The 144179-nt window shown below is 41.0% G+C and overlaps 3 protein-coding genes across 4 annotated transcripts in view; 1 reads left to right on the forward strand and 2 right to left on the reverse strand.

Annotated features, from left to right (window-relative positions):
• Positions 1-14031: 14031 nt before the first annotated feature.
• Positions 14032-64998, reverse strand: LOC137652152 (bis(5'-adenosyl)-triphosphatase enpp4-like). Of its 2 annotated transcripts, none has more exons than XM_068385355.1 (8): positions 64611-64998; positions 62453-62624; positions 53098-53358; positions 52372-52570; positions 48058-48264; positions 47573-47821; positions 17689-17800; positions 14032-16675 (listed from the first exon to the last, which is right to left on the reverse strand). In XM_068385355.1, the coding sequence occupies exons 1-8, from the start codon at positions 64826-64828 to the stop codon at positions 16582-16584; spliced, it is 1512 nt and encodes a 503-aa protein (XP_068241456.1). In that variant the 5' UTR covers positions 64829-64998; the 3' UTR covers positions 14032-16581. The 2 variants fall into 2 exon arrangements, with proteins under 2 accessions (XP_068241456.1, XP_068241458.1); XM_068385357.1 differs by lacking the exon at positions 14032-16675 and adding an exon at positions 27696-27742.
• Positions 64999-73586: 8588 nt separating this feature from the next.
• On the forward strand, positions 73587-78772 carry LOC137652153 (small ribosomal subunit protein uS3-like). Its single transcript, XM_068385358.1, has 5 exons — positions 73587-73658; positions 76661-76808; positions 77083-77254; positions 77668-77855; positions 78534-78772. Exons 1-5 carry the CDS (start codon positions 73587-73589, stop codon positions 78737-78739), a joined length of 786 nt encoding a protein of 261 aa, XP_068241459.1. The 3' UTR covers positions 78740-78772.
• A 38397-nt stretch (positions 78773-117169) lies between these two features.
• LOC137652154 (uncharacterized) overlaps positions 117170-144179 on the reverse strand; it is a 67095-nt gene continuing 40085 nt past the window's right edge. Inside the window, exons 3-4 of the mRNA XM_068385359.1 lie at positions 139236-139322; positions 117170-117980 (exon numbers count right to left, since the gene is read on the reverse strand). Coding sequence (XP_068241460.1) covers positions 117769-117980; positions 139236-139322 — 299 coding nt within the window. The 3' untranslated portion in view covers positions 117170-117768. The remainder of the gene's footprint in view (positions 117981-139235; positions 139323-144179) is intronic.

Here is a 144179-nt window from a genome sequence, read left to right on the forward strand (position 1 = left end):
AATTAATTCAGTAACATCAGAAGCTTTTGAGATAGCAAGATCTGTGAGTGCTCACGTACTACCAGTAAGGAGAAGCAGGATCCATTGCAAGAACGAATTCCAAAGACAAATGACCACATCATAAATAAGGGATAGTTTTGATTATTCAATTTCTTTTCTGTTCAGTTCGTGATAGATTTTATTACTTACTTACTTACTTACTTACTTACTTATTTACTTACTTACTTACTTACTTAATTAATTAATAGCAGTAAGGATAACCAGGTTTCATTGCAAGAACGAATTCCAAAGACCACATCATAATTAAGGGATAGTTTTGATATTTGATTATTCAATTTTTCTGTTCATTTCGTGATAGATTTTATTACTTACTTACTTACTTACTTAATAGTTTCCTGGTACTATCACTCATGGAAACTTTGTGCACTGTAGGACCTACAAGATATGTTTTTCATATACATTCTAAATTACCAAATCTACATGATCGAAATAATGTAGAAAATTAGGGAACACTTCAAATATTATAGAAAGGTAGAGGAAAAAATCAACCACCCCCACCCCCCTCAGATACCATTACTACGGTAGTCTTGGGTAGTGCCATAGCCTCTGTACCATGGTCTTCCACTATCTTGGGTTAGAGTTCTCTTTCTTGACGGTACACTTGGGCACACTATTCTATCTTATTTATCTTCCACTTGTTTTGTTAGTTTGTATAGTGTGTATAGGAAATATTTATTTTGATGTTACTGTTCTTAGAATATTGGATTTTTTCTTGTTTCCTTTCCTCACTGGGATATTTTCCCTGTTGGAGCCCCTGGGTGTATAGCATCCTGCTTTTCCAACTAGGGTTGTAGCTTAGCAAGTAATAATAATAATAATAATAATAATAATAATAATAATAATAATAATAATAATATTAATAATAAACCCATCTTGAATGTTTACTCATGTAGCCTACATAAATGTTTTTGTTGTTTTACTTGCTTTTACCTTAGTTTTGGTATATTATATATTTTAGTCACGCGTTTTTAGTGACTATATGTTACATGCATATGTACGATCATATTTGCTAGCATAAATGCAAGCAAACATCGCGTAGAGAACGCCACAAGTAAACATATAAAACTTTTTTTTTTTTTTTTAATATCTCTAAAAACAGATCTATTTCAAAAAGATTTAAGATGAAACTGACAAAATGAGATGCTATATTCGTTGAATGTTTTGTGGGAATTTCTATTTTCAGATTGGGAGGGTATCTGATAGCGACAATCTTGGGCAAGATAACAACAGCAGCCTTTATCTTTTGCGATTAGAGTTAGCTAAACAATACCCAGAATAATCATTCGTTATCTAAGCGTAGTTAGGAAATGCCTATGAGTATTGGAATGTAGTATTTCGTAGGGGAAATCCTATTATTTCTTAACTGTTTTCTGTAGTTAATTTCCATAAATTATCTTCTTCTTCTTCTTCTTCTTCTTTTTTCTTCTTCTTTGTCTACATCTTTTCCCACTTCTATGTGGGGTCGATGTTTCTGGTCAGCTTTCTCCATCTACCTCTGTGCCACACTTCATCACCGGTTAATCTCCCCCTAGGCTGGGACCTCGCCCGATTTTTCGGAGGGATCAGGCGAGGTCCCAACGCGTCGCCTAAAGGGAACGCCCTAGCATTAATTTCATTCTGATTATACTCAATAACCATAGTTGTTTTGGCTAATTTTTCATGGCCGGATGCCTTTCCTGCTGCCAACCCTCCCCATTTACCCGGGCTTGGGACCGGCACCAAGTTGAGGCTGGCTTGCCCCCCCCCCCCAGTGGCTGGGTTGGAAATTATCATGAATCATAATTAAATATTTTCATATAGTCTCAATGATGTATATCTGTCAAAGTGGTTAAAAAGATAGGTTTAGTTAAATATAGCCTCCTGGCTAGTACAACGGGAACGTGTTTGCCTAGCATTTGTATGACAGCAGATCAATCCCAGCACGGGACCGTGAGTTTAAGCTGTTTACTGGGGAGGCCACTGCTGTGGCTAGGCACCACAGTAGGGCGTTGGACTTGCCCGCAAGGCTGACGTTCTGGTGAGCATCTATTCTGATGAAACTGGAACTTGAACTAGACACCTTTAACCATTAGTTAGAATAGCCATTGGAAACAGTGAGAAGGTATTAGGTTGGCCATGGCACCAGCTACCTGTTGAGATACTGCTGTTAGACAGTTGTTGGGTCCTATGAGTGGCTTTAAATATTTCAATTGTTCATTACTTCTCTCTTAGTTTATTTAGTTCCTTATTTTCTTTCCTCTCTGTGCTATTTTTTCCTTGTTGGAGCCCTTGGGCTTATAGCATCTTGCTTTTCCAACTAGGGTTGTAGCTTAGCAAGTAATAATAATAATAATAATAATAATGATAATAATAATAATAATGTGTTTGGAAGTAAGCAGAGCAATGAGAAATCCAATCTCTCTCATTATTATTTTCTTGAAGTTAAACCAACTATACTAAATTTTTTTAATGAGGCGCATTTGCACTGACTCGCAGCGGTGCCCTTTTAGCTCGGAAAAGTTTCCTGCTATCTGATTGGTTAGAATTATCTCGTCCAACCAATCAGCGAGCAGGAAACTTTTCCGAGCTAAAAGGGCACCCCTGCTAGTCGGTGTAAATCCGCCTCACTAAAAAGAATTGACTATAGTTTAACTATTTGGTCCCAAAAATATTAAAACATATTTGCAGGACCTTGATTTTTATGAAGGTGCTTGACCCAAATTATATTTTGCCTTTGTTTTGCTTTTTTTATAAAGACAACTGATTTTTCAGCTCCTAAAAAGGGGTTCTTTTTGTACTTTTTATAGAATTGGCGATATTCTTCATTGAGTAAATTATTTTTACACTGATTTCTAATAAATACGGTAGTTTGAAGAGTACTGTTTTTAAAGAAAATGGAAATAAAATGCAAATGATTATACAAAATGTATTAATAAGAGCCACATTTCATAAAGATATTGCTTTGCAAATTTATTGAAAGATTCTCTAAGAAGAAGTTGCTATTCCTGGCCATCGGTGCCTAAGAAATTAAAGAATGTTATATTCTAAATTGAAAAACAAAATAATTAGAATAGTTAAAATTTATAATCACAAATATCCTTGTAACAATTAAAAATTCATATCTGTCAAAACCATCTGTAAAACTTTTGAAATTGCAGAATAATTGTTATTGTTATTACTCTTCTTCTTCTTCTTCTTCTTCTCCAATGGCAGGTTGAGTTTGAAAACTGGAAAGTTGATGCTAACTGATACTATTCGGTTCAGTCAATTTATTAAAGTAATTAATCTAGGAAGTGTCAATCGCTTATGTTTTGGAGTACGGATATTATATTACACCGCAAGGCTATGGAGCACCTGATTAAAGGTTGTGGAGCCCTTGGAGGAGGAAATTCCCCTAATATGACTGATGGACGTCTGAGGTAAATGACCGTGTTTGGGTTGTAATAATTGCTCTTTTAATCAATTTGCATTAATGAGAGTTAATTTGGCATTAATTTAGGCTTTGAAGATTTTATATGATATTTATGGAGGAGAGGATATTGTTAAGGTTACCTATGAGGTTAGGAAAGGCCATATTAGACTGATTTTCAGAATCTCATTTTTGACTTGCTCATCTCCCCTGTATAATGAGATCAAGTCTCTCTCTCTCTCTCTCTCTCTCTCTCTCTCTCTCTCTCTCTATATATATATATATATATATATATATATATATATATATATATATATACACACACACACACACACACACATATATATATATATATATATATATATATATATATATATATATACAGTATACATACATATATATATATATATATATATATATATATATATATATATATATAATGTATAGATATATTTTTCTGGTCATTCATCTCTCCATCGCTCAGGTAGGAGGAGAAGGAGTATTCATACCTTTGTGAGAGTGGGGAGCATGTGTGTGTGCAAATCTAAATATTTAGCCGTTATTTTTGATGGGTCGTGTAAATTAGTACTTCTACATTAGATGTCCTATTATGTGAAAGTAATGTTTATTAATTTATTTATTCTTGAAATAATGATTGTGTAAGTAGCCAATGACAATAAATAGGTGTGTAATCAATTCTGCTTCAGTCGGAGGGAAAGGGTACCAGACGAACACAATGATAGAATTTTTGTCATTACCAGCCAAGCAAACGAGCCGTGTGGGATACTGCGACAGCTGTTTAAATTTGTTTTAAAGGCATTAATCTTTGGCACCGTCATTCAATTAGTTCATTACGCATGTTGCATAAGATTTTTCATAATGCTGACCATCCTTTACATTCAGATCTCCCTGGACAATTCTACCCTGTTCGTAATACTAGGCAGGCAGTTAATTCTAATAGCCAGGCCTTCTCCATCATGAGGCTCAATACTACACAGTATTCTAGAAGTTTTATTCCAGCTGTTACCAAGTTGCGGAATGATCTTCCTAATCGGGTAGTTGAATCAGTAGAACTTTAAAAAGTTCAAAGTCGGAACAAATGTTTTTATGTTGACCAGGCTGACATGAGTCTTTTTATAGTTTATATATGACATATCTGTTTTTGACGTTGTTAATAGTTTATATATGACATATCTATTTTGACGTTCTTACTGTTTTTAGAATGATTTATTGTTAATTTGTTCTCATCATTTATTTATTTCCTTTCCTAACGGGGCTATTTTTCCCTTGGGCTTATAGCATCTTGCTTTTCCAACTAGGGTTGTAGCTTGGCTAGTAATAATAATAATAATAATCTGGGTTATTTTGGACATTTTAATTGCTATAATTTGTTATCATTCTTTGAAAGGCAATTTCTTAATTTGTTTAATAACTATGAAATATTTTGTGTCAACAAATTTCTTTGTTAATCCTCTATTTTTTTTTTCTCAGAGACCAACTTGCATGGATGCAGAACAATTGGAATAGTTGAAGACGGATACATTTTGGAAAGTCTAACTAAATAAAAAGGAGTAGCCTACAAATTGATCGAACAGACAAGATATATCGCCAACATCTCTTTCCACCATTGTGACATCCAATAAGCTCCTGGATGGCAATAAAGGAAGTTCTCAACAGTTGTCTACTCCACCTTCAGAAATGTCGAAGTTGCAAGATGATTTGACTGATGTTGACATTGCACCGGAAGTAGAAAACTGGGATTAACCTGTTTTGATCTCCCTTCTTGAATGCTCCGATGGAGGGTTTCTCAAGGGGCCAAACAATAGGGACAAGACCTAAACTGCAGAGTTCATTTAGTGTTTGTTTTCATCAACTGAAAATCATTAGGATGAACTGACGGAAAAGCTGGATAAGGTAAGCAAACAAATTGTTTGTTAATTTGCTTTCAGAATTCTAAAGTAATATTATCACAACATATTAATAGTATGCATATATTGTAGTTCACATTATGCTGATATGTTGTTTTAATATATCCAAACAAATTTAACAATTGTGTAAAGTTATCAATGTGATTACAATCATATTTCTCCTTGCTTTTAATTTATTTGGTAGCTATGTATTTGTAAGTCTTTGAACAAATAAATTATAATACCAGAGAGATTGATGTCCTTGGAGGATTTTTGCCTGTAATGCTTCCTAATCCAAAGATACAGGCAGTGAAATTGTTTTTAGAATTTGCCAGGAACCTTATACTGGAAGTGCCTTTCACAGACTTTAAGAAAAGTGTTTGCAATAAATATTTATTTAATAGGTGCAAAACAGTAGAAATGAATGGCCTACTGTATTTTGAAAATATTTTATTTTGTAGCAAAACAGGTCTTGACATAGGAATAACATATATTTGGAGAGGTGCTGTGTGGTCTCCAAGAACTTTCTTGTGAAATGCTAGAAAAGAAAATCCAATATGATGAGAAAATACCAAAGAATTATTGTCCTCCCTGCTTTAGGGCTAGTTTAGCAATGTGTATTATGCAAACTTAGTAAGTATAAGGAAGACATATGGATTCAGGCTCTATCGAATTTGTTACCGCAATTCTTGTGCCAAAATATATCTGACACTTTGCTGAAAACAAACACTGGTACATTACCAGAGTATTAGTGTGCGCTCGACTACCATCTTTTGAATTCACCAAGGAATGCATGAGGTTTCAAGGCCACTCATGAATAGAAGAGACAAGGGACAGTGACAATGATCTAGAGACTAACCATATATCTATATGATCAACACCCAAGGCTTCCCCCTTCACCCAAGCTAGGACCAGGGAGGGCCAAGTAATGGCTGCTGATGGCTTAGCAGGTAGACCTATAAGCTCCCCCAAACCTCCCATACTTAGCTTACATGGATGGGGAGGTTGCAGACACTACAAAACACTATACAGTTTAAGTGGAATATCTCCCATCCAGCAGAACGTCCCGTTTCCAATAGACAAGTTTCCCGTACCAGGTGGTCATTCATCCTCCTTAACCTTCAAGTACAGTCCACTTTTAAGTTAAGTACAGTTGGTACATACAAGGTCCATTTATTCTCTTATTTAAGTGCAAGAGTATACACAAGCCCCACTATGTCCTGGGATTGTTTATTTCCACTGGACCGAAGTTAGGTAAAGTTGGGCCGTTGAAAATAGGTCTCAGTAAGCGTCTGAAGTACAGTATGCTCAATTTGGAGTATTCAGAGTATGATTGATCTGGAGCAAGAACAGGACTGTTAGTGACCATCACACCCGTGGATAATAACAAAGTACACTACAGTATACCTGATCCTCTGAGAAGCGTAAAGTGAGCAAAGTATTTGGTGGCATGCTGCTCAGTTTGTGGTAAAGAACCCTGCTGCTGATCGCTCGCACACAAGGCATTTCTGTGCTCATAAGAGCACTGAGAGCGGTCTTGGGTGGTCACTTGTTCCTATTCTGAGTCGAACGAGCGTGTCTTAACTTCCAGGTGCATGAACTGGCTATGTGGGGAAGGAAAAGGTGACCTTGTTCACCCTTGAGCGAGTGCTTGGGAGTATTACCTTTGGCTTGGAAGTCGCAAGGAGAATGAACAAGCATCGACCAAGTGAGTGATCTATTGGTGGCCGGTCGTGAAGAGACTGTGGATCGTATTCCTGATCATGCTCATGTAAGGGAGTGCTTCTTTGCTCGACTAGTCACTGGTTCCTCTCACCCCACCATGAGCCAAATTCTTTCCCTTCTGAGTTGGAGTATCCATGTGGAGAGAGACAGAAGTTTACATTGATCATCTATCAGAAGGGAGGGATGAAAGGTATCAACAGTGTGCATGTTCAGTTTGGAATTAACACCAAAAGTGGGAGTGTAATCCACATATCGTGTACCGAGACACTTTCCCAGTCTTGGTTGGTTCTAAATACTGAAGCGCTTCTCTCGCTTTCTTTTTCTCGTAAGAGAAAAGTGATCAGTCGGGCTTCCAGGAGAAGGGGGAAAAGAAGGGCTGTGCCTGTCACCCTAACCAATAGTGCATATTCTTGGTTTGGTACAAGACCGAGCACCAATAACAGGAGAGGAAGCCTGTATCGCGTAACGAGATGCCTTCCCAGTTTGGGTTGGTTCTCGGTACCTCTCCATCTCTTTCATGCATAAGCATAGAGAGATTGATCCGTCTTATGCAACTCCTGTCAATCAATCTTTCTTGACTTCGATTATATCTTCTTGTTAGAAGTAGCTACGTTTGAAGAATCTAACAAAGAGTAGGCAAAGGAAGAGGAAGAACTAGAAGAGAAGGATGAGTGTACACTTCCCGCCAGCAGTATTTGGAGTTGAGATCTTGGTAATCAATGATGATCATCCCATGAAGGAACTTTAAAAAACAGTAGCAACAATACAAGCAGGTATCACACCCTTCAGTGCCGTAACGTGAGAAGCAGGATTTGGAAAGACTTTGCCTGCTGTCTAGTGTGCTTGATATTCTTGTTCTCCCCATGAATGCAGTACTATACAGGCATTGTATACATTTGTGCCAGAAGCATCTGCCACACTCAATGTCTCTGCTGTTTCTTCTATTCCTCCTTTGCCTGGCTTTCCTGTTGACTAATCTTTTGCTGCACCACTACAATGGCATATCTATGGTTTTGCAGGCTTTGCCTCCTGCTTCTGCCTACTTCACCGTTGCCACTGCCTTTGCTGAGCTGATATGCCATTGTTGCTACATCCAGTGGGTGTTTCCACAAACACTCTTGCAGCCACATAAATTGGAAAATATTTTGAAGTTTTGTATCTCAATTTGCCAAAGGTTTTACCATAGGTTCTACTTTGGTAGTAAAGTAGTCTGGTCAGGGGTTCATTCTTGTCTATCTGAATATTTTGATACGAGATCTTCCAGAGATTGTGACAGCAGTAGATATGTTTGTTCTGTTTGCTATCACAGCCACTGTTCCAGCAGATTGAATGCCTTAATGGCCTCTTAAATTCATACCACCTTACAAAGGCATCAACTCCCCATTCTTGCTCTTACTTTCTTTACTAATGTTGTATCAACGTCTAAGCAGGCAGCTATACCTTGCCACCAAGAGAGAGAATGTTTTCCACCGATAATGATCTCTTTGGCCCTTGCCACGTCAGACAGTAGGTCAACCAGCTTCTGGCTGGCTAAGCAAAGGATGTCTTAGGTTTCTAGGACTCTCCTAAGAGTCCTAACCTCCAGGTCCATTTCTACTCTGGTTTCTTCTCATTCCCTATAAGGACTATCTTTGACCCATCCTTTGATATTTTCCAATTAGTCGAGTATCCTGATGAAGAAAAGTGGGCTCTAGCTGTATAAAAAGAAACCTCTATCTTTGATGTCATTTGACTTGATCTGAGAGCTCTCCAACTTGCAAGACCTTAGGTGGGAAGTTGATATTATCAGTGGAACCAAGAGCTTTTAGGCAGATGTTAAGCTCTGTATGGAAGGTGGAGGGACCTTTAGGGTCTTCACCATATCTAACTGCATGTCAAGATGGTTCTATTATTTGTTTTTAAGGTTGCTCTGTGCAGGTGTACCACTTTTCCTTATCCACAAAAGGCAATGCCAAATTAATTCCTGCAGTAAATGTGACTACTGCTGTGAGACTGACATGATGGACAGGTTCCTCACTAGCTTGAGTGGGTCATCATTGCCTTCAGCTCTCTTCTGGTAGAGGAGGTCAAACCATCAGCAGTGACCTGAAGGACTGGAGGATGATGCTTTTGCCACACATAAAGTTGATGTAACCATCAAAGCCCTTTCTTCATCATTGAAAATTGGAGACCAGCTCAACATATTCGTGTTTCTTGAAATTACAAGTCGGACTCATAAGCTAGTGACTAGGATGGCCCTAATAAATGTTCTCAAAGATCCCAGGCATCAAAAGATTTCAGAACACTTCAACACCTATCAAAGAAGCACCGAGTGCACTTTTCCGGAAATTTGGATGTCATGGCAGAAGAAAAGGGTAGAGCAGCTACAATAAATGTCAAATAGTAGGTCACTACCACCCTTTTTGGGAAATAAGTTGCCTCTCACAACGCACCCTATAGATTATGTTATGTATGGTGACAGGAGGGATTGGTTCAAGATCTTAGATAACAAGATGGGGATGATTGTGGAGCTCATGATCAAGGAAGTGTAGGATAAGTCATCCAAATTTTAGTTTTCTGGTTTTGGTCCAAGAGATCACAGATACATCTTCCTTCGTTCAAGTATTTATAGCAAAGACACACTCCCTCTGTTTCAGACGTCAGGTTCGAGACTTTGTTGACACAAACCAGGATGAGATGCTTTTCAGTTTGTGAAAGCTCTACTGTACTATCTAAAGAGAACTATGCATCTCAAATTTGTGTCGACAACTTTGTTTGTACTAGCAAGAACAATGGGGGAGGTATCCAATAACAGTTGCTTTCTGGTACGATCAACCAAAAGTGTGACTTGCTTAGTATGGGGATGAGTGTACAGTTTGAGAGAGAATTCATGTCATCGGTCATCGTTAAGTCTTGTAGACAAGAAGATCCTATTAGTCTCATGGGTAATTTGGGCAGTGATTTACAAGTATTAAGACCACATTTACTTATCTACAGAATGTACTTTCTCCTTGAGTATTGTAAGTGTCTTTTCAACAAGTACAGCTTTCTAATTCTCTTGGAACTTTGAAGCATCTTGTTTAAGGTATGAAGTTGGTATAAGCTTAAAGACAAAAGTTAAATTCATAACCTCTTTCTCCATCCTTTTCCTGGGGGTCTGGTCTGCATCCAGACTGAGAGTAAGCTGCCTCGGACAAGTATAAAGGTAAGCTAAGTAAATGAGTACTCTTCTTACAAACTTGAGTATGATAGTAAGCAACTCCTCTTCCTCTTTTTAGCAATGTTAGAGGATGGACGATAAAGTCTAACCACCCAAACCATTTCTCATTTTTGGCTTTGTGAAATAGAAACCCTACAACACCCTATTTGTTTCCTTAAGGAAGATGAGGCTTTTCTCAGTTGTATTAAAAGTTTCACATGAAACTTGTACCTGCTCAAGCTCCTACAGCTTCAACATATGATCCTGATCAAGAGGTTGCAGGAGTCCTCTTTCCATGATCCTTATGGGACTTCTTATCACCACCAAGGAAGCTTCCCACCAAAAAAAAATGAAAGTTAAATCACTTGTCATTCACAAACTACCTTATTAAGTTTCAAATGCATCCTGAATTATCTACATAAAAGACTCAGCATTGCATAGCTAGGAAAAATACAAGTTATTTTAAAAATTTGCTATTTAGTTATGAGGAGTTTGAAACATTCAAAATACTGTACAGTTTTAGTTTTCATTCACATTTTGGTTTCACATTTGATACAGAAATATCACTTTAAAAGACCTATAAGAAACTAAAGACCTTTGCATCCAATGATTCAAGTACAAAACCGAAAGGATAATTACACTAAAATATTTTTTTCTCAAAATTTAATCAGTTCTCAAAATACAAAAACTACCAACCACTATTAACATCTTAAAATAAATTACACCAGAATTACCAATTCATAGCACCCAATTTCACTGTATTGTATAAGCAATGCAAATCTTACAAAATTACAGAAGGTCTTACAACTTACAAACTTAATTGGTTGCAAGAAGCTGTTTGTTTTTGTTAAATTTTGTCCTAGGGTAGACCTAACTTGAATCCAATGCCTATGATTTCCAGCTACACAAGTCAAAAAATAGTCAGATTTCATATGAAATAGATTTCAGGTTATTACAAATGTCATTTTGCTTACTGTATTAACCCTTTTACCCCCAATGGACGTACTGGTATGTTTCACAAAACTCATCCCTTTACCCTCATGGACGTACTGGTACGTCCTTGCAAAAAATTGCTATTTAAATTTTTTTTGCGTATTTTTGATAACTTTATGAGAAACTTCAGGCATTTTCCTAAAGAATGAGACCAACCTGACCTCTCTATGACGAAAATTAAGGATGTTAGAGCAATTTAAAAAATATATATTGCAAAACGTGCTTGAAAAAAAAAAAAAACGCCTGGGGCTTAAGGGTTGAAAAGTTCCAAATAGCCTGGGGGTAAAAGGGTTAAATGATATAGTTTTATTACAATATATCTTTAACTTATCTTTATTATTTTCACTTGAATTTTTTTGTATCTTCGAATGTTTGTAAGTTAGGAACCTTCTGTAATACAAAGTATCACTTACGTATAAAAATATGTCATGGCACATTGAAAACTAAGCCAAGTTCGTAAATTGTGCAGGTTTGGATAAAATTGTGGCAAGGCACATGTACAACTGAACTAGATTTATAAAAAAAGATAATCGCACGTACAGTAATTGATGAAGACAAATAAATATGCGTTACAACAATTATTTTGATGAAGGCCTTCAGATAATAAGATGCCTATCTTTCTAAACATGTACAATATACAAGTAGTATATATGACATATCCAAATACTGTACTACAAAGTTACCTATGTTAAGGCGGGTTTACACGATCGAACAGTTCGTCAAACGCGGTTCGATAGACAAGTGTTTGAAGTAATGTTCGAACATTTGAAAGGGGTATTTGGTTGTCAAACGGTTCGAAGAAAGTCTGTTCTCGCCTGACTTTTGTAGACTGGGCTTCATTGTTCACAACCCTTATGCATTTGTGGCTGATTCCACCTCTTCGAACCGTTTAACAAGCAGGTTCGACAACTGGATTTGACCATGTAAACCCCGCTTTAAACCATGCTCTCCTAAAATTTAATATGCTGAATAATAACAACCAGAAGCATGCTGTTTTCAAATCAGGATACTACGTTATCAGTAAGAAAACACCACGGGGCCATTGCATACCTACAGTATAAATGCGTTAACTATGTTGTAATTAGAAAACACAGCAAACTTATAGAACAACCAAAGATGAAAGTCTTCAGTATATCTCTAGACTACTAGTTAGAAAATGAAGGCATTGAGAAGAATTAAGAAATTAAACATCTCATATCAAACAATGATATATACAAATACTTTGAAATTAATGAATATTGATAAAGGAATGTCACTAACAAACATGAAATACTGTACATTACCTTTTGGTTATAATTACTGTGGTACAGTACAGGTACTTCATTTGATTATTTTCATATTTACTCAGATTATCATAATCACAAGTGTAACTGCAATGCAATGGTACTCTACATATCATAAAATTGCTACGATTGCAGATTGATTTGAGGTTTTCTGGCATCAATAACGATTATACTGAAAGCACCCAGAAAGTACAGTCTCTCTCTTTCAATTTTTTTAATTGCAATATACATTTACATTACAACTTATATAAAATTTTGTATTAACATAACTGATGTTGGTCCTCACACAACCTTTATAATAAGTAAATCACAGGTACATTTACTTAAGCAATGATACAAAATACACTCGACAAAACAGGTTAAGGCTTTTTAATTGCAGATCTAACATTATATATTCTAAGCATATGATTCTCACAACCTGAAACTTAATTTCTTCCATAAGTATTGCCCTCCATCAGATTTAGCGGATAGAACTAATAATTTAATATGTTATTCTAAAAGTAAATTTTTACTTTAAATTTCTGAGCTTGTCCTTAAATTAAGTCCTTATAATATAACAGCCTCCTTTGAAAATGACATCAAAGCTAACAGTTGACACAAAATCTACAATAAACCAAACATAAGAAAATCATAAACTTAATTCATGTCCAAAACATGAGAACAATACTGAAATAAAAAGATTATATAATCATTTCAACAAGTTGCATTTTGACTTATCAGCATTTACTAAACAAAAGAAAACCATAAACTTAATTCATGTCCAAAACATGAGAACAATACTGAAATAAAAAGATTATAGAATTATTTCAACAATTTACATTTTGACTAAGAACATTTATTTCTTTAAGCTACAGTATAGTACAGTACTGTATTTCAAAATAACTCAAGACCATTGTATGCGTGGCCCAATTTTTTTTTTTTTTATTTTACAATTCAAAATAAGCTTTGGTAATTTCTGTATCAAAGTAGCATACGGTTAGAACTGTATCTATCATACTTTATTGAAATGGAAAAAAAGGAGGTAAAATAATGCAATCATATAAAGCATATGGTGCATGAGTTTATATATATGAATAAAAAAGAATATGGTTATCTTATTTGAACAAATTAAACAAACTAAAGCTTCCACACAATTAAGAATTACCACATCAGCTAGACATATCTGGATTATTTTTTGAAAGCATGCACATAAACTTATGACATCAACTAACTCATCTTTTAATCACAACAGATTTAATATATCTCGATTATTTTTTTAAAGTGTGCACATAAACTTATGACATTAGCTAACTCATCTTTTAATCACAGCAGATTTAATATATCTGGATTGTTTCTTTTTAAAGCGTGCACATAAACTTATGACATCAACTAACTCATCTTTTAATCACAGCAGATTTAATATATATGGATTATTTTTTTTTCAAGAATGTACATGAACTTATGACATTAGCTAACTCATCTTTTAATCACAGCAGATTTAATATATCTGGATTATTCTTTTTTCAAAGAATGTACATGAACTTATAACATTAGCTAACTCATCTTTTAATCACAGCCGATTTACTATTTACTATATCTGGATTATTTTTTTGAAAGAATGCACATAAACTAATGACATTAGCTAATTCATCTTTTAATCACAACAGATTTATCGTACCTTCCAATCTTTTAAAATGTGCGATCAAGATACGTACTTTAATTGAAATGAACACATAAGAACACTACATATCTAAGTATACTCGAACTTTTGCCAATTGGTTGAATGACTAGTGGCAAAAGGTTAACACAGACAAGCAAGAAAGAATACCTACACTCAGCAAAATATCAGTCCCTCACACTAAAAACGCTACAAAGGAAAAAAGCTAAATTAAGACTGTTTTGCAAAAGGCATGTTCTATTCAATGTGTCCATATAGACTGTCACAAATTACAATACTGTAGTCAATCTATTATCATCATGATAACTTTAGTTAAAGCCTAGGTCATCTAAAACCAGAAATTATAAGTGTTGGTTTTATATACGGTACAGTACTTGCAAAAGCAGCCATTCTTTAGTCTTTGGTGGAGATCTCCTTGTCAGTTTTATTTTTATTTTGTAAGCAACATTATTGTACATGTAATTTGAAAAAACTGTACTGTACTGTGGTTCATAGGTTATGTTTTTTTAATTAATAAGTTTTGTTCCTCATTAATATAATTTGTTTTTAACTTGTTAATTTGAACTGCATTGTGTGCAGTACAGTACTCTTTTTGTCTGCTAAGCTGTAATAAGCTCCGTACATTTATTACAACACTATCCACTTTAAGTATTGAACACATATCGTACAAGAATACAAGTTACATAAAAGGTATAAAATACAGCGCTATAAGCCATAAAACTAAATATATTCTGAGATTGCAGAAATCTTAAATACTGTATACAGTATAGACTAGAAAATAAGTCATTGTTTAAACAGCCAAATTTGTCATTATTTCTACTAACAGATCATCATACGCAATCAAAAATGTAAAATTCAAAATCTGTGTAGACGATGAATGGAGAAGTATTGATTCAAAAGCTCAAGATAAGAGACGACTGGCGAAATCTAACCGAGGCCCTTTGCGTCAATAAGTGTATGAGATAATGACAATGATGATGGTGATGATGAATTTATCCAAGAGCAATTAAAAATGACTATACTTACAATTAAGTAAATAAAATATAATAACATGAAGATTACTTGCTGTAATGGATTTCAGATTATTATTAAAAGGAAGATTAATTAGCCAGTGAATGAATTTCAGAACCAAATAAAAAAAGGTGAATATTATTATTCTTTAACCCCTCAAATTCCTGGCATAAGTATTCCATGTATTAGTTTTCCTCTTTTTTTAATAAATAAATACAGATGCAAGGGAGATTTCAAGTAAATGTTCAAACTTGACTATATAACAATATTAGTTTTTTGTTTTTATAATTAAAGAAGGAATTTTGACGTAGGAAAAATCTATTTTTGGGCTCGAGCCATGTTGTCCTGATGGAAGTTCCCTTCGGCTGCTTCCTACTGTATAATATTTCTGCGAGTGATATTACAAGAGAATTACCATCAGGTATCACGGGGTTCCAACCCCCGGAACAACTATCCGAAGATATCGTGTATAATCAGGGACGTATCCTAAGATAACCATAGGTATCTGCACCCCCAATAGACTTTACCCAGTCTAATCAACTAAGGGGAAGGATAAGTGAGGAGCCGTTACATATCCTCTCACCTTACGGTGCCCCCATACGTCTCTGGCGCCTCATTCCTTTGAGGGAGATTTCAAGTAAATGTTCAAACTTTGGCTACAACAAACTAAAAACTCAGACAAGACATACATAAAAAAATATGTAAGTTAAACAAATTCATTAAATAACAAACAACGGAACAGGATATGGTCTTTCTCTGCTGAAAAAAAAAAAAACAATAATAACTTCCAAAGGTGAACCTAAAGTTCACTACCACATATTATATACAGTATTTCTACAACCCTCTGCAAAAACGCAGGAAAACTAAAAACAAAAGTGAAAAGTTGAATAGTTAAACCATGTCAATTCTAGTTCTTTTCAGGTATATTACTTTAAGCCGTAGATTTAGGAAGTTGAAGAAAGGAGTAATAGAATTAATACTCTACTCCAACATCACTACTAGAGTAGACTGAAATCATGTCCAATTGATAAAATAGAAAATCATATAAAAAAACCTGAGAAGGGTAATACTGCGCTGTATGTTAATTTTGGAGAGAATTATTTTCTTTGAAAACTAAGAAAATTAAATACAAAAACTTTAAACCTGACAGCAAATATTCTTTTAAAAACTTATATTTCCCAAACTATCTTCCTTCAATACGCACACAAAAGTATCAAAGATAGTAAAATGATATACTTCAAACTATCATTCAGCCTTGGTAGAAAATAGGCAAACTAAAGTATCACTACTAAAATTGATTAAAAAAAATAAAAAAATAAATAGTTCCCATCAAATCTTCAAGGAACAGTCTCGACTCATCCAAATACTGTACTGTACTTTCAGAGATCTATTGTGACTACTTCCGACTCGAGCAAACCTTCCTCTTCACTCATGTCTCCTCCAGTCATAGAGGATCCACTTCGCATTGTTTTTCTGAAATATAAAAGAATCCATCAGCTATTATACTATTTTATTATCTATGAGTGTTCAACCCCCTCATTCAGCATAAAAATTGAACATCAAATTAACATCTGCATTACACAGAGATTACTGAGGCATGTACTTTTGCAGAGGATGTAGACATGAAAAGAAAAATACCACAGACATTCAAGAAAATCTTTCATTACCGTAGCTTAATGTGGATATTCAAGCAAGAGAATGGTTTATACTGTACTGTATATCTCCATTAAATCTTAAAATTTGAAAAATATTTATGCATTTACTGTATATGGATTATAGACTTTCTTTTCAAAGGAAAATAAATAAAAACTTACAGAATACCTATGAGATGCATAAAGATTGATGTCAAACATTTTTATGATTTGCAGTATTAACTTTATGTAATATAGACTTCATAACAACAAATTGTGTAACACAATATATATGCAATATATTTCTTTCCTCGTTCTTTCACTAAAAAACTACTTTCATGCGTCACTGAACCCATTCATGCTTGACTAAGCATATGTGGTGCCCTTGTTGCTATTTTCACCCTCCCTTCCCGATCAACCCTTACATCATACTGATTTGGTAGTTTAATATACAGTATTAATTTTCTTATTAGTTAACCCAAATGTGCACTTTAAAGATATCATAACAAGAGAACATTAAATAGGTTCAGCTATATACTTTGTCCCTGCCCAATAACTTCATGGAACAACGCAGCAGTGAAAATTACGGTCGGAAAAAAAAAAAACAGGATGACACTAGCTAACTTAGCGTTATAGGGAAATTTCATGTATGTTTGAGTTATAATGCTTCATTTAGAAATGAAAAATTAATACTACATAGGGTTTAACATATTCCATGATATACACGTGTATCTTTTTTCTTTTGTCATCAAATAAGTTATCAGACTACTGTACATCAAATCATTAGTAATAGAATGAGATTAAATCAAAAGTTTCTAAAAAGATTCATTGACCGTTAATGAATACTAAACTCACCTATGAACATAGCCATTGATAAGCGCATCTGCCGATACACGTCGTCCAGAATCTCGCTTTGAAAGTACGCACGCAACAATTCCAATGGCTCCGATCAATCCAACTAAACAGCCTGTTATTAAAGAAGACTTTGTATAATGCAATAAACATAACTGAGGTTTGCCTGTGACCACTTCTTATTTACAATTTGAAGACTACAATCGGCTGAGAAGTGTGTTGCAGTATTGAAATGTGTTCAAATCTCCGAAGCTATGTAACAAGCATCTAAGTGTACAGAATTATTGGTTAATATGTTATTTTGATAATAAAATAAATTTTTGAATATACTTACCCGGTGATTATAATAGCTGCAACTCTGTTGCTCGACAGAAAACTCTAAGGTAAAATTCGCCAGCGATCGCTACACAGGTTGCGGGTGTGCCCAACAGCGCCATCTGTCGTCCAGATACCCAGTACTCAATGTAAACAAAGAGCTCAATTTTCTCCTCGTTCCACTGCGTCTCTATTGGGGAGGAAGGGAGGGTCCTTTAATTTATAATCACCGGGTAAGTATATTCAAAAATTTATTTTATTATCAAAATAACATTTTTCAATATTTAACTTAGCCGGTGATTATAATAGCTGATTCACACCCAGGGGGGTGGGTAGAGACCAGCACTATATGTTTACATTATTATGAGCTAAGAATTTTTATTTCATTTTAGAAGTTATCAAAATAACAAAAACAAAATAAATAGGTACCTGGTAAGGAAGTCGACTTGAACAATTACTCTGCCTTTTTAAGTACGTCTTCCTTACGGAGCCTCGCGATCCTCTCAGGATGCTGATCGACCCCTAGGATCTGAAGTATCAAGGGTTGCAACCCATACAACAGGACCTCATCAAAACCCCTAATCTAGGCACTTCTCAAGAAGTGACTTTGACCACCCGCCAAATCAACCAGGATGCGAAAGGCTTCTTAGCCTTCCGGACAACCCAAAAAACAACAATAAAAACATTTCAAGAGAAAGATTAAAAGTGTATGGAATTAGGGAATTGTAGTGGTTGAGCCCTCACCCACTACTGCACTCGCTGCTACGAATGGTCCCAGTGTGTAGCAGTTCTTGTAAAGAGACTGGACATCTTTCAAGTAAAATGACGCGAACACTGACTTGCTTCTCCAATAGGTTGCGTCCATTATACTTTGCAGAGATATATTTTGCTTAAAGGCCACGTAAGTTGTTACAACTCTAACTTCGTGCGTCTTCACCTTAAGCAAAGTTCGGTCTTCCTCACTCAGATGTGAATGAGCTTCTCGTATTACTGTAACAATCTGATAAAGTCTGACCAAGCATTCTTTGACAAAGGCAAGGATGGTTTCTTAACTGAACACCATAAAGCTTCAGATTGGCCTTGTAAAGGTTTAGTACGCTTTAAATAGAACTTAAGAGCTCTAACAGGGCATAAGACTCTTTCTAGTTCATTGCCTACGATCTCCGATAAGCTGGGGATATCGAAAGATTTAGGCCAAGGCCGAGAAGGCAGCTCATTTTTGGCTAGAAAACCAAGTTGTAGCGAACAAGTGGCTTTTTCTGACGAAAATCCTATGTTCTTGCTGAAGGCATGAATCTCACTGACTCTTTTAGCCAAGGCTAAGCATACCAGGAAAAGAGTCTTAAGAGTGAGATCTTTCAGGGAGGCTGATTGTAACGGCTCCAACCTGTCTGATATGAAGAATCTTAGTACCACGTCTAAATTCCATCCAGGGGTAGCCAAACGACGCTCCTTGGTGGTCTCAAAAGACTTAAGGATGTCTTGCAGATCTTTATGTTTGGAAAGATCTAAGCCTCTATGCCGGAAGACCGATGCCAACATGCTTCTGTAGCCCTTGATAGTGGGAGCTGAAAGGGATCGTCCTTTTCTCAGGTATAAGAGAAAAACAGCTATTTGAGCTACAGAGGTACTGGTCGAGGATACAGAAACTGACTTGCACCAGTCTCGGAAGACTTCCCACTTCGATTGGTAGACTCTAATGGAAGAAGCTCTCCTTGCTCTAGCAATCGCACTGGCTGCTTCCTTCGAAAAGCCTCTAGCTCTCGAGAGTCTTTCGATAGACTGAAGGCAGTCAGACGAAGAGCGTGGAGGCTTTGGAGTACCTTCTTTACGTGTGGCTGACGTAGAAGGTCTACCCTTAGAGGAAGACTACTGGGAACGTCTACTAACCATCGAAGTATCTCGGTGAACCATTCTCTCGCGGGCCAGAGGGAAGCAACTAACGTCAACCTTGTCCCTTTGTGAGAGGCGAACTTCTGCAGTACCTTGTTGACAATCTTGAACGGTGGGAATGCGTAGAGATCCAGATGTGACCAATCTAGGAGAAAAGCATCTATATGTATTGCTGCTGGGTCCGGGACTGGAGAGCAATAGATTGGAAGCCTCTTGGTCAGCGAGGTTGCAAAGAGATCTATGGATGGTTTTACCCCAAGTGGCCCAAAGTCTCTTGCACACATCCTTGTGGAGGGTCCATTCGGTTGGAATTACTTGCCCTTTCCGACTGAGACAATCTGCTATGACGTTCAAGTCGCCTTGGATGAACCTCGTTATTAGGGAGATGTCTTGACCTTTTGACCAGATGAGCAGGTCCCTTGTGATCTCGTACAACGTCAGTGAGTGGGTACCTCCTTGTTTGGAGATGTACGCCAAGGCCGTGGTGATGTCCGAGTTAACTTCCACCACTTTGCCTCGAAGGAGAGACTTGAAGCTTTTCAAGGCCAGATGTACTGCCAACAGCTCCTTGCAGTTGATATGCATGCTCCTCTGACTCAAGTTCCACAGTCCTGAGCATTCCCGACCGTCTAGTGTCGCGCCCCAGCCCACGTCCGATGCGTCCGAGAAGAGAACGTGATTGGGAGTCTGAACAGCCAGGGGAAGACCCTCTCTTAGGTTGATATTGTCCTTCCACCAAGTCAGACAAGACTTTATCTTTTCGGAAACCGGGATCGAGACCGCTTCTAGCGTCTTGTCCTTTTTCCAGTGAAAAGCTAGATGGTATTGAAGAGGACGGAGGTGTAATCTTCCTAGTGACACAAATTGTTCCACGGATGACAGCGTCCCTACCAGACTCATCCACAGCCTGACTGAGCAGCGTTCCTTCTTCAGCATCTTCTGGATGGATAGCAGGGCTTGATCTATTCTGGGGGCTGATCGTCTTGTTGTTCAGCAACGTCCTCATCAGAGGGTTCCTCATCCGAAAACTGATGAGGAAACGGCAACGGAGTGGGCAACGTCTGGCTCGCTGAGTCCGGTCGCACTGGTGCATGCGTGACGGAGCCGGACGCAATATCATGGAACTGCTGCACAGTCTGTGAACTGTCAACAACCATGGGTGCGCGAGGAAGCACAGCGTCAACCCGAGACTGTCTAGACCATCTGGGTTGTGCAGTCAACACCCTACCGGGTTACTGAGGTTGACGCACTGCGTCAAAACAAGTCACCTCTGCTGGTTGTTGAACGTCCTGAACGTCAACAACCACCTCCGAGCGTCGCTTAACGTCAACGTGCGGCTGGCAACCCACACTGGGTCGCATCGGTGGAGGAACCACCTCAACTGGCAGACGCGAGTAGGTTACCTCAGCGTCAACAGGGCGCACAACCGACCGGTTGGAAGGTTGTTGGCCAGAAGGTTCGGTAGCAACCTTCTCCGCATTAAAGTCCTCAATCAAGGACGCAAGCTTGGACTGCATGTCTTGCAGCAAAGCCCATTTAGGGTCTACGGGAGCAGGTGTGGCAACAGACGGGGTTAGCGACTGAGGCGGTACCGTTTACCATCCCTGAAAGCCTTGTTATGCGTGACATAATAGTACAGCAAAACTTCAAAGGCTCGAAAACAGCTGTGAAGTTGACCTGCAAACAACTTGGAGTGTCTCCTGGCCAGGCGCCAGGGAGAGTCTATGAGAATTGAGAAGTCTATCTGGGCAGAGGCATGAACTCCCAAGCCGAGAACTTCTCTCGTGTCATATCAGACTCTCGCTCTATAAACCAGTTTAAAAGAAGGGAAAGCAAAGGCTGTATCCCCCAAACTCCTCCTGGTGAAAAACCAGTCGCCTAGCCAACGTAAAGCTCTCTAGGAGAGCGAGAGAGCACTAGCTTAAAAACAACGGCTTCGAAGTAGCTAGGCCTAGTGTAAGCTCTGACGTTTAGGCGAACGAGGAGCAGCAGTTACAAAAAAATCCGGACAAAGATCCTTAAAAAAAATCATCATGATTTAATTAAAGTCCATAGGAGGCTAAGCAGCTTTAGGCTCCTCTCCATCTGACAGAGTCCTCAAGGGAATATCAGTAGGAGGGGGAACAGCAACTTCCTCATCTACAGGAACCTTGTCCGATAAAAGCTGAGTCTCAAGCAAGGGAGAGACCTACCGTGGTGGCAATGCTTTACAAGCAGAGTCCACACTCACTGGTGCATTAGTAGCGGACCAGAACGCAACGTCATGTAACTGCTTGACAGTCTGTGAACGGTCAACAACTGAACTGTCAACCACAACAGGTGCGTGAGGACGCACAGCGTCCACTCGAGACTGCTTTGACTGCCTAGACTGAGCAGTCAAAACAACTCTAGAATGCGGAGGTTGACGCACAGCGTCAAAACAAGTCAACTCCGATTGTTAGTGAACGTCTTGAACGTCAACAGGAGCATCAGCAAGTGGCCTAACGTCCAAATGCGGCTGAAAAACCACACGAGACCGCATCGAGTGTGGTTCTAAACAACCTGACTGACGTGACTAAGCTACGCCAACGTCAACAGTAAGCACAAAGGAACGTTAGGTTGGCTGAAAGCCAGGATATCGATGAGATAAACGGCTAGACTCAACGGACTAATCGGCAGAATAGTCTTCCATAAGGGAGGCAAGCATATACTGCATGTCTTGCCATACAACCCATTAAGGATCAACGGAAATGGTTGTGGTAAGAGACGAGGGTAACGTCTGTGACCGCAACACTTTGCCTACAAAAAAAGACTCTCGGAGTCTGTGTTACGCTTTTGTTAGGCGGCGAGCAGTTATCCGATGACTGCATAGGGTCAGAGCTGTCCTAATGGTTGTAACTAGGACGCTGGACCTGCCCTGAAAGGACTGACTTTCGCTTAAGGGCTTCGAAACCTTGTGACAGGTTTCTTATGCAAAAAGCCTTCGGATGACGAGGAGAAACAACGTCTCTCTCGTTTTATGGTAGGGGAGATCTTGGTAAGATACACCCGATACCATAGAGGGAAAACGTCTGTTCGTTGGTCAAGGCCTCTCGAACCCATAAGTCGTTTGACATTACTTCTCCCCTGGGCTTGGGAGCATGTAAGAGGTCCCGGACTAGGTGAACGACAGGCACGAACAGACGAACCCTCGGACGCAACACTGTAACACTTTGCGCATATCACTTTATCACTTCGATTTTCTGTTTTGCACTTATTTCACTGAAATCGAAACTTTTACTGATTTCTACCTGAAACACGCAATTCTACCCTTCATTAAAAGGTAGTAATTGCGAAATCAGTCGTATAATGCAACATTAATACCAGCAAAAACAGAAAACATATTTTAAGATAAAAAAAATCAGTGGCTGGGAAAGAGACTAAACACTAGTTCATATAACTACATTTTCAATCTCTCACCGCACATAGCCTGGGGACGAGAATAAAAAACTAAAACGTTTTATCCTTCCTCCCCTTACAGCTACTAGGGACGAGAGTAACACGAGAACAACGTTACCCGCTTGAACGGAACGTTTTCTCTCCTCTCTCTCCCTCCGTCTCTATCTCTCTCTCTCTTTCTCTCTTGATTTCGCACCTAAGAGAAGAGCCCAATTATATTTTGTCAAAAAAACATGTTATTTGACTAAAGGAAAAAACTGAAATGTTTTTCAAATAAAAAGTTCCTTTAAAATAGAATTTAAAACATTTAAGCTAAGAAAGAATGAACAAAACGTCAGAATCGATTTACTCTTATTGCAAAGTGAAACCGTGATACACTCTCTCTCTATCGTAACGATAGAGCGCATGTTGAACGTCCTGAACGTCAACAACTGCGTAGCATAAATAAACTAAACGTTAGTTCATCTTTGAAAACAGTACGAAGACTATCAAAGAAATTCTTTCATAAAATATTACATTTAAAAAGTTTTAAATCCTTAGCTCTTTAAAAGCTAATTACGATATAAAGGGCTCAACGTTGATTAACTTCGGTTTCCAAGTTAGGACCGCCTACTCTCAGGAAAGGTCTATATAAACAAAACATTAAAATTATTTTTATATGTTTATAATAAATGGAAAGTTAATCGAAGAGGCCTAATAAAGGCGGAGAGATATAAAATATATAGAGGAAAATCTATAACGTGATATAATTACTAAAAGCCTAAACACACTTCCGTCTAAGGGAAGGGTCGGCCATTTAAAAGTGAAAGAAAGCCCATACTCTCTTTGTCACCATAATTAAATCTATCCAAAACGAATTCAAGATTTAAGATGAAGATAAAACACCTGCATAGCGAAAGCTCAAAACTAGAATAAAGTACTTCACCAATTAGTTGTGAAAAAACTCCAGTTTAGCAACAGCGAGTAAGTACGTCTTGTCGATAGCTCGACAGAGAGAAAATTGAGTTCTTTGTTTACATTGAGTACTGGGTATCTGGACGACAGATGGCGCTGTTGGGCACACCCGCAACCTGTGTAGCGATCGCTGGCGAATTTTACCTTAGAGTTTTCTGTCGAGCAACAGAGTTGCAGCTATTATAATCACCGGCTAAGTTAAATATTGAAAAATTACCCTTATGTTGTTGAAATATGAGACATTTTCATGATAAAATGTTCTCTTTACACACTCGCAGTAGTCCTGCATCTTTGGTTACAAGATATAGCTATGTGATTACCGAGTATGAATATAAAAGATTAGACATTTTCATAATGTTTTTTTTTTTTAGACTTAGCCAGCAGTCACATAGCTATATTTTGAAAGAAGAGGTATGCAACTACTGGTAAGTATATGAAAAAGAACACAGTTCATAGAAAATGTAAACTAAGGAAAAGAAATATATACAAGGCATAATTATGGAATAATACACGATTACTTTAATCTTTCTTAGCTAGAATATTTGCTGACATCAGTTTTTCCCTCTTCCCACCAGCCCACTTCCTGGAAGAACCTGGTTAAGTGGCTTGGAAAAGGCTTGTGCATGCACAGGCTCTGCAGCGGATAAAAGAGGTTGCAAGCAGTTCTTTTCGGGGTCGAGGAAAAGCCCCAGAGGCCTTCCTTGCATCAGATCCAGCAGGCATGACTGAATCTGAGTGTTTAGTCACGGATCCCTTTGAAGGACCAGGGCTCTTGAAGGAGACTGCACACTGTATCAGGGAGACTTGCGTAGCAGGTCTCTATTTCTCCACCGACGCCTGCATGTGACTGCTTAGAAGGAGAGATATGGCCATCCACACTGAAGTGTTCCGGAGTGTCAGAGCTACCTTTGAACCAACTTGTTTTGAGAATTGGGACAACAATGCATCCCTCATCTTTTAAACAAAGTACTTGGCCTAGTGGTTTGCTGATTGGTATGCCAGAAAGGTCAATGCCTTCCCACCGGACAACATGAGACTTTTACTTCTCCAACGACAACCACATTGACTTTCCAAAGTACTTTAGTACCACCACTGGTCAAAACATGAGACTGGTTGAAGGAAGTCCATGGCTGATGACCAGTGGCCAGGAAGGCCGTGCCTCCCGACTTGAGTCTGTCCAAGAAGTCCCCCCCTTCAGTGTGTGCACTGACGGGTCATTCTAAAAAGATGATGACGCAGCTTTCTCTGGCACACAGAACCTTTTCTGCCTCGAGAGTACAAGTGTTTGACCAACTAGAAGCGAAAGATTTCTCAGATCCACAGATCTGATCGTCAACTTGATCCAGGGCCAAACAAGCAAGATCTGACCAGGGCAGCTCCAGAGATGCCCTCGACCTGCGAAGGACACCAAAGTACCAATCAATTACCAAAGTAATTGCAGCTGTTCTGAAGTTTTTTTTTTCACAAGTGAATTGCATAGTTTAGCAATGGATAGGCAATGAAAAAAATCTACCCATCTTAGATAATGATCCGATAATAATACTGTATGTTCCATTTTAAGAAAAATGTATTATATACTATTACTCTCATTATTTTAGGTCAGTACTATGTCATTTTTTTGGTGGAACAACACTTACACTTGGTTGTACACCAGACATTCTTTATACCACCAGTTAATGTATCCAAGTTAAAATATCTCTATACAGAACAGTAGATCAGTCCTTTCTTTGAAGTACAGTAAACAACATGCCCTGAGGGACTAGTATGCTTGTATCAAAATTTTCTATAAGTATCGGTACCATTAGTTCTTTTCTATTATTCAAGTCCTTACCATCAGAAGAAAGTTGTTGACATACACAGAGTTTGGCACAACAGTTTCAATAACTGAATCACTTCCTTTGTTTTTTCCGTGCCCTTTCAAATCACAAGTTCCAAATTCCTCCTTTAAAGAGGAGTGAGAAATATTAACTAACTTGTCGGAAACAGGTACTAAACATGCCCTGAATAGCTAACTGGCAAATCTCTGCCCTGCAGAAAGAATATTAGTAAAAACAGATTTGTGCTCTGCAGGGAAGGCATAGCTTTATCCACTCAAGGAGGAATAAGCTCATGCAAAGTATTTGGACCGTCTAAACTGCCAGCAAATATTACTATCTCGTCAAATTTCAACGTCAGTTTCCAGCTCCGCTGGAATCATACTCCAACTAGAGGGGCACTCAGTAGTCCGCAGAATTCCGCCGCTGTTGCTTATTTCTCGACCTTAACCTTTGACCTTAACATGTATTAATTGGAGTGTATTTTCATACACTCAAATATGAACCAAGTTTGAAGTTTGTGACAACAATGTCCAAACTTATGGCTGATTATATTACGTGAATTGGACATTTTGCTTAACCTTCCAAAATTTAATCATTCCCAGTTTTTTTACCTAACAGTTAATCCCTGCAAGTTTCATTACTCTACAATTAAAATTGTGACCAGGGAGCTGTTCACAAACAAACAAATAAACAAACGGGGGGTAAAACATAACCTCATTCCAACCTCGTTGGCAGAGGTAATTTAAAAACTGGTTTGTATTAGAGTAAGAACAAAACTTATTAACTTCCTCGTACTAAAATGCAGGAAAAAACATTGAAATAACCATTCAAAATAATAGAGCAAAGACTTTAAGCTGTAAAAAGGTACACAGCAAATTCCACTTAAAACAAGTGGAAACGTCCTGGCAAGGATTATTAAATAGGTGTAGCATTACAATAAATAAGTGTGTGATCTGCACTGCTTGATGGTGGGCTATCAGTAGTCAAGTCACTGAAAGTCACCTAGGTGACCATTTGAAATGGTATTCCAGTAGGTTAGGAAGAAATAATTTCATCAAACATACAACCAACAAATGAAAAAAAAGTATAAAGATTCCTAGTTCTATCAAAACTTAATCCAAGTTAGTAAGAAATTAGGAGAAATGAAAGAAAATTAAATAATTACAGTAAAAATTTTCTATTTCCTTTTCATAATCAGCAATTATAGCTAAACTAGATGTAATGTGGCTTGAAGCTATACTATTTTACTTTTACAAAGAGCTATGTTAATACTACAATGATTATAGCATTATACTCCAAGAAATATCTTTACATAAAGAAATTTAAACTATTAAAATTACCATGTACTTCATATGACAAAGTAATGTATGTCTTTCTATTACAACAAAATACTGGTTAATTTACACATAACCTAAATAAATTAGGAAAATTATAACAACTCTCACAACACATGCAAGTTAATACTAAAGAAGGAAATGAAAAGAAATGTACAACTCTGTTACTAAAATTACCATAAATAAAATAAGCCATGCAGTCGTTAGTGAAAAGAGGAAATCTTGAGAAACTTAAAATATATTGAGTGTTATGTGCACTCATTACCAACATGATATATACCTGCAATTACCGACAGTGATGAATCGAGAAGTAAACGGTAGCAAGTCCTGACCACAAAAAGCAAAGATTCAAAAGTTAATATGGAGTACTTGCAAGGAAAAATAAGTTCAAGAAAAATTGACAGAAAGCTACAAAAAGTATGTTTTGAAAACTGATCTTTCTTACTTTCATGAATACTAGTGTTTTACCCATGAATTTAAAAGCCATTATAGTGCGTAAAAGATCCTGTAGTGTGTAATACACCCTGAAAATTACTGCACAGGAATCACTATCTCATGTCATTTCCTCAGCAAACAGGATCTTTCAACCAAAATTATCTTTTAACAGTAGCAAAACCATCTTACATTTTGGTATACTGGTTTTTCATATTACATCCTGATGAGACTGAATTTTATATAATATATCCCCATTCACAAAAGACATCTGCTGCAATAACAAAAGTGATACTAAGTGATACTGTGTGAGTGAACATTTATATTGATCTTCCAGATAGCCGCAAAACTATCAGCTGGCTAGTGTTTTAAGTCTAAATAGTGTAAAAGAATCATTGGTTTGAATTTCAAAGAAATCCCGGTTATCAAATTCTTCAAGTATTTGAGAAAAATAATGTCAGCACACAAATCTTCTGTATTCAAATAACAATCACTATTTGTTGGAAATGTTAAAATTCAGCTACCTGAAGCTGCTAAAATTTTTTTTTACAGAAGTGTAAACTCAGTTTGCTCATATTTGTCACCCAGTGCACTTGTAAAACATTACTGCAAACTTTGTGGATTTTTTGCTATTTTTGTTTTTTGTTATTCATGGACTCTAAGAGGCCCTTCCACACGGAGGGCAAATGCAGGGAGGGCACTGATTTGCCCGTGATTCTTACGCTTTGAAACAGTGTTACCATATCAAACATTCCAAGGCAGTCAGTAGGCACAGGCAAGCGAATGTATGACATTGGCCAGGCAGCGGGTAGAGTGTAGTCAGAGTTGCGTCTGACAATAGTCAGGCGCCTATCCAGTGCCTCAATAACGGTCACGGGCACTTCGATAGTTTACCTGTTGTTTCCTCGTCTTATGACATCATTTACACTCGTGATCGTCACCCATACAAGGAAATTGGTAACAGTGTTTGCCCACCGTGCATTTGCCCCTCGCGTGGAAGGGCCTTAAAAAGGTTAGCAATAGTGATAAACCAAAATGTAAAGTTATTAAAACCTTGACAAAATAGGAAATAAATTATTACTAAGTCTGACATGGTGCACACATCTGATCTAGCTGTGCAATATACTATGGCCATCAACTATCCTCACTACAAGCAAAGTTAAATCTTCATTTATTTTATTTGTTTATTGTTTTATTTCTCAAATGTTTAATGCTTAAGCACTGTATTCTTTGTATAAAAATTAAATACAGTAATGAGTAATTTTTAGAATCTACAACAGATTGATCAAATTAACATTAATAAAAATTGGATATTTAAAAAAAATATATTCAGTATACTGTACTTTCAAGCAGCTTTGTGGAATTATTTCCGGAAAAGGAGTACAGTAACACTGTACTTAAAAAAAAGTGCTTAGCATTTCTGAAATTCATAATGTGACACATTTAAAAAATATTTTTGACCCACATTGTTAATAGTCTAAAATGAAATTTATCTTAAAGTAATTTGAATTTTTCAATATTAATCTTACCCGATGATCATGTAGCTGTCAACTCTGTTGCCCGACAGAAATCTACGGTCGGGATACGCCAGCGATCGCTATACAGGTGGGGGTGTACACAACAGCGCCATCTGTGAGCAGGTACTCAAGTACTTCTTGTCAACAAGAACTCAATTTTTCCTCTGTCGTGCCTCCGGCTAGACCTACTTGGATACGCTGTTGATTCTGGAGTTATTGTTCACGATTTGGTGATGTATTTGCTCTAGAGTTTAGCCTTCGCTATTCAGGAAGCTTTATCATTAGCTTAGCAAGCTTTTGGAATTAATTTGATTTAATTATGGTGACGAAGAGAGTATGGACTCTCTTTCACTTTTAAATGGCCGACCCTTCCCTTAGACGGAAGTGTTGGTGTCGAAGAGAGTATAGACTCTCTTTCATTTTTTATTTTATATCTCCCCGCCATTTATAGGCCTCTTCGATTAACTTTCCTTTTATTATAAACTTATAAGAATTATTTTTTTATGTTTGTTTATATGCGACCTTTCCTAATAGTAGGCGGTCCTTACTTGGAACCGAAGTTAATTAACATTGAGCTCGTCATATCGTTTTTCCTGTTAAGAATTTATGCTATTTTAATTTTAATGTTTTTGAAAGAATTTCTTTGATAAGTCTCGTACTGTTTTCAAAGTTGAACTAACGTTTTGTTTAGTCTCCGCAGTTGTTGACGTTCAGAACGTTCAACTTGCGCTCTATCGTTACGATAGAGAGAGAGTATTTCACGGTTTCACGTTGCAGTAAGAGTAAACCGATTCTAGCGTTTCGTTCATTCTTTCTTAGCTTAAATGGTTTTAATTCCATAAAGGAACTTTTTATTTGGGAAACCTTTCAGTTTTTTTCCTTTAACAAATAATATGTTTTAACGATATATATAATTGGGCTCATCTCTCAGGTTCTAAGTCAAGAGAGAGAGAGAGAGAGAGAGATAGAGATGGAGGGAGAGAGAGGAGGATAAACGTTTCGTTCAACCGGGTAACGTTGTTCTCGTTTTTTTTTTTTTGCTCTTCTCCCTAGTCGATATAGGGGAAGAAGGTAAAACGTTTCTAGAGTTTTATTCTTGTTCCCAGGCTTTATGCGGTGAGAGATTTTAAACATAGTTTATTTGATCTAGTGTTTAGTCTCTTTTCCAGCCACTGAATTCTTTATCTTTCATTATGTTTTTCTGTTACATTGTAATACTGTTTTCGCAATTACTACCTTTTAATGAAGGATAGGATTGCGTGTTTCAAGTACAAACCACTTAAAGTTTCGAGTTCAGTGAAATAAGTGCAAACAGAAAATCAAAAGTGATATGCGCAAAGTGTTACAGTGTTGCGTTCGAGGGTTCGTCTGTTCGTGCCAGTTGTTCACCTAGTCCGATACCTCTTACAAGCTCCCAAGCCCAGGGGAGAAGTAATGTCGAAGGACTTATGGGTTCCTCAGGCCTTGATCAACGAACAGACGTTTCCCTCTGTGGTTTCGGGTGTATCTACACACGTTGCCGACGTGATCACCCCACCCACACAAAGACGAGAGAGCCCATTTATTCCTCGTCTGCGGAAGTGGTTTCTCGCAGAAACCATGGACCAAATCTTGTAGCTTTTAAGTGCAAGTCGGTCCCTTCCGCGCAAGTCCAACGGCCTAGGTGTAGCCACTGGGTCAGTTCGGACTCGCTGCAGTACGACAACTGCACACCTCCTAAGAGAGGCTAGGTGGTACCGCAACAGGCAGTAACTCCGTCTGTTGCCGCACCAGCTGTTTTAGACCCTCAGTCACAACGGACAGTAGCTCCGTTTGTTGTTGTCTTTCATAGACCCTAGTGGTCCATGCTGCAGACTATACAGTCTCAGCTTGCTCCTTCATGCAGGAGTATCATGCTGGAAGGTTGACAATGCAGCCTGTTAACCTACAACCCGCCGAGGTTGTGCGCTCAGCAGATACTGCGGCTGCCTGCTCCCACCCTCCACCTGTGAGAGCTCCACCACCGATGCGCAGTCCACCCTGCCAGACGCATGTTCTTGCTGCACCATCTGCTAACATGCGTGAGCTACCGCATCAGCAGTGGGAAGGTTCTGTAGAGCTGCCGGGTTCCAGCACTATGCGGCTTTCTCCGCAGCCCATGCAGCATGCTCTGCATACCTTACAGCATGCTCTGCATACCTTACAGCATGCTCTGCATACCTTACAGCATGCTCTGCATACCTTACAGCATGCTCTGCATACCTTACAGCATGCTCTGCATTCCTTACAGCATGCTCTGCATACCTTACAGCATGCTCTGCATACCTTACAGCATGCTCTGCATACCTTACAGCATGCTCTGCATACCATACCGCATGCTCCTCAACCCACCGCAGCCCCTCCCACGCACCAGCACTCTGCTTTTGTTGTTGCCAGCTCCCACACTCCGACTGCGGAGAAGGTTGACGATGCACCCGTGGGCCTACACCTCCCACGGTTGTGCGCCCGGCATGGCTTCCTGCTCTCACACTCTTGTTGTGAGAGCTCCTCCACCCATGCACAGGCAGGAGTTGAGGCTTCCCCACACAACTTTGGTTGTTTCCAACTCACAAACTGTCATGCAGTTACATGACGTTGCCTTCTGGTCTGCTACTTATACACCAGTGCTGTATGTCCTCACGCTCCTGTTGTGGTTGACAGTTCAGTTTTTGACAGTTCACAGACTGTCAAGCAGTTTCATAACGTTGCCTTCTGGTCTGCTGCTTTTGCACCAGTGAAACCCTCACTGAGAGAACTTAGCTTTTCTCGGATATGGTTCCTGTAGATGAGAAAGTGCTGTTCTCCCTCCTTCTGATATTCCCTTGAGGACTCTGTCATTTGGAGAGGAGCCTTAAGCTGCTTAGCCTCCTATGGACTTTTATTTAAGTATAACATGCTTCCAGGGAGGGTAAATGGTTCCGCTTCAGTCGCTAACCCTGTCTGTTGCCACACCTGCTCCCATAGACCTTGAGCTTTGTTGCAAGACTTGCAGTCCAAGCTTAGTCCTTGATAGAGGATTTTTTTACGGAGTCAGTGTGTCACTAGGAAGACGTTCAACAACCAGCAGAGGTGACTTGTTGTGACGCAGTGCGGCAACCTCAGCAACCCGATAAGGAGTTGTCTGTACTACCCAGACAGTCTAGACAGTTTCGGGTTGTCGCTGTACTTCCTCGCTTCCCCATGGTTGACAGTTCACAGACTGTGCAGCAGTACCATGATCTTGTGTCCGGCTCCGTCAGACGACTGGCTTTTAAGAGCTCCCACAAGTCGTCGCTGTCTGGAGAATCTCAGATGGACTATGGATCTGACCAAGGAACTGGGCCTCCTGGTCAATTTAGAGAAGTCCCAGCTGTCCCATCCCAGACCATTGTCTACCTGGGTATGGAGATTCAGAGTCGAGCTTTTCGGGCTTTTCCGTCGGCCCCAAGGATCAACCAAGCCCTAGAATGCATCCAGAGCATGCTGAGAAGGAACCAATGCTCAGTCAGGCAGTGGATGAGTCTAACAGGGACACTTTCATCGCTGGCCCTGTTCATCGAGTTAGGGAGACTCCACCTTCGCCCCCTTCAGTATCATCTAGCTGCTCACTGGATAAAGGACATGACGCTAGAGAAGGTCTCAGTTCCTGTTTCCGAAGAGATGAGGTCTACTCTAACGTGGTGGAAGAACAGCTTTCTTCTCAAGGAAGGTCTACCTTTGGCTGTTCAGAACCCCGACCGCCGTCTCTTCTCGGACGCATCAGACACGGGCTGGGGTGCGACATTGGACGGACAGGAATGCTCGGGAACATGGAATCAGGAGCAAAGGACACTTCACATCAATTGCAAGGAGTTGTTGGCGGTTCATCTGGCCTTGATAAACTTCAAGTCCCTCCAGCTAAACAAGGTGGTGGAGGTGAACTCCGACAACACCACAGCCTTGGCTTACATCTCCAAGCAGGGAGGGACTCATTCGAGGAAGTTGTTCGAGATCGCAAGGGACCTCCTCATCTGGTCAAAAGATCGAAAGCTCACGCTGGTAACGAGGTTCATTCAGGGCGATATGAATGTCATGGCAGATCGCCTCAGCCGGAAGGGTCAGGTCATCCCCACAGAGTGGACCCTTCACAAGAATGTTTGCAGCAGACTTTGGGCCCTGTGGGGTCAGCCAACCATAGATCTGTTCGCTACCTCGATGACCTAGAGGCTCCCGTTGTATTGTTCTCCGATTCCAGACCCAGCAGCAGTTCACGTGGATGCTTTTCTGCTGGATTGGTCCCATCTCGACCTGTATGCATTCCCGCCGTTCAAGATTGTCAACAGGGTACTTCAGAAGTTCGCCTCTCACAAAGGGACACGGCTGACGTTGGTTGCTCCCCTCTGGCCCGCGAGAGAATGGTTCACAGAGGTACTGCAATGGCTGGTCGACATTCCCAGGACTCTTCCTCTAAGAGTGGACCTTCTACGTCAACCTCACGTAAAGAAGGTACACCCAAACCTCCACGCTCTTCGTCTGACTGCCTTCAGACTATCGAAAGACTCTCAAGAGCTAGAGGCTTTTCGAAGGAGGCAGCCAGAGCGATTGCCAGAGCAAGGAGGACATCCACTCTCAGAGTCTATCAGTCTAAATGGGAAGTCTTCCGAAGCTGGTGCAAGGCCAATGCAGTTTCCTCAACCAGTACCACTGTAACCCAGATTGCTGACTTCCTGTTACATCTAAGGGACGTAAGATCCCTTTCAGCTCCTACGATCAAGGGTTACAGAAGTATGTTGGCAGTGGTTTTCCGCCACAGAGGCTTGGATCTTTCCACCAACAAAGATCTACAGGACCTCCTTAGGTCTTTTGAGACCTCAAAGGAACGTCGGTTGTCCACTCCAGGCTGGAATCTAGACGTGGTCCTAAGGTTCCTTATGTCATCAAGATTTGAACCTCTCCAATCAGCCTCTTTTAAGGACCTCACATTAAAAACTCTTTTCCTCGTGTGCTTGGCAACAGCTAAAAGAGTAAGTGAGATCCACGCCTTCAGCAGGAACATAGTTTTCACATCTGAAACGGCTACATGTTCCTTGCAGCTCGGTTTTTTGCTAAAAACGAGTTTCCTTCACGTCCTTGGCCTAAGTCGTTCGAGATCCCAAGCCTGTCCAACTTGGTGGGGAACGAACTGGAGAGAGTACTTTGCCCAGTTAGAGCTCTTAGGTACTATCTAAAAAGGTCAAAACCTTTACGAGGACAATCAGAAGCCTTATGGTGTGCTATCAAGAAGCCTTCTCTTCCAATGTCTAAGAACTCAGTTTCTTACTACATCAGGCTTCTGATTAGGGAAGCACATTCTCATCTGAAGGAAGAAGACCTTGCTTTGCTGAAGGTAAGGACACATGAAGTGAGAGCTGTGGCTACTTCAGTGGCCTTCAAACAGAACCGTTCTCTGCAGAGTGTTATGGATGCAACCTATTGGAGAAGCAAGTCAGTGTTCGCATCATTCTATCTCAAAGATGTCCAGTCTCTTTACGAGAACTGCTACACCCTGGGACCATTCGTAGCAGCGAGTGCAGTAGTAGGTGAGGGCTCAGCCACTACATTCCCATAATCCCATAACCTTTTTACCTTTCTCTTGAATACTTTTTATGGGTTGTACGGTCGGCTAAGAAGCCTTCCGCATCCTTGTTGATTTGGCGGGTGGTCAATTCTTTCTTGAGAAGCGCCGAGGTTAGAGGTTGTGATGAGGTCCTTTAGTATGGGTTGCAGCCCTTTATACCTCAGCACCTAAGAGTCGTTCAGCATCCTAAGAGGACCGCTACGCTCAGTAAGGAAGACGTACTTAATAAAGGCAGAGTAATGGTTCAAGTCGTCTTCCTTACCAGGTACTTATTTATTTTATGTTATTTTTGAATAACTAATAAAATGAAATACGGGATACTTAGCTTCTTTGTTAACATGTATGCTGGTCTCCACCCACCACCCTGGGTGTGAATCAGCTACATGATCATCGGGTAAGATTAATATTGAAAAATGTTATTTTCCTTAGTAAAATAAATTTTTGAATATACTTACCCGATGATCATGAATTTAAGGACCCGCCCTTCCTCCCCATAGAGAACCAGTGGACCGAGGAGAAAATTGAGTTCTTGTTGACAAGACGTACTTGAGTACCTGCTCACAGATGGCGCTGTTGTGTACACCCCCACCTGTATAGCGATCGCTGGCGTATCACGACCGTAGATTTCTGTCGGGCAACAGAGTTGACAGCTACATGATCATCGGGTAAGTATATTAAAAAATTTATTTTACTAATGAAAATAACATTTTCTTAGCTATACAAACCTCAGTCTTTTACAATATTATTACATTATTATTATTATTGTTATTGTTATTGTAATTATTATTATTATTATTATTATTACTATTACTTGCTAAGCTACAACCCTAGTTGGAAAAACAGGATGCTTTAAGCACGAGGGCTCCAACAGGGAAAATAGCTTGATGTAGAAAAGAAATAAGGAACTAAATATAGGCAATAAGAAGTAATGAATAACGATATCAATAATAGGGATGCATCTAAAGCTGCACCGAAATAGTAATTTAATTGTTAACTAGGTAGTTAGGATACGACAGGTGGTGTGGCCCACCCACCTGCCTGTCACCGAATAGCCACTTTTGTCCTTAGGCCTAGGACTGAGAGGGTTGGTAGACAAGGGAAATTTAATTCAAAGTACTTTGTTTTGTATATCAAGGAAAAACACAAATTACTTGAAAAAATTTTCACTTGTTCTTAGGCATTTAAATAGCCTTTGTCAGTTAAAATACTCATTGGTAAGAGCTAATACTGTACTAAGACATTAATAGGAAAGATAGCATTGGCAATGTTAAACCAGGCACATCAACAAAAATATTTCATAAGACACCAACCCATCCTCCAATTTTCCGGGAGGAGGAAGGAGTTGCTTCTTGTTAGATATAGTTTGCAAGGAATTTGCTCGTCATTCTACCTCTCCTCAAGACTGGAGAAAGCTGTACAAGACTTCCATTACAAAAATTCAGCATTGTTCTACCTCTGTCACATGTCCAGAGATGGAACCTGGAAGGTAAGTATAGAGCAGATTTGCATGGAAGAGGGAAGGAATGTGCAAGGCAAAGTAACCCATTACTGACAGCAAAGGATATACCTATACAATGCTCTCCCAACCTTGTTCCCCATGATTCCATCTTTCCGGATCGCTCAGTGTAGTGTCAGACACCCTGTCCTGACAGATAGTTCTGCATACAGACCTTGGATCAGAGCTCTTTTAAGAAATTCTACAGTTAAGTCTAGATCTCCAAATAGACCTGTTTACAACCAAAAGAGAACCACAAGCTGCCACTATAGGTAGCTCTGAATGTAGATTTCCAGCCAGTGGTAAGTGATGCCTTGAATCCACATTGGAACGGGTGATCAATTTATGGTTCCTCGACGAGATTAATTTTGAGGGCTTCAAATGTCCTTTGTGACTTTTCAGGGGCAGCTGACACAGTAATACCATGTTTTTTGTTTTTTTTTGTGAGTGAGGAACACGGTGATCGGAAATTGCTAACGTTGCCTTTTTTTATGCATAATGATATTCTTATGAACTAACATTGCAAAGTCTACTTCATTTCTAAACTGCAATGCACGAATCATCTGGGAGTCTCTATCTTGTCCTAAGTTCTTTTACTATTTTTGCTAGATTTCAGAGCCATTCTAGTGTTACGCCGACTTCTCCTCTTACCCTGGATCTCCCTTTTCTTCTTAGTCTTCACTTGCGGACGTCATCATCTCCTTCAGATCTTCATCTGTCAGCAGATCTTGAGTGGGCCTTGATCAGGTCTTTTACATCGTCCGTAGTCATATCTGAGCAATTTCGCCAGCCTCGCTGCCTCATCTACTGTCGAGTGGTAAATTTTGCCTGAAGAGAATCTCATATAATTGTTGACCATCACTGGCCACAGTTTCTTCCAGCAAGCATTGAGTGTTTCTTTCTTTATCTCCTTAATATGACTATTTGAATATAGGAATATTTTGGAAACATTACAATGTTGTACCCACACAAGTACTTCAGCGAGAAGTTGTCATCTGCATCCAAAAACTCTACCAAATATTGCAGGGAGTTTCACACAAAGTACCTTGAAAGCATGAATAATGCCTTGATCCACGGGTTGAATCAGTGATGTTGTGTTCAGCGGTAAGAATTCTATCTGTAGGCCATAATAAAACAGGTCGTTTGCAAAGCCTTAAGCTTTGTCCATTAGGATAAGCACTTTAAAATGAAGCCCCACTTTGGCAAGATAAATATTAACTTTGGGGAGGAAGCACTAGTGAAAGCAATCCAATGTCAGTGCTTAAGTGATCTTTGTAGGCCTTGAATCCAGGGGCTCTGGCCTCCTCCTTCATAAAGAAAGTCCCCAATGGCATACGTTTCCAAACAAGGATAGTCTCATCCATATTAAGAACTTTGTTCACGTGAATAACTATCTGTGATTGTTTGAAACATCTCGTTCATATATTCATCAGCAGAGGCAGCTTCTCCATGCAGGGGCACACTTTCAAAGATTGAACTCCTTTTGAAATTTATCAAACCAGCCGCTACTGGCATCAAATTCTGTTGATTTGTTGGGAAATTGTATAGATAGTCCTGGTTCTGGATCGTCGTCAGCACCATCAATAAACTTGCCGTAGAGCCGCCCGGCCTTCTTGAATATGGTGTTGGTATCCAAGGCAATGTTGTTCATCCTACAGTTACTTATCCTAAGGGTCAATGCTGACTCCATCCTTCCAATGGCCTTATTCCAGAAAGTTGCCAACCTTTTTGTTGTCTTGTTAAAAGTGACATTTGTCGTCGTCCTTATATTCTTTTCGTCCTATTTTATGTAGCGAACGGTAGATTTGTTGGTGCCTTAATGGCGACCTACGTCTCAAAGCTTCTCCCTTCTTTAAGCATGTCAATTGATTTCATTTTCTCCACTATAATAAGCTCCTCTGATGCTTCACTTCACTGCCAGAAGCTTTAGAAGGTGCAGAAAGTTTAGCTGGGATTATAAGGTTTGAAAGCTATTCACAATCTCAGGCATAAATGCAAAACACACCTTACAATACAGATAAAGATGCAGACCGATGTTGAGTACTTATATGTAGAATCAAACTGCACAGCGTGGTATACATTACTGAATGCTGTAGTTTGCTTGACGGGATCCTGTGGTCCAACAGACTATCAGCAGCCAGGATATTGATCAGCGGGCTATGATTGGTCATGTCTCCACTACCAGCCAAAAGCATACATAGTACAAAATTATCTGGGCAAACTAGGCTACACTTCTCATACTTCCAGAGTTTTTTCTATACAGATGTGCGATTTTGTGTGTCACATACAGCACATTATACATTTTCTTCAGCTGAACAAACTATAGAAACTGTCTACTGTACATTACTTTCTTGCTACCAAACTGAATTTTTATTATTTATTACTATAATTTACTTTATTAATTTTTAGCCCAAAATTACTATTTAAGACTGAAGATTAAAATCTGAAAAAATATAAAACTTATCTGCCAGCAGAAATCTGCGATATAGATTTACATATATTATACTTGCAAATCTACAATGTACTGTACTGAGGGTGCGATAGACAAACCGCGGTATGGCAAGAGATTATTGTATTATAAAAATCTGTAATTTTTTTTATATCTTCAGCCTCAGGAGCAAGTCAGTGAGCTTGTAGCCTTTTGAAGAAATCAGGAATTTATTACCATTATTCCAGGTCATCTCTTAATCCTGATCCAAGGTTTCCTATTTTTAGTCAAAATCGAATAGCCCATTTAGAGACAGGACCTGCTTTATATTATGAATCTCAGATTCAGGAGAGGGCAACCCCTGTCAGGTGTTTACCTGCAATTAATATTTTATTTTAATTGTTTATTACTTCTCTTGTAGTTTATTGCCTTGTTTCCTTTCCTCACTGGACTACTTTTCACTGTTGGAGCCCCTGGGCTTATAGTATCCTGCTTTTCCTACTAGGGTTGTAGTTTATCTTGTAATAATAATAACAATTATGTCTGCAGAGATCCTGACCTTCCAAAATTGGTTTGTTCCAAAATACCCAAACCAACCAGTCCTTTTCTACAGGGGCAATATGTGTTTTAATGACCTTCCGTATTAAGGATCCTGATCTCCTCTCCATCCCTAAAGCCCACAGTATGAGACAAATTGCTTCTTCATTCGCATTCTTTGCTAATATGCAATTTCATAACACCCAGAGATTTACAGGTTGATCTAGACACAGATTCATTAAACATTACCTGAAACAAATCCAAGAGGTACAACATCCATGTGCGGTACCTGGTTGTTCGTGAGCCCTACAAGGGGGAATTTAAAGAGGAAAGATGCCCTATAAGGGGGAATTTAAAGAGGAAAGCCCATTTCAGCCAGGTCCTTAAACAGAAGCAAGGTGATAGGCATAAAGTATTTCTCCAGAGTTATCCCTTATGAGATGAGTGTCAGACTTGTATGCTTTTCTTCTCACATTTACAGGTACTCAAGTTGTTTGCTTCGTGGTAGACGGTTGTCCTTGATGGTGCACACGAGTCTACTGTTACTGTTCTGGTATAAGGCCTTGTAGACCGCAAAGCATAATAACCCCGAAAACGAGGTTTTGATAAAGGAAAAACCTGTTTTTGAGGAGGTGCTATGTGGTCTCCAATACCCTTCCTCTTCCCTAGCCTTGTGCAGGGGAGAGGGAAAATTAACTGATTCTCACTCTGAGTTGAAAGATAGCAGCTAGGCATAAGTTGGTGTGCAGGTAGCATTGTCTCCACCTGCAGGGATAGTTCTCGTTAATGACATGTCACTGATAACCCGATAATTTCTGCATTGGAGTTATCAAACTCAATAGTGCCTGAACTCGATTCTCCCTTAAACAGCACACACTGAATCCATGCTTTGCACATCTATACACTAACCCTAGATCAGGGGAGACAGTATTTCTTTGGTAATTACGTATGTTGTATTGGATTCCCTGTTCTAGCGTTTTACAAGAAAATACTTGGAGACTACACAGCACCTTTGACAAAACCACTTGTTTTGAGAAGATTGCCCTTACACTTGTAATATTGTGTATACACCAAATAAAATCAAAGTTTATCAGTGACGGATGATCTACTAATCTGTTCTTTAGCAGATATGGGTTCCTATTTTGGACAGTATAATAAAACATAGAGGTTATACAAATATGTGAATTGATATTGTAAACTCAATTGGATAATGATCTTGGACTTTCAAACAATGACTAAACTTAAGAAATATTGAGTTAAAATTAATGCATCGATAATTCTTTGATCATCCCCTACAGTTTTAGACTTTATCAACATTACCGTAAGTAAAATGAAAATGTTATTTTTATTAATAAAATAAATTTTTGAATATACTTACCCGATAATCATGTAGCTGTCAACTCCGTTGCCCGACAGAATTCTATGGAGGGATACGCCAGCTATCACAATACTAGAAGGGGGTGTACTTACCAGCGCCACCTGTGGCCAGGTACTCAATCATTTGTTGTTGACACCTCCTCAATTATTCCTCGGTCCACTGGTTCTCTCTGGGGAGGAAAGGGAGGGTCGATTAAATCATGATTATCGGGTAAGTATATTCAAAAATTTATTTTATTAATAAAAATAACATTTTTCAATATTAAACTTACCCGATAATCATGTAGCTGATTCACACCCAGGGAGGTGGGTGAAAACCAGTGTACATGATTAAAGGATAGCTAAGTATCCCATATTTCATATAACAGTTATCTCAAATAACAATGAAATAATAAGTACCTGGTAAGGAAGTCGAATAGAACCGTTACTCTGCCTTTTATTTAAAGTTCGTCTTCCTTACTGAGCGCAGCGTTCCTCTTGGAGGCTGAATCAACCCAAAGGTGCCAAAGTACAAGGGGTTGCAACCCTACTAAAGGACCTCTACCAAACCTTTAACCCAGGCGCTTCTCAAGAATGAATAGACCACCCGCCAAATCCAAGGATGCGGAAGGCTTCTTAGCCTACCGTAACAACCATAAAAACAACAATAAAAGTATTCAAGAGAAAGGTTAAAAAGGTTATGGGATTAAGGGAATGTAGTGGCTGAGCCCTCACCTACTACTGCACTCGCTGCTACGAATGGTCCCAGGGTGTAGCAGTTCTCGTAAAGAGACTGGACATCTTTCAGATAAAATGATGCAAACACTGACTTGCTCCTCCAATAGGTTGCATCCATAATGCTCTGCAGAGAACGGTTTTTATTAAAGGCCAACGAAGTAGCTACAGCTCTTACTTCGTGGGTCCTTACCTTCAGCAATGCAAGGTCTTCCTCCTTTAAGTGAGAATGTGCTTCTCTGATCAGAAGCCTTATATAGTACGAAAGCCCATTCTTGGACATGGGTCTCGAGGGTTTCTTGATGGCACACCATAAGGCTTCTGACTGTCCTCGAATAGGTTTAGACCTCTTCAGATAATATTTGAGAGCTCTGACAGGGCAAAGAACTCTCTCTAGTTCGTTACCTACCATGTTGGAGAGGCTAGGTATTTCGAACGATCTAGGCCAAGGACGTGAAGGAAGCTCGTTCTTTGCTAGGAATCCAAGCTGAAAAGAACATGTTGCAGATTCGGTTGTGAAACCAATGTTCTTGCTGAAGGCATGAACCTCACTGACTCTCTTAGCTGTTGCAAGGCAAACGAGAAAAGCAGTCTTGAGGGTAAGATCCTTGAAGGAAGCTGACTGGAGAGGTTCGAACCTAGATGTCATAAGGAACCTTAAGACTACGTCTAGATTCCAGCCTGGAGTGGAAAGACGACGTTCTTTAGACGTCTCAAAAGACTTGAGAATGTCTTGAAGGTCCTTGTTGGAAGACAGGTCCAAACCCCTGTGGCGGAGAACTGAGGCCAACATGCTCCTATATCCTTTAATCGTAGGTGTTGAAAGGGATCTCTCATTCCTAAGATGAAGAAGGAAGTCAGCTATTTGGATCACAGAGGTATTGGTAGAGGATATTGAATTGGCTCTACACCAGCTTCGGAAGACCTCCCACTTAGACTGGTAGACTCTACGAGTGGAAATTCTTCTAGCTCTGGCAATCGCACTGGCTGCTTCCTTCGAAAAGCCTCTAGCTCTAGCGAATCTTTCGACAGTCTGAAGGCAGTCAGTCGAAGAGCGTGGAGGTTTGGGTGCAACCTGTCTACGTGTGGTTGACGTAGAAGGTCCACTCTTAGAGGTAGAGTCCTGGGGAAGTCGACTAGCCATTGAAGTACCTCTGTGTACCATTCTCTTGCAGGCCAAAGGGGAGCAACCAGCGTCAGCCGTGTCCCTTCGTGCGAGACGAATTTCTGCAGAACTTTGTTTATTATCTTGAACGGAGGGAATGCGTACAGGTCGAGATGGGACCAGTTCAGAAGAAAAGCATCCACATGAACCGCTGCAGGGTCTGGAACAGGGGAACAATAAAGCGGAAGTCTCTTGGTGATGGAGGTGGCAAACAGATCTATGGTAGGTTGACCCCACAAGGTCCAAAGTCTGTTGCACACACTCTTGTGGAGGGTCCATTCCGTGGGAATGACCTGATTCCTTCTGCTGAGGCGATCCGCTGAAACATTCATATCGCCCTGGATGAACCTCGTGACCAGTGTGAGGTTTAGACCTCTTGACCAAATGAGGAGGTCCCTTGCGATCTCGTAAAGGCTCCTCGAATGGGTCCCTCCTTGCTTGGAGATGTAAGCCAAGGCTGTGGTGTTGTCTGAATTCACCTCCACCACTTTGCCTAGCAGGAGGGACTTGAAGTTCAACAGGGCAAGATGAACTGCTAACAGTTCCTTGCAGTTGATGTGGAGTAATCCTTGTTCCTTGTTCCATACTCCTGAGCATTCCCGTCCGTCCAAGGTCGCACCCCAGCCCGAGTCCGATGCATCCGAGAAGAGATGAAGATGGGGGGTCTGGATGGCCAATGATAGACCCTCCTTGAGAAGGAGATTGTGCTTCCACCACAGGAGAGTGGTCTTCATCTCTTGGTTGATAGGGATAGAGACTGCTTCTAGAGTCGAGCCCTTGTCCCAATGAGCCGCAAGATGGAATTGAAGAGGGCGGAGGTGGAGTCTCCCTAGCTCGACAAACAGGGCCAGTGATGAGAGGGTCCCTGTGAGACTCATCCACTGTCTCACTGAGCAATTGCTCCTCTTCAGCATGCTCATGATGCACTCTAGGGCTTGGTTTATCCTGGGGGCCGATGGAAAAGCCCGAAAATCCCGACTCTGAATCTCCATTCCCAGGTACACAATGGATTGGGAGGGAATGAGTTGAGATTTCTCTATATTGACTAATAGACCTAGGTCTCTGATTAGATCTAAAGTCCAAGAGAGGTTCTCCAGACAACGACGACTCGTGGAGGCTCTCAACAGCCAGTCGTCTAGGTAGAGGGAGGCTCTGATGTTCGATAAGTGCAGGAATTTCGCTACATTCCTCATCAGATGAGTAAAGACCATAGGAGCTGTGCTTAGGCCAAAACACAGGGCTTGGAACTGATAGACAACCTTTCCGAAAACGAATCTCAGGAAAGGTTGGGAGTCTGGATGAATGGGAACGTGAAAGTATGCATCTTTCAAGTCCAACGAGACCATCCAGTCCTCCTGTCTGACCGCTGCTAAGACCGACTTGGTCGTCTCCATTGTGAACGTCTGCTTGGTGACATACTCGTTGAGAGAGCTGACGTCCAGCACCGGTCTCCAACCTCCTGTCTTCTTGGCCACAAGAAAGAGACGGTTGTAGAAGCCCGGGGATTGATGGTCCCGGACTATAACCACTGCCTTCTTCTGCACAAGTAGCGACACCTCCTGTTGCAATGCTAGCCTCTTGTCCTCTTCTTTGTAGTTGGGAGAGAGGTTGATGGGCGATGTGGTCAGAGGCGGTTTGAGGCAGAATGGAATCCTGTAACCGTACCTCAGCCAACTGACAGACTGTGCGTCTGCACCTCTCTTCTCCCAGGCTCGCCAGAAGATCTTGAGTCTGGCTCCTACTGTTGTCTGGAGAATCTGAGAGTCAGTTCTTTCCCTTAGATGTCCTGGGTCCTTTCCTAGACTTGCTCCTGTGAGAGTCTGGACGGGAGCTTCCTCGGCTGGGGGCTCTACCACGAAAGGGCGGTATGAACCTCGTAGCCGGGGTATCAGCCACTGGGGAGCGATAAGTCTTGGGGACAGAGGTGGTAACCTTAGACTTACGAGCCGATGAGGCTACAAGATCGTGCGTGTCCTTCTGTATCAGGGCAGCCGACAAGTCCTTAACTAGCTCCTCGGGAAAGAGGAACTTTGAGAGTGGAGCAAAAAGGAGTTGTGACCGTTGGCACGGTGTAATGCTGGCGGAGAGGAAGGTACACAGTTGTTCCCTTTTCTTCAACACCCCTGATACAAATAACGACGCTAGCTCACCCGATCCATCTCTGATGGCCTTATCCATGCAGGACATAATTAGCATGGCAGAATCTTTGTCCGCAGGAGAGGTTTTCTTGCTGAGGGCTCCCAGGCACCAGTCGAGAAAGTTAAACATTTCAAAAGCTCTGAACAACCCTTTCAGAAGATGATCCAGGTCTGAGAAGGTCCAACAAACCTTCGAGCGTCTCATCGCAGTCCTCCGAGGCGAGTCCACCAGACTTGAGAAGTCAGCCTGGGCAGAGGCAGGTACTCCCAAGCCTGGTGCTTCCCCTGTGGCATACCAAACGCAACCTTTCGAAGCGAGCTTCGTTGGAGGGAACATGAAGGAAGTCTTGCCAAGGTGTTGTTTAGACTGAAGCCACTCCCCTAAGATCCTTAAAGCCCTCTTGGAGGATCTAGCTAGGACAAGCTTAGTATAGTTGGACTTAGCTTGTTGTACGCCCAGCGAAAACTCAGATGGAGGAGAGCGGGGAATAGCAGAGACGAAGTGGTCTGGGTAAATCTCCCTGAGTAGAGCCAAGACCTTTCGAAAATCAATAGACAATGGAGAAAGCTTAGACTCTTCCACGTCTGATGAGGGATCAAGGTGTGCCTCCTCATCATCCGACACTTCATCAGCAGAGGGTAGCGAAGCGATCGGACCAGAATGCTGAACCGCAGAGTCAGAACGGGTAGGAACAATAACAGAGGTTTCCTCATCCTGAGGGAAAACCTGAGGCTCAGACTGCATAGGCTGAACAACAGACGAAGCAGAAGGCAGGCGCATGGGTGAAGGAGGTTGACTCCTAGCAAGAGTTGAACCCAAGGATTGCACAAGCTGAGCGGAGGACGGAGGCGGAGTAGTCCGTTCCTGTTCCTGTGAGATGAGTGGAGCATGAAGAGGTTGAGGCTGCGCAGAACAAGGTAAAGTTCTCGCAAGCTGAGGCTCCTGAGGCGCAAGTCCAGGGTGTAGAGGAGCTTGCCTAGAGGAGGGTTGAGCTCGCTGCAGCGATGGTTGAGCAGACAGACTCACGGAGGGGAGAGGTTGTTGTACCCCAACCGAGAGTTGCACCACTGGTGGAGCAGCAAGGGGAGGCGGAGGAAGAGTGGAATAACTCTCCTGATCCCAAAGCAAGGGTTGCCTTAAGGAAGGCTGAGGCTGAACAACACTGGGAACAGCGAACTCCGAAAGTGGCTCAACATCGTACGCCTGGCAGATGGTGCTGCGACCAGGCGGAGCAGGTGCAGGCTGGGCGAGCACAGGCGGAGCGAGAACAGGTAGAGGGAGTGTAGGCAGAGGAGGAGGTGCAACACTCTCAGCCCGACACTCACGCATCAAGTCCGAAAGCTGAGCTTGCATGGACTGAAGCAGGGTCCACTTGGGGTCGGCAGAAACGATAACAGACTGAGGTAAAGTCACAGTCGGGCTCTGTTTAGGCAGAACCTTACTCCTCTTGGGCGGAGTATAGTCGACCGATGACTGAGGCGAGTCAGAGCTGAGCCAATGACTGCAACCTGGCTGAGCACTCGCTGACTGAACTCTACGTTTAAGCGGTCTCGAGACCTGAGACCAACGTTTCTTCCCTGCATGTTGATCAGCGGACGAGAAGACGGGCTCAATCGTCTGCAGGTGGGAGTGACGGTCTAAGGAAGACACGCCCGCAACCACCGAGGATAATTCTGTGCGCCTAACAAGGCCTGTCGAACCCTTAAGCCCTTCGACATTGCTTCTCCCCTGGGCATGGGAGCTTGCAAGAGGTCCCGGACTGGGAGGACGACTGGCTCGCACAGAAAAATCCTCACGCACCACACTGGCACCACTAGCACTTGGCACTGCACCGACACTAGCACTCGTCACAGCACTGGCACTATTTCCACCCACTGCACTCTTGACCTTCAGTTCTTTAACCTCGGCCATCAGAGACTTATGGTCACTTACCACTGATTCTACTTTATCTCCTAAAGCCTGAATAGCACGCAAAACAATTGACATATCAGGCGGAGGGCACACAGTAGGTTCGGGGGAAGCCACTACAGGGGTAGGAAAAGGTAGGGGATCATGAGGTGAGGAAAACATAGAAGAGTGAGAAGAACTTCTCCTAACTCTACCTCTCTCTAACTTAGATGAATATTTTAAAAGACGGACAAATTCCAATTCCGAAAGTCCGGTGCACTCCTCACATCGATTTTCTAATAGACAGGGCCTGTCCCTACAGTCAGAACAAGCGGTGTGAGGATCTACCGAGGCCTTCGGAATACGCCTATTGCAAGACCTACATCGTCTATGGGAGGGGGCTTGCGAAACGTCAGACATCTTGTTTCAAAGAGTTAGCCAAAGGGTGATCCAAAAACAAGCAAAAATTCATTAACCGTTAACCAGTATTAAATAAAAGCTATCTAGCTAATATAAAAAGGATTCCAGTAAAGCGACAGCCGTTAATCTAAGAGAATACTTCACCAAATATCCATGAATAAACTCGAAGACCATAAGCGTATCCCAGAACGTCTAGCCGGAAGCACGACAGAGGAATAATTGAGGAGGTGTCAACAACAAATGATTGAGTACCTGGCCACAGGTGGCGCTGGTAAGTACACCCCCTTCTAGTATTGTGATAGCTGGCGTATCCCTCCATAGAATTCTGTCGGGCAACGGAGTTGACAGCTACATGATTATCGGGTAAGTTTAATATTGAAAAATAGTCATAGAAATAAAATGATCATATTTAAATAATAGAATACAAGCACCGCCAAGAAATGTGATCCTTACCAAGTGCAATAAGAAGAGGCTGGATTAATGAAGAGATGGGGACTGCCAATATGGCAGAAATATTTTCCAGAGTTCCATTGGTGGGACCTGGAGAGATGGAGAGCAGGTGACACAGGAGTGGGTAAACGTCCACATTACTGAAAGGTGGTGCTTGGAATCTCCGTTTGAAAGAAGGGCCCAAAGCAACGAATATGGGTTCCATGCTGTGGACATAAGCAGGATAACCGTGGTCCCCGTGCACGTCTGTCACTGGAATGCAAGGTGATATTGTCATCATGAAAGTATAAAAAACATAAAGCTAATGGTTTTTACTTCAGTTCTAAAATATATATAAGCAACTATTTTCAGACTATTGAAATTAAGAATTACAGAAAAATATCAAATACTGTATAATCAACGCAAACAAAAAATACAATACATACTAAAAATTTAATTATATTATTTTAAAATTTAAATACAGGTAATTAATTAATGTGAAATCTTACAATCAGGCCAATTTCCATTCTTATAATAGTCAATGACATCATGAAAATCTTGAAAAACATATCCTTCATCAGCAATCAAAAGAATGGGGCTAACACGATTGTTCTTTTTATAATGCCACTCTTCTGGTATTGCTTCCTTTCGAAATACGGAGTAGTTGTATTTTTTCTCCCCGTCCACAAGTTTTAAGTAAACATCTATCTGGTGTTCTGCAAAAAAAAAAAAAAATTATCATTACAGATGTCTCTTATACCTAAATACAAAATGCAGTACAAAAAATGCATTAATGTATGTACATACATACATATACCAAAGGCACTTCCCCCAATTTTGGGGGGTAGCCGACATCAACAAGAAACAAAACAAAAAAGGGGACCTCTACTCTCTACGTTCCTCCAGCCTAACCAGGGACTCAGCCGAGTTCAGCTGGTACTGCTAGGGTGCCACAGCCCAACCTCCCACATTTCCACCACAGATGAAGCTTCATACTGCTGAGTCCCCTACTGCTGCTACCTCCGCGGTCATCTAAGGCACCGGAGGAAGCAGCAGGGCCTACCGGAACTGCGTCACAATCGCTCGCCATTCATTTCTATTTCTAGCACGCTCTCTTGCCTCTCTCACATCTATCCTCCTATCACCCAGAGCTTTCTTCACACCATCCATCCACCCAAACCTTGGCCTTCCTCTTGTACTTCTCCCATCAACTCTTGCATTCATCACCTTCTTTAGCAGACAGCCATTTTCCATTCTCTCAACATGGCCAAACCACCTCAACACATTCATATCCACTCTAGCCGCTAACTCATTTCTTACACCCGTTCTCACCCTCACCACTTCGTTCCTAACCCTATCAACTCGAGATACACCAGCCATACTCCTCAGACACTTCATCTCAAACACATTCAATTTCTGTCTCTCCATCACTTTCATTCCCCACAACTCCGATCCATACATCACAGTTGGTACAATCACTTTCTCATATAGAACTCTCTTTACATTCATGCCCAACCCTCTATTTTTTACTACTCCCTTAACTGCCCCCAACACTTTGCAACCTTCATTCACTCTCTGACGTACATCTGCTTCCACTCCACCATTTGCTGCAACAACAGACCCCAAGTACTTAAACTGATCCACCTCCTCAAGTAACTCTCCATTCAACATGACATTCAACCTTGCACCACCTTCCCTTCTCGTACATCTCATAACCTTACTCTTACCCACATTAACTCTCAACTTCCTTCTCTCACACACCCTTCCAAATTCTGTCACTAGTCGGTCAAACTTCTCTTCTGTGTCTGCTACCAGTACAGTATCATCCGCAAACAACAACTGATTTACCTCCCATTCATGATCATTCTCGCCTACCAGTTTTAATCCTCGTCCAAGCACTCGAGCATTCACCTCTCTCACCACTCCATCAACATACAAGTTAAACAACCACGGCAACATCACACATCCCTGTCTCAGCCCCACTCTCACCGGAAACCAATCGCTCACTTCATTTCCTATTCTAACACATGCTTTACTACCTTTGTAGAAACTTTTCACTGCTTGCAACAACCTTCCACCAACTCCATATAACCTCATCACATTCCACATTGCTTCCCTATCAACTTTATCATATGCTTTCTCCAGATCCATAAACGCAACATACACCTCCTTACCTTTTGCTAAATATTTCTCGCATATCTGCCTAACTGTAAAAATCTGATTCATACAACCCCTACCTCTTCTAAAACCACCCTGTACTTCCAAGATTGCATTCTCTGTTTTATCCTTAATCCTATTAATCAGTACTCTAACATACACTTTTCCAACTACACTCAACAAACTAATACCTCTTGAATTACAACACTCATGCACATCTCCCTTACCCTTATATAGTGGTACAATACATGCACAGACCCAATCTACTGGTACCATTGACAACACAAAACACACATTAAACAATCTCGCCAACCATTCAAGTACAGTCACACCCCCTTCCTTCAACATCTCAGCTTTCACACCCCCTTCCTTCAACATCTCAGCTTTCACACCATCCATACCAGATGCTTTTCCTACTCTCGTTTCATCTAGTGCTCTCCTCACTTCCTCTATTGTAATCTCTCTCTCATTCTCATCTCCCATCACTGGCACCTGAACACCTGGAACAGCAATTATATCTGCCTCCCTATCATCCTCAACATTCAGCAAACTTTCAAAATATTCCGCCCACCTTTTCCTTGCCTCCTCTCCTTTTAACAACCTTCCATTTCCATCTTTCACTGTCTCTTCAATTCTTGCGCCAGCCTTCCTTACTCTCTTCACTTCTTTCCAAAACTTCTTCTTATTCTCTTCATATGACTGACCCAGTCCCTGACCCCACCTCAGGTCAGCTGCCCTCTTTGCCTCACGTACCTTGCGCTTTACTTCCACCTTTTTCTCTCTATATTTTTCATACTTCTCTATACTATTACTCTGCAGCCATTCTTCAAAAGCCCTCTTTTTCTCTTCCACTTTTACCTTCACTCCTTCATTCCACCATTCACTGCCCTTCCTCATGCTGCCTCCAACAACCTTCTTGCCACATACATCACTTGCAATCCCAACAAAATTTTCTTTTGCTAACTTCCACTCCTCCTCTAAATTACCAGTTTCTCTTACTCTCATCTCGTCATATGCCATTTTCAACCTTTCCTGATATTTACTTTTTACCCCCGGTTTTATTAGCTCTTCAACCCTCACTAGCTCCCTTTTACATCCACCTACTCTATTCCCCCACTCTTTTGCTACAACTAATTTTCCTTCCACCAAAAAATGATCAGACATACCGTTAGCCATACCCCTAAACACGTGCACGTCTTTCAATCTTCCAAACATTCTTTTAGTTATCAACACATAATCCATTAATGCCCTTTCTACTACTCTTCCATTTGCCACTCTTACCCATGCAACCACATTAATGTATGTACTCTTTACAAATACATGACCAATTATCTATTTACCTAAGGCACTTCCCTCAATTTTGGGGATGGCCAACATAAAAAAAAAAAGAACAAAAGGGGACTTTGCTTTGCTCCCCCCAGCCTGACAAGGGATTCAGCTGAGTTTGGCTGGTACTGCTAGTGCCACTGCCCACCCTCCCCAGTTAACCACCACAAATGAAGCTTCATACGTTGAACCCCATACTGCTACTACCTCAGCGGTCATCAAGGCAGCCAGAGGAAGCAGCAGGGAACAAGCGTCACAGTTATACAAAGCAAAAACCTGTAAGAACCATTGCAAAGTGTCTTACAACATACATACGTACAATTGGTTTCATTAGCTATATGGTCACTAGCACAGGAGTGGGAGCCTTTTTGAGACCTAAGAATACTGGCCTCCCTGACACATGGATGAGCATTTGAAACACCTCCTGTTTCACAGCCATCGGTTTTTTGGGCCTTACGCTCAATAGCTTATTCGATGTCACCACTGCGTTCAGTGGCACTGGGGACACTGAGTAACATAGCTTTGGCTATCGGTTCCCTCCAAAATGATTTGGAGGACAGCCAACCTGCAAGACCTAAATATAACATCGGCTGTCTGAATGTCTGAGCTTCCAGCCCATGTTGGAGTGCAGTGATCATCTGGGGAACAACACACCCTTAAACCCTAAAAAACTCAATCTAGATCAAAGTTCTCCTGGCTCCTGATGCATACTACCCTAGGACTGAGCCAGGAATGTTATTTGGAAGCTTCAGTGGCCTACAAACTCAATGGGGAGAGAAAAGAGCAATAGAGCTTTATCAGCTTCATCTTGGGAATTGCCAAGGATGACTCGGAAGAGTCCTTAGCTTCCCTTTTCCTCCTCAAAGGAAATGCTTGCTACTGAATGTAAGGCCACAATTTACCGTACATGGGGATGACTGCATAAATCCAACATGAAAATGTAGTGTGTGTATGTATAGCTGGTTTAGCCATCAATCTTTAAGTGTCTACCCATTCCCATGCATTCATGAACATGCTGGTTTGCCTCCATTATAAAAACGAAGCCAGCAATCAACCATTTCCTTGAAAGTATAAAGAATAAGATTAACAGCCTAGGTTAGCACACAACAGTACGTCTATACTCGTTGCAACCACATACAAAAAAGTTGGCAGGGCTACTTGCCTGTGCTCACCATCTCATCAACTACTGTACCTTGTAAATGAATTCAAAGGATGAAAGATTTATAAACGTATAAGAACAAACTATAATATACTTGTTACAAAAGTCATCAGTAGCTAAATGGTGTTTTTAAATACAACTTCACTATTAACTACTCAAAATACAAACTGAAAATCCTTACCGTTATCTGGCCACACATTTAGTACAGGTGAGTTTCCAGTGAATGTATACAAGGAAGAATCAACAATAGTGCTCAAGTCTATGATATTTGCTTCTGGTATACTACTCATGCCATGATCACTCAAGATTATAATATCCAGATGTTCTTGCAGATTGTTGAGAGTTACCAGTTGGAACAAAAATCCAATCGCTCTATCAATCTGAAAAACAGAAGCATCATTTAGCAGAGCAAATGATGATGCTTTCTACACACCTAGAATCTACATTTTGAGTAGTTTAGTACAGTTAATATAAAATTGAAAACTTTCTGAAGCATCAATTATTTTCATACTATACAGTTTACAGAATGTCATATATTACTGTACAGAATTTCTAATTTAATATCCGTTTACTACCTCACATGCAAAACTTTATCCCATCAAAAGACAGAAATTAAATATGATATTTTAATTATAAAATAACTTTTTGAATATACTTACCCGGTGAATATATAAATTGGTGAATATATAATAGCTGCTGCTCAGCTATTATATATTCACCGGCTAAGTTAAATATTTAAAAATGATATTTTAATTATAAAATAAATTTTTGAATATACTTACCCGGTGAATATATAATAGCTGAGCAGCAGCTATTATATATTCACCAATTTATATATTCACCGGCTAAGTTGAATATTTAAAATTATCAATTTACCCCTTAGTCAATATAGTATTCATACACAAACCTTCAAGAGTTCCTCTAAAATTTTTGGAGATTCTGGGCCATATGCATGTCCCGATGCATCGGGTTGTTCATGATAAAGAAAGACGAGGTTGGCTGGAGTCTCGGCATTATTGAACCACTGGAAAGCAAGGCTAATGCTTTCTTTTAAATCCTTTTTTGGCTTATAAGGATCATAAAAGGTTAAATTTCGCCCGTGGTACGTAGCACTGCATCCTGGCCACATAATACATCCGCTGTGGCCGCCATTTGCTTCGTTAAGAGTCTGCAATATAATTTAAAATACAGAAAGTCAATTTGGAAAGAGACACTACTATAGCAAATCACACTACAAAGAATAAAAACAAAGATACTGTCCCATAATGTTTTATAAATATGTTATTTTCCTTAGTAAAATAAATTTTTGAATATACTTACCCGGTGATCATGTAGCTGCAACTCTGTTGCCCGACAGAAAAAACCTACGGTCGGGATACGCCAGCGATCGCTATACAGGTGGGGGTGTACAACAACAGCGCCATCTGTCGAGTAGGTACTCAGGTACTTCTTGTCAACAAGAACCAATTTTCTCCTCGGTCCACTGGGTCTCTATGGGGAGGAAGGGAGGGTCCTTAAATTCATGATCACCGGGTAAGTATATTCAAAAATTTATTTTACTAAGGAAAATAACATTTTTCAATATTAATCTTACCCGGTGATCATGTAGCTGATTCACACCCAGGGGGGTGGGTGGAGACCAGCATACATGTTAACATTAGAAGCTAAGTATCCCGTATTTCATTTTAGCAGTTATTCAAAATAACAAACATAAAATTAATAAGTACCTGGTAAGGAAGCCGACTTGAACCATTACTCTGCCTTTTTAAGTACGTCTTCCTTACTGAGCCTCGCGATCCTCTTAGGATGCTGAGCGACTCCTAGGTGCTGAAGTATGAAGGGCTGCAACCCATACTAAAGGACCTCATCACAACCTCTAATCTAGGCACTTCTCAAGAAAGAATTTGACCACCCGCCAAATCAACCAGGATGCGAAAGGCTTCTTAGCCTTCCGTACAACCCAAAAACAACAATAAAAAGCATTTCAAGAGAAAGATTAAAAAAGGTTATGGGATTATGGGAATGTAGTGGTTGAGCCCTCACCTACTACTGCACTCGCTGCTACGAATGGTCCCAGGGTGTAGCAGTTCTCGTAAAGAGACTGGACATCTTTAAGGTAAAATGATGCGAACACTGACTTGCTTCTCCAATAGGTTGCATCCATTACACTCTGCAGAGAACGGTTCTGTTTGAAGGCCACTGAAGTAGCGACAGCTCTAACTTCATGTGTCCTTACCTTCAGCAAAGCATGGTCTTCCTCATTCAGATGAGAATGGGCTTCTCTAATCAAAAGTCTGATGTAATAAGAAACTGCGTTCTTCGACATCGGTAAAGAAGATTTCTTAATAGAACACCATAAAGCTTCTGATTGTCCTCGTAATGGCTTTGTACGTCTTAAATAGTACTTAAGAGCTCTTACTGGGCATAGTACTCTCTCTTGTTCGTTTCCAACCAAACTGGACAGGCTTGGAATCTCGAACGATTTGGGCCAAGGACGAGAAGGGAGCTCGTTTTTAGCTAAAAAACCAAGCTGTAAGGAACATGTAGCCGTTTCAGATGTAAAACCTATGTTCCTGCTGAAGGCGTGTATCTCACTGACTCTTTTAGCTGTTGCTAAGCAAACGAGGAAAAGAGTCTTCAAAGTGAGATCTTTAAAAGAGGCTGATTGAAGCGGTTCGAACCTTGCTGACATCAGGAACCTTAAAACCACGTCTAAGTTCCAACCTGGTGTGGCTAACCGACGCTCCTTTGAGGTCTCAAAAGACTTAAGGAGGTCCTGTAGATCTTTGTTGGTGGAAAGATCTAAGCCTCTGTGGCGGAAGACTGCTGCCAACATGCTTCTGTAACCTTTGATCGTAGGAGCTGATAGGGATCTTACATTCCTTAGGTGTAAAAGGAAGTCAGCTATCTGCGTTACAGAGGTACTGGTTGAGGAAACTGAATTCGCCTTGCACCAGCTTCGGAAGACTTCCCATTTTGACTGGTAGACCTTGAGAGTGGATGTCCTCCTTGCTCTGGCAATCGCTCTGGCTGCCTCCTTCGAAAAGCCTCTAGCTCTTGAGAGTCTTTCGATAGTCTGAAGGCAGTCAGACGAAGAGCGTGGAGGCTTGGGTGTACCTTCTTTACGTGCGGCTGACGCAGAAGGTCCACTCTTAGAGGAAGAGTCCTGGGAACGTCTACTAGCCATTGCAGTACCTCGGTGAACCATTCTCTCGCGGGCCAGAGGGGAGCAACCAACGTCAACCTTGTCCCTTCGTGAGAGGCGAACTTCTGCAGTACCTTGTTGACAATCTTGAACGGGGGCAACGCATACAGGTCTAGATGGGACCAATCCAGAAGAAAGGCATCTACGTGAACTGCTGCTGGGTCCGGAATCGGTGAGCAATAATTTGGGAGCCTCTTGGTCATCGAGGTAGCGAACAGATCTATGGTGGGCTGACCCCACAGGGCCCATAGTCTGCTGCAAACATTCTTGTGAAGGGTCCATTCTGTAGGGATGATCTGACCCTTCCGGCTGAGGCGGTCTGCCATGACATTCATGTCGCCTTGAATGAACCTCGTTACAAGCGATATCTTTCGATCTCTTGACCAGGTGAGGAGGTCCCTTGCGATCTCGAACAACTTCCTCGAATGAGTCCCTCCTTGCTTGGAGATGTATGCCAAGGCTGTAGTGTTGTCGGAGTTCACCTCCACCACCTTGCCTAGAAGGAGGGACTTGAAGCTTCTCAAGGCCAGATGAACTGCCAGTAGCTCCTTGCAGTTGATGCGTAGTGCTCTTTGATCCGGATTCCACGTGCCCGAGCATTCCCGACCGTCCAGTGTCGCACCCCAGCCCGTGTCCGATGCGTCCGAGAAGAGAAGGTGGTCGGGGGTCTGAACAGCCAGTGGTAGACCTTCCTTGAGAAGAATGCTGTTCTTCCACCAAGTCAGTGCAGACTTCATCTCTTCGGATATAGGAACTGAGACCGCTTCTAGCGTCATGTCCTTTCTCCAGTGAGCAGCTAGGTGATACTGAAGGGGTCGGAGGTGGAGTCTCCCTAACGCGATGAACTGGTCCAGCGATGAAAGCGTCCCTATTAGACTCATCCACTGTCTGACTGAACATCGGTTCCTTTTCAGCATGCTCTGGATGCATTCTTGGGCTTGACTGATTCTGGGGGCCGACGGAAAAGCCCGAAAAGCTCGACTCTGAATCTCCATACCTAGATAGACTATAGTTTGGGATGAGACGAGTTGGGACTTTTCTATATTGACCAGGAGACCCAATTCCTTGGTCAGATCCATAGTCCATTTGAGATTCTCCAGACAGCGACGACTTGACGGAGCTCTTAAAAGCCAGTCGTCCAAATAGAGGGAGGCTCTGATGTCTGCCAAATGCAGGAATTTGGCAATATTCCTCATCAGTTTGGTAAACACTAGAGGTGCCGTGCTTAGGCCAAAGCACAGGGCTTGGAACTGGTAAACGACCTTCCCAAAGATGAACCTTAGGAAAGGTTGGGAGTCTGGATGGACGGGGACGTGAAAGTACGCGTCCTTTAGGTCCAACGAGACCATCCAGTCTTCCTTCCTGACCGATGCTAGCACCGACTTCGTCGTCTCCATGGTGAACGTCTGCTTGGTGACAAAGACATTTAGAGCACTGACGTCCAGCACCGGTCTCCACCCTCCTGTCTTCTTTGCTACTAAGAAGAGACGGTTGTAGAAGCCCGGGGATTGATGGTCCCGGACTATGACTACCGCTCCCTTTTGTAGCAAGAGAGACACCTCTTGCTGTAAAGCTAGCCTCTTGTCCTCCTCTCTGTACCTGGGAGAGAGGTCGATGGGAGTAGTTGCTAGAGGGGGCTTGCGCAAGAATGGAATCCTGTACCCCTCTCTGAGCAACTTCACAGACTGTGCGTCTGCACCCCTGTTCTCCCAGGCCTGCCAGTAGTTCTTGAGCCTGGCTCCCACTGCTGTCTGGAGAGGTTGGCAGTCAGACTCTGCCTTTAGAGGACTTGGAACCCTTCTTCTTTTTGCCACGTTGACTATCGGCACGGGTACCTCCTCTGCTGGAGGTTCTGCCACGAAAGGGCGGAATGAACCTAGACGCTGGTGTGTCCATCCTAGGTCTAGGCACGGAAGGTAAAGCTGTGACTTTACGTGCGGATGACGCCACCAGGTGATGGGTATCCTTCTGGATCAACGAGGCGGCAATCCCCTTGATCAGCTCTTCAGGAAAGAGACACTTGGAAAGCGGAGCAAACATCAACTCTGACTTCTGACATGGTGTGATCCCCGCCGACAAGAAGGAGCAAAGATGATCTCGTTTCTTAAGAACTCCAGACACGAACGAAGCCGCAAGCTCGCCAGACCCATCCCGAATGGCTTTGTCCATGCATGACATGATGAGCATGGCAGAGTCCTTATCCGAAGGGGAGGTCTTTCTGCTTAACGCTCCCAAACACCAGTCCAGGAAGTTGAAGATCTCAAACGCACGAAAAACTCCCTTCAAAAGATGGTCCATGTCCGAAAAGGTCCAGCAAATCTTGGAGCGTCTCATAGCCAGTCTGCGGGGAGAGTCTACCAGACTTGAGAAGTCGCCCTGGGCAGAGGCAGGAACTCCCAAGCCGAGATCTTCTCCCGTGGCATACCAGACGCTAGATTTGGAAGCAAGCTTGGTCGGTGGAAAGATGAAGGATGTCTTCCCAAGTTGCTTCTTGGACTGCAACCACTCTCCCAGTACCCTTAAAGCTCTCTTGGATGAGCGCGCGAGTACGAGCTTCGTAAAGGCAGGAGCTGCTGACTGCATGCCTAAAGCGAACTCAGAGGGAGGTGAGCGCGGGGTTGCAGACACAAACTGGTCCGGATACAACTCCTTAAACAGGGCAAGGACTTTCCTAAAGTCTAAGGAGGGAGGCGTAGTCTTGGGTTCCTCTATGTCGGAGTGTTGATCGTCCAAATGCGCAGCTTCGTCGTCATCAGAGACTCCTTCATCCGAATGCTGAGGAGGAAGCGGCAAAGGAGGAGAAGAAAGCTGAACGGCTGAATCCGGCAGCACGGGTGCATGCGTAGCTGCACTGGATCCAACATCATGCCGCTGCTGGTCAGTCTGAGAGCTGGCAACAACAAAAGCGGAGTGATGGTGCGTGGTGGGGACTGCCGTAGGTTGCGGAGACTGCCGCATTGCGTCAAAACACGGCAGCTTGACAGCACCTTCCCACTGCTGATGCGGTAGCTCACGCATGTCAACGGAGGGTGCCGCACGTCGGCTAACGTCAACATGCGTCTGGCAGGGTCGACTGCGCAACGGTGGTGGAGCTCTCACAGCCGGAGTGTGGGAGCAGGCAGCCGCAGTGTCTGCTGAGCGCACAACTGTGGCAGGTTGTAGGTTAACGGGTGCAGTGTCAACCTTCTCAGCACGATACTCCTGCATGAAGGAAGCTAGCTGAGTCTGCATAGACTGCAGCATAGACCACTTAGGGTCTACAGCGGTTGGTGCGGCAACAGACGGAGTGATTGCCTGCTGCGGAATCACTCTACCTCTCTTGGGAGGTGTGCAGTCTTCGGAAGACTGCGGCGAGTCCGAACTGACCCAGTGGCTACACCTGGGCCGTTGGACTCGCTCGGAAGGGACCTTGCGCTTGAGAGGTCGTGAGACCTTGGTCCAGCGTTTCTGACGAGAAACTTCTTCCACAGACGAGGAATGAATGGGCTCACTCGTCTGTTTGTGGGTGGGACGATCTCTGCAAGATACGTCCGCAACCACTGAGGGTACATCTGTACTCTGATCAAGGCCTGTCGAACCCTTTGGTCCTTCGACATTGCTTCTCCCCTGGGCTTGGGAGCTTGCAAGAGGTCCCGGACTGGGAGGACGACTGGCACGAACAGATGCACCCTCATGCGTAACACTGACATTGACACTTTTCACAGCACTTGCACTCACTACACTTCCCACTGCACTCTTCTCCTTCAACTCTTTGACATCGGCCAAGAGTTGATTGCGGTCATTCGCTAATGACTCCACTCTGTCACCAAGAGCCTGAATGGCACGCATCATGTCCGCCATCGAGGGTTGCTGAGAGCTAGTAGAAGGGTCGGGAGTCACCACTACAGGGGAAGGAATAGGTTGAGGGGCATGGGGAGAGGAAAAATCAAAAGAGCGAGACGAACTCCTCCTGATCCTATCCTTCTCTAGCCTACGTGCATTCTTAAGGAATTCATTAAAATCGAATTCCGAAAGCCCAGCGCATTCCTCACATCGATCTTCCAATTGACAGGATTTACCCCTACAATTGGAACAAACGGTGTGAGGATCTATAGAGGCCTTCGGAAGACGCCTAGAACAGTCCCTAGCGCTACACTGCCTGTACTTGGGGACTTGAGTATGGTCAGACATCTTGAATTAGTCAAAGGGAGAAATCCAAAATCTATCCAAGTCGTCAACAAATAATCCAAATCTAATCAAAAAAGCTTGATAAGGTAATGATAATAACTCCTGTACAGCGAAAGCTAATATCTAGAGAGAATACATCACCAAAAAGCGTGAAAATCAACTCCAGAAACAACAGCGTATCAAGTAGGTCTTGCCGGTGGCACGACAGAGAGAAAATTGGTTCTTGTTGACAAGAAGTACCTGAGTACCTACTCGACAGATGGCGCTGTTGTTGTACACCCCCACCTGTATAGCGATCGCTGGCGTATCCCGACCGTAGGTTTTTTCTGTCGGGCAACAGAGTTGCAGCTACATGATCACCGGGTAAGATTAATATTGAAAAACAAGCATCTGATTTAACTTGAGCTTAGCCATTCAATAGGCAAGGAATAAAAGTGTGCTGATCACCTTTTTAAATGTAAATATTCAATAACAAAGATATTAGAAAAAAATTTTCTACACAAATAGAAACGACGAGTATCATCGTTCAATATAGGTTGGCTTATGCCTGTACAAGACTATATGTAAAATTAGTTGTTTCCCATCTCCTTTGTTTTTTGCACCTTCCACTCCAATTCCTATGATATCCGGATTATCATCAATATAATTCTTCATGATTTATGAGCCTCCCTACTGGTTTTCTTTCTAGTGCTTCCATACTCGTTTTCTGACTTATCCCTCTCCATTTTCTTCATATGTCCAAACCACCCCAATCTTTGAAATATCAGCTTATTCTTAAACTAATGGTCACTATATTTCTCCACACCATTTTTTCCTTCATTTAACAACTTTCTTATTTCACTCTAACCAAGCATCTTGGTATTCTATATTATGACTTCAAAATCTCCATTTTCTTTGCCAGTGCCCATGTTTCTACAGCTTATAGTAGAGACTTACGTAAATGTAAGTCTACTTTCTCTCCAGTCAGTCCCCAGTTTCTACTCCACAGAGTATTAGACATATGTGCAAATCATAAGTCTTTACTTTCTCTATTAACCCTTATGCGACGGTCAGCTCAATTAGATCTAATCCGTCTGATGTAGAGACACTGTTAGCTTCTGTTGAAGAATGTGTACTCCCTATGAACCAGAACTTAACCTACTAACTGGCAATCTGATATTCTAGCTCTCTTTTAAAAAATGTTTGTAAGTACCGCTAGTCACCATGTGTCTTCAGTCATGAAAGGGTCTAAACACAGCCTGTTTGGTTTGTCGTCTGCATGTTCCTACAGACAATGTAATTTCATTCTGATATTGATTAACATTCTCTCAGATGTCAGCTAACATTATCTCAAATGTTGGCTAACATTATCCAGATGTTGCCTAAAATTATCCAGAAAAGGATAACAACAGCCTGAGCAGAAAATTGCATATGAAGACAGGTTACAAAAGGGTTGCCTTCTAGGGTTTTTCCTTTTAAGTTTCCACGTTTCTTTTCCCCCTTACTAAGCTTCACAGACGCCGAGGATTTTGGGGCCAGCAACACCGATCCTGCAGCAATAGAAAACTGGTTTCTTTCCAGCAGTGAGGACTCATCGATGATTACCACAGTTCCTCTGCAGGCTGAACAACAAGGGTAGTCTTCAAAGTCCTGGCATTAGCCAGCACCTCCAGAAACCTCTCCACCAATGAGGTGCCAGGTCCCTGCACAGTCACGCGTTGTCGTCAAGAAGCACAAGAGAAGGAAAACTTAAGGAGAATAGCTGAGGAGTGTATCCTTCACTAGGGTGAAGGTGATACTTCTGCTCCCTCCAAATCTGGCCCCAAGCTTAAGTTGGAGTCTCCTCTCTCCCCCTTAATTCCATCAGAAAACCTAGTCCTACAGGAATCTAAAGGAGACACAGCGGGTTTCAAACTTCCCTAAAAGAAAAAGGAGGTATAGAGCTTCTTTGGCATTAGCTCAGGCATGGCTCCCAAGGTCAGAGAATAACTTGTAGCCTTCTTTTTCTTCTTCTTTCAGGACTTCGTCCACTGCAAAGGCAGCCACGACCAACACTTGTCACAAGGGGTTGACTGCGAGCAGCCATGCACCCTAGAGAAATCACGAGATTGATAGGGATCCACAAAAAGTTTGTTTATGAATATGATGCATTTTCGGCTAGATTTCCCAGGGTACACTCGCCAATCTATGAGGGAGCTGAAATGAAAGGGTTACGTTACCTGTTGGGTGGGCGGGACCTTCCCCTCTTTCTGCCAGCAAAACTACAACTGCCTAGTTACAAATTTAAAAGGCCATTTCCAGCTTCACTGAAATCATAATCCCTACTAAAGGACAATGATTTGTACTTTTACAGGAAAAAAATTGTTTTCTCAACTTGAGAAAATCAACTCACTTAGCTTGCAATCTTTCTCTTTCTCTTACAATCACGTTGGTAGCTCCTAGAGTTCCAGTCCAGACTTGTCTAGACCTGCTAGTGTAGTAAGCCCTATTTCTGACTTGGCAGTGTCCATTTATCCTGATTATAACTTTCTTGGCTTCTTGCCACCCGATTGTGACGACCGTCTGTTGCCTGAAAACCCCACCTCTAGCGGATTTAGTCCCCCATGGACTAGGTCCAAAGGTCCAGTTCCTGACCTACCTCTAGTTCACCCTCGAGTCATGGAGTGGAGGTCGCGTCTCACTGATCAGATGAAAACTACAGAAAGGGATCTGTTCATTCTTGGCTGTTTACTCTTTGCCTAGATCTCTGGGCATTTCACCGTATTTCATGTGTAGCAAGAAGTTAGAGTGTGATCGGCCTCCTAACACTAGGCCGTCCGAGTGCTACGTCAGGCCACAGTCTGCAAACCACTACAACGTTACCATTATCAACAGTTATGCAATTCCAAAGAAAAACATGCATTTCACTTACCCATATGGGATATATCTCTGGGTTCTGAGTAAAAAACCCTTCGTCCTCAATTCCAAGTTTCTGTTTTGAAACAGGGTCTAAAACAGTATTCGCTATAACACCATGGACCTCTTCGTAGACTCCAGTTGCTACAGTGAAGTGGTTTGGATATGTTTTAGTCACGAATTGGTTCCTGAAATAGAAAATTATATACGATCAGAAGTAAAAAAAAGTGAAGAAAGGTAACTAGGAGGGAATATAATAATAAAAAAAATTCTTTCATCTAATTGAAAATATTCCATGTAAATTTCTAAATAGCTAAAATTTAGATAAAATTAAAAAAAGTCATTAAACCATACATCAATATTTGTACTACAGTATTATGTTTAAAATTCTTATCCAGAGATTTGGATAAAAAAACATTAAAGACAAGAGTTTTCCCGATTGCAACTAGCCCACACAGATGTTTGCACCTCTTCACAGCCAGGTGTCAGTAACTAGCATTAATTAATATAATCAGTCACTTCCTCTTAATACCATCAAATTGTTTGAAGGTGGGAGAGTTACTGTATTGGGCAAGTAATGAAACAATAAATTTTCTCGTGGAAATTAGCCCCATTTAGATGAAACTTCCATTACATTCATAAGCTGAATATCACATTTAGAAGGATGGTTGTGAACCATTGGGGCTAGTTAAAACCCACCTCATTGGTTAATGTGGAACTGACTATTTATGAAAATTCTTTGAAACCACATTCCCTGATGCTTATACTTGTTGCTTCTCTTCTTATTGTGATTTGATTTATATTATTAAGGACACATGGGCCCATGCTGGGGCTTACAAGCCTTACAGCACTTTAGTAAAAGTGGGGAAAACCTTGCAATGGCATTATGAAGCATAAATTATTGGCATGCCATGAAAAGTACCATAGATCAAGCTCCTGGCAAGTATCCTCAGTGAACATGTATAACTTTTTTATACAACAAAGGACATCTTAGTAAAACTAAAATGAAACCTACACCAGCAAAGGTAGCCTACATCTATAAATAATACCATGTACTTTACTGTACCTCTATACTCCCTAAAACATACCAATAAATCTTAAAGGGAGATAAGGGACAGGTAAGACCTTCCTTCAGTTAAGAATTATAAGTCTCCTGTAACAGCTTAGGTGGCCCACCTTGAGGCACAAATCATAAAGCCATTGATCGTCCTGCACATGGAAAAAATACATAACAGTAACCAGTGAACTACCCGTAGTTCTCTGGTGACTCGAAAATAATGATCACCCAAAGAATGAGCGTATTTTCAATGAAAATAATTATCCATGTTATTTGAAAAAGACAACCATAGGTTATGGGACTCAAATAGTAGATCTGAACAGAGAGGGTATGGTAAGTAGGCTCGGTGAAATTAGGACATTTTTATTGTACTTAATTTTAGACCTGTGATCCTACTGCCTACAAACTCTCTCTGTCTTTAAGGAAAGAACTTAGTTGGGGTAGGGTAAGGTAAGATTAGGTTAAGTGAAATTGGTACGTTTTTACGTAACCTCCTCCAAACACTACGAGATTTATACAATTATGTTCCTTTCGATTTAAATCGTTTATTAACCTCGGTTTTACTTTACAGTAGCACTACAGGGAGCCTTTGTATAACGATGGACAGGACCGACCACCAACGTGCATAGAACACTATCTAACCTATAAACCGTGTCCTTACTTATGGGGGGGAACTAACGGACCACTGCAAACCCCTAGACTGCCGTTGTCTTATCAATAGGATTAAAAATAAGGGAGTTTTAGGGGGCATGGCCATTATCATACAAACACCCCTGCTACAAAAATATTTAGGTAATACTGTACTTTAGTACAGGGTAATGTAACCTAGGGAAAAAAACTACTTTTTTCTATAGAAAAAAAGTCCGTTCTCTTCGAAAATGACACTCGTACCTGTGGAAATGAACAGGGTATTACTGTACTTTATTTCAGGGTAATGTAACCTAGGGAAAAAAGTAATTTTTTCCATAGAAAATTCTATAGAAAAAATGTCCATTCCAATATTTACCTCATTTTCAATATCATAACTAATATTGAACTATACTAGAATAAAACCCCTTTATCAAGCTGATAAGAATATAGCTGAAGGTCAATGAAACAAAAATATTAAAAACTAAACCTGAAACTCTCTGGCGAACTTCCTCTGGCATAAACCCTAGAGAGATTTTCCAGGGTGAAATTCTGAATGTAGCGGTGACTGAAACCATCCAAAGATATCACCAATATCAGGCGACGATCACCATTATCACCAACCGTCCTGGGTTTATCTGCTGTAGATAAGCAGATTTTATTCAACACAATCACTACTAGCACACAGTACAGCCACTTCAACGACATATTTGAGGTTTTATTCAAATGAATATAGTGTCAGAGGATTTTTACAGCCGCACCCAATTAATATTCCGACAGCTGGCACTTGTGTTTCTCTTCTGTTTCTATGGCATCTGTAACACCTGTGTGTGTCTGTTTACACGGAACTGTTCACTACAACTTATTTCACTTGGACGCTATCAGAAGGTGTGAATATGTGTTGTAAATGTTAAAGGATAGAAATTATAAGTTTCTTTTATTTAATAAATTTAAATCTTATCATTTAATATTCTGACAGTTGGCACTCGTTTCTCGTCTGTTTTTATGGCATCTGTAACACCTGTGTCAGGTCTGTGTACACGGAACTGTTCACTACAACTTATTTCACGTGGACTCTATCAGAAGGTGTGAATATAAGTGTCGTAAATGCTAAAGTATAGAAATTATAAATTTTTTCATTTAATAAATTTAAATCTTATCATATATTACACAGTTTCACTGTCAGTGATATTTACGTAAGCTTTTACTTTCAAATCTACATTATCGAAGCACCTAGAAAAGTCTTCAGTTTCTTCTTGAAAACCTTAATATCTCCAGTCTTTCAAATTTATAGTGGGACCGCATATTTGAGAGCTATGTAGCCTACAGTAGACATACATTTACATTTGTCTACGAGATCCGTTGGCTACACGATATGTAGCAATTCTAGATATTTTGAACATCCTGTTCTGATAACTTGATGAGTCACAGCACTTATCTTAAATTCTGGTCTGGCTTTAGTGGTCAGTTAGTGTATTTCAATTAAATTAAGAGTAATACTTTCACTGGGTGAGACACCTTTTATCAGTCTTGTTCCTCTGTTTATTACCCTTCGTAATCTCTCTTGTTGCACTTTTGGTATATTGCAGAAGTTAGTAGTCGAGCCAGATAATATCACAGTTAATCACAAGTTTCTTCTCAGCATATTCATCCAGACACTGCTTTACAAAAGCAATGTTGGTGATATGTATCGTTTCTTGTACATTATTAATTTGAGCACTGCGACAAATTAGTTAAATTATACACTTAGGTCACGAAGTCCACAGGATATATTGACCGAGTTATTAATATGTATTTGGATGCCATCCAACTTTTTTAAGTAATAGATAAAATTGGTGAATCCTCGAATTGATATAAGAATTAATTATATGTAGTAATCGAGAATGGTAAAAACTATTGCATAAGTTCAATATGAACCTTACTATTTAGCAAATTGCATGAAAAAAAAAATATTTCAACGTGCTTTCAACATTGCTAAACAAAGACAAAGCGAATTTATTTTATTCAAATGAAAAAGTGTACCCCGAAAAAAAATGAAAATTGCAAATTAACTCAAAAGTCGTAATTTAAATTGTTCCTTAGTATTTTTGTAGTTTATTTCCTTTCTTCACTGGGCTATTTTCTCTGTTTGAGCCCTTGGGATCATAACATCTTGTTTTTTTTTTCTTCAATTAGGGGTGTAGTTTATAGTAGTAATAATATTTACCATGCTTGTTTGCAAGTAAACCAGCAACAATTATAGTAGGCCTATTCTATTTACATTAAGAATTAAGAAACACAACAAATGCATAATTTTATTCGGAGTTTGGTTCTTACTTTTGAAAAATGATGAAGAAGTGTATCAGGTAGGGTTTGGGTTGTGAATATAGACCCCTAAATGATTTCAAGGTAGATTGGGTAAAAGTAAAGATTGAGAATTTCATTATTAATTTAGTTATGTTACGGGTAAATTAAACATAATTCCAATAAGTATAAGCTAAGAAGCTTTGTGCCTATCTATAGTACTGTAGAGTGGCCGCAAACTCATTTTGCGGCGTGAGTAATTACGAAACAAAGAGACAAAATGGTGAAGATGGATGGTTCATAAAGAAAGGAAAATTGCCCAGAAGGGAAAATTTTCGTCGGAACGAGGAAGACACGCAAGAACTTTAAGGAAAGAAGAAGAATATAAACACAAAATTAAAGAAAACTTTAAGATTTACTTGTTGAACATACAATGCTTAACAAAACAAAAACTGATGGAAGTTGAGAAGGAATTAAATAGTAGAAATAAACTTTTTTGCTTGACAGAAACACACCAAAAGTTAGATAGATTAAATTTAAGTAAGGGTGTTATAAAAGTAGAAAATATGAGGAATATGGATGATAAAAAAGGAGGAGGTTTGATGATACTTTATAGAAATAGTGACAGTCTAGAATTGGAAAAGATAGAAACTAATAGTAAAGACCTATTGCATGTTAAGTGTAATGCTTATAAGCATACATTTAGATTATTGTTGGTTTATTTTTCAGCAGGGAATACTGAAGAAGACAAAAGTAGGGATAAAATAATAAAACAGGAATGTGAAAGAATTATTAGAAATCTAAATGAAGAAGAGGCATTGATGATATTAGGGGATTTCAACGGACATGTAGGATTTTTAGGTTACCAGAATTTAGACAGGAACGGGGAAATGATTCTCGATTGGATGAATGACCATGGGTTAGTCCTATTGAATGGAGATTTAAGATGTAAAGGTATATATACACGGGAAAGATTGCAACAAAAAAGTGTAATAGACTACGTACTAGTAAACGAACAAATGTATAAGCACTTTAGGGAAATGATTATAGACGACGAAAAATTGAATTTTGACATCTCAGATCATAATCTGATCACTATAGAACTGGAATTCATGAGTGAACAGAACAAAAATTTTAATAAAGGAAGGTGGGAGGAAGTAAAATACTTTAAGACAGATGAAAATAGTTTAAGAGAATATACAACAAGAGTAGAGGAAATTGTAAGAGATAGACAAATAGACAGAATAGAAGGAATGGATCTGATAATAAAAGAGGCTGCAGAAGAAAAATTGGCAAGAATATATAAAAGGAAAGTTCTTGATGAAGAAAAGGTACATGAGCAACCCTGGATGAACGATGAAATAAGAAAAGGCATAAAGGAAAGGAAGGATTTAAACAGAAAGAAAAGAAATGAATCCAACATCGAAGTAAAAAATGTATTAGAAGAGAGATATGATCAAAAGAAGAGGGAAGTGCAAGAAATGATAAAGAAGGAAATTACTAAATTTGAAAAAAAGGTATCAGAAGAAATAAAAATGGATAAAAATAAAAAACTCTGGGAGAATATTGATAGAATAAGGAACAGACAGAAAGCCCATGGCAAAGTTATACAATTTTATGGAGAACAAGGAAATAGGCTAAATAAGGAAGAAACAAAAGAGGAATTAATCAAGTACTGGAAAACTATATATTGTAAACATGAAAATAAAATAGACTCAGTTTGGAATGAAGAAAAACAGATAGAATATGAAAATGAAATAGCACATCAGGAAGATACAACAAGAATAGATGAATATAATATCCCGGACATACTTAGGGAACACTATGACCTTGTAATGGTGACAAAAGGAAAAATAAAACCAATGAAAAATCCAAAAATCACAACAGAAAAAGTAAAGAATTGCCTGGGAAAATTAAAGGCAAAAAAAAGCGGCAGGACCAGATGGCCTAAAACCCGAACTATATAAGGCACTAGGAAAAAGCAAAATATGTCTTGAAACCTTACAGAAATGTTATCAAAATGAGTTGGACGAAAAAGAAAAACCAAATATGTGGAAGAAGTCAAGAACAAAGATGATTGAAAAGAAAAGAAGGCCAATGGCAAAAGACTTAAGACCCATAGCTCTATTAAATATTTCTTATAAAATATTCATGATGATGGTGAAAGAGGAAATAGAAAACCACATAAGAATGAATGAAGAAGACAATGAATGTCAAGCAGGATTTACAGGTGGAGGCAGGATAGAGGACAATATCTTTATATTACAGTATTGTGTGGAAGAGAGCTATAATAACAAGAAACCTCTAATAGTAACTGCGATAGATTTTAGCAAAGCATTTGACTCGGTAAAAAGGGAGGTATTAATAGAAGTTTTAAAAGAATATAAAATTAACACCAAAATCATAAGTGCAATTGCAAATATTTATCAAGGAGATACTACGGGCATTGACTTAGGAGAAGGTATAGAACAAGAAATGGAAGTTACAAGTGGAATTAAACAAGGTTGCACAGGATCAACTTCACTTTTTAAACTGATTACGTATACTATCATGAAGAAAATAGAAGAGGAAGGAAACGGTTTCAGAAATCAGTTAATAAAGATAGAATCATTATTTTTTGCAGATGATGCCTTAATAATTGCACAGGATATACATAATGCTAAGCGTAACATTCAGATATTAGTAGAAACTAGTAAAAAATGTGGGTTGGAAATTAATAAAGAGAAGAGTAATATTATGATTTACAATATGAAAGAAAAGCCAGATAACATAGAGGGAATCAAAGTAGTAGAAAGTTTGACATACTTAGGAATAAAGCTAGACAATAGTAGGAATATATTTAAAACTCAGAAAAGGGCAATGATAGAAAAGGCACAAAAATTAGCTAATCTAACATATTCAGTTATAGAGAAAAGTTGCAATAAAGTGATGATAGGAAAAACGTTCTGGAAAAGTATTGCTTTACCATCTATTTTGTATGGAACAAATGTTATAAATCTAACAGAAACTGAAATAGAGAAACTACAAAGAATAGAGAATGGGGTATATAGGAAGATTTTAGGTGCCACTAAAAGCACAGCTAATACTGCTCTAAGAGGGGAGATAGGTGCATCTTCTATGAAAACAAGGGTGATGGATGGGAAGCTGCAGTACTTAAATCGTACCCTGAATGGAAAGAAGGAAATACTGAAAATAATTATCCAGGATATTCAAGAAAAAGAAGGAAGATGGTGGAAACAACCTGCAAAGTATTTGGAAGAATTAAGTTTAGGTATAAGACAAATAAGAAGAATGAACAAGGCAGAAATAAAAACGGAAACCAGAAAGTGGGATACTGAAAAGTGGAAAGAAGAAATAGAAAGTAAAGTGAGCCTAGAAATATATAGAACGTGGAAGAAAGAAATTAAAGAAGAGTTAATTTATGACAATACATTTGCTTCAGTGATATTTTTTAGAGCAAGAACTAATACGTTAAAACTAAATATTGTAAATAGACACAATGGAGGGAATGTAAACTGTAATTTTTGTGAAAATGAGGAGGAAGATTTGATACATTTTTTGTTATTTTGCCAGGAATATAGAAAAGAAAGGAATAAAGTAATTGAGCTACAACAACCATACGAGGAAGACCCAAAGAAAATAGTAGGATTATTTTTATTTAGTGAAACAAATATAGAAAAGAAAAAAGAAGTATTAAACATAATGTGGAAGAAAAGACAAAACAGTACAAGAAGATAAGCGTTAGAGGCGCCGTTGTAAAGGCTATGCCTCACCCCGGAACCTGAACCTGAACCTGAACCTGAACTCTCGATATAAATGCACAAGTGTTTCGGAACTTTTGGATCGATATTTTCCGTTCGCGGCCTACACAGTAATACAGTATGAACGTGGGACTTTAAAGATATGTTTGTCGTATTAAATCTTATGTATTTAGACTAATATTTAATACACAATTGTGTTAAAAACAGCATTAAGATGTAAAATTGGGATGCCAATTTGCTATCCTCCATAATTTCTAGCAGATTATTTACAACAGAATACACAGCTTTCTCCGTAGAATATAATCATCTGCATTCTGTCTGGTTATCCGACATTGCTTCGATTCTTCCTAAATAACTAACTAGTTGTTCAAAAATTACATATTCTACAAGTTTTGATCTTTTTGAAATAAGTCTATAATATAAATTTATAAACGTAAGTCCTAATAATCGAAAACACTTCAGAACTTTCTCGGATCCACCAACACTCGGTAATTCTTCTATTTACCATTTTCGAGAATCTAATTATGTCAACTGGGCGCCACAAGGTACTAGGAGAGTTGGAAAACCCAGGCATACATGGCTGAGGACTATGAAGCGTGGAGTAGGAGATGATGAATGGAGAAGTATTGATTTAAAAGCTTAAGATAGAGACGACTGGCGAAACCTAACCGAGGCCCTTTGCGTTAATAGGCGTGCGTACTTTGATGGCTGCTTTTCCGGTCCCATACAGCAGGGGAACCCCACTCTCTACAGGACGTCCACTGTCGTTTTACCTTGTTCGTTCAGAGTATTTAACGTTTCATATCGCGTATTGTTCGTTTACTGTTAAATCATCACTATCAAAAGACTCATGAAATAAGAAAGACTTCAGTTTCCTCTTGAAAGTCTTAATGTCTTCAATCATTCGAATGTTTCGTGGGAGGTTATTATATAGTCTCGGGGCCGCATATTCAAAGGCTCTGGAGCCTAAGGTAGACATAAATCTAGGTTCCAACAGTTTGAAGCCATCTGTAACTATTCTCGTGTCGACACGAGGAGGAGATGATGAATTATGTCCGCGAATCTTTAAAATTCGGCTACTCCTACCACACAATTTATCTCCTTTGCTCCCCCTTAATGATGCTGAGGACATCATTTTGATATGTTAAGCTGTTAGATCTTGCTAATCTTCTCCGTATGGTTTCACCCCCAATCTAGCTCGGAATATCCTCAAAAGCACAGTCGTATATTTTATTTTGTTCATAAAGAATTCTAGAAATTTATCGGCTAAGTTTTGGTGACTATAACCATCTACAGTTTTAAAGCAATAAACACGTAGAGAACTTAATATTTAAGTTATTTTCTTAGTAACTTCTTCTGGCAACACACTAGGTGATGAATTACATTCATTTGTAAAACTGATTATGTTTAGCATTCTGTTTTTTTTAAGCGTATTTTAAAGATTACGAGCTTTTGTACTGGAGAGAGAGAGAGAGAGAGAGAGAGAGAGAGAGAGAGAGAGAGAGAGAGAGAGAGAGAGAGAGAGAGAGAGAGAGAGAGAGAGAGAGAGAAAGAGAGAGAGAGAGAGAGAGAGAGAGAGAGCAATTCTTATCCACATTACATCCAACGTATGTCAAAATATTGCACAATTAACATTATTACACTTGATATATATATATATATATATATATATATATATATATATATATATATATATATATATATATATATATATATATATATATATATATATATATATATACATGATTCCAGTTGTTATATAAAGACAATAATCATCAAAATTAGACTCTTCATTATTATTATTATCATCATTATTATTATCATTATTACTACTAGCAAAACTACAACCCTAGTTGGAAAAGCAAGATGCCAGCTCATGGGTTCCAACAGGGGAAAATAGCCCAGTGAGGAAAGGAAATAGGAAAACAAATAAACTACAAGAGAAGTAATGATCAATTGAAATAAAATATTCTAAGCACAATAACAGTATTAAAACAGATATTTCATGAATAAGACATAAAAAGAGACTTATGTCAGTCTGGTCATCAAAAATAAAAATTCTGCAAGTTTGAAATTTTTGAAGTTGCATTGATTCAAATCGGATTGAAATATACACAGATAATTAATATCGTTGTTTACATAATTGACTCAATGATTATACCAAATCATGTATCAATAAAACATTTGCATTTGTTCTCAGGGGTTTGTAAACTACTACAGCAAATACTTTTTATTTTGGCACGCAAAATCTCTTACGGTAGATTATAACAGAACAGTGCATCTAAATATTATTTAGTAGTATTTTGTGGTTATACGAGACCTAAAAGGACAATTGATCTTATGATTTCGTGTAATATTTAGGGAATCTGTTCAGTTTTATTTTGCTAATATTCACAGAAAGGCATTGAACAGTGAATACCTACTTTACTTTACTTTGATGGCTGCTTTTCCGGTCCTATACAGTTGGAGAACCCCACTCTCTACAGGACCTCCACTGTCGTTTTACCTTGTTCGTTCAGAGTATTTAACGTTTCAGATCACGTATTGTTCATTTACTGTTTATAAATTCAAAGCTTATTACACTAATTCTTTTCAACGTTTTGAGATTTGAGTAACTTTTATGAATAAAAGAGTCCGACATCCCCAACTAACCTACCTTCTCTCGGTATGTGAAAGAAGGCATGTGTGGGGGGCGTCATTTAAGAGCTGTTTTCCTGGTCCTATCACATAGAGAAATCCTTTGCATTACATGACCTACAAGATCGTTTTGTTGTATACATTCCTAGGTAGAGTATCATACAGCTTTCCGTATTAATTGCCAAATCCACATTATCGAAACACTAGTCTTCAGTTTCTTCTTGAAAGTCTTAATATCTCCTGTGTTTTGGCTGTATATCGATTCGGGAATCTATGATAAAATGTTCACATTAACTGTAAGGCTCTCACTTATGAAAAACTTCTAATGGAAAGTGCAGTTAAATATTAAAAACGAAAATAATGGAGTAAGTTACAGGAAAAACAATGTTACGGTAGGAAATATGCTAAGTAATATGTCAAAGAACGTATAATTCACACGAAAATATAAGCTTATATGGTTAAACGTTTATATTGCTTCTTATAATTATAGAAGACATAAATGGGCCCCCGATATTGTGATTTTAAGTAAGATTTAATGGCATTTAATCGGTTTTATTATGTAAATATTCACAATATTCAGGGAGACCAAATGCTTAATGACGTCACCGAAAAAGCTTCCCGGTCCATCGGGAACCGCCAATAATTCTTAACAAATTATCTTTATTGAAAAATAATTATATCTTTAACAAATATATATTTGGAACTATAATAATATATTTATTAACAATAAAATAATAATGTAACCTAGAAGTCAATTTAAAAAAGTGAGAAATTTACCAAATCTCATGTGTTGTTCTCTTTCGTTCAGTGTCTCTCTTTACGCCAAGATGGCTACCCCTATCAGCAAAAAGAAGAAGGTACATTAAGTTTATACAGTTTTCTCCCTTGTTATTATTACAAATGCTCGTGATTTGGAGGAGATTTGTTAATGGAAAGTCCAGCTTTTCGTGTAGCCAGTTGAATTTTCTCTAGAAATATGCATTAGATTATAATGTTAGAACAAAACCGCGTAGCACGCGGCATCATGTACATGCTTGTCACAAGTTGGCCGTTCAGATTTGTTGTTTATCCGTATTTTTATGCGCCGATTATTCTGTGTACTTGTGTCCTTACCAGATGCATAGAGATTGGAAGCATTAATAGAAGGAACGTTTTATTTAACCGTGAAGTTCATGTACGTAAATATATGGCCTAGTTTTTCTACGGCACCGTACATGGATCCGGGAAATGACCCGGTATTTTTCGTAATTTACAAGCTCTACCGTCGCTTGGAGGTTGTTTTCAATATACGGAAGCACAGTATTTAAGACAGTTTAAAGTAGGCATTGAATTCTTGTGTATGTATATTCCACCGTTAAATACTATGTTCACCGTTTCTAGTAAACATGGAACCCACATGTTCTCTCGGAACCGTAAACATGTTACAATATGTCATGGCCCTTATTTCTATCGTTAACACTATAAAAACCTAAATTGGTCGACGAGTGTACGTTATCTCCCTTTTATTAGATCTATATAGTAAGTTATTTTTGGGTAGTATAGGTGGCATTAGCCACCCCCATGTGCGTAAAATTAGGGGGACCGTTATTTCGGGTTAAACTGTAGATCTTTCAGGCATGGCTATATCTGTCTTTCACTCACTCTGAGAAGGCCAATGATTCAACCAGTATTTAACCCCTTAACCAAATGTAGGACTGTGTAATTTGGGACCCCCCTCCCTCCTTCTCCGCTGCCCCCTTTCTACGTGAAGGACGTCGGGTTACCATTCCTGTTGCATGCATTATTTATTGTATCTACGAGTATATTGGTTGAGATACCAACAATTTTTTACGTTCTGGTCTCGGCTCCACTGTGGCTTGCTATTCTCGCAATGAAACATTTTATTGCTCCTCTAGTGTGGTAAGCGATACATGTTATGCTACGCGTATAAGCCAACTGGGCTAGTATATTGGCAGTCAAAAAATAGGTGATCAAATCACTTATTCTACCCAACCCCTTTGTTTCTGATCAACTGTATGACTGATTGTTCTTGCTCTCGGGCTTCAAAGCATTAAATGGTTTAAGGGTAAATAAATGGCAAAATATTTACAAGTTTCCCCTGCCATTTATGTGATATATGTAGTTCTTTGGGACATGCGTAATCTTGGTAAAAGGATTCTTTCTATAAAGCGATATGAAGGCAGTTTTCTAAAACATTTTCAAAGTTTTGCCCAGTCTGCACACCATTCACGGGTACTTCTTGCATTTTTGCCTATTTCCTGACTGTTAAGAACCTCGCTGGTCCCAAATTATGTTCTAATTTAACTTTTACGCAGACCCAGCTATGTACATTCTGAGCCTTTATATAACGATGGACAAGACTATGTGCATAGAACACTATTTAACCTAACCTATGTTAAGTACAAAGCTGAACCCATGGCCAACTTAATCAGTCAAACCGTTCTAGATGGTTTGCTTGTACGCCTACTTTTCTTTTTAGCTCCTTTAAAAAATTGTTTAAACCCGTTTTGTCAACCGCGCCCAACTTGAAGGCTAAAATGTCCCACATACAGTTTAACCTTGAAAGTTCGGAGCCTTTGTATGTCAGCGGCCAGTTCCTCACGTGTTCATTAAAAATGGACATCAACTAACCTAACCTACAAACCGTGTCCTTACCTACTTACCAAAGGGGGGCCGGTGGCTAACGCCCCCCTGTGACCTCTCTTACACTGACGTATTGTTAGTTAGAGATGATAATACATACAGGTGGCCGCTATCATACTTAACACCCCTAGAAAGTATTCGTGCCATTGAAGAGATTGGTACTGTGAAGCCAATTATATATTTTACAGTACACTGTCTCCCATAGTTATTTATTTGTTTCTGAGAGGTTATTAGTCAACCTTTTGTTGTCAGATGTGCAATACTGGCGAGGGAACGAGAGTGGCATAGATAGATATTATTAGGTAACTTCAAGAGTAGTTGTAGTTGCTAGAGCAAGAGATAATTGTATTTAGGGACTAGAATAAGGTAAGAATTCATGACCTCTTGATTGATTGCCTGTCAATTATTTAGAAACTAAATGAGTAAATACAGTTTTAGGACACTGGTGGTAAGGGAAACCCCCCCCCCCCCCCCCGGCACAATGAGGGAGAAAACATAGATCAGATTCACTTGTGTAAACGTAAAGTTGAAGTGTTTCCTTCGTACAGCAAGTGTTCATAGTTTGTACAAAGTTTTTGTTCAAAGTATCCGTTTCTGTAACGAAATGCACGACACTTTGCAGAAATTATTAGAAAATTATTGCGAATACTCTTTAAGCACTGAGTGGTTTTACAATGTCGGGACTTATTAACAGAATGCGAGATAAAAAAAAATAGCTTTTCTTTTTTTCCCCATCAAGTTGCAGTTAGTTTTCCAACCTTGTATACGCTGTGGTAATAATACTGTGTTGAAATTGGGGCAATCTTGAAAAGGATAGGTGATTTATAGCTCTTATTTTGCAGTATATTGTGAAAAAAAAAATGGCATGCAAAAGGATAGGGGTTTTCTTTAAAAAAAAAAATAACAATTTGGCACATTTTATTTGCTGGTTGGGTCCATCCCAATCAACTACAGAGGCTCCTAAAGATTAATGAAAAATATAAAATCTTAAAGGTGAAAATTAGCAATGGAAAAGTGGGCAAATGCTTTTTATGAAATACATATATCAATAGAAGAAAGGAGGAATTATGGTAAAAAAAAATTAAATTTAGATTACTCTTGTTTTTGCAAACTCATTTTTTATCGAAAGATAATTTAAAACTAGCAACAAGCAAGTGGAATTGTATATATGTTGTTACAACATTGTTTCTTTAAGTAAATTTTATTTCTTTCACAGTTCGTTAAAGATGGTGTCTTCAAGGCAGAACTTAATCGCTTCCTTACCAATGAACTAGCCGAGGATGGCTATTCTGGCGTGCAGGTTCGCCACACCCCAGCAAGAACTGAGATTATCATTCTTGCCACCCGTACACAGAATGTGTTGGGTAAGTTGTATTTTGGATTTGTATTTTAATGTCTCATTACTTATATTGTCATTTATATCCTTATTTCCTTTTTTCACTTGGGCTATTTTTCCCTGTTGAAGCCCTTGGGCTTATAGCATATTGCTTTTCCAACTAGGGTTGTAGCTTAGCTAGTACTGTAATGATAATACATAGTGCAAAATTGAAAATTAAAGTTCCTTTCAGTAGTACAGTACATATTTTGCTGAATTGAAATATATTCTTGTGTATAGTACTCAAATTGTTATGTTTCCAGGCGAAAAGGGTCGTCGTATCAGGGAGTTGACATCGCTGGTGCAGAAGAGATTTGGTTTTGCCGATGGAACTGTAGAACTCTACGCAGAAAAGGTTGCTCAGCGTGGTCTTTGCGCCATTGCTCAGGCAGAATCACTTCGTTACAAACTGGTGGGAGGCTTAGCTGTCAGGAGGTATGATATTGCGATTATTATGTTTGAAGCATCCATTTAGATGTATTCTGTCACCTGAAAATTTTATAAAATATGCAATATATTGTACATTTGATTAGGAGATTCATTTAACTCAAAGTTTATCATTCATTTTTTGTACCAAGATTTTGGTTAAGGGGTCTGGGTTGTTGTCTGGTGCTAGAGTAATATTCTTGGGTGTGTTAGAGGACTTTGAGAAAATTGGAACTTTAATAATTTATAATTATATACATTTATACATAAACCCTGTAGTATAACACTGCTTTATAACTTTGCTAGTCCATGATTACAATTTTTTCTTAAAATAATTTGATTCGCAGAGATTATTGTTAAACAGTTGAATTTATACCGAAGCACATTTTGTACAAGTTAATTTATAAAATATCCTCTTTCAGAGCATGTTATGGTGTCCTCCGCTTCATCATGGAGTCTGGCGCAAAGGGCTGTGAAGTTGTTGTGTCTGGTAAACTTCGAGGTCAGAGAGCCAAGAGCATGAAGTTCACAGACGGTCTCATGATCCACTCTGGAGAACCCCGTCGTCATTATGTTGACACTGCTGTCCGCCACGTTCATTTACGTCAAGGCAAGTTGCAAGCATTTGCTGTTTAAATTTAGCATGAGATATGCTGGTTAAACATCTTTTTGCTGTTTGTCGAGTTTTACTTGGTCTCGTGTAGCTTGGAAAAATTTTTATTAAAACTAAATTGGGAAGGTGTATCTTTAGTCTAAACTTACTGTGGATGTTTAGATGGTAATTGGCTAACAAAAGTCTCTATATAGTTTATATAGGATGTACAGTATCTATTTTAATGATTTTACTGGTCTTAAGATATTTTATATTTTAGTTTTCATTTACAGTAGTTTTGCATTTTATTTCCTTTCTTCACTAGGCTGTTGCTTATCCAGTAATAGAAATAACAATAGTATTACTTACCCTATGTTGACCAGGCTGACATGAGTGTTTATAGCGTATATATGATATATGTTTTTGACGTTAATAGTTTATATAGGACATATCTGTTTTGACGTTACTGTTTTTAGAATGATTTTGTTGATTTATTCTCAACTTTTATTTATTTCCTTATTTCCCTTACTCACTGGGCTATTTTTCCCTATTGTAGCCCTTGGGCTTATAGCATCTTGCTTTTCCAACTAGGGTTGTAGCTTGGCTAGTAATAATAATATACAGTATCTGTTAATATATCTTAGCTCTCCAAGAATCACTTACTAGGCTTGTATCTAGAACCATCTCTTCTTGCAGGTGTGCTGGGTATTAAGGTCAAGATTATGTTGCCTTGGGATCCAACTGGTAAGAATGGTCCACGAACACCACTCCCAGATCACATCAATATTGTTGAACCCAAGGACGAAGTTTTACCAACCGAGCCTCATTCAGAGAACAAGATGGAGAAACCCGCTGCCGTGCCAGTGCCTACCCCTGCACCAGCACCAGTCCCAACTGAATAGTTAAAATAAAATCCTAAGGGGGAATTAAATAAATTCTTTTATTACCTGTATAAGTCCTATTAAGATAAGTTAGTTTAAGTGTCGACTGAGGGAAGGGAAATAATGTGCCAGGTAAGCCACTGAAATTTTATTTGTTCGTATGTATAATGGAAACAATCACTTTATGATAGGTGTATGATTTCAGTCAAGTTGGAATGTCATTTTAAACTTTCAAGAGTGTAAACATATTTGCCAGTGGGTGATAGGTATGCCTTCCCTTTATTTCAACTACTGTGCAGAACGGGTGTTCTTCACTGCGTACTTATCTGGCTTTTTCTTTGAATAAATACCACTGGTTATGTATGGTAAAGGGTTATTAAGAAAATCCAAAGATATGCAGTTTTCCAATAACAAATATTCAGGAAAGGTTTGACGCTATCTATCATTATCCAATATATGTTCCTACATGTAACACAATATATGTTCCTACATGTAACACGAACCTTCATCGATGTTAGAACTGCAGTAGTTAGACTTTTAACAAGGTAAGCACACATTAGTTGTGTGGTAGGTCAGCCCCGCCCACCAGACAGGCAGAGTGAGCCTCACTTTGGCTTCGGCTGATTACAGATGTGTATTGCTGCATTTCGTTGTTTTTGTCTTTGGTTACGATGACCAGCCCTAAGCCAGGCATCTCTCTCTGGCTTGGCAAAAGACTAAGTTGGAGGTGGACCCTCGTGTGCTCTGGTTTTTCAAGCGCCACGATTGTTCGCAGTCATTGCCTTGTAAGGAGTACAGGGAATGTTAACCTGTCCCTTTTGTTGGAGTACACTGAGAAGAAAAAGGAGAGCTTCATCGCTATCAGGAGACATGCCAAAGAAGCTGTTGGGCACAATTTTTCCTATCAAGTAAAGTATGCCTTTTGTGGTTCTTTGGAAAGGTACTGAAAAGGCAGTTGTGTGGTCTCTTCCTATTGGGACCAATACACCCCTCCCTCTCTACCATTTCATTCCCTGTGAATACTGATAATGACCCTGGCGAGAATTTGGATTTGTCTAATTTACGGCCTTCGTTTGGGATTAATAGAACCCCGCCTGTGGTGAAATATCTACCAGCTCAAAAGTCTTCTGTTGCTGCTTCTGTGCTATCTCCCCTACAGGGGACTTGATCTAACCTGGTCTGGTTTGGAAGTCTTTCTGTTGATGCATCCTTAGCCAATAAGTTGTCTCCAGTGGTTAAACCTTTAGCTGCTGTGAAATGTTCCGGGACCCCTTTGTCTGTTTCTCTGTCTGCCACATTCAAGATAAGATGTGGTCACCATAGCATATGATGTAGTCTCTTAGATGCTAAACAATTCTTCTGCATGTTGTTTGGTCAGGGACAGTAATGCTATACAAGATCTGACCTCCGGGAAGGAAGCTGTCAGATTCCAACACTCGCGCCAATTGTTCTTTGCGTCAGAATCTTCAGAGACTGGCCCAATGCATTGTCAAGAATCTTGCTTTAATAGGTGGCCAGCCAATGAAGTTAACTGCTTGGAAGAAAGTGTCAGCCAACTTCCCATCCCCTGGTCAACATAGTCTGTCCTGGGGAAGGAGTGGTTCCTGCTCGTTCTTTTCAATCTCCCCATACATGAACACGCACCCAGTTCATTCTATCGGGTCCACCACAAAGAAGGGTGTCTGTCTCATGACATTCAACATAAGGATAGCATGAGTTTATTCCTGTGTGGTAAGAAGTCTTAATAACTTTTTACCTGTATTGTCCACAGGATGGGATTTTGGCGACAGCTCTGGCAAGGTCCCTGAGAGATGCTATTATCATTGCACTAGTAGCGCAAGAATGAGAGGTCAAGGTATTTTGTTGAAGTCATGAAAAAGCCAATGTTAAATGAAATGGCTCATGTCTGCAGCGGGTACTATTGTTATTGGGAATAATGGAAAAAAAAGTATGCTTCCCATCAGTTTTTGCTGTAGAAGCAATTCCTACTTATACATTAAGACCACCATGTGAAGCCTAGTATATCCTCTTGACATTTCATGTTCCTATATAGTTAACCATTCAGGAGATGGTAGTAATATTTGGAACATGTTCATGGTCATTTCAGTGTTCACGTTGAGAATGTTCAGTAAAACAAGTTTCAAAATGTGTCCAATTCAAGGAAATGCAATTGATAACTGCTCTAATAGACACGTCCCTTGTCTACGGTATGTTGTCCTTTTTGTTAAGCAAAGCAACTATTCTCAATTGCAATTGTCGTGGCTATGCATGCTGTAAAACTATATACATACATATACCATGGCACTTCCCCCAATTTTGTGGGGTAGCCGACATCAAACAAATGAAACAAAAAGAGGGGACCTCTACGTTCCTCCCAGCCTAACAAGGGACTCAACCGAGTTCAGCTGGTACTGTTAGGGTGCCACAGCCCACCCTCCCCCTTTATCCACCTCAGATGAAGCTTCATAACGCTGAATCCCCTACTGCTGCTACCTCCGCGGTCATCTAAGGCATCGGAGGAAGCAGCAGGGCCTACCGGAACTGCGTCACAATCGCTCGCCATACATTCCTATTTCTAGCACGCTCTCTTGCCTCTCTCATCTATCCTCCTATCACCCAGAGCTTCCTTCACTCCATCCGTCCACCCCAACCTTGGCCTTCCTCTTTTACTTCTCTCATCAACTCTTGCATTTATCACCTTCTTTAGCAGACGGCCATTTTCCATTCTCTCAACATGGCCAAACCCTCTATTTTTTACTACTCCCTTAACTTCCCCCAACACTTTGCAACCTTCATTCACTCTCTGACGTACATCTGCTTCCACTCCACCATTTGCTGCAACAACAGACCCCAAGTACTTAAACTGATCCACCACCTCAAGTAACTCTCCATTCAACATGACATTCAACCTTGCACCACCTTCCCTTCTCGTACATCTCATAACCTTACTCTTACCCACATTAACTCTCAACTTCCTTCTCTCACACTCTTCCAAATTCTGTCACTAATCGGCCAAGCTTCTCTTCTGTGTCTCCAACCAGTACAGTATAATCCGCAAACAACAACTGATTTACCTCCCATTCATGGTCATTCTTGTCTACCCATTTCAATCCTCGTCCAAGCACTAGAGCATTCACCTCTCTCACCACTCCATTAACATACAAGTTAAACAACCACGGCAACATCACACATCTCTGTCTCGGCCCTACTCTCACCGGAAACCAATCGCTCACTTCATTTCCTATCCTAACACATGCTTTACTACTTTTGTAGAAACTTTTCACTGTTTGAAACAACCTTCCACCAACTCCATATAACCTCGTCACATTCCACATTGCTTCCCTATCAACTCTATCGTACGCTTTCTCCAGATCCATAAACGCAACATACACCACCTTACCTTTTGCTAAATATTTCTCGCAAATCTGCCTTACTGTAAAAATCTGATTCAGACAACCCCTACCTCTTCTAAAACCACCCTGTACTTCTAAGATTGCATTCTCTGTTTTATCCTTGATCCTATTAATCATTACTCAACCATATACTTTTCCAACTACGCTTAACAAACTAATACATACATACATACATACATATACCAAAGGCACTTCCCCCAATTTTGGGGGGTAGCCGACATCAACAATGAAACAAAACAAAAAGGGGACCTCTACTCTCTACGTTCCTTCAGCCTAACCAGGGACTCAACCGAGTTCAGCTGGTACTGCTAGGGTGCCACAGCCCAACCTCCCACATTATCCACCACAGATGAAGCTTCATAATGCTGAATCCCCTACTGCTGCTACTTCCGCGGTCATCTAAGGCACTGGAGGAAGAAGCAGGGCCTACCGGAACTGCGTCACAATCGCTCGCCATTCATTCCTATTTCTAGCACGCTCTCTTGCCTCTCTCACATCTATCCTCCTATCACCCAGAGCTTTCTTCACACCATCCATCCACCCAAACCTTGCCCTTCCTCTTGTACTTCTCCCATCAACTTTTGCGTTCAGCACCTTCTTTAGCAGACAACCATATTCCATTCTCTCAACATGGCCAAACCAAACCACCTCAACACATTCATATCAACTCTAGCCGCTAACTCATTTCTTGCACCCGTTCTCTTCCTCACCACTTCGTTCCTAACCCTATCTACTCGAGATACACCAGCCATACTCCTTAAACACTTCATCTCAAACACATTCAATTTCTGTCTCTCCATCACTTTCATTCCCCGCAACTCCGATCCATACATCACAGTTGGTACAATCACTTTCTCATACAGAACTCTCTTTACATTCATGCCCAACCCTCTATTTTTTACTACTCCCTTAACTGCCCCCAACACTTTGCAACCTTCATTCACTCTCTGACGTACATCTGCTTCCACTCCACCATTTGCTGCAACAACAGACCCCAAGTACTTAGACTGATCCACCACCTTATTGAATAAAATTTTTGAAAAATTATTGTACAATCAACTCTACTCTTTCTTTACTAGATGTAATATCTTTTCTACCTGTCAGTATGGCTTTCTGCGTGGCGTTAGTACAAGTGATGCTGTAAATGACCTTTTTGAAAATATCTACAATGCGATGAATAAAAATGAACACCTTGGTGCGGTCTTTTTAGATTTGAGTAAAGCCTTTGACACAGTGTCTCATGATGTGCTGCTTAAAAAGCTTGAACATTATGGAATACGTGGAAATGCGTTACTCTTACTAAAATCCTACTTAACGAGTCGAAAACAATTTGTGACCCTCGATGGCCATCTCTCAGAGGTTATGGATGTCAAAATAGGTGTGCCCCAGGGATCAGTCCTAGGACCGTTATTTTTCCTCGCCTATATCAATGATCTACCTCGATCAGTAGGTAGGTTAAGCTCCATACTCTTTGCCGATAACACTACGCTTCATTTTAGACATAAAAATATCAACTCCCTCTGTGATACACTAACCAATGATTTAACTCGTGTTAAAAACTGGCTACTAGCAAATAAGTTAACCTTAAATGAAAGAAAGACATACTTCATAATCTTTTCTCTACGTAGAGTTCCGGATAACATAAGGGTTGCTATAGGAAATCACACTGGATCAGAAGTCCAGTGGTAAATTTTTAGGGATAATTCTTGATAATAAACTAACTTTCTGTGAGCATGTAAATATGACAGTTAATAAAATTGCCAAAGTAATGGGTATCATATATAGATTAAAAGAGTATTTCCCCTTATATATTATAAAACAATTGTATCACTCGTTAGTATCTCCTCACCTAAATTACTGCAATACGGCGTGGGGGAGTAGTAGTAGAAATGTCTTGCAACCATTAATTGTAATTCAAAAAAGACTGGTAAGAATCATAAGCTCCAGTGATTACTTAACTCATACATCGCCACTCTTCCGGTCTCTCTCGATATTGAAGCTGGAAGACACTTATAAGCTCTCCTTAATGAATATGATGTTCCAAACACTTATTTTGAACAAATTTCCAGATTGAAGACGAAAAATAATTCAGGAACAATCAGTTCATCCATATGGAACAAGAAATTCAAACTTAACTCTTCCTTTCATACGTATTAATAGATGCGAGCAATCGTATCTATACCAAGGTATTAAACTTTGGAATACTCTGCCCGCTTATCTAAAGGCACTGCTTAGCTTTCGGTCTTTTAAGAAATCATATACAAATCTCCTGTTATCTGGGTATTAAGCTTTATTTATACTTGCCTACCTAACCACAACGCAAGTATGTTTCATTGTTTAGAATATTTTTTTATTTGTAAAACTAGTTCTTTTACTGAGTTTTTTTGCTTAATATCTACAATTTTTCAATGTATATACCATTAGCTTTCATATACCATCTTTCTCTATCATATAAATATGCATTTCCATTTGTTTTTAGGCTAAGATTCTCATTTATATGTATCTATTTGTATACATATGATTATGTATATGTATGCGTACATTTTGTATATCTATATCCATATTTACTTTATTTTTTATTTTTACTAAATTGATGATATTATTTTGCTGTATTATTGCCCGAAGAGCTCTGCTCCACATGGGCTTGGACTGAGTCTTTTTTTCTTTTTGTAAATCTTTGAATGTAAATATTTTTTGTCCAATAAACATTATTATTATTATTATTATTAAGTAACTCTCCATTCAACATGACATTCAACCTTCCACCACCTTCCCTTCTCGTACATCTCATAACCTTACTCTTACCCACATTAACTCTCAACTTCCTTCTCTCACACACCCTTCCAAATTCTGTCACTAGTCGGTCAAGCTTCTCTTCTGTGTCTGCTACCATTACAGTATCATCCGCAAACAACAACTGATTTACCTCCCATTCATGTTCATTCTCGCCTACCAGTTTTAATCCTCGTCCAAGCACTCGAGCATTCACCCCTCTCACCACTCCATCAACATACAAGTTAAACAACCACGGCGACATCACACATCCCTGTCTCAGCCCCACTCCTACCGGAAACCAATCACTCACTTCATTTCCTATTCTAACACATGCTTTACTACCTTTGTAGAAACTTTTCACTGCTTGCAACAACCTTCCACCAACTCCATATAACCTCATCACATTCCACTTTGCAACTCTTATCATATGCTTTCTCCAGATCCAAAAACGCAACATACACCTCCTTACCTTTTGCTAAATATTTCTCGCATATCTGCCCAACTGTAAAAATCTGATTCATACAACCCCTACCTCTTCTAAAACCACCCTGTACTTCCAAGATTGCTTTCTCTGTTTTATCCTTGATCCCATTAATCATTACTCTACCATACACTTCCAACTACACTCAACAAACTAATACCTCTTGAATTACAACACTCATGCACATCTCCCTTACCCTTATATAGTGGTACAATACATGCACAAACCCAATCTACTGGTACCATTGACAACACAAAACACATATTAAACAATCTCACCAACCATTCAAGTACAGTCACACCCCCCTCCTTCAACATCTCGGCTCTCACACCATCCATACCAGATGCTTTTCCTACTCACATTTCATCTAGTGCTCTCCTCACTTCATCTATTGGAATCTCTCTCTCATTCTCATCTCCCATCACTGGCACCTCAACACCTGCAACAGAAATTATATCTGCCTCTCTATTATCCTCAACATTCAGTAAACTTTCAAAATATTCCGCCCATCTTTTCCTTGCCTCCTCTCCTTTTAACAACCTTCCATTTCCATCTTACACTGTCTTCAATTCTTGAGCCAGCCTTCCTTACTCTCTTCACTTCTTTCCAAAACTACTACTTATTCTCTTCATATGAATGACCCAATCCCTGACCCCACCTCAGGTCAGCTGCCCTCTTTGCCTCACGTACCTTGCGCTTTACTTCCACATTTTTCTCTTTATGTTTTTCATACTTCTCTATACTATTACTCTGCAGTCATTCTTCAAAAGCCCTCTTTTTCTCTTCCACTTTTACCTTCACTCCTTCATTCCACCATTCACTGCCCTTCCTCATGCTGCCTCCAACAACCTTCTTGCCACACATCACTTGCAATCCCATCAAAATTTTCTTTTACTAACTTACTCCTCTAAATTGCCAGTTTCTCTTACTTTCACTTTGTCATATGTCATTTTCAACCTTTCCTGATATTTACTTTTTACCCCCGGTTTTATTAGCTCTTCAACCCTCACTAGCTCCCTTTTACATCCACCTACTCTATTCCCCCACTCTTTTGCTACAACTGGTTTTCCTTCCACCAAAAAATGATCAGACAGACCGTTAGCCATACCCCTAAACACGTGCACGTCTTTTAATCTTCCAAACATTCTTTTAGTTATCAACACATAATCCATTAATGCCCTTTCTACTACTCTTCCATTTGCCACTCTTACCAATGTATACTTATTTTTATCTTTCTTTTTGAAAAAGCTATTACTTATCACCATCTCTTGCTCAACACACATATCTACCAGTCTCTCACCACTCTCATTTTCACCTGGTACGCCATACTGTAAATAGTATGTAAATTAACAAAATTTTGGTTACCAAAATGTCTACTACCGAGCTATGACTCCATAGTCAGTTAAATGTACGCAATTGCTTCAACTCTACTTTATTGTTGCAATAAAATTTCGTGATAATTTTAGCGAATCTGATGTTTACCATTCTCAATTTGAACATTAATGGGGACTGACATCTGATTTATTTCATATAACTTTTTCCTCTTGTATGTATATCCATAAAAATTAATTTAATTTTAACCATTGTGTTGGAAAATTGTGTAGTATAGATGATAGGCCTACTTTTACCCAGCTCAGAAAAATCAAATATTGCATTACTGTATTGCCTTCATTTCTCACTTTGCCATATGTTGCGGGTATGCAGGTGGTTCTTTCAAAATACTTAAAGTTTGCATATATTTACACAAAATTATTCTTATGTAGAAAATTTAGTTCACTGGGCCATGTTCCACCATTCTTATACTGTGTAGAAACTTGATGTTTCTATACTGTTTGTTATATTGTGACTTGGTGTAAAGTTATAGTAAAGATCAAAAGGCAGTCAATCTCTTATGTTTCTAGTTGGATGTATACTACTCTAAAGAATTGCTCCCTACAGATTCTTGATGATATATTCACTTTTGAGAAAGTTTTCACGCACAAAATATTGTATTGATAAAGGCTCAAGATTTTTGGTGGTGAATCTATTTTGTTCTTTCTACCTTGTTTCGAGTATTGTTCTGTCTGGTCCTCGGATGCTGAATCTCGTCTAAATTGCTAGACAGGAACTTACAGTCTATTAGAATACTGTATTCTTAATCCTGATCTAGATATTATCCTTCAGCATTGTTCAGACGGTGTTTTATGCTTGGTGCGTGAGATTTTTAATAACTGACCATCCACTGTATTCAGGTCTTTCCAGACAATACCATACTGACGTACAGTATTACTATATCAATTATAAAAGTATGCCTTCTTCATAAGGCTCAATACTATATAGTGTTCTCAAATATTAATTCCTGCTAGTTGAATTTAGCTTTAATGTCCAGGTGCCATGTTCTCGACATGAGCTCTCAATTGCCTCCACCATATCCTGTTCCTCTGTATAAATTGACCAGCTACGACATTCATTCATATCCTCCAGTAAGCTGTCCAGAAACTTTAATTTTGCCGTCCTGTTGCTCTTCTCCTCTTTATCTTTCCCGTAAGGCACAGAAGTTCTATCTTTTCTCTTATTACATGTCCTAGAAATTCCATATGCCTACTTGTCACTTTTAGAAGTGATCTCTCCTGATTCACTCTTCTCAATGTTTTAATTTTTATTTGCTAAGCTACAATCCTAGTTGGAAAAGCAAGATGCTATAAGCCGTAGGGCTCCAACAGGGAAAATAGCCCTGTGAGGAAAGAAAATAGATAAACTGCAACTAATGAACAATTAAAATACATCTTGAGAAGAGTAACAATATTACAAGACATTTTTCATTTATAAAGTAAAAACTTCAAACAATAACTAAAGGAAGAGAAGTAAAATAGAATAGGGAGTATGAGTGTACCCTCAAGCAAGAGAACTCTAATCCAAGACAGTGGAAGACCATGGTACAGAGGCTATGGCGCTACCCAAGACTAAAGAACATTAGTTTGAATTTGGAGTGTACTTCCTAGAAGAGGTGATTACCATAGTTCTCTTCTACCCTTATCAAGAGGAAAGTAGCCACTGAAAAAGTAGTGCAGCAGTTGACCCCTTGAACTAAGAATACCTTCTCATTTGTTTCTTTCACTCCATGGGATCTTGAACATTCTTCAGTAACCCCCATAATTTAGCTGCATTTATTATATACAAGTTCTTGTGTAATGCCCACATCTCTGAGGCAAGTAAGTGTGGACCATATATAGGTTTTCATTGTTCTAACTTTTGTCGGAATCCCTATCCTGTTGTTTGTCAATAGGGTTTTCAGAATTTTGAATGAATTTATTTTTGCTATTTGTGTTCTTTTTTCTATTTCTTAATTACATTTGGTATCATGTGTTATACTACTTATATATATAAAGGCATTTGTTTTTGTTACTTCATCCGTTAAGATTTTGCAACTAGGTTTTGATGCGACAACCGCTTCTGTTTTCTATTGTTACTGTCATCTGCAAATTTAATATTGTTTATATTTTCCCCAACTCTTATTCCTTCCATTCCTGATAGTACTTCTCATTAGGATGTCTATATATATAGACAAGGGGTCTGGTGTTATTACACATCCTTGTCTTACTCCTTATTTTATTTCTATCTGTTGTGTTGAATTGTTTTCGATGTTAACTATAACTTCCTAACTCCAGTAAAGGGTGATAATTAACCAAATGCCTTTGCCGTCAGTATTTAAGCTTTGAATTTTCTATAAGTTGGGAGTGTATCTTTATCAAATACCTTTTCATAGTCTATAAAACACAAAAACATCTTTCTCTACCTTCATTGCCCTCTGTTAATATGTACATGTTGAATACAGTATTGCATATCTGGTACCTTTCTGCTCTGTAAATCCATACTATTCTTTTGCAACTTCTGGTTTTATTTTAATTTCCATTATGTACAGTACTATTAATTTTTTTGCTCATCAAGCTAATGGTCCTGTGTAAACTGCACTCTATGGCATTTGGTTTCTTGGGTGAAAGCAATGAAGATATATCTGTAAATATTTGGAATGTATCCAGTGTTATATATTTTGTATGCCAATTCTACAGGTATTTGTTTACTAGACCACTCTCTCCATGTACTGCCAAATTATGCAAAGCTATTGTTTTTCTTTTACCACTTTTTCATTATTTAAAACAATTTGCCACATGGGAAACAAGTTAGATTTAGAAAAACTAGAATTGTGAAAAAAACTAGCCAGGTCTCCTCACTAAATGACTTGGAACTAACGTTGTCAACATAATCAACCAAACAAGTTTGTGATGCCAGCGTACATTTGATATTTATTCAAAATCTATACTAAATTAGATATGGGAATAATTACTTGTGTCCGTGTCCATGAAATATACAATTCATTAATAGTGTGAGCTATTCCAAGCACATCCTTTAGGGAATCTGTTATGGGGGTCTACTATATAAAACAGCATGTATTTATTTGTGGTTGTTCATGATAAAAGACAATAAGTACCTTATAGTTATTCTAAGGTCTTTTTAAGGACAATTTGTCTGATGAGGTAGTAAAACTTTGGTCTTTTTTTAATAGGAGGCTTTCTTTTTCCTTTTGTTATCCCTACATTAAGGGGTCAGTTGCTTGATGTGCCCTCTACATTGCCTTCTATCAAAGGCACCCTTTTCCACCAAACTTCTCTCCTTATCATCCTTTACTTAACCTAGTCATCTAATTCTCTACTGGCCTCTTGACCTTTTTAAATAGGAGACCACTTAGGTGCAAATCTAGCAGATGACTGATTTTCAGGATGGACTGACCGTGGAAAGAAGGCAGTTCCACCCACATGTATAGGTCACTCATTCCAGTCACTATGGGTGATACATAGAATATTTTTGTTGCACTGAACTTCTTGTGACTTTGGATTGCTTTACCACATCCCAGAATTGCTATGCTCTATCTCCTTGGATAAGTACAGTACTTATGAATATAAAGTGTGAAGCATAAAGTGGCAGTATGAAGGCAACAATAGGTCATTTGGGTGGTTCATATGATAACCACATGTCAGTTCCCACTTCCTTTTTAGTGTCAAAGAAGCATTACTGTTTCCAGAAATTCCCATTATGTGTGATTTTTGGCCACCTTCACGGTGGCATGATTTTGGGAAGAATTCTAAGAAGTGTTCTCTGCTTTCATCGTGGGAGCTGTCTCCTCCAATGTTGGCAAAATTTCTCTCCCCATCTCAATGCTAAATGTAGAGAAAGGGGCCAAGCTTGCTGACTATTGGTTTGACATGAGAGGTCAGTGCATCCACTCTGCCTGGTGATCGTCAGACTAGGGTTCGAGTTCCCCCCCAAACTTGTTAGTTCCTTTTCTGTCTACAATATCACTATTCTTGTGAGTTAAGTATGTGGGGTTTGGGGGAGCCTATACTGCTGAGTCATCAGAAGCCACTGCTTGGCCCTACCTGATCCTAACTTAGATGGAGAGGGAGTTTAGGCACTAATCAAATGCATATATGGTCAGTCTCTTGGGCATTGTCCCACTTACTAGGGCAATGTCACTGTCCCTTGCCTCTGCCATGCATGAACAGCCTTTAAAACCTAAATAACCTACTCTGAGGTGTGTTCTACATGCTCCCCTCCTAGAGAGAGGACTGGGTCTCATTACTTTGCATTTTGGTTCTCACATTTAGGTTGAGCTTCATATGTCTCGTATGTTTGTCAACAAAGTCTGTACCCAATAAATCCTCTGTTCATTGGGCAAGTAGAACCAAAGATTATATTTTATATACTCTTAACCTTTTAGCTTTTATACACTTCAAGATTTTTTCTGCTGTCATTTGCTATTTTTTCCTTATATTACCTTTTTGCTTCATATTCTTCAAATGCCATTTTCAGTTCCTGTCCATAATGCTTCTTAATCCTTTCCATTTCATCTTCGGTGCAGGTCTTTCCTCCTTGGTTTGATGAATACTCCTCATTGGTTTATTTCCCTCTTGATTTCCTTCTTAGCCCATAAAGTTTGATTTCAGTTTCCTTTCCTTAAGTTACTCTCCCATTCTATAACTTATTAATCGTCCCTTGTTAAAACCAAATTGACCTGAGGCTAGTTTAGCAGCCACTAGTGCTACCAACCCGAAAACTACCCCTCTACTTGCCTAATATCAACAATAATTTTTTAAGCTTACCAATTACTTGGGTAGTGTGAAATGAGGTTGATGCCCAGGCTGCTTGCCGGTCATGTAACCCACTGGCAGCTGCAAGAATTTAGTGTCAATGCCAAGTTGCTGTGTTGCTTGACAGTTGTCATCACCTTCCCAGAATGTAAACTTGTAATAATGAATGAAAGAGTAATGGGATATTATTAGTTTTAAGAGCAATATGAGAGCAATTTTTAGAACCCATGATTGGCCTAAAGAAATTCCACGGAGCTCTTCTTGTCCCATCTGCTTTGTGGTTTTATCTTTGCAGCACCTCCATCTATCAGAGTAAGGTCATATTCTTCTATAAAGTACTACTTATGAAACATACGCACCACTAAGGTGTTTTTTTATATGGCTTCATATTTCTTATGTCACTGGTTGACATACTGTATATACTAGAATGAGGTGAGATATAGTTTTTTAATTATCCTTTACTAGTATATCTTGATGGTGGCTTTATTTCCTTATTTTAATGACTTATAAGACATTTAGTTTCTATATTAATTCTTAATAAAGACCTATCTTTAATGTTATCTCCTTTCATAAAAAAAATGTCTCTAAATTATATGTATTGCCCAAATCTACTTATTTATTTGCTCCACTAATGTCCCTATTGAAAATATGTACCTTTGGTTAGTCACCACTATTAACTACCTCACTGTGAATTGGACCTATTTTTATATGTATATTTGCTCTTCCATTTCCTTCCAACACCCTAGAATTGAATTTTATATAATTTTGTTATTTATCTTATACCGCACCCATTGTGTCAAGTTTATTATTATTATTATTATTATTATTATTATTATTATTATTATTATTATTATTACTTGCTAAGCTACAACCCTAGTTGGAAAAGCATGATGCTATAAGCCCAAGGGCCCCAACATGGAAAATAGCTCAGTGAGGAAAGGAAAAATAAAATATTTTAAGAAAAGCAATTGCTTGTGTATTCGAGCTGTAAAAATAACGTCTACATATTTAGATACACATTCAACCCTTCGCGCATCTCCCCCTTTCCTAACTACAACCCGTTGGTTTACCAATGTGTAGGAGTGTGTGGTTTCTGAGTGTATTTCTCGTGGTAACCCCCTCTCACCAGAGTATGACTACTCCCTCCTTCCTGAGCATAACAGGAAATGTGTTTATATATATATATATATATATATATATATATATATATATATATATATATATATATATATATATCCAGACACTTGATCTTTGTTGTATAGTATATACCACATGGAAAAAGGAAAGGAAAATCAAAGAAATAGGATAAAAGAAAACTTTCGGTGATAGGGTAAATTGGAGGCTTTGCCCAACACCTGACCCTGACACCTGGAAGAAAAAAATTTACAAGAAACAAGGAAAGAAAGAGATGAAAATAGCTTAATAAATGGATAAGGCAATCCTAATAATGAAAGCAAGTTATACATACTTACGATTAAGGCAAATTTCAGGGGAAAGTACATGAATGATGTTTGTGACCTGTGCAAGATGGTGATGCAGAATACAGTTTCCTGCCAAAAATAGTAAAGTTAAGAGAATAAGGTATTGTAGAATGTTAACAGGGAGCTGATGGTACACTCGAGTCAAGCCATCGGTCTGAAAGAAGAGTTATGCAGTAATCTAATAGGTTGTCAAAACTTATGACAACTTATTATCTTAACATAATTCAAGGTAGAATATAAGAAAACTGTTGTTTAAAAGAAAAATAAAATGAGTTATAGAGTACAATACTCCAATAGGTTGGCAAAACTGATGAAAAATTATTTTAACAATTCAAGGTAGAATATATGAATAAAACTTATTTTAAAAAAGAAAAAAGTCAATTACAATACTGAATGTAAGCTTAAACCTTTTACGCATACAGTAGAGAGTATGTAAACCAGAAACTTTTCTAAGTTTTCTGCTTTTCCATAATTTTTAAATATACATCCTCATTGTAAATCTTAAACAGCTATGTCGTTTTGATAATGTCTTCTCTCTTTACTGTTTATTGGGTAAAATATACTTTTTTTTTTTTTTGGTACAATACTTAGTTTTTATTAAGGTTGAATAGTTCCTTCTTTCAACTCCTAATTTGCATTTTGTATTTTCAAGCTTCGTTTGTAAGATCTTGATTCTCTCAACCTACATAGATAAATCTATCTCCAAATTAAATAAAAAAAAAGATTTTGCAATACCCGTTATTTTATATAATTGAATATTGTTCATTATTTTGGTTGAGTGTACACACAGGCACAGTAATCTGTTTCTTTATCTCCTCTCCTAATTGTATTATTATTATTATTATTATTATTATTATTATTATTATTATTATTATTATTATCATTATTATTATTAGCTAAGCTACAACCCTAGTTGGAAAAGCAAGATGGTGTTAACTCAGGGGCTCCAGCAGGAAGAAACAGCCCAGTGAGGAAAGGAAATAAACATAACAAGTAATGAACAATTAAAAAAAAAAACATTTAAAGAACAATAACAGCATTAAAATAAATCTTGTAAAATAATGTTAGAGCTTTGGTGCTTATAGGATCCTACTTTTCTAACTAGTTTTCTAGCCTGACTAATAACAATAATAATGATAGTAATGATATTATTAATAATTATAATGATAATAATAACTTCAACCCATTATAACAAAACTAGAAGAATACTCAAGATGTGCCGATACAAAGGTAATGTTTCTGAAGTAACGTAACTAAAGGGAGCGTTGCGTTTAGTAAACTCTTCCAGGACAGCGCCTGTCTGAGGTACGTACGTAATCCCGACGTGTTTCCATATTAATCTTATGCCATCCGCTTTCCTGGTGCAATTAGTGAATTTATTTAATATTAAAACGTATGTATGGTGACTTAGGCATTGTTTTTATTAACATATAGCAAAATTTACCTTCCTGAATTTATGATATTCCGAGGTAAAACTGACTCGGATTGTGGAAGGTATCTTTGGTGTTGCCAGCTAACTCATCTTATTTAACTTTTATTTATTTCGGAAATTTTGTTTTTCATGGTTTATTTTGTACAGTTTCTGGATCAGGAGATCGGCATGTTTACCATATTTAAAATCATATCGTATTCGTGAATAGAATAGTTGCTTGTCGGTTTCAAAATACTCGAAATCTTATGTTTTGTGGAAAATTGTAGAATTACCCCAAGCTTTTTATTTTCTTTTCTCGCTCCCGTTAACCCATATTTAAAAAAAATGAATATTTTCGAAAATTATTTTGTACGTGAGTGCGACATGGTTGAAATTATATTTTAAACCCCATAACCCGAAGTCGTCGACTACGAATTACTTTAGATTCTGATATTTGTTTAAAAAAATCACGTGTTTATTATTTTTGTTATTATTGAAATATGAAAAACCATTGGCCAATCGCCTGACCTGTCCCTGTTAAAAATTATGCTATAGGGGTTGTGACCTTTGAAGTGGTTCCGTGGGGTTTACCCCCTTGATAGGGCTTGTGACCTTGGAACTACTAGGTTAAGTTGAGGAGTGTATGTATGATAGCTGTGTTAACCCCCACCCCCCCCCCTCCTTTAGGTGAGTAGGTAAGGACACGGTTTGTATGTTAGGTTAGAGGGGAAAATTTAGGTTAGTTTATGTCCACTTTCAATGAATGCATGAGCAACTGGGCGCTGATATACTAAGGCTCCTAAGTTGGTTTTTGCACACCCAAAGTCCCAGGTTCGCATCTGTGTCCGTCGGGAAGGGAGTTTCCACGTTCGTGCAGCGTTCCTAGTATGTAGAACGTTGGGACAAGCAAGTGAAATTTCTGTTACAATATTTGATATCGTATGAAACGCTAAACACAAAACCGGTTTTCTTGGTGTTCCAACGCATTTCTTGTTGGCTATTCTTGCGTTTCTCCGACATTACGGTGCTGAGTGTCCTTAGTATGTAGTGAACTCAATAATATTTCATTGTTATAATTCCCTTGACAGTCGATTTCTTACGAATTTTGCTCGAATTTATGGCGATCCCAACCCTGTTCTAGTATGTAGTTTGTTGGGACAAGCATTTACAAAACTATTGAATTCATCAATATTTCATGCTGTTATAATCCCCGTGAAAAAAGTTCTTATGACGTCTTGCTCTTAATTTCTGTTGATCCCAACTCTGTCCCAACAAACTACAAAGGCTCCGCTGTCTTTGTTTCCTGGTGTGTGTGTGTGTGTGTAGATCGCCTTCCTCTTTGTCGTTACCCCCACCAGTAAGGGTAGGAGCCTTTGAATGTTGACGGCCAAGGACTCCTGCTTGTAGGGAACATGGTAATTTACTTCCCTTATTTGTTGTTATGGCCGTTTTAGTGCAAAATCCCTACACATCAACACTACCTAACCTAACATAACCTACGAGCAGTATTCTTACCTATTTACGTAAATGTGTGTTAAGTAGGGTTTTTAGAACATTCTGAACAGTTTTTATTCTGTACAGGTTGATGGGGTTGAAAAAAAGTACATACATTGGGTACGTTTTGACTTCTGACTGGGTACGTTTTGACCAATTTTTTGGGGTACGTTTTGACTTGCACTCTTCCTATACAGACATGTTGGTCAATGAACTACCTGTACAGTAATTATGCTCTCACTGGCTTTCACTCCTCTGTGGCTCGCTTTGTAGTACATGTTGTGGTATGTGGGTTATCTGAGTGGGCGATTTTGGCAGGCGAAAATTTGGTTACCCAACCACTGTACTCGCACACTACTCTACCTAATAAGACACCATACCAGAAGCTGTTATTTTCTACATTATGTATATTGTACCATAGTGAATAATTGCTTCACGAGATCAAATTAAAGTTAATATAATCTGCCCTCAAACGGCCTCCTGCACACATGGACAATGGCTATTTCCATCCCATTTTCTAGTAGCTATGACAGTTTTACTGCAAAAATCTTTACCTGATTAAACATACATTCGTGTTTTGGTCCGCTGAATTAACGTCTCATCACTCGCTAGTATTTGGTTTTACATGCTATCAAACGTTTCACAGCTCCGTTCTGGCAACTGGTATGTTTAAGTGGTGCGTACACCAACTGTGCGCTAGTATTTTGGCGTTATTTTAATTAATCACTTGGTTCAACTGGCTTTTGCTCTGTTGTGGCTTACTTCCCTCGCAAATTACTGATGACACTGTTCTTCTGTTCTGGCAAGCAGTAGGCTAAGAGACAGGAAAAGAGCAAAATGGATGCGAGGGCAAACTAAAGTAGAGGATATTCTAACATGTAAGACGAAGAAATGGACAGGGACAGGACATATAACGAGAATAACATACAATAGATGGACAAAACGAATAACAGAATGGGCCAACAGAGATTGTAAACGAAGCAGGGGGAAGAGGAGAAGACGACGAATTGACGAGCTAAGAAAATTTTCCGAAGTAGACTGACATAGAACTGCCGTAGATAGACAGGAGTAGAAGGACACGTCTGTGGCGTTCTAAGTCCTACAGTGGACTGGCAACGGCTGAGGATATATACATACATGCATACATACTCTTTTGAAAGAGATTGAAAACTCTTCAATCTAAAAACAGGTAACAAACACGTAACTGAAGTTTTAATTCGCAATTTCTAACAATTGAATAAACATATCAATGATAAATAGGGGGGGGGGGGATTTTGCGCAACAGAAACTACTCATTCAATATTCATGAAGTGGACAAATACGTAGATTGCCACATACGGGCAAAGCCTGTTTGGGTTTTTTTTCTTTATTATTATTATTATTACTATCCAAGCTACAACCCTAGTTGGAAAAGCAAGATGCTATAAGCCCAGGGGCTCCAACAGAGAAAAATAGCCCAGTGAGGAAAGGAAATAAGGAAATAAATAAATGAAGAGAACAAATTAACAATAAATCATTCTAAAATAAGAAACAACGTCAAAACAGACATGTCATATAATAAACTATCAACAACATCAAAAACAAATATGTCATAAATAAACTATAAAAAGACTATGTCCGCCTGGTCAACAAAAAAGCATTTGCTCCAACTTTGAACTTTTGAAGTTCTACTGATTCAACCACCCGATTAGGAAGATCATTCCGCAACTTGGTCACAGCTGGAATAAAACTTCTAGAGTACTGCGTAGTATTGAGCCTCGTGATGGAGAAGGCCTGGCTATTAGAATTAACTGCCTGCCTAGTATTACGAACAGGATAGAATTGTCCAGGGAGATCTGAATGTAAGGGATGGTCAGAGTTGTGAAAAATCTTATGCAACATACATAATGAACTAATTGAACGACGGTGCCAGAGATTAATATCTAGATCAGGAATAAGAAATTTAATAGACCGTAAGTTTCTGTCCAACAAATTAAGATGAGAATCAGCAGCTGAAGACCAGACAGGAGAACAATACTCAAAACAAGGTAGAATGAAAGAATTAAAACACTTCAGAATAGATTGATCACCGAAAATCTTGAAAGACTTTCTCAATAAGCCTATTTTTTGTGAAATTGAAGAAGACAGACCTTATATGTTTCTCAAAAGTAAATTTACTGTCGAGAATCACACCTAAAATTTTGAAAGAGTCATACATATTTAAAGAAACATTATCAATACTGAGATCTGGATGTTGAGGAACCACCGTCCTTGACCTACTTACAATCATACTTTGAGTTTTGTTAGGATTCAACTTCATACCCCATAATTTGCACCATGCACTAATTCTAGCTAAATCTCTATTAAGGGATTCACCAACCCTAGATCTACATTCAGGGGATGGAATTGATGCAAAGAGAGTAGCATCATCTGTATATGCAACAAGCTTGTTTTCTAGGCCAAACCACATGTCATGTGTATATAGTATGAAAAGTAATGGGCCAAGAACACTACCCTGTGGAACACCGGATATCACATACTAATATGTGGTCCTCTGACAAAATGTTCCAAACTATTCTTCTTTTAGACAAGATTTTTTCAGTAGTATCATCCCAGACAAGTAGCCAGTTTCCTTTTGATGGGAATAATATTTGTTACTGGAGTGTTTTGAATTGTTTTGATGATTGTTATCTACAGAAAAACTAAATTTTCAACTAGTAGAGATGGGTTAAACTAGGAAATGCACCAGGAAAATCAAGTTACAGAAGCTAAGCTTTTCGGGAAGTAAGAGATGGGTTAAAATGCACCAGGAAAAGCAAGTTACAGAAGCTAAGATTTTCGGGAAGTAAACATAGGGTAGCGAGTGTCTTTAAGGTATACTGATGATATGGTTGTCTAACTGTAACTCCAGTACGTAAGGATATCAGTCCTTGGTCAAGTTAGATAGGGGGTCCTTATGTTAGGATGTGCCCTTATGTTTGTCTTCGTGTTACTTGTCCTTATTTGCAACTCTGTCCTGGTAAGCCCGGCCAAGGTTGTGGCTGGTATATCAAGACCAATGTGGACCCTCGTCTGTGTAGCTTCTCAGCAGTAGGATGTGGCCTCTGCAGTGAGGAAAGTTCTCAAAGGGAAAGAAGTTAGAGGGATTTTTTGGCGTTGGACTTGGCATCACCCAAACTGACTTCAAGGAAATTTTGATTGCCTTCATTCCTTCAGGTACAAAGCCAGCTGTTTTTTCTTCTTCCCTTGAGACCCAGGCTGGTAGAGAAAAGATGAAGAAAGAGGAAGTTCCCTTCACAGACCAAAATATATTAGCATTTCTGGAGTTGGTAGACAAGCTAGTTTGGTATAGGGATTCCTACCTCGTAAGAATCCATCTCCTATTAAAAATCGATGGCTTGTATTCATGTTAGAACAAATCACAAATTTTCCTAAGTAGTTTGTATTGTACGGTGTCTACCTTAGAGCATTTTAAGTTACAATGCTCGCCTCGACCACTCGACAAGTCCAAGGTTCAGGTCAAAGTGAAGGTTACTCTATCTGGGAAGTGGACAGGCCTAACCCTCCACCTGCCAGTAACTATATTTACCCTGTTACAAGATTAAATAGCCATTCAACCTTTTCTGAAGTCGTGCATGTATTAAAGATCTCAGGTTTGTATGGTTAGGAAAAATACAAATAACTTCATTGTTAGAAGAGAGTACTCGAACTGATACAAGTCACCATAAGTGGCCCAAGAGTCGATTTTTATTACTGACTAGGGCAAAAAGTACTGTTGGGTGATGAGAAGAGTATCTTTATCTCAATGCTGACTGATGTAGCTGTTGACCAGAGGAGCAATTAACCAATGTTTATTAGTTTGTTCAATACCTCTGAACAACCAAACTAGTTTTGTTGATTTCAACCTTGCCTGCAGGACCACTGATACAATTTGATTTCTAAATCCATCTTTGTTCCCTTATGGGAACTAGTACACCTTGAGGTGAACATTTGGCATTACTAAGGGTCTATGCAGCGGTCTATGCAGCGTCTTCTAATCCCCTAAACTACACCTACTGTTCAGCCTTCTACTAAATCTTTTTCCATCTTGCTGTCCGACCCTTACAAGTTTTACTACATAGTGCAACAGCGGTTGTTTCTCAGTTGCGTAATCATCTTCTTTGCCCCAACCTCGGTTCATAGGACCCAAATTGCTAGAGCATGCCTTTGCTTGATCGTCTTAAAAGTACAGTATATGGTGTTATTACAAATTAAACCTGACCTGTGAAGTGGCTAAGTAGCTCCTTAATCAGAGGGCTGGTAGTTTTATAATCTGATCAGGGACACTTTCAAAGGTCCTCCAGGTTTTGTGATGGCGACCTGAAGGTACGCGTGGGTTAAGAGCTCGGGTCCTCATTTCCTTATAAATTATTTCTTGACTGTGCCAGTATTGAGGGTGTGTGTGTGTGGGGGGAGGGGGTTGTTCTTGCCAGACTGTCTTTGTACCTCGGAACATTGCCCACCTGTGGGATTCTGTCTCCTCAAAATTGATGTGGTTGCTTGAATGTGGAACATACCTCTTATACGATTATTGTTGTGAAGTGTTGGATGATGTTACTAACTTGGCACCTGTTGAGCAACATCTTTGAGTACATCAGTAAAGGGTTAGACTAGTGTAGTCATCTGTTGTAAGGACGCAGGTGCCCTCTTTTTGACCTGGGATTATGTTGTTATTCATGAAGTTATGCCTTGATTTGTTTTGGTATAGCTACATGTCATACTTTGACTTCTGGGCACAGCGAAAGGAGAACTGGAGGGGGGAGCACTTAGAAAAAGTTGTCGTCCCCTTACCATTAGTCGAGTACCTTTTACTAAGGTACCCTGGCTATTCCAGTCTTTTCCAAAAGATTTCCAAGAGTACCCTCATTATTTTCATGGATGAGAGCAAATCATCCATATTCGTGACACACTACAGTATTTGGTTTCGAGTTCAGTTACGCTTGTACCAAATATGTTTCGTACTTGTACCAGAAGGCAGTTTTGTGCTTGTACCAGAAGGCAGTTTTACACTTGTACCAAATATGTTTTGTACTTGTACCAGAAGGCAGTTTTACACTTGTACCAAATATGTTTTGTACTTGTACCAGAAGGCAGTTTTATTTGTTAGGTCGTGTACATGTTCTACGCTGACAATAAATACATACGTGTTACACAGACCGTTTACTGCCAAGAATAATGTTGATGTAAATATAAAAATAAATAGTATAGCCAACCGATTTCTTTGACAATTGTGTATAATCCTAATTCTTCTAAATTTTGTTCCAGGCATAAGTAATGTTATATTAATTTTAAGCTTAAGAGAGTTTAATTGCTTAATTGGAACAAGTTAAACACTGAACTTTAGTTTGGGAATGTTTTAATTTGCTACAATGTTTTTCTTTTTTTTCCAGCTGATAATTAAAGATGGCCAAGTCAAAGAATCATACCAATCACAATCAGAACCGAAAGGCTCATCGGTAAGTTATTAATTTTTTTTTTGTTATAGGTAAATTTAAAAAGAAAAAATAGCTTTTAAGCTAAGTGTAGTAATGCATTAATGGTATTGGTTCTAAGAACCTGAGAGCTTTTTTAGCAAGGGAAAAAATGTCATTTTGGTTTTAACGTTCTTTAAATATATGGTGTAGTGAGAACATTAGTTATTAATAAGCAACTATCTTTTTCTAATTTATTTTTCAAATTTTTTTTATTTGAAGACCAATTTTAAGGTCTTAAATTTTGGGTTTATGATTTAGAAAAGTGAAGATATTAGGCGATTTCCCGACAATGGATGTCAACAAAAGGTTAACAAAGTAACCTTTGTTATGATAGTTGCAGTACAATAAATAGTTCTAAGAATAGCAGAATTGGGTGAAAAGATTAAGGAATATAGAAATTGATGACTATTATGCTTCTTACTTCCACATTATTATTATTATTAATTGCTAAGCTACAACCCTAGTTGGAAAAGCAGAATGCTATAAGGCCAGGGGCCCCAACAGGGAGGATAGCCCAGTGAGGAAAGGAAAAACAAAATATTTTAAGAACAGTAACATTAAAATAGATATTTCCTATATAAACTATAAATACTTTACCAAAACAAGAGGAAGAGAAATTACAGAATTGTGCGCCCGAGTGTACCCTCAAGCAAGAGAACTCAACACAAGACAGAAGAAGACCATGGTACAGAGGCTATGGTACTACTCAAGTCTAGAGAACAATGGTTTGATATTGGAGTGGTGTTCTCCTAGAAGAGCTTGCCTAAATCCTATATTCAATTCAATTCAATTCCTAGAAGAGCTGCTTCCAGATAAGCTTTTCAGCGTGTCAGTCAGTGTCGCTATTTCTCTCAATCCTCAAATATGCCTTCTCTTCTCAGATGATTATTACACTATTTGCTAATTTTAGTAGTCAAAGAGTTGAAGAATAGAAAAATATAATTAAACTTTGCTAGTTCTTGTGGTTACCTTGCAATCCTTCGTTAGTTAATGATAAGATTATAAACTAAGAATTTTTTTCTTTTGTTTGCTAGTTTAGTGATTTTAGTGATTAAAAATGCGTGTGAAGGTACTTCATTCATTTCTCTTGGCCACTTCTATCTTATTTCTCTTCCTATGTTTTTTAAAGTTTTTTTATATAAAGTATCTATTTTAGTGTTAATATTATTATTATTACCACTAGCTAAGCTGCAACCCTAGTTGGAAAGGTAGGATGCTATAAGCCCAAGGGCTCCAACTGGGACAAATAGCCCAGTTGGGAGAGGAAATTAAGAAATAAATAACCTATACCAAAAGTAAAGAACAACTAAAATATATTTGTTCCGTAACCGAAATACAAACCACGCTATTTACAAAGGGTATTACTTTTAGCGTAGCTGAAATGGCGAGCCATTAGAATTTAACGAGGGTGTATTACCCCCGCGCTAGTTAGCGGGGGGGGGGGGGTAGGGGAGTGGTAGCTAGCTACCCCTCCTCCCCCTCACACACAGGTGAATACTCACTTTCACTTTTGGCTCGGACTGTGACAGACGTCTCTGTCTTGGTCCTCGCTTGGCAGCCATTGTCTGTTTTGTCTTTACTTAATCGCTTACTTTTCTTTTACTCAATATATATGTAAACATGTTTTCATGTTTGTATATATATTTGAGTATAGAAATAAGTAAGTTTCCTTTTCAGATGTGTGTGTGTAGTGTACGATATCTACGTGGAGGCCTCGGCAGTTAGGCCACCACGGCGTATTTTATGGGTGGCGATCGAGTTTGACTTATGTCTTTCTCTCTCTCTCTCTCTTGAGGTCGTTCACCCTTTTACTACGTGTTACTACGCCCTTGTAGCCTAGCTTCCTTTCCGTGTGGAGGGTTGCTACGCGTACGTTTGTATCAGTTATGAATCTAATTGTAGTTGTTTTTTTTTTTTTTTTTTTTTTTTTTTTTTTCTTCCAGCTTGTAGAACGATTCCTTTCGGGGTTTTCGTTCTTTCTTTAGTGTTCATTCATTTTTTAATTACATAATTACATAGTTACATAATTATAATTGTTATAATTCTGTTTTGGTTACAGCTCTCCTTCCGCGAGTGTAAGTGATTGTGAGGGCACGTGCCTGTTGTGTAATTCTTGTTCCTTTCCCTCGGGATTCCTCTTCGGAGCCTTCCCGGGGGAATGAATGTGTACTAATATTATTTGTTTTATTTTTTTTACAGTTACCGATCTAGTTCGTTTCTGTAATATAGCAACGGTGTGAGCTGTCTGGTTGAGTCCTGGGGATTCGGCTGTTGCTGCCTCCCCCCTTGTATTTTCGTCAGGGGCGTGTCTCCTTCTACTGGTAGTACTCCCGTGTCGACGGACAGCTCTCCAGTTCATTTTAGAACAGTCAGGAGGCTTGCCTCCTTGGGCGGATAACTTTCCTTCCGAGGGAAGTTTTTCCTGTCCAGGCTTGAGTTTTTCCCCTTTTGGGGGGTTCTTCTCTTGCCTTTTTTTCGTGCGACTATGCTCTTGGTGCTGAGCGGTCGCACCTGCAGTTTCGCTCAAGGGGCTGGGCAACTGCAGGAGCTCCTCTTCGGAGGATTGCTCCTTTTAGGTCACTGGCTGACCAGTCTCTTCCTCGAAGTGTTTCTCTTTCGTTCGCGAGAGAGTACACTCATAGAGACTCCTCTTCGGAGGTTTCTTCTGTTGCTGTTGGCCTCCCTCGCCGTAAGGCCCTCCGTCCGCCTCGTCGTAAGGGCCTCTCATCTCCCTATAAGGGTGCTTGAGGCGCCCTTTTGGATCTCCGTTTGCAGCCTACACTCCTTTTTTCTCGATCTTCCGCCTTGGTGCAGATGGACAGCAGTCTGATTTCGTCTTCCGACGGGCAACGGTCTTCCCGACGGACAACGGTCTGCCCGACGGACAGCGGTCTTCCGACGGACATCAGTCTCCCGGCGGACAACTATTCCTTCGGGGCAAAGGGTTGCCCCCACGGGGGTTCTTCCCTTGCGTGTCAGGGTTTCCCTGCGCGCCCTTCTGCTCATCAGCGCTCCTGTTCGTCAGCGCTTTCAAGATGATCTTCCCTGCGGTTCCTGTTACGTGCCCTGTGCGCCCACGTTCGCCCTCGCGATCTAGAACTTCGGTTCAGGTCGGGGTCAAGGACTTCTTCTTTGCGCAGGCTTCCACGCGTAGCCTTCTGCTCGCCAGCGATCATCAGCTCGCCAGCGATCATCAGCTCGCCAGCGATCATCAGCTCGTCAGCGATCATCAGCTCGCCAGCGATCATCAGCTCGCCAGCGATCTCCGGATCACCCACGTGTGTTACAGCTGGCACGCCAACGTTCTCCAACACTTCTGAAGGAACATGGTTCGCCAGCTACTAGCTCACCTGCGCATGCTGATCGCCATCGCGCGACCCTCAACTGCGGATGCTGATCGCCATCGCGCGACCCTCAACTGCGGATGCTGATCGCCATCGCGCGACCCTCAACTGCGGATGCTGATCGCCATCGCGCGACCCTCAACTGCGGATGCTGATCGCCATCGCGCGACCCTCAACTGCGGATGCTGATCGCCATCGCGCGACCCTCAACTGCGGATGCTGATCGCCATCGCGCGACCCTCAACTGCGGATGCTGATCGCCATCGCGCGACCCTCAACTGCGGATGCTGATCGCCATCGCGCGACCCTCAACTGCGGATGCTGATCGCCATCGCGCGACCCTCAACTGCGGATGCTGATCGCCATCGCGCGACCCTCAACTGCGGATGCTGCTCGCCATCGCTCAACCCTGCACGATTGCCCGCTTACGCATGCTGCTCCTCATCGCACAACCCTGAACGATCGCCCTCCTGCGGATGCTGATCACCATCGCACCCTTTCACGCGATCATTCACCTGCGCATGCTGCTCGCCATCGCACAACCCTGCACGATTGCCCGCTTACGCATGCTGCTCCTCATCGCACAACCCTGAACGATCGCCCTCCTGCGGATGCTGATCACCATCGCACCCTTTCACGCGATCATTCACCTGCGCATGCTGCTCGCCATCGCACAACCCTGCACGATTGCCCGCTTACGCATGCTGCTCCTCATCGCACAACCCTGAACGATCGCCCTCCTGCGGATGCTGATCACCATCGCACCTTTTCACGCGATCATTCACCTGCGCATGCTGCTCGCCATCGCACAACCCTGCACGATTGCCCGCTTACGCATGCTGCTCCTCATCGCACAACCCTGAACGATCGCCCTCCTGCGGATGCTGATCACCATCGCACCCTTTCACGCGATCATTCACCTACACATGCTGCTCGCCATCGCTTACCATCACGCGGTCATTATCGCCAGCGATCTTCTTCACCTACGCGGCAGCACGATCCCTCGCCGTCACGCCATCGCTTGCGTTCGTCGCCTCGGACACGTGTTCATTTACCTGCCCACTCGCCTGCGCGATCGCTCGCCTGCGCGCCCGCGCGATCGCTCGCCTGCGCGCCCGCGCGATCGCTCGCCTGCGCGCCCGCGCGATCGCTCGCCCGCGCGACCATTCGCCTTTGCGCGACTGTTCGCGTTTGCGCGACTGTTCGCCTTTGCGCAACCGTTCGCCCTCGCGCGACCATAGTTCGCGGCGAATTCCACAGCCGGTGGTAGCAGCAGGGACGCGTGCTCCTAGACGGCACTCGGGATCACCTCCATCCAAGCACAGGTTGGTAGTGCAGGACGAAGACAGGTCAGTACAGCATTCTTCCCCACCTTCTTTTCAGGCAGGTACCGTCGGGTCCACTCCAAAGGATCGCCCGATCCCTTTCACCTTAGCGAGGATTTCGGACTCTGTGTCCTTGGAGCAGCAGACATGGTTTGGTCCGCTGGCACGGGCGTTAATGAGGGTTATGAAACCAGTACTCGCCGGCCAGGGTAACAAACCAGCGGCTGTCTCTCCTACGCTGAAGAGAAAGAGAGGAGTGGACTTCGTGGTGACTTCCCCCAGGGCGAAGTTGGTTCCCAAGAGGTCGGTCTCGAGGGTCCCCTCTCCTGTACGAGTACTCTCTCCTTCTCCTGCCTTGGAAGGATTTTTGGCGGGGGGGCTTTCCGTTCAAGATTTCTCCATCGGACAAGGGGTGACTGCTTACCTCTTCCTCTGGGAGCTTACCAGGTTCTTTCCCTCCTCGGTTACGGCCCGAGGTTTGGTTCAAGGAAGCTACAGGAAGATCAAGGGTACTTTCCTCCTCTCGAGCTCAGACACCTTGGCCTTTCGTCGTTAAGTATCTACTTGCGGACAAGCTCGATGTTGTACCATCTGGACGCGCTGACTGAAGGCTTCCTTCGGGTGTCTCATCTGTGGAGGTCGACGACCTCAGACACCCTTCCATCCTAGAGAAGAGTTTTGTCTGCGCCCAAGGACAGAGACTTAGACAGCTGCTGTGCGGAGTAAATCGACTTCCGGTTTCACTCCTCCAAGGCGCTTTCTTCCAGACTCTGCAGGGCTCCAGCGCCCTTTTCTTTCAACCACGTCGGCCTAAGTTATCGGCTACGACAACTGGGACAAGGTGTCCAATTGCAGTTTCCTCCGGTCAGGAACAGATGGCACGGGAGATTCCCCCCGGGGGGGCATAGGCCTAAAAGGAGTTCACGAACTCTAGGATTGCAGGTTTTTTCGCTGGGAGGATGCTTAAGGTTACTCATCCGAATGACAGCTTCCCGATGCCCATTCCCGCACAATCTCTGTGAGTAGCCAAGGATATCGCGCCTGCTGTCTCTGTCAGCGAATTCAGTGTCTCTGAACCTCTATGCCATAGCGTCAGCAGAGTTGCCCGGTTGGGCAGAATGATCCATACCTTAGGCGAAGGTCTTCCTTAGGATCATCGACGGCTTCACCCCCGGTCCCCTCAGTCGATCCTTTCTTGTAAGGAAGGATCTGAGAGGGGATGTCCATAGTCGACCTCTCAGTCCTGATCAAGTTTGTCGAACAAACTTCGGCCAGCGTAGACCAGCAGAATCGATCAGACTGGTAACGAGGCGACAGGACTCCTTTAACCCTGGATCGGAAGGATGGGTACTTTCAGTTTCCATTCCATCCATCTTCCAGGGTGCTCGTCGAATTCAGCCTAGACTGCAAGTTTCCTGCTTATGATGCAGTGTGGCTATCCCGCCGTGGCATAGCAGGTTTGTTTCCCCAGAGAACTCTCCCTGCCTTCCTCTTGGCCGCTCAGGTGCAGGCTTCCGCCTCCTCTGCTGTTTGGAGGGCTGGTCAACTCCGGTAGGCTCGGGTTTCGACCTTCTTCAGCGCCGGGACTAGCTTCCGGAATGTGACCATGAGTGTGGGCTCATGGTATTTTGCTTGGAGCCTTCTCTTCCTCTGCCTCAACATCTGGAGTATCTGGCCATGATTTTGAGTCAACCGCCTTACCACATTGGAAACCCCGCTTCTCGTCCGTCCAGCGAGGTTAAGCAACGTCGGTACTTGGATGGGTGACCACCTGGGGACGCCAGATTCTGTTACCGCATCCTCCGAGCCTTCCTTTCGGTTGACTGTGGCAAGACTGAGGAGAGTCGCAGTACCTGTTCTCAGTCAAGCAGAGCTTTCAGCCCTACCTTGGAACGTTTCCTAGTTCTTCTTTCCTCATTGACCCGTCTATAGTCCGAACGGTCGCCTCAGGATAAGTTCCATGTGGGGCGATCCAAGTCCCGGTGGCTTCAGGCAATGTTTAACCGGACTCCCTGGCCCTATGGGACCAGCGGAACTATTAAACCTGCAATGGGTGTTGACCTATGGAGCCTCTCGATGGTAGTGGATATTCTCGTCCTTTCCCCACATTCTTGATGCGGTTCTCGGACTCGTCAAAGGAAAGGGGGGGGGGGGGGGGGCATGTTCCGGTCCAGGCCTATGGTCAAGACTTGAAGGATACCTCTCCATCATTCAGGCAGGCTTAGGGGCCTTAGTCTGGCCCCTCTTCAGATCCTACAGCTCCTGCCGAGTCGCCCCGTTGCGCGTCGACTTCATTCTAACCAGCAGGGGACGCATTTTCACACCTTCACATCTTGCAGTAGAAATACCGGGATGATTGAGATTCTCTCAATACCACCATCGGCTCTCTCATTCCAGGCAGGGGAATGTTTCTCTCAGACTATCCGAGCAGAGCCTCATAGAGAGAGTGTACCTAAGGGTCTTTGACCTTGGGTAACCAGCAAGTGCTGGTCTGGGGGACCTGATCGCGACAGCTTGGAACCTCAAGCTTCCGCTAGTCTTCCCCCCAGTCTCAGACCCCGAGACTCTGGCAAGATGCATTCCGGTGATGGTGGGACAACTTCGACGCCTGCGTCTTCCCTCCTTTTTGTCTGCGGACAATGGGTCTCAACAAGACCAGGTTGTCTGTCAACCTTTCAATGGGAGAGCTCCACTGGGACTATGCGCAGAACGGTTTCTGGACCCTCTGCTTCCCCTGACGGAACTCCCGGGAGAGCTTCTCCCACGGCGCAGACTACTCAAGCAACCACACTGCGACATCTCTCCCGAACCGGGGCGTCGCTTCGGCTTCATGCCTGGAGACACAACGCTTCCTCTTCTAGAAGAGACATCCCGCTACAGTCGCGGTACGGAGGTCGCGTCATCTGCGATAGTCATCCACAGGGGTCTCCCAGGCAAAGTGAAGAGTCTAAGGTGGTTGGTGCCATGGGAGATATACCTCTTCCCTTGAGGCCTCTTCTCCAGCAATAACGGTCTTATTGCCTTTCGGCGGGAGGAAACTCCTTTCCGCTCTCGGCAATGAAGCCTGTCGCTCAGCCTTTCCCTGACCTTCAGGCTTAAAGGAATAACTTTTTCCTGCCCGCTGGATCTATCCTCGCTCATGCGAAGCTACGATCGTCCCTGCCCTAGTCGGAGGAAGACCTCCAACTTGGAGCATGGCTCGGACTTTTAGTCCTTTAAGAGATCTTCTCAAGACCCTTTTACGACAGGCCTCGGATTGTATTCCGCCTTGGGTCTTCTGCTCACTCTGGCCACGGCCAGTGTGTAAGCAATCTTCTTGGTCTCTTACTACTCCCCCCTTTCTAAGGAAGAGGGGAAGGCAACATTCAGGCTCGCTCCTGAGTTGTTGGCTAGACTCAGAATCTGAGGGTCCCGGCCCTTCGGTCCGATTCATTCAAGATTTAGAGTCTCCATTCTGTGTCTGATGTCCCAAGACCTTCTCTTTCTTGCCAGTAAGGAATCGAGAGGTTAGCGCTGGGAACAGCTGCAGTTTGTCCTCAGTTGCAGCCGATTTGGGAACACAAGGAGGACATGGGGGGAGAGTCACCAGTATACCTCTTCAGCCCGGACTCAAGGACATTCATCTCGACCTGTCTTCAGACCCTCCCCCGTCACGTCGCCCTACAGCACGATGTTGGATACATCGCAACGTCCCTCGCCTTCGAGTAATACTACTCTGTGACGCAGGTGCTACAAGCTGGAGTCTGGAAGCGTCTGATGACCTTCGCAGCCCGCTTCCTGCAGTGCGTGACCCACAGGAGTCTCGATACGTTTTCTATCGCTCTGTGGTGGCTACACAACAGCTGGTCTAACCTCAGGCTCCTTTTTGGACAGGTAGCAGAAGGTTGAGGGCATTGTTATCAGGTTTTAGTCTGCATGAACGAAAGAAGTATGTCTGGCCCTTACTTCTTTCTTCATCATCCCCTCTACGGGGAAGCAGCATCCTGGTCTCTGCATAGCTGACCTCGAACCTCTGCAGGTAAACCATGCTTCCTTGTGTTCCGAGTATTGAGTCAATACTGTCGCGTCCCCCATACCCTGACGAGGTGGTATTGGGAACGTCCTAACCCAGAGTTCCTTCTGGAACTCCAGGTCAACTGCCTAGGACGGGTCACACTTCTTCCTTCACACACAAGCTTACGTAGGCCACATGGTTCCTTGCGGAGCAAGGAACTTGTGAGGTGCAGGGACTCCTTTTCTCGAGTGCGACTCACTCGGATTCTGAGTCCCCGGGTAAAGCCAAAGCCAGTATGGCTGGGGACTTTCCACCCTTCCTAAGGGATAAGTCACCCTTTGTAAATAGCGTGGTTTGTATTTCGGTTACGGAACAAATGACAAATTCGAAGATAATTTGTATTTTTCCTAACCATACAAACCTTAGCTATTTACACATATTTGCCCGCCAGCCCTGTCCCCCAAGACAAGTCCTACCTCTAAGTGAAAGTGAGTATTCACCTGTGTGTGAGGGGGAGGAGGGGTAGCTAGCTACCACTCCCCTACCCCCCCCCCCCCCCCCCCGCTAACTAGCGCGGGGGTAATACACCCTCGTTAAATTCTAATGGCTCGCCATTTCAGCTACGCTAAAAGTAATACCCTTTGTAAATAGCTAAGGTTTGTATGGTTAGGAAAAATACAAATTATCTTCGAATTTGTCATTTAAAAAAAAAACAGTTACAACATAAAAACAGATCTTTCATATGTAAACTATAAATGTCAACCTGTTCAGCATAAAAACATTTGCTGTAAGTTTGAACTTGTGAAGTTGTACAGAATCAATTACCTGATGAGAAGATCATTCCACAACTTGGTCACAGCTGGAATAAAACTGTAGAATACTGTGTAGAAGTGAGCTCTATGATGGAGAAGGCATAGCTATTAGAATTAACTGCATACCTAGTATTAAGAAGAGGATGGTACTGTCTGGGAAGATCTGATTGTAAAGGATTTTCAGAATTATGAAAAACCTTTATGCAATGATTATGAAAAATCTTATGCAATATGCATAAACTAATTGAACAACAGCACCAGAGATGAATATCTAGATCAGGAATAAGAAATTTTATAGACTAAGTTTATGATACTGTAATTTAATCACCAAAAATCTTGCAAGACTTTCTCGTTAAGCCAATTTTTGTTTTGTGCAAGTGAAAAAGAGACAACTAATGTTTTGTTTCTTAAAAGTAAATTTGCAGTCAAGAATCACACTTAGAATTTTAAAAGCCAAGCAGAATTGAAGAGGCAGCAATGGTGAGATCCGAATGTTGAGGAACCAATGTCCTCGACTGACTTACAATCATACTTTGAGTTTGTTTACGATTCAACTTCATGTGTATTATGTATGCGGTATATTGCAAATTATGCTACATGCTATGCAGTAGTTGGTCAGTTTTCTTTTGATTCCTTATAGTTTTTGAGTTGCAAAGAATCCTTACTCAAACACTTCAGATTATTGCATGATCAATTGCCAAACAAATATAGTGAAAGTTATCTGGTCAACATTTTCATTTTATTGCTGAAAAAAATGTAAATCTGTTTTTGTAAGTTATCTAGCTAGATTTTAGTCTAGTAATTTTTTTTTTTGGACATAATGTACTCGTCTGTTATTGTATGGGATAAACCATTAATTACTTGTTGTAAACATATTCTATATTCAAGATTTCATTGAGTGTACTTTGATGTTTGTATGTTCTACATTCCTGAAAGCATTTGTTACTGGAGATAAATTTCTTATTAACTTACTGGATATTGAATAATGAATAATTAAAATGCATAAAAGAGGAACTAGTCTTTAATTGATGAACTAATCTTTAATTGATGAATAGAGTTTACTAGCTGGAATGACTGAAGTTGCTGAATTTTCGTGGTTAATGTTGTTTTCTTAGATATATCTATACATGGGACTGATAAAGCATTGTCTGAATAGATGAAATTACAGTCCCACATATTGAAATTGGCCTTAGAAATTACAATTTATAAGTGAACATTCTTTACATAAGGAGGCCTAAGTTGGAAGGATTTTGTAGGCTGCAGGACGATAGAAAAGGGAAAATACTGTATTTTAATTAAAATTTTTATGAAACTTAAGGTATGGGATAAAGGGAAAAGAAAATTGAAGAAATAATGGCAGTTACTGTATAGCGTATCATGTTAATAACTGCTTTTAGCATTTTGCTATCTAAGTGTCTAAATATAGCATCCAAAAGTATCAAGGAAGGTAAAGGGAGAGAAAGTTGAGGAATATTGTAAAGTATGAACTTCTTACTTTTACCTGAATAAAGGCAGAAGCTATATTAACCCACTATTGATTGATGATCAGGAAAAAAATTGTGTATAGTTAAGTACTGTATTTTATAAGAGGGACGTGAAAATTGAATGCAAGTTTATGTACAGTTAATGGATCGTTAGGGGGAAAGAAATCATGTTTGTGTTTGGTTTAGACGATTGTCTTTAGGGACCCTTGATAATTCTTTCAAGGAATTTACATAGCGTGAAAATGATTGTAAAATTAGGTAAACCCCGGCAGTCGAGAAGGGTGCATTGAATAATTGTAATGATTATGGTCAATTTTAATGTTTTGTCTAAATTGGATACATTATTGTAAATGTTTAATTGGTATAATGTTTGAAATTGTCATAATGGTACCTTTTTTCCCCTTTCAGTAACCCAATCCGGAAACCAAAGGTTCAAAGACATCCATCAATGCGAGGTGTAAGTATTGGAGGTTAACAAGCACAGCAATGTCTATGTAGTATCTATTTAGTTTTTTTTTCTCCACTCCAGGTTCCTACATTAATCTCTTGTTGCCAGTAGTCTAAATTTTGGTAATTACACACACATATCAATTGTCGGGTATACTGTAAATCATCTCTTGCGAAGTTTAAAAAAAAAATTCGTAATTTTTAAATATATCTAAACTTTATCCAATTTTAATCTGAAAGAATTATATAAAGGTAGTTTTGTATATTTTGGTACACCTTTAATGGTTTTATTAAACATTTCCTTAGAAACAGAGGTGATAGTTTTAAGATTATAAGTTAACATATCCTTTTCTTTCAGGTTGATCCCAAGTTTCTGCTCAACTTGAAGTATTCCAGGAAACACAACCTTACATCTTCTCAGCAGAAGAAAAGAGCGATAGAAAGAGCTGCTAAGCGCTCAGAGGTTAAACCATGAAAAAGCAATGTTTTGGCTTACAAAAACTTTCCTGTTTATTAAATTAAATCAGTGAAATATCTTTTATTGACCATACTATGTTATTAACTGCTTGTATTATACCTACTTTTCTTGAAATTGAACCTTTAAATATAAGTACAGTAGTTTTTATCAGGTATTCTTGCTTCTGCGGGATAACCACAGACTTGAAGATTCACTTTAGCAAATAAATTGATGAATTAATTTTTTCCTACACAGATAACAAACTTTGGCCATTAGTAGAATTATGATTTCAGAGTAAGAAAATATAACAAGGTGTCTGTAGTTATGGTGATACTCGCCTTCATTAGCCTTGTCACGCTGTGGCAAGGATTTCCTGTTAGAAATGACCGGGTTGCCTCCCTAACCTAGGCAATTTAGACATCCTTTGGAAGAATAGTCTTCAGGTGCTGCTCAACTCCCGAAGGTGAAAGAGAGCTTCTCCTATGCCCATTCAGTTTCCCCACCATCTCTCACGAGGCAAGGGCACCGCCAGGTCACAGCATAAAACGCACCCACCCCTTCTGAGGCTGGTGAGGTCAACCATCATACTCTTGTATGCCTACAGATTGCATCTAATTTTTGGTAGAACAGGTACATCAGGTTGATAAATGTGATAGTGCTAGTGTCCTAGAGCACACTTATGCCTCTGAAGGAGAACCCGCTTTTGAGGGGGTTCTTCTCTTTTGTGAGGGCAGTTCACGTCTGCTTATAGAGAAGTTAACTCTTTTGATTAATGTCAGTTATGTACTCGTACCCCACTCGTTAGAGGAGCTGCCTTATGAGTTTGATAACTCAAATCTTGTGGTCGCACCCATTCTTCTTTAGATGATAATTTCACTTGCAAGGCTGCACCCCTTGACTATCAATTAGAGGTTCAAGGTCCAGTCGCCAGCTGATGCGCTTCTCTAGAAGCGAGAACGGACCTGGACATTCGTGACCTCCTGGAAAAGTTGTATGGTCTTGTTGGGGCACAACCTCGTGGTCGAACCCATTCTTTTTCACGATAATCTATATAGCAGACAGCAATGTCTTGTTCTTTAATTCTTCTGACCACGTGTGTTCTTTACTACAAGCACTTGCAAGAGCATGTTCAAAAGAATTCGCTCAATCAGACAAGGAGTTCCTCAACCTTAGATAGGTAACTTGATGACTGTCCACGGGTGCTCCCAGGGGGAACACACTAGCCACTAAGCATTACAGGCGTTAGACCAAGCTCCAATTCTCACGCAGAACCAAAGGGCACCCCCAGGCCCCTTTGCTATGGCGACCGCCTTATTGGTACACAACAGTTTCTGTATTAAACCAGCAAGGAAATGGGTAAAACCTCTCCATCCCATGGATTGTTCATATTTCCTTGAACCACAAATCCCTTGTAGAGTATGAGTATACATAATTTGACTACTCAAGACAGCCTTCTCAAGCAGAAGCAGAAAGCCCTTCTGAATCTGAATCAATCTTACCATTATCAGGCAAATGAATGGTTAGAAGTATTGTTTATTGCAGGCTGACAAGTTTAATCAAACTGAATACTAACCCCGGCTCTCTGTGGCAAGCAAAAGATTTTATGCATATTGATAGCTCAGTTGTGACCTTGACTCCAGGGACATGAATGAAAAGACTAGTCAGAGACTCCCATCTCTCCTTGCAAGTTTGTAGCAATGGAACCTGCCTGCAAGTCATGAGCAGTGGCAGAGTTTCTCTTGCGATCTCCCAAAGCTGGAGGGCAAGAAGGACTACAGACCTACAGTAGACCTATCAGCGGGTAAAGGCAATCTCCTTCTTTTCTCTCCATCGGAGCATCTGGGTTCTCAAATCGCAAGACTGTGGCAGTGAAATTTGCAAAGGAGATTGGTCAACAATAGGCCCTAGTCCCATCATTTTTCTACGAGCTGTCTCCTTCAGTGGTTAGCCCAAAAGGGCCAACATATAATAGGAGCCATAGGACAGGCAATATCCTTATGCTATTAGAAGTGGGGATCCTATCAAGCCCTTGAACATGTTGGTAATCACACTGGACCAAGGAATGGACGATAAATGTCCTTTAGGACGGTTACTGTGTCTCATTTTTTGGGCTCTTGGTCATTCCCTCACTCAAACTCTAATGACGTTATCGTCCAACCTTTCTAAGTCTGATAAAGGCCCCCTTCCAATCAGGGGGACTAACTACCAGATAAAGGTGTTCTAAAGGTCGTACGGGATGGATCTCCAGGCCTTTACATCCCTATTCAGGGGAGCTCCACTATCTCCACAGTGGGAGGGTTTTTTAGTTCAAAAGTCTGGTATTCCCGATTGTCAACCACGTTAGTTTAGATCGAGGCTCTTGGTTGATCAGGTCTTCCTGAGACAGCTCCTTCAATATCGGGACTGTCTACTCTCCTTTTGCCAAGAAATCTAGAGAAGTCCAACCTCATGTGTAAGCAGAGCACATAGTACCAAGGAATGCAGATAGATACCTCGCCTGGTTCAGCTGTGGCAAACTCTAATGGGAAAACTTACTGTTTGAAAAGCTTGTCTCTCCACCAGAGTTACTTTCAGTGGTGTCTTCAGACACTGGACATGAGGCATTGGCTCTTGGTACAGTGGAACGAAAGGTACAGGATGATCTACTGTTACCTGGATGTTAAAAAACAAGAACCTCAAGGGAACTCTTGGAGTACCCTCCTCCAGAAATTATACTATTCACAGATGCACTAGACGAGTGATGGGAGAACACCTAATGAATTGTACCACCCCCAGTAGTCTGAAATGCCACTAGGTAGCACTGATGAGACTAACACTACCGTGGTGGCATACAATTAAAAGCAAAGGATGCAGAGGGACTATTTCCCAGTAACTCTGCGAGTTGGCGAAGAAATCTTCATCATGGCCACTAAACAACATATTTTCTGACTATCTTTATAACCAGGGACAAGTGGTAGCAGATTAGTTTCCTTTTTTACCTTTATGGGTTCCCTGTAAATATCTGTTCGATTTAATCAGACTACCATGAACCCCAAGAGTAACGGTGGCTGTCCAATGACCACTTGCTGTGGTTGGTACTTCGACATATTAATGCTCCTGGTCTTTTGTACAGAGAACACATCTGTTTTGACCCAATTTTTTCACTTTTTCCCGCCTTGGGTTAAAAGGCTAAAGGGCTTTACTTCTGAAGGGCCTACACAGGTGCATCTAGATCACCTTTGGACTGAGATGTCTTTCATACACCAAGGTTTGTCTGTCATTCCTCTTCTCTTCTCCGTCGTAGAATTTAGTTCCAGCTGGGGACCTACTCCTGTTGCTCCCTCCCCTTTTGGTATCTAAGCTGCTTGGAAAAAGATAGAGGGATGAGAGCGTGTGTTTGATGGAGACTGACCAGAGTACAAAATTTATTTTGTTCATTCTGTGGTATTGACATTTTGGGATTTTCCCCTAGTTCTTGTGTGCCAGGAGGAGTGTATGCTTTTCGATGAGCGCACACTAAAAGCTTGCAGATTATGTTTATCGATGCATTCAAGAGCATTCCCTTACTTACTAAAGCTCCTTGAAGGGGTTTCTCTGTTCCTGCTGGGTCATTCTTACAACAGGGAGGAAAATACCTTTCTGGTTAAATGCCTTTGGACCTTTTGGCATGCTTGAACTGGAGAGCACCGATGATCTACAGCGAATGTCAGTGCCAGGTTCGTTGAGCGAGTGCCATAAAGTGCTTGCAAACTACAGACCATTAAACCATTGCTAGCATCAAAGGGACAGACCTCCCCCTTTTTGAGATGTTCCTAAGCAAATTAACAATGTTAGGTGGTTGTTTACTGACCCTGAAATTGTATACTCGATTATAATTATTAACATGTAAGCAGTGTTCTAAGATTATTACCATATTAAATTTAAAAAAAATTCAAACTACTATTTAAACAAAATTTTATTGGTTAATCATAACATGAATGAGAAAGTGAATTTATATTTTATAGTGCTTTCACTTTTAAATCAGCAACTAGCTTTAACAAAGTCCTCTGGTTACAGTTCTGTATAATTTCAAATTAATATTTTTCCTCATATTCCAGGTAAGAGATAGTACCTTTAAAATTTTATATTTCAAATAGAATACTGAATACAAAAACAACAATGAGAAATCTCAAAGAGAATACTTGTACAATTTTCATGGTTAAAGGTGTAAAAATAATGACAAATCTATTCATGGCAGACAAGGAAAAGCAAGCTACCTTAGTGTACAGTACGTAATACTGAAATAGAGAAGGCATTAGTCAAATCAAATTCTATCTTGTTAGTGCACCTTTTAAGTCTAGACTTTTTCGATAATGAGGTTTAACAAACCAATTAAATTAGTAAATACATTACAGTACATAAATATTTGGCTCATTATATTGGCGTGACTGAAACATTGCAGCTTCAATTGTTAATTAAATGTTGCTTGTATTTAATATATAACCCCCTGCTACATTTTAGCAGTCTTGGAATCTATCTCATTTTTTAATACTACCTTCAAAGTGAAAGCCATTGAATAATAATGGGCATGAACAGCAGCAACCCAAACAAACTTCGAGTGGAACTAGAATTACACCCGTCATCATTACAGTAACAAATTTTAGATTTGATTCCCAGGTGGTGGTGGTCGTCGTCGTCTTCTTCTTCTGTACATTTATCCTCCATTTTTTCTTTCCAACAAAGTTGCTGCACAGTAGAAATCTCGTTGCCTGTAAATAAGAAAGTTTAGATTATTTTTAAGTTCCATACAGAAGCTTTACAATTTCATTAACATGTGTCTGGTGAAATAGCTTATAATTACCAAACTTAGTAGTAAGTAGATTAAAGTTACTCCTTTCTAAAATTTCTACAAATTTCTACTACGTACAAGGTTTCCCTCCGTTTACATTTCGGCACCAATTGCTGTTCTCAACCCATATTATAACCTGTGTTCAAGTTTTCAATTTAAGTATGTGGTATTTCATTGGAGACGTTCCCATCTCGCAATGTGCTGAACTAGTTCAAGCATGATGGTTTCTTGTAGACTCCACCCCTTCCATTGTGATTGAAGGGTGGGGGTTTAAGTGATCATAGAGGTATACCTCCAGTCATCAGCAGCTATTGCCTGGCACTACCTGGTCTTAGCTTGATGAAGGGGGTTGGGTCTTTAGTGCTGATCATCTACATGATTTAGATGACCTGTTGGAAACATCCCTGTCTGGCGATCACCGAAATGAGGTTAGGTCCGGCTCAAATTTTAGTTTCTTGTATAAGTAACCTCACCATTTTTGTGAGCTAAGGATAACAGTTTGGGGGAAGCCTGTAGGTCTACCTGCCGAGTTATCAGCAGCCATTGCCTAGCCTTCCCTGGTCTTAGCTTGGCTTGCGAGTCGATCATTTGTACATATGGTCAGTCTCTAGGACATTATCCTATCCCTTACCTCCAGTGGAAATCTTAACAACATAATGGGCTTAAATGACAATTGTTCCAACACGAATACTTACCTCGAACTACTTTCTATAGGAGTCACTGGTGATCTCCTCTCTATTGACCAGAGTTTTGCGTATGTTACCCCCCCACTCCGCGCTCTAAGTAGCCTTACCCGCGGCATCAAGGAATGTGACCCGAGGGTAGGATCAAGGTAGGTCGCTGCTAGGTCACCTTCATCATTAAGTTCTCTGGTCGCGAGGCGTTCACACCTCGCTCTCGTTTCTCTGTCGATCCTTTGTGTGCGTTCTAGTGTCCCACGTGTTCTCAGCGTGGCAACTTACGTTTTCCAGTGTGCTTTTCCCAAGAGTTCCTGTGCGTTCACCTTTCAACCGTGTGCTTACCCAGTGTTTTCATTGATTCCCTTAGTGCTTGTGTCGTGCGTTGTGTGCATTATGGAGCAAATTCGCCGTTGTCCTGGGCCTAGAGCTGGGAAATCGTGTGGAGCGTTCCTCTCCAAGCCAGAAGTGGATCCTCACTCCCTTTGTTCCTCCTGTAGGGGAAAGGTTTGCTTGTCAGCAGACACGTGTCCCGATTGTGTAGACTGGAGCGATATACAGTGGGTACGCTACGGTACCAAAAAGAGGAAATCAGCGAAACGTCCCCCCGGGAAAATTAGTTTTTCCTCGCCGATACCATCACCCAGTGAGCGGTCCGACGGGGCCTCGGTTTCGCCATCCCCTACACAGAGTAGGGGACGAGGTAAGTCTAGTGTTGTGGATGAACAAGGCATCCTTTCCCAGGAGCCCAGTGTAAGTGCAGTGCCAATGGCAGACCCCTCTAGGGCTAGTGAAGGACCCAGTAGTGCGTCCGGAGAGTCGGCCCTTGTGCTCGGGGGGCACGCTTCCTCCGATGACCCCTTGTGGGGTAGTAACGCGGTCTCGGTATCACTGCCACCCTCGTGGGCCTGTGCTTCTGGTTCGTCAGTCAGGGTGAAACACCGCCGTCGGAGGGAGCGGTCCAGGAGCGCATTATTTCTTATTGGGCTTCTCCCAGTACTTGGTTACTTAAAACTTAACTACCTAAAGGTCCTGGGGAGGGTAAAGCCACTAAAATCATAGACAACTTCCTTAAGATTAAGGCTTGATACATAGTAGCATTTCTCAATTTGCGCATGGGAGGTACCTATCTCAGAGAAGATTAAAGTAGGAAATCTGCAATCTACCCTAGAGATGCTCCAACAGGAAAAGTATGAAGTATTCAAATAGCTGAAGATTAAAGTAGGAAATCTGCAATCTACCGTAGAGATGCTCCAACAGGAAAAGTATTCAAATAGCTATGTCCCATTTTTCCTGACATACAGCTACAGAGGCCTCTCTCAGGAATTCATACATTAAGTACTTTCCCTTGCAAAATGTAGTCTGCTTACAGATGCGGTATTGTCTTTGACCATTAGTGCATGGGACTTTACACATTGGTGGTCCGTCTGAAATTCGGAAATGTCCCCCACAGGGAAATAGAGAACCGAAGTCATAACATCAGTTATCATGGCAGCGGACAAAGTAGTTCAAGTGTAAACATTCTTCGGAAGAATCCTCGTTCGTGATGGTTGCTTTCAACATGCAATTCATTTCTTCTATTTTTCTTTATACAACAAAAAAATACATAGATCATGTTCAAAACCACTACAATTCAGATCACATACTGTCCTTTTCCTATTTACTTGGGATAATGACTGGAAAGGTCTAGTTAAAGGGTGACTGTTAGACCACTGGCAACTTCTTAGGTCTGTGAGCACCTGAAGCCGTTGTGAACCCGCACATGGTAATTTGATATCAGATTTCGTCTCTATTCCATTGGGACCTCGACCACAAGGGCTAATAGACTGGGATATCAATACTTTTATTATTATTTTTACAGTACTTGCTATGCTACAACCCTAGTTGGAAAAGCAGAATGCTATAAGCCCAGGGGCCACAACGGGGAAAATAGCCTAGTGACAAAGGATACAAGGAAAAATAAAATATTTTAAGAACAGTAACATTAAAATAAATATTTCCTATATAAACTAACAAAACAAGAGGGTGGCCGAGTGTACCCCCAAGCAAGAGAACTCTAACCCAAGATAGTTAGTGGAAGACTATGGTGCTGAAGCTATGACACTACCCAAGACTTGAGAGGGTTTGATATTGGAGTGTCCTTCCCCCAGAGGAGCTGCTTACCATACCTAGAGTCTCTTCAACCCTTACCAAGAGAAAAGTAGCCACTGAACAATTACAGTCCTGTAGTTAATCCCTTAGGTGAAGAAGAATTGTCTGGTAATCTCAAGTGTTGCCTGGCAAAAGGGGTAAGTGAACCGTAAACAGAGGAAATTCCTATGTAGTACTGTCTGACCAGTCAAAGGACCCCTTAACTCTCAGTATCTCAATGGGTGGCTGGTGCCCTGGCCAACCTACTACTATCAGGACATTGGGAGCTACCACGATTATCCCGAATCTGGCGTCACCATTCCATAGGAGGCTTCCAGGCTTCCTCTACCACCACCTGTTCACAAAGAACAAAACACGTGGCTAGGTTACTTTCTGGTAATCTCCATAAGGTAAGAACCCGGTTGGGTATGTAGGGACTACTACAACACGACCCAAGAGACTAAGTAACTTCCTCAATCAGAATGTGCCTGAATGACAGCTCTATAATGTAGCTTACCACCCAGACGTGCATCTGCTTCATCAACTTTCAAGGACGGACACCAACCTTGTACTGTAGTTGGATTAATGTAAGCCTAAGCCACTACGGTATTATTGTTGCTGATCACTACTACAAAGTGCTTGATCAAACAGATCCTCTACAGCCCACTCATCTAATTCTAACAATCTCACCAGGTGCACACTCCACCCCTCAACGCGTCTGAGAAAAGCTGCACGTCCAGAGGTGAGTAGAGTGGCACTCCACAGGCCAGGTTTTTTTTTTTTTGTCATCCAGCCACTGAAGCAAAATCAAATAATATCTCTTGTATCACTGTTACAGGATGGATATCTGAAGGCCAGTGAGTATTCCTTCAAACACCACTGAGGGTATCTCCAGTGGAAACACCCTTAGGAGGGAGTTCTCACACAAAGAAAGGTGGCTTACACCAACTACAGTACAGTACCTTTTTTTTTTTCCCCAAATCAATGGACATTCCAGCTCAGGCTGAAATAAATCTCCTATTTTCATGGACAAAAGGTTTTTGCTGCAAATATACGCTTAGGAATAGCTTCTTCATGATCAATATGAAAAGTTTACAAAATATTTATAGCTCCTATAAAATAAATGAGCTGTCTACTTCAAAATTCCTCAAAAATATACTAAAAGATATCTTAAAAACAGCTGGGAAAATCTAAAGCCCTCCCATAAAAGAAAGCCAGTCTACTTTGCTGGAAAGGAGCGGTCATTTATAACCATAAGAAGGAAGCCGTCCTGAAAATAGGCTGTTGAAACTACAGTAATGGCAAAAGCTGGACAGTCAACTTCATCAGGACGAGAATAAATGCTTTTCTGGGTCTACCTGTGGCGCCCGGTGAAAAGTCCTTCTTGTATATCTTTTCTGATAAAACCTTCCAATTATACCAGAGAAAGATAAAAGCATGGAATGCTGAGGTTACAACCCTCGCGCGAGCACCTCTTGGGTGTCGTGTATAAAGCAAAGGCGCGTGAAATCCACTATTCACAGGTTGTCTTCCATTTAGTTAATTCCTTCGTCAAAGGGATGGGCCGATACAAAGGCCCTAGACAAACCCCCAGCGCCACACCACCCACGCCACGATGCGAGCGCCATCTGAACATCATCCTTCTCTTTGGAATCCAAAGTGTTGAATTGTTTTGTTGTGCTCTCGGTCTTTTTTATCAATCGTGGATTTATTTTGTCATGTCCGAAGCTCCATCTTCACACATTCCAATGTTAAGTACCATTGTTTGTTTTGACAGTTTTTTATTGTACCGGGCTTTTGTTTTATATCCAGTTTAGTCTGTTTTATTATTCCCGTCTGGCCTTTCATGGCGGCCATTGTTTGTTCACTTGTTTGGGAATTCATCTTTGTCTGCCCGTTTAGTACTCTGTCACTTAGGTTCTTGGTTAAGTCCCTGGCCTTATGCCTTTAGAACCGTTATTATTTTTATTTTTATTTTTTTGTGTATTTATGCTCATGGTACTTTTTGCTAGTAAGTCCAGCCTACGAACGAGATAGCGATTTAGCTTTGTATTTGTTTAGTACCCGCCCCTCCGAGGCGTTCGTCACTCGACTGTGCTATTTATTTTAAGTTTTAGCAGTTGCTATTCTTCGATCGTAGTGTTTTATGGATGTACAGGTTTATTTTATACGTTTATAATAGTGTTGTGTGTTTTTTAGTCCTGTTTTTGTGTTTAAGAGAGCGAGAGCTTGGGGTCCCCATTGCGAGTTACCCCTTTCTCTCGTTTTCTTTCTTAGCTCCGGTGGGGGAGCGGATTTCCCGTTTTCCGTTTTGTGCGTTCAGCGGGTTCTCCCTCCCTCACCTCTCCCCCTCTGGGTGGATGATAACTTACGAGTTATTTATTTTTCGTGACTTTTCAATTGTTAGCGTTATTTTGGTCCGTGTTTCGTCCTCTCCCCGTTACGGCTCGGGAGTAGTTATGAACGTTTTCCACTCCGCCTTGAGTTATACTCCGCCATGAGGGATTCTCAATAACTTTCGTTCTATTGTTATATTTATATTGTTTACTACATGGGACGGGCTACATATTGTTTAGATACGACCCTCCGGTGGCCCTTACTCCGGTCTCAGGCCACGGCCATATCCACAATAGCCTTTGTTATTACAACTGTGTTTGTTATTCACAATAATTATTCAGGACCTTTCTTCTCCCTCCGGCCTCACCGGAGATCGTAAATACGCTTTACTATAATCTAAGCTTTAGACTTTAGCTGCGGCTTAGCTTTTTATCTTTCACAATTGAATTATTAGCCACAATTGAATTATTCAGGGCATCTCATTATCCTCCGGCGTCACCGGAGGTCGCCCAAACACTTCACACTTATAGTTGCCTTAGCTAATTAGCTAAGGCTCCTTTATTCAGGACATTTCATTACGCTCCGGCCTCACCGGAGGTCGCCCATACACTTCACACTTATATTTGCCTTGCCTTTAGCTAAGGCTGGTGTTTATATTTATTTTAAGGGCATGTCACTGCTTCCCCGACCCTTGGAGGTCGGCGGATTGCTTTAAGTTAATTATCCTTATGTCATTAACAGACATTGGGTGCATTACAAATATACAGACAATTGAATATTAAAGTGCCAACAATGGTATGGGGCGGTATCAACTTAAAAGTTAATATTCGGTTGTTTGGTCAATGCAATATGGGTGCTTAGGGAATTCAGTGTGTGCCGGAACTCTAAAATAATAGGTTTTTTATCCCTTATCAGAGTTTCAAGCAACACCAGACTCATGTCTCCTTTCTTTTACAGAAGGCCCGTTGTACTGCTGAAGGATGCCCTGCCTCGTTCAGCGACCCCGTTGGGCATGACCTCTGCCGGTCTCATGCTCACTGCTCCATTCCCTTTATCCAGGAACCGGGACAGGCCCAATACCCAGTTTGGTTCCCGGATTTGTGCTCGCTCTGTTACGAGCTGTCGTCAGTTCTGCTGAATGATGATGTAAGTGGGTTTTCCCTTTGTTCCTTATTTCTCGTTGGCAGACACTAATATAGACATGAATATCAATCATGTCATACACAGTATATTTGGGAGGGCAAACCCCCTCCTCCATCACTAATCACTGCAAATCTTACAGGCCGATGATGTCTCTCTTCGTTCAGCAAGGGCTACTCTTCGTCCGTGGGTGTCGGGCTTTGGCAGGAATGCCCCGTCTGGCGCACCCTATCTCCTCGATGGGGACATGGTCTCCCGTCTCTTCCCAGGCTCGACTACTGCTGCAGTCTCCCCTGACCTTGCTGCCCCTTTAATTGAAGAAGTCAGGGCTACCATTTCCGTGGAGGACGAACCCCTCGTACCGATGGACATGGTGGGTCTGGATATAGACGTAGAACCCAGGGACGAGCAGGTAAGTGGTGCCGAGTTGGTGGAAACCCTTTTCTCTCCTACTCCCTCTCCTACCTCTTCCTTTCTAGGTTTTGATAACTCTAAGGCTTCTCCTCGAGATCCCTCTGCCTCCGTACGACCCAAAGTGAAGCCACTTCGAACTTATAAGACTTCAGCTTTGCCAGTATCAACGTCACCGGTCCCCGGACCCTCGACAGCTCCTGATATTCATATTGCTCCTCGTAAAACCACTACTCCGAAGAAGTCTAAGTCTACCAAATCCAAGAAAAAACCAACGGGTGACTTTTAGGTACCCTGGGCTGATCTCCTCCCCATCCAACTGATCAAAGGATTGGTCAGGGATCAAGTTCAACATCACTCTGGTGCAATAACAGAGATTAAGGATATGATGGCTACTCTGATCCGCGCCGGAACTCAGTTTCTTCCCCCTTCTGCCCCAGATGCATCGAAGCTGCCGCCCTTCGATAAAAACAATCCTTGGCGGTTTGCCTTGCATGCTCCATTCGTAGATGGTTCCCTAACTCTGGAGGGCATGGGCACCCGCCCTCTAGAGGACCTGGAGTTCTATCCCCCGGGCCTAGCATTCCCGTTCAATGGTTTTGTATGGTTAAAGAAACATGCATTGGTCCGTATGGACAAGGTACCGAAGGAAACGGTCATATTTCCAAAAGAGCAGGCCCAGGCTATCTGGGTCAGAACACCATCAGAGTGGGGGTGTATTAACTCCAAGCTCACCCCACACAAAGGTTCCTACACCATTTTTACGACAGCGGCCTCCATCTCTTTGCCGCTCATAGACAAAGTCACAGAGCTGACTATACAGGCCATCAAGGAAGGCTCTTCCATGCCGGCTCTCAAGGAGACGGACCCCACCTCTTTGCTTATTCCGGGTACCTCGGCAGCCTGGGATGCTGCGGCTTCTACCTTCACGGTGGGGAAACTAGACCCGGACTGTGCCTCTACTCTTTTCTCTGAGAAGCTTCCCAGATTAATAGAGAGTCTTCTCAAAACTGAGTTCGAGACCCGTACTAGACTTGCTAGGTCCCTCCAATCCATCACCTCCATGGAGTCCCTAGCATCTCTTTACCCAGAGGAAACGCTGTTCAGAGTCGCCACAAAGAACCAGCTACTATCCTACCAAATAGATCTCCATGACTTCTGGTCAGCTCGGGTTAGTTGCAGGAAGTTCGTTCTGTCGGAGGCCACCATCAGGCATGAGCCGAACAGACTGATAGCGTCCTCCTGCTGGGGTAAGACCTTCTTCCCTCAGACCGAGGTGGATAAGGTTCTTCAGGACGCAGCGAGGGCAAACCAGAATTTGCAGGTAAGGTGGGGTCTCTCAGCCAAAAAGAGGTTCGAACCCCAGAGACACACGTTCTTCAAGAAGAAGCAGAGGTTTAGTCCTTACAAGGCGGCCCGGGGTACCTCGTCCCCACAGCCTTCCGCGGCCTCGACTTCTCGACAACAGGCGCCTCCTCAGCAGGTAGTCTACCTCACTGCTCCCCCTGGTACACAGCCCAACCCCTCTTGGATGCCCTCACCTGCATACAACCCTGCCTACGAATCCTCCGGTTCCTTTCGTGGATACCAAAGAGGGAGTTTCAGAGGTAGAGGACAGTTCCGTCAACGCGGCGGGCCTAGAGCAAGGGGTTCCCGTGGAGGGAGGGGCCCTAAGTTCACTCCCTCCCAATGATGTGATGCCGGTAGGAGGGAGACTTTATCACTTCCGGGACCATTGGACCTTCAGTCCATGGGCTCACAGCATAATATCAAGGGGCTTGGGTTGGAAATGGTCACAGGGATCCCCTCCTCCACCGGTGACCTTCTTCCAGAGACCCACTCCCATCCTGGAAGAGTACACGGCGGAGTTACTCAAGAAGAGAGCAATCAAGCGGGTTCGATCCCTGAAATTCCAAGGCCGCCTGTTTACAGTCCCGAAGAAAGACTCGTCGGCGTTGAGGGTAGTTCTGGACTTGTCGAAGCTCAACTCTTACATCCTTTGCGACAAGTTCCGTATGCTGACTATCTCTCAGGTACGGACCTTACTTCCCAGTGGGGCCGTCACCACCTCTATCGATCTTACCGACGCCTATTATCATGTCCCAGTAGCTCGAAACTTCTCTCCTTACCTAGGCTTCCGTCTCGGCAAGAGAGCCTTCGCATTCAAAGTCATGCCCTTCGGTCTCAGCATTGCCCCCAGGGTATTCACGAAACTGGGGGAGACGGTGCTCGAGCAACTCAGACACCAAGGGATACAAATCGTCGCCTATCTGGACGATTGGCTCATTTGGGCCCAGTCGCACCAGGAATGCAACAGAGCTAAGTCGAAGGTACTCCATTTTCTCGCCAAACTGGGCTTCCAAGTCAACCTCCGGAAGTCCCGCCTACAACCATCAAGCCTCTTCGAATGGTTAGGCATCCGTTGGGACCTCTCAAAGCACAAGCTCTCCCTTCCTCCCAAGAAGGTGAGGGAGATAGCTTCCAAGGTCAGGAACTTTCTCAAACACAAACAGGTGTCCAGAAGAGCTTTAGAACGAATCCTCGGCCTACTCCAGTTTGCCTCACTGACCGATCTCCTATTAAAAGCCAAACTCAAAGACATCAATCGAGTTTGGAGAAAGAGGGCGACAATACCTTTAAGAGACAAGACCTCGAAGATCCCCTCTGTCTTGAAAATGAGACTACAACCATGGTCCGATCGGAGGAACCTCTCCAAGTCGGTTCCTCTACAGTTCCCCTCTCCACAAGTGACAATTCATACCGACGCGTCTCTGAGTGGTTGGGGGGTTACTCCCAACATCAGATGTTTCAGGGCTTTTGGTCACCTGCCATGAGACAGTTCCATATCAATGGTCTCGAAGCCATGGCGGTGTTCTTGACCCTGAAGAGAATCTCCCCTCCGAGGTCGACCCACATCAGAGTAGTCTCAGACAGCACGGCCGTAGTCCACTGCCTCAACAGGGGGGGGTCCAAATCACCCAACCTGAATCAGATCCTGGTCACTATCTTCACCTTGGCAGCCGACAAAGACTGGTTCCTGTCAGCAACTCACCTAGCAGGAGTCCAGAATGTGATAGCAGACTCATTATCCAGGTCGAGCCCACTGGAATCGGAGTGGTCCCTGGACATGCACTCCTTCCGGTGGATACTCAGGCTGGTTCCAGGTCTCCAGGTAGATCTATTCGCGACCCGACTCAATCACAAACTCCCATGTTATGTGACACCGAACCTGGACCCTCAGGCTTATGCCATGGACGCATTAACCCTGGATTGGAACCATTGGCAGAAGATCTTATTCCCTCCAGTGAATCTTCTACTGAAAGTCTTGCACAAACTCCGCTCCTTCAACAGGGCAGTAGCTTTAGTGGCACCTCACTGGCCAAAGAGCAGTTGGTTTCCTCTCCTCCTCGAGTTGAAACTCCGTCCCTTCCGGATCCCATTCCCCAAACTGACCCAAGTGGTCCAAACTCGGACTGTGTCAGATTCCTCAAGGATAGCCAAAACCCTAACTTTGTGGATTTCATGAAGTTTGTGGCACGTAGGGACGCAAACATCGACCCAGATAATGTCCTCTTTATAGAATCAGACAAAAGGGACTCAACGATTCGCCAATATGATTCGGCGGTTAAGAAACTAGCGGATTTCTTAAGGACTTCAGACCATTCGGTTATGACTCCTAATTTAGCCATCTCCTTCTTTAGGTCCATATTTGACAAAGGCCTAGCAGCTAGCACTATAACCACCATTTAGTCAGCTCTGAGGAAAGTCTTCCTGGTTGGGTTTAACATTAACCTGGCGGAGTCTTATTTCTCATCTATTCCAAAAGCATGTGCTAGGCTTCGACCTTCGGTTCGTCCTCAAAAGGTCTCTTGGTCTCTAAATGATGTCCTCAAACTGGCCTCAGACACGGACAACGAATCCTGCTCTTATATCACTCTTCTTAGGAAGACTTTATTTCTAACAGCTTTGGCCTCGGGTTCCAGAATCTCAGAACTAGCAGCTCTCTCACGAAACTCAGAGAACATGGATTTCCTCCCTTCAGGTGAGGTACTTCTTTCACCAGACAGGGCGTTCCTAGCTAAGAACGAGGACCCCCAAAATAGGTGGTCCCCTTGGAAGATTATTCCTCTTCTCCAAGATACTTCTCTATGTCCGGTCACCACTCTCAGGGCCTTTTTAGCCAGGACTGCTACCCGATCGTCTGGCCCCTTGTTTATCAGAGAACAAGGAGGTACCATTTCCATACGTGGCATTAGGCAACAGATCCTGTACTTCATTAAACAAGCCAATCCGGGATCATTTCCCCATGCTCATGATATCCGATCGATAGCTACCTCCATCAACTATTTCCAGAATATGGACTTTGATAACCTTAAGAAGTACACGGGTTGGAAATCTCCTATGGTCTTCAAACGCCACTATCTAAAGAACTTACAGGCTCTTAAATACCCAACGGTTGCAGCTGGGAGCCTTATCTCTCCCCATTGATCTTTTGTTCTTCCTTTCATCCATCTCTTCTCTTCTCCCTCCTACCCGCCACTCGCACCACGACGCCGCTTCCTTGGTGGTTCGTTAGCCCTAAGTTTATTACATATTAGGTTAATATGATTGTAACTATTATTGTTTTCCGTTGTTATAAGGTTGGGATATTCTTAGCCATGTCAGTTTTGTTGCATGTTTTCCTCTGATACTCAGAGGTTTCCCTGTTATCATGTTTGTTTAACCTTACTCTCACTATGCCCTGTGGCTAGTTTATGTTTTATGCCTACTTACCTTAATTATATATAATTTTCTTTACATGGTGTTGTTTCTCTCCCCTTATTAAATTAGTAGTTATTGTTGGGCTTGGAAGGCATTTTCTGGTACATTTTCACCGGGCGCCACAGGTCGACCCAGAAAAGGGATTTTGACGAAGGAAAAATCTATTTCTGGGGAGAGACCTGTGGCGCCCGGTGAAACCCTTCCCCTTTATTTTACACGATCCCACCCTTTCCTTTCCAAGCCATCATGGCCAATACAGAAGGATGTTGTTCAGATGGCGCTCGCGTCGTGGCGTGGGTGGTGTGGCGCTGGGGGTTTGTCTAGGGCCTTTGTATCGGCCCATCCCTTTGACGAAGGAATTAACTAAATGGAAGACAACCTGTGAATAGTGGATTTCACGCGCCTTTGCTTTATACACGACACCCAAGAGGTGCTCGCGCGAAGGTTGTAACCTCAGCATTCCATGCTTTTATCTTTCTCTGGTATAATTGGAAGGTTTTATCAGAAAAGATATACAAGAAGGACTTTTCACCGGGCGCCACAGGTCTCTCCCCAGAAATGTTATTTTTATTAGTAAAATAAATTTTTGAATATACTTACCCGATAATCATGTAGCTGTCAACTCCGTTGCCCGACAGAATTCTATGGAGGGATACGCCAGCTATCACAATACTAGAAGGGGGTGTACTTACCAGCGCCACCTGTGGCCAGGTACTCAAGTACTTCTTGTTGACACCTCCTCAATTATTCCTCGGTCCACTGGTTCTCTATGGGGAGGAAGGGAGGGTCGATTAAATCATGATTATCGGGTAAGTATATTCAAAAATTTATTTTACTAATAAAAATAACATTTTTCAATATTAAACTTACCCGATAATCATGTAGCTGATTCACACCCAGGGGGGTGGGTGAAAACCAGTGTACAAGATTAAAGGATAGCTAAGTATCCCATATTTCATATAACAGTTATCTCAAATAACAATGAAATAATAAGTACCTGGTAAGGAAGTCGAATTGAACCGTTACTCTGCCTCTTTTTTAAGTTCGTCTTCCTTACTGAGCGCAGCGTTCCTCTTGGAGGCTGAATCAACCCAAAGGTGCCAAAGTATATGGGGTTGCAACCCCTACTAAAGGACCTCTACAAAACCTCTAACCCAGGCGCTTCTCAAGAATGAATAGACCACCCGCCAAATCAAAAGGATGCGGAAGGCTTCTTAGCCTACCGTAACAACCATAAAAACAACAATAAAAGCATTCAAGAGAAAGGTTAAAAAAGGTTATGGGATTAAGGGAATGTAGTGGCTGAGCCCTCACCTACTACTGCACTCGCTGCTACGAATGGTCCCAGGGTGTAGCAGTTCTCGTAAAGAGACTGGACATCTTTAAGATAAAATGATGCAAACACTGACTTGCTCCTCCAATAGGTTGCATCCATTATGCTCTGCAGAGAACGGTTTTTATTAAAGGCCATCGAAGTAGCTACGGCTCTTACTTCGTGGGTCCTTACCTTCAGCAATGCAAGGTCTTCCTCCTTTAAGTGAGAGTGGGCTTCTCTAATCAGAAGCCTTATATAATATGAAACCCCATTCTTGGACATGGGCCTCGAAGGTTTCTTGATGGCACACCATAAGGCTTCTGACTGTCCTCGAAGAGGTTTAGACCTCTTAAGATAAAATTTGAGAGCTCTGACAGGGCAAAGAACTCTCTCTAGTTCGTTACCTACCATGTTGGAGAGGCTAGGTATTTCAAACGATCTAGGCCAAGGACGTGAAGGAAGTTCGTTCTTTGCTAGGAATCCGAGCTGAAAAGAACATGTTGCAGATTCGGTCGTGAAACCAATGTTCTTGCTGAAGGCATGAACCTCACTGACTCTCTTAGCTGTTGCAAGGCAGACGAGAAAAAGAGTCTTGAGGGTAAGGTCCTTGAAGGAAGCTGACTGGAGAGGTTCGAACCTAGGTGACATAAGGAACCTTAAGACTACGTCTAGATTCCAGCCTGGAGTGGATAGACGACGCTCTTTAGACGTCTCAAAAGACTTAAGAATGTCTTGAAGGTCCTTGTTGGAAGAAAGGTCCAAACCTCTGTGGCGGAGAACTGAAGCCAACATACTCCTATACCCTTTAATCGTAGGGGCTGAAAGGGATCTCTCATTCCTAAGATGTAGAAGGAAGTCAGCTATTTGGGTCACAGAGGTATTGGTAGAGGATATTGAATTGGCTCTACACCAGCTTCGGAAGACCTCCCACTTAGACTGGTAGACTCTACGAGTGGAAACCCTTCTCGCTCTGGCAATCGCACTGGCTGCCTCCTTCGAAAAGCCTCTAGCTCTAGCGAATCTTTCGACAGTCTGAAGGCAGTCAGCCGAAGAGCGTGGAGGTTTGGGTGCAACCTGTCTACGTGAGGTTGACGTAGAAGGTCCACTCTTAGAGGTAGAGTCCTGGGGATGTCGACTAGCCATTGAAGTACCTCTGTGAACCATTCTCTTGCAGGCCAAAGGGGAGCAACCAGCGTCAGCCGTGTCCCTTCGTGCGAGATGAATTTCTGCAGAACTTTGTTTATTATCTTGAACGGTGGGAATGCGTACAGGTCGAGATGGGACCAGTTCAGTAGAAAAGCATCCACATGAACTGCTGCAGGGTCTGGAACAGGGGAACAGTACAGCGGAAGTCTCTTGGTTATGGAGGTGGCAAACAGATCTATGGTAGGTTGACCCCACAAGGTCCAAAGTCTGTTGCACACACTCTTGTGGAGGGTCCATTCCGTGGGAATGACCTGATTCCTTCTGCTTAGGCGATCTGCTGAGACGTTCATATCGCCCTGAATGAACCTCGTGACCAGAGTGAGGTTTAGACCTCTTGACCAAATGAGGAGGTCCCTTGCGATCTCGTATAGGCTCCTCGAATGGGTCCCTCCTTGCTTGGAGATGTAAGCCAAGGCTGTGGTATTGTCTGAGTTCACCTCCACCACTTTGCCTAGCAGGAGGGACTTGAAGTTCAACAGGGCTAAATGAACTGCTAGTAGCTCCTTGCAGTTGATGTGGAGTAATCCCTGTTCTTCGTTCCACGTTCCCGAGCATTCCCGTCCGTTCAAGGTCGCACCCCAGCCCGAGTCCGATGCATCTGAGAAGAGATGAAGATTGGGGGTCTGAATAGCCAACGATAGACCCTCCCTGAGAAGGAGGTTGTGCTTCCACCACAGGAGAGTGGTCTTCATCTCTTGGGTGATTGGGATAGAGACTGCTTCGAGAGTCGAACCCTTGTCCCAATGAGCTGCAAGATGGAATTGAAGAGGGCGGAGGTGGAGTCTCCCTAGCTCGACGAACAGGGCCAGTGATGAAAGGGTCCCTGTGAGACTCATCCACTGTCTCACCGAGCAACTGCTCCTCTTCAGCATGCTCATGATGCACTCTAGGGCTTGGCTTATCCTGGGGGCCGATGGAAAAGCCCGAAAATCCTGACTCCGAATCTCCATTCCCAGGTACACAATGGATTGGGAGGGAATGAGTTGAGACTTTTCTATGTTGACTAATAGACCCAGTTCTCTGATTAAGTCTAAAGTCCAATTGAGATTCTCCAGACAGCGACGACTCGTGGAGGCTCTCAACAGCCAGTCGTCTAAGTAGAGGGAGGCTCTGATGTCCGATAAGTGTAGGAATTTTGCTATATTCCTCATCAGATGAGTAAAGACCATAGGAGCTGTGCTTAGGCCAAAACACAGGGCTTGGAATTGGTAGACAACCTTTCCGAAAACGAATCTCAGGAAAGGTTGGGAGTCTGGATGAATAGGAACGTGAAAGTAGGCATCTTTCAAGTCCAACGAGACCATCCAGTCCTCCTGCCTGACCGCTGCTAAGACCGACTTCGTCGTCTCCATCGTGAACGTCTGCTTGGTGACATACGCGTTGAGCGCGCTGACGTCCAGCACCGGTCTCCAACCCCCTGTCTTCTTGGCCACAAGAAAGAGACGGTTGTAGAAGCCCGGGGATTGATGGTCCCGGACTATAACCACTGCCTTCTTCTGCACAAGTAGCGACACCTCCTGGTGCAATGCTAGCCTCTTGTCCTCTTCTTTGTAGTTGGGAGAGAGGTTGATGGGCGATGTGGTCAGAGGTGGTTTGAGGCAGAATGGAATCCTGTAGCCGTTCCTCAGCCAACTGACAGACTGGGCGTCTGCACCTCTCTTCTCCCAGGCTCGCCAGAAGATCTTGAGTCTGGCTCCTACTGCTGTCTGGAGATGCGGAGAGTCAGTTTTTTCCTTTAGATGTCCTGGAGCCTTTCCTGGACTTGCTCCTGTAAGAGTCTGGACGGGAGCTTCCTCGGCTGGGGGCTCTACCACGAAAGGGCGGTATGAACCTCGTAGCAGGGGTATCAACCACTGGGGAGCGATAAGTCTTGGGGACTGAGGTAGCAACCTTAGACTTACGAGCCGATGAGGCTACAAGATCGTGTGTGTCCTTTTGTATCAGGGCAGCAGACAAGTCCTTAACCAGCTCTTCGGGGAAGAGGAACTTCGAGAGCGGAGCAAAAAGGAGTTGTGACCTTTGGCAAGGTGTAATGCTGGAGGAAAGGAAGGAACACAGCTGTTCCCTTTTCTTCAAAACCCCTGATACAAACAACGACGCAAGCTCACCAGATCCATCCCTAATGGCCTTATCCATGCAGGACATTAATAGCATGGCAGAATCCTTGTCCGCAGGAGAGGTCTTCTTGCTGAGGGCCCCCAGGCACCAGTCAAGAAAGTTGAACATCTCAAATGCTCTAAACAGTCCTTTCAGTAAGTGATCCAGGTCTGAGAAGGTCCAGCAAACCTTAGAACGCCTCATTGCAGTTCTCCGAGGCGAGTCTACCAGACTTGAGAAGTCAGCCTGGGCAGAGGCAGGTACTCCCAAGCCTGGTGCTTCTCCTGTGGCATACCAAACGCTCGCTTTCGAGGTGAGCTTAGTCGGCGGGAACATGAAAGAAGTTTTGCCAAGGTGTTGCTTAGTCTGCAGCCACTCCTCTAAGATCCTTAATGCTCTCTTAGAGGACCTTGCTAGGACTAGCTTAGTATAGGAGGACTTAGCTTGTTGTACGCCCAGCGAAAACTCAGATGGTGGAGAGCGGGGAATAGCAGAGACAAAGTGGTCTGGGTAAACCTCCCTAAGCAGAGCCAAGACCTTACGAAAGTCAATAGACTGTGGAGAAGGCTTGGATTCATCCACGTCTGACGAGGGATCCAGGTGTGCCTCCTCATCATCAGACGCATCATCATCAGAGTGTAGCGAAGATATTGGACAAGAATGCTGAACAGCAGAGTCAGAACGAGTAGGAACAATATTAGTGGTTTCCTCTTCAAGTAACTGTTGAGGGAGAACCTGAGGCTCAGACTGCAAAGGCTGAATAACAGACAAAGCAGAGGGAAGGCGCATGGGTGGAGGAGGCTGACTCCTAGCATGAGAGGTTGAACCCAAGGGTTGCGCTTGCTGAGCGGTTGGTGGAAGCGGAGTAGCAAGTTCCTGTTCCTGTGGTGTGAGCGGAGCGTGAAGAGGTTGAGGCTGCGCAGAACAAGGTAAATGTCTCGCAAGCTGAGGCTCCTGAGGCGCAAGGCCAAGGTGTAGTGGAGCTTGCCTTGTGGAAGGTTGAGCTTGCTGCAGCGAGAGCTGAGGAGACTGACTCATGCACGGGAGAGGTTGTTGTACCTCAGCCGAGAGTTGCACCACTGGTGGAGCAGCAAGGGGAGGCGGAGGAAGAGAGGTATAATCCTCCTGATCCCATAGCAAAGGTTGCCTTAAAGAAGGCGGAGGCTGAACACCACTGGGAACAGCAAACTCAGACTGTGGCTCAACATCGTACGCCTGGCAGGTGGTACTGCGATCAGGCGGAGCAAGCGCAGGCGGAGCGAGCGTAGGCGGAGCGAACGCAGGCGGAGGGAGTGTAGGCGGAGGCGGAGGCGCAACACTCTCAGCCCGACACTCACGCATCAAGTCCGAAAGCTGTGCTTGCATGGACTGTAGTAGAGTCCACTTAGGGTCGGCAGAAACTACAGTAGGCTGAGGTAAAGCCTTAACAGTCGAGCTCTGTTGTGGCAGAACCTTACTCCTCTTGGGCGGAGTGCAGTCGACAGATGACTGCGGCGAGTCAGAGCTGAGCCAATGACTGCAACCTGGCTGAGCACTCGCGGACTGGACTCTGCGTTTAAGTGGTCTCGAGACCTGAGACCAACGATTCTTCCCTGACAGATGATCAGCGGACGAGAACAAGACGGGCTCAATCGTCTGCAGGTGGGAGTGACGGTCTTTGGAAGACACGCCCGCAACCACCGAGGATACTTCTGTGCGCCTAACAAGGCCTGCCGAACCCTTATGCCCTTCGACATTGCTTCTCCCCTGGGCTTGGGAGCTTGCAAGAGGTCCCGGACTGGGAGGACGACTGGCTCGCACAGAAGTATCCCCACGCACCACACTGGCACTGACACTAGCACTTGGCACTGCACTGACACTAGCACTCGTCACAGCACTGGCACTAATTCCACCCACTGCACTCTTGACCTTAAGTTCCTTAACTTCGGCCATCAGAGACTTATGGTCACTTACCACTGACTCTACTTTATCGCCTAAGGCCTGAATAGCACGCAAAACCACAGACATATCAGGCGGAGGGCAAACAGTAGGTTCGGGGGTAGCCACTACAGGGGTAGGAAAAGGTAGGGGATCATGAGGTGAGGAAAACAGTGAAGAGTGAGAAGAACTCCTCCTAACTCTACCTCTCTCTAACTTAGTTGAATATTTTAAAAGACGGACAAATTCCAGTTCCGAAAGTCCGGCGCATTCCTCACATCGATTTTCTAACTGACAGGGTCTGTCCCTACAGTCAGAACAAGCGGTGTGAGGATCTACCGAGGCCTTCGGAATACGCCTATTGCAAGACCTACATCGTCTATGGGAGGGGGCTTGCGAAATGTCAGACATCTTGAATCCAAAGAGTTAGCCAAAGGGGTTTCCAAAATCAAGCAAAAGATCGTTAACCGTATATCAGGACTATATAAAAGCTATCTAGCTAATATAAGAAGGTTTCCAGTAAAGCGACAGCCGAAATCTGAGAGAATACTTCACCAATTAGCCGTGAACAAACTCGAAGATCATAAGCATATCCCAGAACGTCTTGCCGGAAGCACGACAGAGGAATAATTGAGGAGGTGTCAACAAGAAGTACTTGAGTACCTGGCCACAGGTGGCGCTGGTAAGTACACCCACTTCTAGTATTGTGATAGCTGGCGTATCCCTCCATAGAATTCTGTCGGGCAACGGAGTTGACAGCTACATGATTATCGGGTAAGTTTAATATTGAAAAATAGATTTTTCCTTCATCAAAATCCCTTTAATAGCTTCACACACAAGATTAGTAAATTATGAGCAGCATTGCATAACCCTGGAGCCTGGGAGGCCAATTGGCAGTTAGTTAAAACCGGAAAATACAATTGCACTATGCAGTAAAAGTAATGCGGATAGACTGGAAAGGAATCACGGACTAAAGTAAAATAAAAGACAAAATTTGGTGCAGCTTCAAAAAGGGGACACTTCTAAGACCCTTTCTGAATCCCTACAAGTGCATTGCAGGATATACATTGATGTCACTACCCTTAAGCATACCAATAACAAAAACCAACAAAATAATCCAGAGCAATGGCCAGTTTTTAGTAGGATACAAGGAACAAAATGAAAGCAATACTAATCTTGTACAAGAAGAAAACGCTTGCATATATACTGGATAATTATGGCATTACTGAATTATATTTACACAAAAAAAATAAACAGGTAGTTTAAAAATTAATTGAAAGTTAAAGGGCGTGACTCTACCTCATTAATAAATATTCTTGGGGGTTTACTTCAAGCTCTTTTTTTTTTCAAGACCAATTTTTTTTTTCATTTAAAAATAATTTGAAAGAAATATATACAATAAGTTCCACATTGATAATGTCTATAGCAATTTTATTATTTCATATATATTTCATCAATGTATAAAGTGTCTGGTAACTTTTTCACGTGAAAGTTTTTAAGCTTTGTCTAAAATTCCCCATTATTCAAGTTAGAATGAAAAAAACCTGTCAATATAAAAAATAAGTGTTTTGAGAAATCAGGCTTCAAATTTTTTTATATAGATAAGTATAATCTTTTAGATGTAATTTTCCTCACCATTAGGGATCACAAAGACATAATCACATTTCAGGGTTACAGTATTTATCAAGTAGTGGTGAGCCCTTCCCTAGAATCAATAAATATACAGGGTACAGGTATCAAATGTGCACAGATGAGCAAGATGTGGCTTTCAATATTCGTGTCTGTATATTTTTCTGGCAAATTTTACGCTTTTGGCATATCTAGTTATTGTCCGACACACTGAATCTTTCAACATAATAGCAGCATTAAAATTGTAAATATATACACTAGTAGACAAATACGATGAACATAACTTAGAAGTGCAGTAAATGTTTATTTTTGGGCTCTAGCCATGTCGTCCTAATGGAAGTTCCTTTCGGCTGCTTCCTACTGTATAATATTTCTGCGAGTGATATTACAAGAGAATTACCGTCAGGTATCACGGTGTTCTAACCCCCGGAACGACTATCCTAAGATATTGTGGATAATCAGGGACGTATCCATAGATAACCACAGATATCTACACCCCCAAACAGACTTAACCCAGTCTAGGAATCTAAGGAGGAGGATAGGTGAGGAGCCGTTACATATCCTCTTCCTTCATAGTACTGTTCGTCTCTGATAAACTCGTTCCAATTTTTGCAGCTTATGCCAGAGATTATGAGATAACTGATAATTATTCTTCAGGAAATCCTTAAAAATGGTGGTTTTACTTCATATGGGAATACTAAAATAAATAGCTTTCCGTGGATTCTACAAGAAAGATTAATTAAATAGGTATCAAAGGGTCAGAAATGGTTGCGCAAGGCCCCGGGTGTGCTTGTGCCAACATATTTAAAGGACTTGAGCTGGAATCACACAGCTTTTTTTTCGCCAGCAGCTGCCCAAAATGGAAAGCACAAGATTATTTTGCTAGAGATATTGGCTTCCCGACTGGACAGAGCAGCGTGTATAAACCGCGAGCATGACGTCACACGTAAATACACAATGGCGACTACAAATACGACGTGCTCTTGCTTGGAAATCTTGGGTCCAACAAACCTCCGAGCCTCAACATATAATAAAACCTGCTTTGTTCATCCTTTGGTAGTTGTAGAATTGTTCAATTCCCGTAATATACCGATAATATATATTACTCTAACAGAAACTTTCTTGGCGCCATGATAATATCAGCTGATCGGTTTCGTTTAACCTTTTCCCGTTTGCTCCTCAAACTGTGATATCGTAGTGTGACTCTACAATACTTTCGCTTGCTATCATTAGCTGAAGTGGGCGAAAACCTCTGACAAGAAGTGACTGGTGTGATTCCATCATTAAGCAATAAAACAATTTTTTTCCATTAAGAAAACTATTTGAAACATGAAATAAAACCTTTCTCCTAGTCAAAAATGCAATAATCTGAAGTTTCACATTCCAAGCCGAGATCACGAGTCCTGCCCCATAACACTAAAGTTACCCTTTTTATCACTAGGCCACAGTATCAATGCTGGCATTTTACAAAGTTAAATATTGATTAAAAATTATCTATATCTTATTATTTTTTTTTTTTTTTACATTAGAGCACAGAAAAAATAAAAGAACACACCTTTCATGATGGTAATAGTCATACAGCTGCCATCACAATCCACTTCCTTGCAGACTTGGGTACACTCGTAGCATTCCAATGCCGATGCTGTGAAAGAATTAACAGTATAAATCAGTATTGTATTACTGATATGAATGACTAAAAGAAAACTTTGGTTATCAATGAGAAAATGATACTGCTTAATGCTAAAATAATGTTCATAAAGCTAACCTATAACACTACAATATATTTAAACTTTTTATTCAAGTGATTATAAAGAAGGCTTAAAATGTTAAAAGATTTCAGGAGACTTAACGGACACATCATTATTATTATGATTATTATTACTTGCAAAGATATAACCCTAGTTAGAAAAACAGGATGCTACAAGCTCAGGGGCTCCAATGGGGAAAATAGCCCAGTGAGGAAAGGAAAAATAAAATATGGGCTCTAACGGGGAAAATAGCCCAGTGAGGAAAGGAAAACTAAAATATTTTGAGAAGAGTAACATTAAAATAAATATCTCACATAAACTATATAAACTTTAATAAAACAAGAGGAAGCGAAACTAGATAGAATAGTGTGCCCGAGTGTACCCTCAAGCAAGAGAACTCTAACCCAAGACAGTGGAAGATCATGGTACAGAGGCTATGGCACTACCCAAGACTAGAGAACAATGGTTTGATTTTGGAGTGTCCTCCTCCTAGAAGAGCTGCTTACCATAGCTAAAAAGTCTCATTCCTATACTTATACAAGTACTGCACAGCACATGAAAACTAGGTTACAACACTTGAATGCATACAAGGTGAATCATTCCTACTGCGTAAGGGAGCTTAAATATTCATGGTGTGTGTACTGTATTCACTGTGTAGAGCTTTTCATTGGTATTCTTCCTTCTGGGTTTTCACCTCAACACAATATATTACATTTTTACACCTAATTTTCAACATCTACCATTAGTAGCATTTCTTTTATTAAAAAAAAAAATTCTATTTTTACCATTATTGCTAGCCATGTTACAACCTTAGTTGGAAAAGCAATATGTTGCAAGCCCAGGACCTCAAACGGGTAAAGCAACACAGTACCGGGATGAAAGATAAATAAATAAATAGAACAAAAATACTTTAAAGATAAGCAACATCCAATAGATTAGACGTACCGAACTACAAAATGATACTTATGTTGCTTTATTCCACAAAAAAGAACTTGGAACATCGTTGAACTTCAGAAGTTCCACCGATTTAATGACGAGAATAGGAAGATCATTCCACAACCTGGTTGCAGCTGGAGTTTATCTTCAAAAACACTTTGTAGTATTGAATCCTAAGATGAAGAACGCAAGACCAATAAAATCAACTGCATACGTAAAACTATCATTAATTCTCATGTGCGCAACAGTTTTACTCCCACACTTACCAAATGTGTTTAGTGAAATGTGATACTGTACTTGGTGTATCAAGTCCCCCATATTGTTATTACAGAAGATCCATCAAGAGTAGTCTCAGAGCAATCTGCTAATAAAGACCAGAAGTCTTAAATCACGCTCCGAGGCCAGAAATGTACCATAAAACTTGCATTTTTCTAGTGATCATTGCGAAATGAGAAAATTCATAGATCTAGGCTTGACTACTCTTGCAACATGGCATCCACTGCCCAGACCTGAGAGTTATGTATTGAAGAACAGAAAGTTTTAACTTTTGATTGAGATGTGGCAGACAACTCAAGATTTTTTCTCCCCATTTCCCACAAATTTAGAATAGTTTGTTTGATGATGAGAAATGGTACGAGTGTGTATATTCTCTGTTCAATATAGTGTTTGATGATGAGAAATGGTAGGTGTGTATATTCTCTGTTAAACGTGTCCACCAATATCTTTATCTTTCTGGTAAACTAATAGTTCTGGCTTTCGTCCAACGTAGAAGTTCCCGAACTTCAAGGAATAAGGTCTTCACTTGGTACCTCCCTGTTTTCTCTCTTATGGAGTTGTCAGAGTACAGAAAATACTTTTTTTTCATTACTCACTGATAAGGTTTTTAGGTCTCGTCTGTTAGGTTCCATATTCCAGGCAGCATAGAATTGTCCAGGGTTGCTCCCCACCCTTCTATGGATGCATCTTTTATATAATGCGAGGTCCTGAACTAAAGAATGTACAACCAGCCCTTTCTCTATTGCTCCAGCAGTATAGCACCCGGTCCTTCTCTCTATATGGTGGAATAAAAATAGTCATGGGAGGTGCTGATGTTCTACTCCAAAAGGCTTAATGTGAAATTATAATACAAATTACATTAAAGAAATCAATCCAAGGTCCCGCATCTAACATCTCATACTGCATCTGAAAAAAGAATTCCACTACACTACAAGCCAAGAATCGTTGTTTATATTAAGTAGCAGTTTAGCTAAATGGGGAGACTAGAGTCTTCTTCAGAGCATAACTGACCTAAGCTTTCTGATGGAAGCCCTTGAGTCTGAGCAAAGAAGTAAATCTTCCTCCCCCTGTTTGAGACCCTCCAAAATTAACGCTGATCTGATTGGATGCATCAGAAGACAAAATTATGGGACACAAAGAGATTCCTGTCTTTAGTGCCTCTTTATTTAAATCAAAATAACTGTTCTCTATGGCTGAGTCAAGAGAAAACAAAAACTTGTTTCACTGGATCTCTCATCTAACGTGCGGACTAAGCATTTGAGAAAGTGCATTTTAGTTTCCATTCTAGAATCTGCTATAAAATCTGTCGGAATATTTTTGATTACTCCTACTGCAGAATCTGCAACGTAAAACTTATGTATCCCTTCTCAAGTACTTTGAGAAGTTAGCATTACCTTAGGTCACCAAGAATGCCTGCACATAGCCACACCTTTTATTTTGAAAGGTCGATTTAAGATAAAGTTGAGACCTATTGCAGAGAAGAACTAAAGATTCTCGCACATGTGATAAGAGTTATTTTGGTTCCTATTGCAGAGAAGCACTAAAGATTCTCGCACATGTGATAAGAGTTATTTTGGTTCATAGCCAGTGTTAAAATTAAAGAAGAGGGTTTTGCAATGACTCATTCATGTTCCACTTTTTTCACTATAGTATTTTATAAAACTTTTTCCTCACAGCTTTGGAAGTCTTAGCCTCAATAAAGGTTGGGGGTGATTAACTACAATTGTAGATTCACGTATACTGTATTGGATTTATCCGAAATGAGAAAAAAAACTCGCTAACACCTTCTCAGAGTTGTGCTCTTCCTCCCAAGATAAAAGCATCTGATGACTGGGAAGGAAAATAAGTTTTCCAAATGGCTCCTTTTGCATCAACACTACTTTCGGAATAGATTGACCAGAAGAACCGAAACATCAGAAATTACTGCTTTATTAGGTTTCATTATTGAATTTTATGCATCCAGAGATAATTCATGAAAGGACAATCTCTCATTAATCCCTTAATTGACACTAGATTCAAAACTGAAACCTCTAGTGTTGAATGCGCATGACATGTCACACAAAGTACCCATATGGTTACCGCTAATCTCAAGAGACTCGACTTGAGATTTAGAGGAATAACACAGGAGCTATTAACTCCTTGACGACTAACAGATTTGATACGTCCACACAACTTTTTTTTCAAATATTCATTAAAAAACTGATTTCATGCCCAAGCAAAAATGGCTCTATGCTAGTGGTAGAGCCTTGGTTCAACTTTCTCGCTAAGGGTCTGGAATAATTAATCAAAGAGTGTTTTACAGTTCTAAGGACCACAGCAATGACTTTTATTTTCTCAGGAAAGGCAAGATGAAGCAACCGTATGTTATTCTTCGACATCCGAGCAGGGCTTGGATTATACAAGTGCGTTTGGGAGTCGCACAACGAACCCAACAAGAAAAATCATATTCGAGTTGCCGAGAGTATTCTGACAAAAAATTAAGAGCAAATGCGAGTCTGATTTGGATCTTGAGAATTTACAAAGTGATAAGGGGAATTTCAGTAACTAAAATGAAGGTGAAAGTCATAGAGAAGGTCTTCGACTTTGTAACTATGATATAAAGAAATATGAAAGTGTTGGTGGAAGGGAGTCTCTTATGAAGTAGGGTGGTGTTGGGGTTTGATAAGCTTTTCAAGATCAGATAGAGAATGGTTTGGAGACTGTTGTTGGTGGTGGTGTAGTTGGGAGTGTTGCTGGAGATTTAGTTTCATAGTTATAATTGCAATATCACTATTTGCATTGCACTACATTAATGTTGAATAATCTACTACAATTTTTGGCATGGGAAATGTATCGTAAATAGTAGGCACGCAAGAGATCTAAGAAAATTAAATCATTCCCAGTTAGACAGACCAAAGTGCCCAAATATCAATGTTCCGGGTTGATATTTTTGTGAATATTTATGCCCACAAGAATTATTATATTGTCAATTACTTTATACTGAAAGATAGGCAAATGATTGAGCTAACCAATAAAAAATAATGGCAAATGAATGAGCTATCTAATAAGAAAAACATCATTAGTCTAATTTATTTTGTCCACAATACAAATGTTGACGGTTTATAAAAATCTACATATTGGACATATTTGTCTTAGGCCTAGTTTGAATATACACCATGAATGTCAAACTTTTCTGCAATATATAAAAGCAAATCTAAACATTCTGTGATTAAAAATAAAGGAACTACAGTAATTCTGAAAAAAGATTTCTATCGGTCTCTATTTTTCACACGTTTTTTTTTACAATCTTTTTTTAAGTTTCAAATATTTTCTGGATCTTTGGAAAACTATAAACCCACTAAAAATGACAAATTCGTAGATAATTTGTATTTTTCCTAACTAAACAAACCTTAGCTATTTAAAGTGGGTAATTACTTTCGCGTAGCTGAAAGGACGAGCCATAAAAATTTAACGAGGGATTATTACCCCACCGCTAGTTAGCGGGGGGTAGGGAGGGTAGTTAGCTACCCTCCCCCCTCACACACCTCTGTTGTAGCTCC

The sequence above is a fragment of the Palaemon carinicauda genome, chromosome 13 (assembly GCF_036898095.1).
Source record: "Palaemon carinicauda isolate YSFRI2023 chromosome 13, ASM3689809v2, whole genome shotgun sequence".
Taxonomy (NCBI): Eukaryota; Metazoa; Arthropoda; class Malacostraca; order Decapoda; family Palaemonidae; genus Palaemon; species Palaemon carinicauda.

Excerpts from the sequence above, each read along its gene's own strand:
- LOC137652152 (XM_068385355.1), bottom strand. The coding sequence starts at position 64,828 with ATGTCGTTGAAGTGGCTGTACTGTGTGCTAGTAGTGATTGTGTTGAAT. Across the intron at positions 52,571-53,097 it reads TTTTAGAGGAACTCTTGAAG|ATTGATAGAGCGATTGGATT; the intron begins GTTTGTGTATGA and ends TCTGTTTTTCAG. Across the intron at positions 47,822-48,057 it reads GAATGGAAATTGGCCTGATT|TGACAGACGTGCACGGGGAC; the intron begins GTAAGATTTCAC and ends CTTGCATTCCAG.
- LOC137652153 (XM_068385358.1), top strand. The coding sequence starts at position 73,587 with ATGTGTTGTTCTCTTTCGTTCAGTGTCTCTCTTTACGCCAAGATGGCT. Across the intron at positions 73,659-76,660 it reads CTATCAGCAAAAAGAAGAAG|TTCGTTAAAGATGGTGTCTT; the intron begins GTACATTAAGTT and ends TTTCTTTCACAG. Across the intron at positions 77,856-78,533 it reads CCACGTTCATTTACGTCAAG|GTGTGCTGGGTATTAAGGTC; the intron begins GCAAGTTGCAAG and ends CTCTTCTTGCAG.